The sequence below is a fragment of the Medicago truncatula genome, chromosome 2 (genome assembly GCF_003473485.1).
Source record: "Medicago truncatula cultivar Jemalong A17 chromosome 2, MtrunA17r5.0-ANR, whole genome shotgun sequence".
NCBI lineage: Eukaryota > Viridiplantae > Streptophyta > Magnoliopsida > Fabales > Fabaceae > Medicago > Medicago truncatula.
Window position 1 is genome coordinate 37,212,981 of NC_053043.1, and position 121,350 is coordinate 37,334,330.

At 33.7% G+C, this 121,350-nt stretch overlaps 7 protein-coding genes and 2 long non-coding RNA genes across 15 annotated transcripts; 1 reads left to right on the plus strand and 8 right to left on the minus strand.

Moving 5' to 3' along the window:
- Positions 1–2,388: 2,388 nt before the first annotated feature.
- On the plus strand, positions 2,389–5,484 carry LOC112419246 (uncharacterized). 4 transcript variants are annotated; one of them, XR_005644170.1, is made up of 3 exons: positions 2,389–2,653; positions 2,743–2,839; positions 4,890–5,484. XR_005644170.1 is itself a non-coding variant. In XM_024776445.2 (2 exons), the coding sequence occupies exons 1-2, from the start codon at positions 2,581–2,583 to the stop codon at positions 5,153–5,155; spliced, it is 339 nt and encodes a 112-aa protein (XP_024632213.2). In that variant the 5' UTR covers positions 2,405–2,580; the 3' UTR covers positions 5,156–5,484. The 4 variants fall into 4 exon arrangements, 1 of the variants encoding a protein (XP_024632213.2); XR_005644171.1 differs by having other exon boundaries at positions 2,393–2,653; positions 4,927–5,484; XM_024776445.2 differs by lacking the exon at positions 2,743–2,839 and having other exon boundaries at positions 2,405–2,653.
- On the minus strand, positions 5,292–13,452 carry LOC25487215 (probable leucine-rich repeat receptor-like serine/threonine-protein kinase At3g14840). Of its 2 annotated transcripts, XM_013609084.3 has the most exons (24): positions 13,027–13,452; positions 12,680–12,854; positions 11,363–11,434; positions 11,206–11,274; positions 11,009–11,080; positions 10,864–10,935; positions 10,490–10,561; positions 10,315–10,386; positions 10,147–10,218; positions 9,872–9,943; positions 9,721–9,792; positions 9,474–9,545; positions 8,827–8,889; positions 8,605–8,670; positions 8,483–8,518; positions 8,356–8,396; positions 7,747–8,126; positions 7,402–7,597; positions 7,167–7,310; positions 6,817–6,935; positions 6,494–6,704; positions 6,123–6,360; positions 5,886–6,036; positions 5,292–5,798 (listed from the first exon to the last, which is right to left on the minus strand). In XM_013609084.3, the coding sequence occupies exons 1-24, from the start codon at positions 13,121–13,123 to the stop codon at positions 5,391–5,393; spliced, it is 3,042 nt and encodes a 1,013-aa protein (XP_013464538.2). In that variant the 5' UTR covers positions 13,124–13,452; the 3' UTR covers positions 5,292–5,390. The 2 variants fall into 2 exon arrangements, with proteins under 2 accessions (XP_013464538.2, XP_039686616.1); XM_039830682.1 differs by lacking the exons at positions 12,680–12,854; positions 13,027–13,452 and adding an exon at positions 11,704–11,739.
- Positions 13,453–19,414: 5,962 nt separating this feature from the next.
- On the minus strand, positions 19,415–47,308 carry LOC25487217 (probable leucine-rich repeat receptor-like serine/threonine-protein kinase At3g14840). The gene is made up of 23 exons (XM_039831089.1): positions 47,244–47,308; positions 46,906–46,977; positions 46,746–46,814; positions 45,735–45,806; positions 45,587–45,658; positions 45,033–45,104; positions 44,867–44,938; positions 44,684–44,755; positions 44,339–44,410; positions 44,145–44,216; positions 43,951–44,022; positions 43,181–43,243; positions 42,946–43,011; positions 42,816–42,851; positions 42,666–42,706; positions 22,392–22,768; positions 22,097–22,292; positions 21,862–22,011; positions 21,646–21,764; positions 21,323–21,533; positions 20,960–21,197; positions 20,680–20,830; positions 19,415–19,865 (listed from the first exon to the last, which is right to left on the minus strand). The coding sequence occupies exons 1-23, from the start codon at positions 47,306–47,308 to the stop codon at positions 19,476–19,478; spliced, it is 2,820 nt and encodes a 939-aa protein (XP_039687023.1). The 3' UTR covers positions 19,415–19,475.
- A 4,034-nt stretch (positions 47,309–51,342) lies between these two features.
- On the minus strand, positions 51,343–59,176 carry LOC25487218 (probable leucine-rich repeat receptor-like serine/threonine-protein kinase At3g14840). Its single transcript, XM_013609087.3, has 24 exons — positions 59,060–59,176; positions 58,441–58,612; positions 58,031–58,102; positions 57,866–57,934; positions 57,465–57,536; positions 57,318–57,389; positions 56,908–56,979; positions 56,708–56,779; positions 56,524–56,595; positions 56,182–56,253; positions 55,988–56,059; positions 55,814–55,885; positions 55,465–55,527; positions 55,233–55,298; positions 55,107–55,142; positions 54,964–55,007; positions 54,120–54,502; positions 53,774–53,969; positions 53,539–53,685; positions 53,171–53,289; positions 52,868–53,078; positions 52,525–52,762; positions 52,223–52,373; positions 51,343–52,051 (listed from the first exon to the last, which is right to left on the minus strand). Exons 1-24 carry the CDS (start codon positions 59,169–59,171, stop codon positions 51,653–51,655), a joined length of 3,054 nt encoding a protein of 1,017 aa, XP_013464541.1. The 5' UTR covers positions 59,172–59,176; the 3' UTR covers positions 51,343–51,652.
- Positions 59,177–60,329: 1,153 nt separating this feature from the next.
- LOC25487219 (probable leucine-rich repeat receptor-like serine/threonine-protein kinase At3g14840) lies at positions 60,330–68,691 on the minus strand. The gene is made up of 24 exons (XM_013609088.3): positions 68,316–68,691; positions 67,927–68,113; positions 67,509–67,580; positions 67,331–67,402; positions 67,159–67,230; positions 66,993–67,064; positions 66,836–66,907; positions 66,677–66,748; positions 66,505–66,576; positions 66,338–66,412; positions 66,170–66,241; positions 66,000–66,071; positions 65,365–65,424; positions 64,376–64,438; positions 64,258–64,293; positions 64,111–64,145; positions 63,263–63,642; positions 62,761–62,959; positions 62,540–62,671; positions 62,139–62,257; positions 61,812–62,022; positions 61,457–61,694; positions 61,151–61,301; positions 60,330–60,969 (listed from the first exon to the last, which is right to left on the minus strand). The coding sequence occupies exons 1-24, from the start codon at positions 68,413–68,415 to the stop codon at positions 60,571–60,573; spliced, it is 3,033 nt and encodes a 1,010-aa protein (XP_013464542.2). The 5' UTR covers positions 68,416–68,691; the 3' UTR covers positions 60,330–60,570.
- A 4,190-nt stretch (positions 68,692–72,881) lies between these two features.
- Positions 72,882–73,772, minus strand: LOC25487221 (uncharacterized). The gene is made up of 2 exons (XR_003009398.2): positions 73,613–73,772; positions 72,882–73,507 (listed from the first exon to the last, which is right to left on the minus strand). It is a non-coding gene; the product is annotated as an uncharacterized lncRNA (long non-coding RNA).
- A 13,963-nt stretch (positions 73,773–87,735) lies between these two features.
- LOC11406196 (probable leucine-rich repeat receptor-like serine/threonine-protein kinase At3g14840) lies at positions 87,736–105,666 on the minus strand. 2 transcript variants are annotated; one of them, XM_039830685.1, is made up of 24 exons: positions 105,506–105,666; positions 105,113–105,305; positions 104,662–104,733; positions 104,463–104,534; positions 104,217–104,288; positions 104,046–104,117; positions 103,846–103,917; positions 103,689–103,760; positions 103,516–103,587; positions 103,344–103,418; positions 103,183–103,254; positions 102,989–103,060; positions 102,347–102,406; positions 101,921–101,983; positions 101,802–101,837; positions 101,655–101,689; positions 100,822–101,201; positions 100,348–100,546; positions 100,127–100,258; positions 99,827–99,945; positions 99,502–99,712; positions 98,616–98,853; positions 88,715–88,865; positions 87,736–88,351 (listed from the first exon to the last, which is right to left on the minus strand). In XM_039830685.1, exons 1-24 carry the CDS (start codon positions 105,600–105,602, stop codon positions 88,061–88,063), a joined length of 2,928 nt encoding a protein of 975 aa, XP_039686619.1. In that variant the 5' UTR covers positions 105,603–105,666; the 3' UTR covers positions 87,736–88,060. The 2 variants fall into 2 exon arrangements, with proteins under 2 accessions (XP_039686619.1, XP_003596231.2); XM_003596183.4 differs by lacking the exons at positions 87,736–88,351; positions 88,715–88,865 and adding exons at positions 97,243–97,855; positions 98,314–98,464 and having other exon boundaries at positions 105,506–105,665.
- On the minus strand, positions 90,821–93,196 carry LOC11406195 (uncharacterized). 2 transcript variants are annotated; one of them, XR_005644177.1, is made up of 6 exons: positions 93,125–93,196; positions 92,772–93,028; positions 92,269–92,671; positions 91,564–92,167; positions 91,381–91,443; positions 90,821–91,309 (listed from the first exon to the last, which is right to left on the minus strand). It is a non-coding gene; the product is annotated as an uncharacterized lncRNA (long non-coding RNA). The 2 variants fall into 2 exon arrangements; XR_005644176.1 differs by having other exon boundaries at positions 91,564–92,671.
- Positions 105,667–111,516: 5,850 nt separating the features above from the next.
- Positions 111,517–120,741, minus strand: LOC11409277 (probable leucine-rich repeat receptor-like serine/threonine-protein kinase At3g14840). Its single transcript, XM_003596197.4, has 24 exons — positions 120,579–120,741; positions 120,037–120,223; positions 118,946–119,017; positions 118,748–118,819; positions 118,520–118,591; positions 118,332–118,403; positions 118,128–118,199; positions 117,962–118,033; positions 117,787–117,858; positions 117,625–117,699; positions 117,456–117,527; positions 117,254–117,322; positions 116,309–116,371; positions 115,392–115,460; positions 115,274–115,309; positions 114,977–115,017; positions 114,489–114,859; positions 114,045–114,243; positions 113,818–113,949; positions 113,492–113,610; positions 113,167–113,377; positions 112,810–113,047; positions 112,504–112,654; positions 111,517–112,288 (listed from the first exon to the last, which is right to left on the minus strand). The coding sequence occupies exons 1-24, from the start codon at positions 120,673–120,675 to the stop codon at positions 111,890–111,892; spliced, it is 3,033 nt and encodes a 1,010-aa protein (XP_003596245.2). The 5' UTR covers positions 120,676–120,741; the 3' UTR covers positions 111,517–111,889.
- Positions 120,742–121,350: the final 609 nt, after the last annotated feature.

A 121,350-nucleotide genomic window follows, 5' to 3' on the forward strand; every position in this document is an offset into this window, starting at 1 on the left:
TTTAGGCACTTAAAGGCACTCAAGGTCCAACTAAAAAGTCGAAACTACAAAATATGACATGCACTCTGCCTAAGCTCGCGAGGCGAGGAAGGGTTGCTCGCCATGGCGAGTTGCACCAAACAACTCGCGAGGCGAAGGAAAAAGGCTCGCGTGGCGAGCGATGAATGTCGCTACGGCCAGGCTTCCTAAAAACACAAAAATCCGTCGATTCATATGGTTCTAAGCTTGGTTTTGATTCCAGAATTCATCCTAAACATATTCTAAGGTTAAAGGACGGTTCTTTCATCAATCTAAACAAGTTTTACCGTTTATTCTCAAATTTTAGGGTTTTGACCTAATTCCAAAACTTCTCTAAATCAATCCTAACTTTGTCAACTAATCATTAGAATTACAGAGATTAATGTTACTGAGTTATTAGTCCCACCCTTACCTGGTTATAAAGAAATCGCAGCCCTCTTTGGTCTCTTGCTCCTCTCTAAGCTTTTTCTCCCTTTTTCCAAAAGTTTTCACGTACAAAGTTTTTTTTTCTAAACCTAGGTCTATTCTTTTATATCTCTCCTTAATAACTTATCTTATTTCACTTTCTCCCCCAAAACTATCTAAAATATCAAAACAGCCCTCAACTAAATATTTTTCAAATCTTTATTTTATTTAACAATAAAATAAATTCTCTAATCTTATCAAATCCACCAAAACTCATAACTTATCACGTCATCAATCAAATCATCAAAATCACCACAAATCATCAAAACATATCAAAATCATGCACATATTATATAATTATAATATAATTGCCTAAACTCGATTAAATAACGATTAAACGAAAGTGGGCGTTACAATCATCATGAGGTCATGCATCATATTACATAATATGATTGTTGAGGATGAACGAGATACATATGCTCAACGTTGGATCGATTTTGAGCAACCTGGGCGAAGTGGATCTAGTACACCGCAACCATACTCGACCGGGGTGTTACCAGCTTTTGCAAATCATGTGCGTGCTAGATCCGAGTTGCGTGATCCAGATGTCCATCACGAATTGAAAGCAGATCTAGTGAAGCACATATGGACAAAGTTTGGAATGTATCATGATTGAAGATGATTTCTATCGTACTAAATAAATTACTTGTGTGTTGTATGCTTAGTTTGTTGTATTTCATTTTAAGTTATCTGTGTGCCGCGTGTTTAGTTTGTTGTATTGCATTTTAAGTTAAGAAAATAAAAATAAATTATTTTGCAAAATTTTGTTTTTTCAAAAAACCTAAAAAATAAATAGATTGTATTATTTTAATTTAATTATAATCGATAATTTTATGTAACTATAAAAACAAAAATTAAATAAGAATAAAAAATAAAAAGTGGTGGGGTAGAGTGTTGAATGAAAAACCATTGGAGAGGGTAAAAGTTGAATGAGTGTTGAATAAGAGAGAGAAAATGATGTGGAGTATTGGGAATTGAAAAAATAGGTGTTGAAAGGGAAAATCATTGGACATGGTCTTACAATCCATCTAAATAAAAAGTTTTTTTTTTTTTTTTTTTTTTTTTTTTTTTTTTTTTTTTACAAAAACAAAATGATATTCATTCATTCAAATCGATAAAATACATCAGATACAAACATCACTAAAAACGTAAAGGGTGAATTTGCGAACAAACTCACAACACCCAAGTAATTAATAGCATAATCCGGCAAAATGCCTACAAATAATATGATAAAACCTAAATCACCGAAATACCCATGCTTTCTGATCTGCAACGTTGACGTCCAAATCATTGCTTGAATTTGTAATTGATTGATGTAGATCTTTCAATAGGAACTGAACAAACACCACGATAAGACGCGAAATCAAACGCCGCACAAGACAACAAACAACACAACGCCGCACTTAGACGACGAAATCATAAAAAACACAAAAGAAAAAACTTGATAGATGTGAAAACCACTTATCTAAATAAAAGGTTGCCAAGTCATATAGTAGTGCTATAATGTTACTTTTTTTAGTCATTCAACAATATTATTTCTCTTTTTGGAATTTTCCCTTATGCACCGCGAAGGTGTAATGAGAATTTAAAAATTAAAAAAAATCTGTTCGAAAAGAATTAAGTTTTGAAGTTTATCACGATTTGTATTTGATATTTTTTTTTGTTAGTAATTTGTATGTGATATTTTACTATATATGGTTAAATGATCGATTGATTAAATTTTTTTTTTTTAAGGAGATCTATTGATTAACTTATAGAGACAATCTTAATATATTGGACCGTTAAAAAAAAACACAATATATTGGCTAACTTTAAAGACATTTATGATGATTTGATAAATGGCTTCATCCAACTCTGAAGTGCTCAAAATTCCACTTCCTCCAAATTCCACTTCCTCCTCCGTTGTTAATTATAAATAAATTTTGATATTTTAGATTCATTCAATTAATAATGTATCTGATCTATATTACACCATTAATTAAATAAACCTAAAACATCAAAAATTGTTTATAATTGATAACATAGTTACAAAGCCTTATGTTTTTACTTATAAATTCAAACATTTTCTTTGTTGGTACATTGTAAACAATTAAAAACATGGCTAAAATTCTTAAATACGTTCATGTTATGTTCATCTTTCTATCTCTATTTCTTGTTGTAACCGACGCTAGTAAGTCCACTTTAAACTTTTCTTCTTTATCATACACAAAATCTTTCATCCATTTTCTAACATTCCTTTACTCTTATTTTGCATCATAGGTACTTCTTCCTTCGTCATAAACTAGTTCTAGAAGTTGTTATGACTCACTTTAATCTAGAAGGATTTAGAAGATATATTGTTAGGGGATAATATTGAGTATGTTAGAGTGCACTTATCTTAATATGAGTATGCATAAGTCTATATAAGTATTGTATACTTCTCCCGTTTCTAAATATAAGCAAATTTTACTTTTTAGATTCATTCAATTATGAACCACATACATCATTAATGGAATGAATCTAAAAATAAAATTTGTTTATATTTAAGAACGGAGGGAGTATCTTATTATGAGAATCAATGAAAAATATAATGAATTTTCTTTCTTTTATCTCTAGTTTTCTCTCTTAATTTCTGGAGTGTGATCCCTACTCGAATTGGATCGTATCATAATGCTACTACAATTATGATTTTTGGTACACTTTAATTTATGTTTATGAAAGATTTCCATATTGTAGACAAGCTCATAAGAATGTTAATAGACAAACCCCCATATTATAGTTGTCGTTTGACAACATAATATTATAAAAATATAGTTTGTGGGGATTATAAAAATATTCTTATTACCATTATTCACTCATATAAGTATAAGCTCATAAGAATTTTATAGACAAACCCTATATTATAATTGTCTTTTGACAAAATAATATTATAAAAATATTGTTTTTGTGGGGATTATAAAAATATTCTTATTACCATTATTCACTCATTTAAAAATATTGAGAAAAACGTCATTCCATAATTCCTCTAAAAAAGAAAACACATTCCTTAGTTATAGTGTATATGTTCGCTCATGAATTGAATTATAAAATAGATCACACTTAATTTGAACAAGATAAACAAAATGATAAACATTCTATCCTTTTTCAGTAGAACTAATTAATATTATTTATTTGGAAAATTAAAGGTTTTTATTTTTTTATTTTTTTTGTAACAAAGTTTGTTTTTGTTACTTGCAAATTTAAATTTCCATGAAAGACAGGATATGAAAGTTTTTGTTACCTATAAGGTGTGTTTGATATACTAAAAAATGAAGGATAAAACATGACAACTTCAGTTGTATAATGTTTGATTTGTAAAACTCTTTAGGGATAGAACAAATTGATGGCAAAGAACATAACAAAAAGCATATAAGACTAGATATTATTCAATACTATAAAATTTTGTTACGTGTTGTTCTGTCTTATTTTGTGCTATATATTTTGTTTTGAGGATCTGTCCGGTTGTTACTGTTTAACATATCAAACACACCCATCATAATGGTTTCTTGTGTAGTTAAAATTCTATTATTAAGATCAATAACATTGTTAAAAGTCTCAAGTGCAAAATATAATAACAATTCTAATGAAAATAACAAAAGACTTCGTTAATGTTACTTCAAAAAATAAGACTTCATTAATGTTAAAAAAAGAGTGATAGAGAGAGGATCCATCAATTTATTTATTTATTGTTTTTGGTGAAATGACCCATCAATTTTATCAGTGAAATAAGTGTATGTAAAAAAATAATGAATTTATTGGAGAGAGGGCGTAATGTATCACAATTATTTATTATTGGAGAAAAGATTAGACATCAAAGTTATTTGAAAGAAAGAGTGAATGCGAAAAGAAAAAAAATTATTGATGGATTAGAATGAGGGTATAATAAAAAAAACAAAAAAGTACACTTCATTAATTTGAGGGTGTTATTCTAAAATGACACGTAAAAAGAAATAGATGAAATATAATTATCCTAGTAAATAGATTTTCAATGAGAAGCTCGTTTTATTCATTTTGAGATGGAAAAGATAAACAAAATATTAAAATAAAAAATTGAGGTTGTACCATGTTAAACTTGTAAATAGAACTGAGAAATAGTTAACTTGTGCAACAAGTTAACTTGATATGCAAGCTTCTGCATAAGTTAGACATTAGAATAATGACAGCTATGAGTTAGTTAGGATTATACACATAACACACATTCTCTTTTCTTCCTAGCTTCTGCAATTTCTATGGTTTTCATTATGTTGATGATGAACTTCATGACAGTATCAGAGCTAATGCCGCCGCGAACGGTGATGGAAATTTGATTCCTCTAATTCTTGATCATTATGAACAACCTAGTACTGTTTATCATGTTCATCTTTTTGATAGTCCCTCTTATGTTGCAGTCACTCCAATTTTAACACATCCGAATTGTCATGCTAGGGCTCGATCCATGAGACGAGCTTTTGGAGCGAAGAGCAAATTTGATTTTGTTGATGGTTCTATACATGTTTCTACGGGGTTTGATCCAAGTTTCAAGTCTTGGAATCGCTGCAATATGCTTGTTCATTTGTGGATAATGAACTATCTTGATGAATCAATTGCGCACCACATAGTTTTTCTGGAAAATGCAATTGACGTTTGGAATGAGCTAAAGCAAAAATTTTCGTAAGGTGATTATAAGAAACACGGCTGAAGTTTGCTATAAGAAACATGATTTTCCTCCTCATGCTATCTACATTAGGACTTGTTTGGGACTTTTGAAAGTTAAAGGACCACTTTGGGAAAAACGAAAAACTTAAAAGACCTTTAGATGCATTTGACCTTAATATTTCAATAAGTTGAATACAGAATTTCCAAGATAAAGTTTATACTTCCAGTTTCTTTCTATATATATAGTTTATTTTTTAAAATCTATAAGGAGAATCCATGCTGATAGAACGCATATCTGTATGAGACATAAATTCTGCAGTTTCACTTATTAAGATGCTCTCTTCTTGAGTCTCAGGTGTATAAACTTTTTCACTTTGTTCACAATACTGTTGAATAATTTCCAACTGTTGATGATACTGTTGAATAATTTCCAACTTATTGCCTTCAAAAACTTGGCTTGTGTCTTGTTTAACTTCTTCAACATCAGATTGTCCTTCAAGCATGCTTACAACTGATGACATGGTTGGTCTATGCATCGGAGAAACACGAGTGCATAAAAGAGCTACATTGATCATGATCATTGCTTCCTCTTTGTTGAAATCTTCACCTAATCTCTCATCAATTAGGTCCATTATGTTACCTTCTTCCTTTAAGAGATGCACCTGATAAAGATGAAATACAAACTTCAAGATATTGTGATGAAGACTCAAATTGGATAGAAGGTATGAAGTTATGGATGTGTTAGTTACCCGATCAACAAGAGAGAAGCATTCATCCCTTGGCCTATTCATGGTGTTGTGCTTCCCACTAACAATTTCCAAGGCAACTACTCCAAAACTATAAACATCCACTTTCTCCGTCAAATATCCGTGCATTGCATATTCTGGAGCCATATATCCACTGCAACATAAAAAATTAGGTTGGAAAATGATAAATACCCTTAAAAAATTCCATAAAAAAAAGAACAAATTATATATAGAACTCACTAAGTGCCGGCTACTCTAGTAGTTATATGTGTGTGTCCGTCATCTTTAAGCTTGGCCAAACCAAAATCCGATATCTTTGGATTGAGATCTTTATCGAGCAACACATTAGTTGCTTTGATGTCCCTGTGAACTATCTTAAGCCTCGACTCTTCATGTAGGTAAGCCAAACCTCTAGCAATACCGACGCAAATTTTCTTCCTTGTCGACCAAGTCAATTTCAATGGACAGTTTTCTTTGGCTTCATTTTCAAATGTCATAGAAAATTAGACGACAAAATCATATGGTGTGTGTACACAGAGAGACACACACAACATTGTAGATTATATTAATGAAAGAGCTACAAAACTTGACTACATGGATAAAAGGTTTACCAAACAAAGCACAATCAAGGCTATTATTTTCCATGTATTCATATATTAGCAATAACTGATCTCCCTCCATACAGCAACCATAGAGCTTAACTAGACAAGGGTGTTGCAAAGCAGAAATCAAGCCGATCTCATTTATAAATTCGCGGTTCCCTTGCTTTGATTTAGAAGAAAGCTGCTTAACTGCTACTATTGTGCCGTCTGAAAGAACACCCTGCAATTACAGGAGTTTATATTATATCTCTATATATGAAAGAAGTTATAAAGAAGTCAAAACAATAATAGATCTTCAAATTTCAAATGAAAGTGTAGATTTTCCACAATACCTTGTAAACAGGACCAAACCCTCCTTCTCCAATCTTATAGGCAATATCAAAGTTGTTTGTTGCTGCTTTGATCTGCCGTAACGTAAATAGCCCAGGTTGGAAATCTAAACCCTTTAGGTCTGTTGATTGAAGTAAAAAAGAATATTTAAATAAAATCAGAGATAATTTTTGAGTAATTTACACATCTAGACATAATGGCAGCTTTGACTAAAGAATATATATTTTTATAAAATCAAATTCAGCCTGTTATGTGTATAAAGGAATTTCCCAAAATTCATTTTTATGCTTGCAAAATCCCAAGTTTGCATCAAAATTCCTTAGTGTTTTAGTAAAACTATCTTAGGTCTTACCTCTTTCTAACGGACCTATATGTCGTCGACATCTTCTCCCCCAATATATTCCAAATATCAGTAAGATAACTAGTCCTCCAGCAACAATCACAGCAATTTTCCAAACAGGCATGCTACTTCCCTTTTCCACCGGCGGTGTAAAGTCTGTTTAATTATGATAAAATATAAAAGGTTGTCATATAGACCATATTAGATGATGATGGAATAAGAAGAACCATGAAGAACTATAACTGACCAGGATCAACAGATATAGCCGATATAAGAGGACCATGTACTGAATCAAATGGGATACCGGTTGTCCCTTTCCCCGCCCAATGAAGGCGAATCTCCAATGTATTACTAGTCACATTAGCAGTGAACTTCTTTATGATTGCTTTACCAACTCCACCGGCTTCTTTTGCAATATTGAAATCCTTCAGCACCAACCTTCTCTGCAATAATTCAATCAAAAGAAGGTTTATAATCTTCAAAGGATAATTTGATCAAACAAAAAATGTTGTTGACAAAGATATATTTTTTTTGGATAAGGCACAAAAACACTAAAAGGTTGTTGACAAAGATAAGACAATGAGACTATAACCTGAATATAGATGTCAAATATACGCCTCCCAAGACTGCTATATGTTTGGTCATCGGCGAACATTATCTCCGCAAAATGGAGATTTACTGTGTAGTTTCCATTTCCCATGCAAAATCCATAATATGTTAGGGAAAGCGGAGAAACCCGTGCATCCATATACAACTCACCATTGTCGATGGAAAGGTTTTTATTAGACCAGGTATAGTAATCCTCCTTAAGGCTAGTATCAAAGAAGTGGCCGGTGTTGCTAAGTGCCCAATTCGTTTCACTAAGGTGAAAGCTTGCTGCTGGTCCAGTTTCATTTGAATCATCATCATACGTCAAGCTTTCATTAGAAGTTATTTGCTTACCACCACAATTTATACGGAGAGAGTACGAAGCTGGAATAGTCAAAAGAAAAAAAATGCCAAGTACAATAAGATGATCACATTATAAATAAAAATTGTAAGATTAGAACCTAGAACAACAACCTTGGTTCGAATACAAGGATTTATTGTAGAAACAAGCTCAAATAAGCCAATTCAAACAGGCCCTAAGTAGAAATTATTAAGTTAAAAGCACCAGCAAGTATCCTACAATCTAAAGGAAAACCACGACAAATCAACTTACTTTTAGGACAGCTGAAGTTCCCCAAACATGAAACCCTTCCCCTAAGAAAAAATAATGGTGTGTAACATATCAGCATAATCACATTATAAAATAATTTATTATGACTCATGAGTAGTACAAAACTTACAAGTTATTTCGCTTTGAAGATGATGCAAACAAGTTCCTGCGGCACATGGTAAACAGCAAAAGATTAGATAGTTTCTTAAAATTGTTGAAACAAAAAAAGTATGAAAAAACAAGGATTCTTACACGGTTCCCTGTTGACATGTCAACTGCTCTGGATTTTCAATGCTCAAATTGTTATACGAAAGATCTCTGCATGTGATTCAGAAATAAAGATGTAACAAAGAACTATATGTAACACTTTGGTATAGAAATATCGAAAACTAGTTGTACAAAAATTTAGCATGCAGAAGTAATAATTAACCTCAATAAATTAAATAAGCAGCATTTGAAGGATTGATTACTCACGTGTAGTCTAGTTTAGCAATCCAATTTGGAAGCGGTCCAGTCAAAAGGTTTCCAGTTAAGTATCTAAGTAAAACAATAAGATAAGATTAATGAAGACTAGATTAAAGTTTAAGGATATCAAGAAAGAACTTGCTCCAATGTTCTACGCTTTCTCCTTATTTCCATTTATAGATTTACCTCTTTTTCTAATCATTCTCAATTTAGATTTTCAGCGAGAGGCCGCGACGTGATTATCTCATGGTGATATATAAATTTATTGGTCTGAAGTTTAAGAACAAAAATAAATAGAATGTATGCACATAGACATAGTTCTAGATTGCAGTTCGCAACTGCAATAGGGTTTTAGAGGTTTCTGCAACGGTATCAAACTGCAATTGTGGCCGTATTTGCCTGCACTGTTGCAGTGTAATTGCATTTTAGAACCATGCATGCACATGGACTTGAAATGGATAAATATTCATGAGAGAAATGAATCAGATTCACGATTTTCCACTTGCGTTTCTATCTAAAATCCAATCTATTAATAATCTCGTGCTTCGCTTCAAACAATTCTAACCTTGTCTTCATCAGTTTAAATCACACTTTCTTTCAGGTATCTTTAAGAATTCAATTTGATGTATACAAGTAACTCAGAGGATATTGCTTACAGCATACTTATGCTCGTCAGGCCACCCAAGGTGTTCGGAATCGGTCCAGTTAATTTGTTAAAACTGAGATCTCTGAAAAAGAAATTATGCTCAGAATAAATATTATTCGACAAGAAAAATGGTTTAGTCCCGATAACATAACAAAAGAAGCATCTTGTTTTTCACCAAATTTTGAGTACTGATTGTATCTATTGTAACTGGTTCTAACGCATGTGAATAATGCAAGAAACTTCCTAGCATTACTCACAAAGATTTTAAAGTAGTAATATTTCCAAGATAGTCGGGAACTTCTCCTATAAGATTGCAACTCCTCAGCACTCTGTCAAAAAAATTGATACTATGTAAATTTTTAAAGTGCAAACAAGCACTTATGCTAATAATCCAAGCAATTCCCTTACAATGTTTGAATATTTTTCAAGCCAATAACTTGCGGAAATGGAGAATCTGATCCTTTCAAGTCGCTTATTCTCCTGCATAACATTTGTTAAACGCTGTAAAACTCAATTAGAGAAAAATTGAATTTTAAATCCTTGACCAAAATCTATAAAGCACTGATACACACAAATACCGAACACGATACTGACGTTGACATACATGTAGTGTGTCAGACACTAGACTCGCATTCAATTTAAACGTCGGTGTTAAAGATCACAAGAAAATACATCATACTTACAAGTCAGTGAGGTTTTTCAGATTTAAAATTCCAGAAGGAATTGGACCACTCAAACCACTCCCTTGCATCACCCTGTCAAAATTAAAAGTTATTATTTTGACAAACCAGCTTAACTAAGAAAAAAAATTATGATTTAGAATTTCACAAGAAGAAAGAAAAGGTTCACACATCCTCTCAAGAATTGTCCAGTTCTGAATGAAATGAGGTATAGTTCCAGAAAATTGATTGTCGCAAAGTCGACTGCATTTTCAGAAGGTAAAATATGATATTAGGATTCATATGAACATCAATAGAATGAATGTTATTAAGTGTAACAAAAACAATTAAGGGAAGGATTTGTTACATGTGCTTCAGTTTAGTGAGGTTAGCAAATGTTGGAGGTAAATTACCGGTAAAAAAGTTCGAGGTAAGAAGCCTACAACAACATTGAAATTGGAATTAGGGATTGCAATTCTCTGTATAGTAAAAATGGATAAAATCGCCTATTTTTTAGGTGTAGCAATCTAGAAAATGGCAGTGTAGTTAATTGTGGATCACATAAAATAGCAGTTTGTTCAAATTCCGTTATATTACAGTGCTATAACGCTACACTATGAACTACATCACGTATCACAGAAAGATAACAATTTGTTAAAATTCCGCTATACTATAACACTTCTATAACTGCTATTTGACAAAACTCGAATATATATAGATGAATTCTACAAAAGGTCTTACAGTCTTTCAAGCTGGTGAAGATTCCCAAGCTCCGGTGGAAGATCTCCAGATAACTGATTGAACTTCAGAATCCTATGCATTTAGGGTTTCAAACTTTTAAGTTCCTTGAAAATTTTCATAAAATTTACATGGGAAAATTACTTACAATTTTTGCATGGTGCTGATGTTTCCAAGCTCTTTCGGGATTGAACCCGTTAATCGGTTTCCTATGAGTGAACTGTCACAAAATTAAAGAATCATGCAAAACTACTTATAATATTATATTCCAAAAGGAAAATAATAATCTAAAACTAAAAATTACATAAAAGAATAGGAAATAAAAGAATGGTTAAGGGGAAATACATGTTGACAAGATTCATGGAACCCCATTGTGGAGGGATTGTACCATTAAGGTAGTTGTTTGTGAGATCACTGTACCACATTAAGTAAAATAATCAAACATTAATATTGAATTATGATATTGATACAAATTTAGTAAGGTAAAATTAGAATAACATACATTTGTTGGAGGTAAGGCAATCTCACAAGTTCCCTTGGAAGTGTGCCAGAAAGATTTTGTGACTTGAGAACACTGCACCATAATTAATTATAAGCTTGAATATTTGATTATAAATATTGAATTCATATTAGTAGAATACCAGGTTCGATTCCCAGATGGAAATAACGTTTGACCAGTGCACATGCATCATAATTAATTAAAAGCTTGTGTTTTGACTCTATAAGCTTTTGTAGCACCTTGAAAATTAGGTTCTAAATATATGAATTCATATTTAACTTATTTAATTAGGTTCTGAAAATTAAGAACAACACATCTATCCACCACAGTAGTGACCAACCTACCTTAAAGAATATGTTAAGCATACAAGGTTATCTATGTACCACCTGTACACTCACACACAATTGTGGCATGTGTGTGTCCATGTGGTCCCCACACACACAAAAAACTCATATTTATTGTCACCCACACACTCTCATATGGGGGGTACAATTTGTGTATGGCGAGAAAAGGGTGTCCATGAAACATTATCCTTATTATACACAAGCCAGAAATCGAACATCTAACTACCTGCTTAAAGGTGTATGAGTCTCTTACCGGTATAACCAACCACATGTTTGTATCTAATCAACGTGTATGATGAGTCAATCATTGACATATAAATTCTAAATTCTCTAAAATTTCCAATTATCATCCAAACACACTCTTAGATTTAGTAGTATTTGACATATAAATCATTCACTAGTATATCATTTATTTAGGTGAATCATCGTAGCACAAATCAAATTAAATAACAAGTCACTTGATTTTTCCCCTAAATAAAGTCAGTTGATTTTAATCTTTTATGCTAACTATACTAAACAAACTAAAGGGAATATATTTAGACTAACAAGAAAAAAACAAAATAAAAGCCCATTGAAAATTTGATTTAGTATTTTGGGTAAGATGGTGAAGCATATCTATATTAAGAATCACGTATCGGATTGAGACGTGACATAAATATATGTTTATAAATGATGGATTGTCCTCATCTTATAAGTCAATTATGTGCGAGTTGAGTTAGGTCCAATTTAAAGTACTAATAATCTATAAGAGTATATTGATGTGAGCATTTATATTCAAGCACCAAGTTCAATAGTATACAATATGAAAGAGATTATTGGAGGAAAAAGTACCGCATAACATAAAGATAAAACTTAAAATTAGTTTATAAAGAATAATAATTTTATAGGATTAGTAAGGCACAGTGTAAAAATATAATAATACCTGCACCAAACACACAAAATTGACACACATATGGAGAGCAAGAAAATGACATACATGCTAACAATATGACAGACAGTGGCATTGGCAAAAGTGCAATTGCAAGTGACAGCATTTTCAAACCCTTTCATTGGACTAGAAGTTGTCCAATTATTTTCTCCACTACATGGATCTATGTTGAAGTCCCAATCCTTCTTCCCAAGTGTCTTAGCTACATCTTTCATAACTTGTACTGCATATTAATTCAAAACCAAAATTTGTTTTAATATCCTCATGCTAGAGACGAAAAACTTAAACTGATAGCGAAAATCGTACCTGAAACCTTGAGGAGAGCACATTCCAAAGTCTCAAGTCAAAACGACTAGACCAAATAAAACTAAGAGAGACGTTTATAAGGTACATACCTTCTTCTTGTAAGAGAGTAGCTCCTCTAGCAAATGAAGAGATCAAACAAAAGGAAAGAAACAAAAGATGCAAAGACGTGTTCATGATAAGCTTCATATTTGAAACAAGTGAATGGAATAAATGAAATCAATCCATGAATGTGTAAGGGTTATATTAAGCAATTAATTGTAGCAAGAGATGCGTTCCTGGAAAGAGATATATGGAAAATAGACCACTTTATGAGTTAATGAAATGAAAAGTCGATAGTAATGCGAAATAGACAAAAATTTAAGTAAGGGCCCGTTTACTTTCATTTTTCCTGCTTTTTTATTTGAAAATATACACTTGTTTACACTTACAATATTTTAAGTTGTTAACAATGGTCTATAATCGAAGTTATGATAAGAACAATGCATGCACATGTACCAAAAGAGGTATTTGTCCTAATATAAGACGTAATAAGAACAATCAACGTCAAACCCGCGATAAGCCTATAATTCGATATCAACATCATCTTTCTATGTAAGCATTATAACAAAAAAAGAAAGTGCGTGAAAAGGCAACAATAAAGCATGTCACATGTACGACCGTTTTGGGTGGGGTTTTGATAAGAGGGTTTATACCCATCTGCTAAGAGTTCTACATCGGTTAGGAGTTCGACTTGATAATTTATTTATAAGTGGAGGCAATCCTCACCCCATAAACCGATTTTGTAGGGTTGTGTTAGGACCAACCACGATTTCTAATACTATCCTCGCACAGCAATAAGTATGTCGTTTTGTATCAAAATATATAATTATCGAATTCACACTGATTGCGATATAGTTTGAGCCATTCAAATTATGCAATGTTCTAAATCAATATGTTATAAAAGAGTTGATTTGACAATTTGTAAAAAGGATGAAATAAATGAATAAAAAGTTGTGTTGGGATTAAACGTCGTTAGATAATCATTCAATGAACTCTCTTAATCGATTACTTACTTTCTATATTTTAGTTATGTTTCCACATATCCCTCCCTTAACCGGAAAACACCGCAAGATTTATTATATCAAATAATTTCTGGTGTCCACTTAGTTAATTGATCAATGGAATTAATCAGACAATGTGTGTGATTGTAAACGTGTCCTTATATCTAACAATTAGCATCCACAACTGAATTTATTTTAGATCCCTGAGATAAAAAGTCGATGTCTCACACTTTTTAAGTAATAGCGAATAACTATTACTTTATTATTTTATTTTTTACTAAGGACGTTCCATCCATAATCATGGGATGCCCCATCAATCAGAGAGTATTATAAGCATTTAAAATAACAGAGTATCAAAAAAGAATTTTGGTATGAGTCACACTATTTTAATATAATCCGTTATTGCTCAAGTTGGCAAATCAATACCTTGAGCTTATGCCTTATAACTCAGACTTTATAAGCAGACTCGTTTAATTCCTCAAAAAAAAAAAAAAAAAGACTCGTTTAATAACATTTTTTTACGAGCTTGTAATTTATTTTTATTAACTTATAATATATTTTGATAAGCTAATTCAATTAACTTATAACTTTTAGGTTATCATTTTTCTCTCAATTTTATCCGTGTCTTCTTTCTTGAAAAACAAAGTCATTGACACCGATTAACAGCTAACCAAACAGTCTAATGCAATTTCTGACACTTTTCCATGGAAATACATCAATTTATTTTCAATTATGAAAATTAACATTAGAATGCAGTTACACACAAAATAACATTAGAATGCAACTATTCCCATGAGCTTAGTTCAGTTGGTAGGGATATTGCATATTATATGCAGGGGCTGGGGTTTGAACCCCAGACACTCCACTTCTCCACAATTTAATTGTGTGAGCTTTAGCTACTAGGCTACTTGACCAAAAAAAAAAAAACATTAGAATGCAACTATTTCATAAGTTCTAGCTCAACTGATAAAAAATTATCGAAATTGTTAGGCTGGACATCATGATCGAGATTCAAATCCCGGTACTTTCACTCTATGTGTGTGAGTTTAGGATAGCTTTGCCATCTCTTCTATTTTAAAAAAACATTAGAGTGCAACTATACATCATTTAATAATATGAAAAATTTAACAACTTTCGTCAATAGTGGTGATCTTTTTGTTGGACATTACTTTAATAAAGAATGTACACTTTTTATCTCCTTTTTTTGTTTTGTTTTGAGAAAAGCACACTTTTTATCTCCTTTTTAAATCTGCTTTTATAAACTCAAACGCGGTTTCACAATTTTTTTCTGGTATTTGGTAAACTATAGAAGCGATTCCCTTAAACGTGGTTTAGGCCCCAAACTCACGTTCACTCAAAGCTGGAATCTGTAGCTTCTGTGGCAATTGAAAGCGCTTTTGAAGATTTACTTTTTATGACAGATTTATATTCCGAAATTACCTATGACATCTTTATCATTTTCCTACAAAGTTGTAAACAAATTTCTAATTAACGGCCACAGTGATGATTTTTCATTCCTCTATTTGTTTACTCACCTTGCTTAGCCTTCAGCTGCAGCGCTGCAACCTGCAAGCTTCAGTAATCTCTCTCTTTTTCTCCAGGTTAGGGAAAAAGCTGGAATTGGGCTTAAAAGCTCTATTTCTTTTAATTTATTTACTAAAATACAATATACATTTTGTTTTAAAAGTTTGACTAATCTACAAATAATAAACTTAATAATGCAAAATAAATTTCAACCATTATATAAAATAAAAATAAAGTTTATTAAAGAAAAATGAAGTCTGATTTTAAATACATATTAATACCCCATTTTGGTAAACTTGATCCATTATATAAAATAAAAATGAAGTTTATTAAATAACATCAACTCATAAGAATCACTTTTAGTAAAATATATCCAAACATAAATCAATTCACATCCAACTCACTTTTAACTAAAATCAATTCTTTCAAACTCAATTCTATCAAAATCAATTTTCGTCACCGCCAAACCAAATACACACAGTATCTAACCCTATACTCACCATTTTATCTTCTTTTTAAACATTCAAAGTATCTGATCCTGACTTTTTACAGTATTATTTTTAAAAAGTTTATTTTCTAAATGTAAAGCCTGTCGTCAAGAAAGTTAAAATAAATAAATAGAACTTCAATTGAATCTTTGATGCCTTGAATCAAATCAACATAAACATGAAACATCATGTTGGGACCTTTAATAAGATTGATAGAATGTAAAGAATCCGAGTAACAAGCTAACTTTGTAATTTCAACCTCTTTTGCCAACATTTAGGCCCCGGTAAATAGCGAATAACTATATTTTAAGAATATCAGAGGAATGTTGAATATAGCCAAAGAAACCTGATAAATAAAAACTTGTTTCATTTCTTAAGACACCGCCATAGCCAACTCTAATAGCAGAGCCGAGGCAACTACCATCAACGTTAAGGATGATGCTAAAGTTATTGTTATTATTCCACTTGATAAGTCTATCAATTGATATGCCATTTGGCGCTGAACGGAAGCAAACTGATAATGTTTCAACCATGCATACTGTGAATGTTATATCAAATTTCATTGAAGTTATATTTTTTTTTGTTACATATATCCACGCGAGAAAGAAGCCAATAATACTCACTTTTAGTAATGTAGGTGACATTTTTGCTTGGCCAAAAAAAAGCTTCCTCAAAAGAGGCATTGAACTTGATTTGCATGTTGTTGATGGAGTCTGCTACGATAGGAGTGAGATTGGTGTAAAGAGCCTAGGGCCTATCTGTTGGAGGAGAGCACATCATTAACTGTCAGATGCAAGTCATGAAAATCTATGAAGGGTGCTAAGCACCTTAAGTAACAAAAAGAACTCCAATGGCAAGAACAAAAAGAAGAAGGCTAAAATATAGTTTTAGTCCCTGCAAATATGCCTCGTTTTGATTTTAGTTCCTGTAAAAAAAATATTTTGTTTTTGATCCCTGCAAATTTTTTTGTTTTTGAAAATAGTCCTTGACCCCACTTTTGTGATGATTTGCAACGTGACACATTATAACTGAACCAATTTTGTAGTTTTTGGTCCCCGCAAAATATTTTGTTTTTAAAAAAGGTCCCTGCAAATTTTTTTGTTTCTGAAAATAGTCCCTCAGGGACTATTTTCAAAAACAAAAAATTTTGCAGGGACAAAAAACAATTTTTTTTTTTACAGGGAGTAAAACCAAAACGAGGCATATTTGCAGGGAGTAAAACCATATTTTAGCCGAAGAAGAAACACCTGACCCGACCCTACGTGCCAAGAGAACCAACCAAGTGGAAGCCTTTGTTATTAGTGTGTCTCCAAACGAAATTACGGATAGTTTGATCAATACTATCACAAATACTCCGAGTGATTAGCTCTTGCATGTAGCTAATAAGATGAAATTGAGGAAAAAACATATGAAGCAAGAGCTAATCATCCAAGTTTATTTAGCAATCAATATTTTTTCTTCAGGAAGCAAGCTTAGATTGCATTTTTTATATGATAAAAAGTAAATGAGTTCCCACTCCCAAATTCCTCAACACAATTGTTACATTGGGAATTCCAAATCACAATTTGAGATTAAAAGTAGGAGTTCCCGTGATGCTATAAAGGAATATATATACACAATTAAGATTATGCAATGGGACAAGACTAATTATAACAAGGATGGAAAAATTTGTGCTAGAGGGAAAAGTGATATCTAGAAGTAACTTCAGGGAGAAGATCTTTATACCTAGGTTATCTCTAATACCTTCTGATGTAAGAATCCCTTTCAAGTTTAAGCGTACATAATTCCCTTTGGTAGTTTCCTTTGCAATGACCATTATTAATAAGAGTTAAGGCCAATCACTAAAACATGTTGGAGATATACCTTCCAACCGTCAGTGTTCTTATATGGTCAGTTGTACGCTGCAATATCAAGGGTCACTTCAAAGGAAGGGTTGCAGATATTGATAAACGATGAAAACGGTGAAGATACTAATGTGACATCAAATGTGGTCTACAAAGATCCAAATGCATAATAGCAGTTTTGGCCCCCTAAGTATCAGAAAGTTGAGATCTTGGCCCTGTAACAAAATAAAATACAATCAAACCCCCTAAGTACTACCCCTTTTGCAGTTTTGACCCCCATGCCAATTTTGACCAAGTCAATGCTAATTTTTTAATTAAAAATAATTTTTTAATAATTAAAAAAATAAAAAAATACACATGTGGCGTCCACGTCATCATTGGCTTGGTAAAAATTGGTCTAGAGGGCCAAAACTGCAAGAGGGACAATACTTAAAGGGCTGTATTGTATTTTATTTTGTTAGAGGGTCAAAATCGCAACTTCCTGATATTTAGGAGGCCAAAACTGCTATTAAACCTTTTTCAAAAATATTAATGTTATCTTGATATGATTAGTATGGATCCATATTTTTTTTCTAAGTATGTGGATCCATTTTAATGATACGAAGTATATGGTTTTTTTTTTTTTGACCAAATATATGGTTAATATCTATTATTTTGGTATAATTGATTTTTCTTGACAAGTATTATGAACATATAAAGTGATGTCTCTTAAGTCAGTAGACCTGTGCGGAGCACGGGTCGATGGTCCGGTAATGTATAACTAAAAGAGTAATGATATTTGTATAACCAATTTTGTACAACAATTTTTTCTCTATTTTTATTGGACAAAAATAATAGAGAGAGAAAGAAAAAAAAGAGAATAAAAAAACATGTGAGTATGAGAGAGAGTTGTTTCAAAAGTTGTCAAAAAGTGATTGTACACATATCATTTCTCTAACTAAAGAAACATGTACGTCACACCCACCAACCCCCCCCACACACACACACACACACACCCCCCCACACACCCACCCACCCCCCGGTTTTTTTTCTTTTTTCGTCTTGCTATCAAGTAGCTTTCTCATTTCCCTAGTACGTAGAAAATACAAAATGGAATCACCTATTTAGTAAGCCTAGAGAGATTAAAAGCTAAATAAATATAACTCAAAGTTCTTTTAAAAAAGAAAAAATTATACCTCGAAGTATAACTTTCTTCTACACCTATTTACATTCAATTGTATCTAAGAGCTGATATTGGAACAACCTTACAACACCGCATAACATTTTGTCTTCGCATCATTTACTCTTTCTTAAATAAAAAAAAATCAATTAATTTATTTCAAAAAATATAGTCATATGATTCGAAATATGTTACAAACACTAAGTCTTTTTTTAACAAAAAAAAGGAGAAGGAATAAATTAATTGACACTAATGACAAATTTATAAGTGTCTCTACTAGGGGAATTTAAACTGTATCAAAGTTAAATGATTTTCTATGTTGATAAACATCTGGCATGGGAGTTTTAAACTCCAAAGTGTGTTTCTTTAACAGATCGATCATCATGAATGTTTCAAGTGTAATAATTCTAATACGACTGCGACCGGATTGTAAATTATAATTTTCCTAAAGTATGTGAAAGAAAGATCAACAGATATAAACATTTATAAAGTATTTAGACTTCTACAAGGAGAATCCATGCTGATAGAATGCATATCTGCATCAGACATAAATTCTGAAGTTGCATTTATTAAGATGCTCTCTTCTTGAGTCTCAGGTGTATCAACTTTTTCACTTTGCTGATAATATTGTTGAATCATTTCCAACTTCTTGCCTTCAAAAACTTGGCTTGTATCTTGCATAACTTCTTCAACAACAGATTTTCCTTCAAGCATGCTTACAACTGATGACATAGTTGGTCTGTGCATTGGAGAAACATGAGTACATAAAAGTGCTACATTGATTATGATCATTGCTTCCTCTTTCTTGAAATCTTCACCTAACCTCTCATCAACTAGGTCCATTATGTTACCTTCTTCGTTCAAGAGATGCACCTGATAAATATGAAATACAATTGGAATTCACAATTTGGATTGACTTGATTAATTGAGCTTGTCTACTGGTATAAACACTTGTGAGACTGTTTGGGAGTGCTTATTCAAACAATTTATGACATGTATATAAGCTGTTTTTAGGTTATTTCCATAAACTCTCCATGATAACTTATATGAAAACAATTTGCCTTTATTTTATCTTTTGAGCTATAGAAATAACATGTGCATAACCACTTATATGATAAATACTTAATTAAGCTATTTATCCAGCATGGCCTAAATTAAAATTCAAGATTGAAGTTATCCATAAAGTATATGTAGGAAATACAGTATAGAATCACCCATTTTGTAATCAGCATTTCTATATATAAAGCGAATAAAAGCGAATAAAACCATGACTAAAGCATCACAAATTAAAAAGCGACCAATGAAAACTTGGAATTATGGAAAATTCACGGTAAGTCAATTGCAAAAGGAGGAAGTCAATAAAAGTGGCTGGGTGGAATACAAAGTCGCGATGTCTTCGCGAGATAGCATTTTGCTTGAAATAGCAATTTTCTTTTGTAATTCTAGTTTGACAAAAATTAAAATATTTAGCAAGCATGGATGACACTTTATTTGGATACCTTCTTGGAAAATAATATAGAAGATTTCATTAAATAATTGGAAGTGAAAATTGTATATCTCTTCAAAGGTGGCATTTTGTGAAAATTGAATATGATTTTTAAAGAACCGTATACAAAACAAACTTATAAATACTGCGACGAAGACTCAAATTGGATATAAGGTATGAAGTTATGGATGTGTTAGTTACCCAATCAACAAGAGAGAAGCATTCATCCCTTGGCCTATTCATGGTGTTGTGCTTCCCACTAACAATTTCCAAGGCAACAACTCCAAAACTATAAACATCCGCTTTCTCCGTCAAATATCCGTGCATTGCATATTCTGGAGCCATATATCCACTGCAACATTGAAAATTCATATCCTTGAAATTCATAATAAGCGGTGTAAATTAATTTGACTAGTATTCTTTTTTTGCCACACATTAGAACTACACTTAGAAAATGATAATCACAAGTCATAGAACTCACTAAGTGCCAGCTATTCTAGTGGTTATGTGAGTGTATCCCTCATCTTTAAGCTTGGCCAAACCAAAATCGGATATCTTTGGATTGAGATCTTTATCGAGCAACACATTAGTTGCCTTGATGTCCCTATGAACTATCTTTAGCCTTGACTCTTCATGTAGGTAAGCCAAACCTCGAGCAATACCAACACAAATTTTCTTCCTTGTCGACCAAGTCAATTTCAATTGACCTTTTTCTTTGGCTTCATTTATAAATGTTATAGAAAATTAGACAACATAATCATATGGTATATGCTTTGTATAAAATATTGTAGATTGTATTTAATGAAAGAGCTACAAAACTTGACTTTATAGAAATTTGTTTTACCAAACAAAGCACAAGCAAGGCTATTATTTTCCATGTATTCATATATCAGCAGCAACTGATCTCCCTCCATACAACAACCATAGAGCTTAACTAGACAAGGATGTTGCAAAGCAGAAATCAAGCCGATCTCATTAATAAATTCGCGGTTCCCTTGCTTTGATTTAGAAGAAAGCTGCTTAACTGCTACTGTTGTGCCGTCTGAAAGAACACCCTGCAATTCGAGAAATTTATATTATATCTCTATATATGAAAGAAGTTATAAAGAAGTAAAAACAATAATAGATCTTCAAATTTCAAATGAAAGTGTAGATTTTCCACAATACCTTGTAAACAGGACCAAACCCTCCTTCACCAATCTTATAGGCAATATCAAAGTTGTTAGTTGCTGCTTTGATTTTCCGTAACGTAAATAGCCCAGGTTGGAAATCTAAACCCTTTAGCTCTGTTGGTTGAAGTGAGAACAAATATATAAATCAATATTAAAATCAGGGATATATGTTATGAGTGTTTTAGATTTAAAGTATCTTCTTAATGCTTACCTCTTTCTAATGGACCTATCTTTCTTCGATATCTTCTCCATCGAGCTATACCAAATATCGTTAAGATAACTAGTGCTACAGCCACTACAACTGCAACAATATCCCACACTAGTCTGCTACTTTCCTTTTCCACTGGTGGTGGTGTAAAGTCTGCTTGATTATGATATAAGAGATTTGCATGTATTGGAGGATTAGGATAATAGCATAAGAAGAACTAAAGAGAGCTATTACTAACCAGGATCAACCGATATAGCCGATATAAGAGGGCCATATACCGATCCAAATGGGATAGCAGTTGTCCCTTTCCCAGCCCAATGAAGGCGAATCTCCAGCGTATTACTAGTCACACTAGCAGTGAACTTCTTTATGATTGCCTTACCAACTCCACCGGCTTCTTTTGCAATATTAAAATCCTTCAGCACCAACCTTTTCTGCAATAATTCAATCAAAAGATTGTTTATAATCTTCAAAGGACAATTTGATCAATACGAAAAAATGTCGTTGAAAAAGATAAGACAGAGACTACGAACCTGAATATAGATGTCAAATATACGCCTTCCAAGGCTGTTATATGTTTGGTCATCGGTGAACATTATCTCTGCAAAATGGAGATTTACTGTGTAGTTTCCATTTCCCAGGCAAAATCCATAATATGTTAGAGAAAGAGGAGAAACACGTGCATCCATATACAACTCGCCATTGTCCATGGCAAGGTTCGTTTTATTAGACCAGGTATAGTTGTCCACAAGGCTACTATCAAAGAAGTGGCCGGTGTTGCTAAGTGCCCAATTCGATCCACTACGGTGAAAGCTTGCTGGTCCAACTTCATTTGAATCATCGTCATATGTCAAGCTTTCCTTAGAAGTTATGACCTTACCACCACAATTTATATGGAGAGAGTATGAAGCTGGAATAACCATGTTATACCCTGTTTTTGGACCTAAAAATACTGGGCCCAATTTCATTTCAAACTTTGTCAATTATCAAATTTCAACTGCACAGTTCAATTTGTCTCTGCCTCGCAGTATTTTCAATCACCATTTTACCTATGTTTTTCTTGCATAAAACTTTTCGAAATGTCTTTACTTGTCTTGTAAGTCATTCAAAAGTGTCTCTGAATCATTGCATTGCTTTTTCTACAGTTTATTTCAAAATTTGCAAAAAAGTCATACAGAAGGGTATTTTGGTCATTTCCTGCAGTGGGACCCATTTTCATCCTTGTGACTGTCTCTGAGTCTTTTCAAATTCATTTTTAACATTTCATCAGTAAACCCTGTTTAAATTCATTTCAAACTCGCATCTGAGTCAGTGTCAAAGTCAATTTGAGTTGGTTTAGGTCATTTTTAGCCCCAGGGGCATTTTGGTCATTTCACACGAAATTTTGGCATAGGGAGGTTACTTTGAAGTACCTCATTTAAGCCATTGGTTCGTTTTAGTCCGTTTCGTCAGTTTTATTTTTGTTTCACTTTACGTTTGGTCAAATTATGTTTTTATTCAAATTTTATTTTTAATTGCATTTTGGTCCCTCAATTGAGGTCCCAAAATTGCATTTTTGTCCAAACTGCTTTTTATTTATTTCATTTCAAGTTCTTTTTAATTTTGCAGTTTAGTCCTTAAAATTCTTATTTTTTTGCAAAAAGGTCCAAAGTCCATTTTAAGTCCAAGGCCGTGCCCCTCCCATACAAATCCAGATGTCACAATTCCATTGGCTCAAGTGTACACATGTCAACTATATAAACAGTGAGTCAGATTCAAAGCCATTAACAACACGCCAACTCATAAACACAAACTCAATTTTCTCTTTCTCAGCTACTGAATCAAAACAGAAAATCTCTCAAAATTTCTCAAGAACACCAAGAACATTCAAACCCTAACCGTTTTTCAGAATCACCAGAATCATTGAATCATCAACAAATTCATCAAATTCTCTGCAATTCTCAGAGATTCAATACTGAATCTTCATCATTGAATCGCCTCCTTCACAATACGAGTGCGAATCCATCGCTGTTAGCAACGGACTCAAGCACGATCACGAAGAAGACAGTGAGAAGAAGAGGGAAAGAAAACGAAGAAGATTGAACCGGTGAAGCAGACGAAGAATCACTGATTTATTTTCAGTGTTAAAGCCAAGAATCAACAACACAGAAAGCACAGAATCAAGTTTCCCGGAGAAACTCAACAGAATCTCCATCACAAACATCAGGTAAAACTCAGAACCTCATTTTCAAAATAAAATCATAGTTGAACCTGAAGAAATCACGCAAGCATATCAAAAATTTTCCAGAATCACAAACCGTAACCGTAACCGTAAACACGTAAATCTCGCTTTTCTCTTTTCAAAAAGCATCAACGCAAGCGAATCGTTACAGATCAAGAAGGATAAAAAGATTTGATCCAAGAAAGTTTCAAAGAAAAAAAAGAGTTTCAAAACTGTGACATAAAACCTCAGATCTATAACGATTCAGACCTTGCATGCAAAATCTAACGCCATATTCTTGTTTAGGACGAAAAAGGATGTCTTAATCTGTAAAAATTTTTGAAAACGGTAGAGTTTCTCGCCTCCGGTGCGGCGGCGCCGCCCTGTTGGGCCGGCAAGCCACCACACCGGAGCGGTGAAGCTCACCGGAGAAGACAACCGGAGGAGAGGAGAGAGGTGAGAGCTTCTCTCACTAGGTTTAGGGTTAGAGAGAGAGAGGAGAAGGAAAAATGGACTGGACCGGTCCTGTAATCCTTTTATAAGCAGCTGAACCGGACCGGTCCAGCTCTGTTTCGTTCCCTTCAATCTAGACCGTTGGATCTAGGGTTCCATCTCCTGGATCAATCCAACGGTCCCTGCGCTTTCCTGTGTTTTGACTTTGGGCTTTGGGTTTGGGCCTAAGATTCCATACGTTTTTTTGCTCCTTTGTGCTATTTACACCGTTTTTCTGTGCTATTGAAACCTGTGCCTTGACTAAAATTTTGATAAAAATTCCTAGATTTTTTTAGGTATACGTTGTGTTGATTTCTTATTGTTTCTATGACATTTTTGCATGTTGAGCTTGATAAAAGTATTGCATGATTAATTCATAGCATTTTAATTCCTTTTGGATCATTTGCCATGAGTTTTTCATTGTATTTTTATCCTTAATGTGTTAATATGTGATAATAATCTTTTGATATGTTGATGTGAGATGTTTATGCCTCTAATCACATGTTGATCTTGCTGTTTTGAATTGTTTTTTTTATTATTTTATCTTGACTTGGTTATACATCGTGCTTGCTAAATTCTCATGTTGCATACTCATTTGGCACATCTTGCATCTTTCCAATTATATTTTTTCCCTTGTTGCACTAACATTTTGTTCCCCATGTGATTTCACTACCCCCTCCACTTTCTTTAGCTTAGCATTTATTTTTGCAAGTTTTGATTCATTTAGTGATGTAATTTGTTATCATTGGTTTGTAGCTTGGCAAAGGGGCCATAGAATGTATTTAGGCAATGTTGTAATATGGACTATGGACACTATGGCGCACCGACACGCACACACTCACCTTAGATGTATGCATAGGATTGCATGGTTAGGTGAATGCTTAGGTTTTAAACACCTAGAGAAAATCCATCCTTTTTTTCAAAAAAAAAACAATTGAACTTCACTTCAAAAATTTTCATAATAAATATGAAGTCAACACTTCATTTTTTCCTTTCTTTTTTTTTTCTTAAGAAAAATTCAATTCATCTTAATCATTTAGACTTTCCTTTTAATCACTAATCAAACCTCACTTTTTTGCTAAATCTAATGCTCATGAAGCCTCCCAATCTCCTTCTTCAAAACCATTTTCAAAACTTAAAATCAAACAATTAAGACAAAAAACAACAAGTCTTTTAGCAAGAACTACGCCGGTTTTGATCCCGTAAAACGGTACGTAGGCAATGAGTCAAAACTCATCCAAGCCGAAATAAAATCAAATTCTACTTCTTCTCGCCCCCATTCTTAACTAATCACACCTTCATCTTTTTTACAAATAGTCAATAAAATTAAAGCGTAGAAATAAACTTAGGAGAGCGGTTCTTATGGAATACCATAATCGCTCCGGGTGCCTAACACCTTCCCGTAGCGAAAACGACCCCCGAATCTAGAACTTCTTAAGGGTTTTTCTCCTTTTACCCTTTCCAAGAAAAAAGAGAGATATCAACGGTCGAAAGGTTCAAGTCCAATTAATGGCTTGGCACCCCAAAACCATGATAACAGAAATGGCGACTTCACTGGGGATTCTTTTTAGCGGGTCACGCCTAGTTTTCCTTAGTTTATATTTACGCTTTGTTTTATTGCTTATGTGAATACTTGTTTACTTTCATTTAACGTGTGGGGTGAGAATATCAAAAGTCCTAACCCGGGCTGAGTGAACTTATGTTTAGGTAGAGATATAATCGACAATTCGATCCGGGGGTTGCCTCGTGTATTGGATTATGCGATCAATCTCACATAGCTGAGGCATTTTGAAGGTGATATTGTCGGCGTGTGTTGTCATGCTTAGGCACTTCACTTTCAATTGTTCGACGAAGCTATGAACCGTAGTTACCAAACCCATCCTAGCCTTTTTAGGACGTAGTGCGGTGGCTAAATTGAGTGTTGTCTCAAACTTTAGTCGTCACGCGATACTACACTCAAACTAGACCTTCTCACAAATAATCATGGAACGGGTGTCGTCCTGTACTACCATGATATATGTGAGAGAGGTTGCAGTTTGGGAACTGTGTTAGAACCTTGGTTACTACTATCCAAAGCCTTAGTTCACCGGACGCTGTGTCCATCCGTGGCCCCGTTACTTTGAAACTCAACCCACCTCGTTCTTTAACAACACAAATCATGCATACATGCATTCATGCATAAACATTTTTCATGCATTCATCGAAGGGTTTAAACAAATGGAAATTCTTGTAAATAATCACAGGTATGAAGAAGACTAAGTGCTACAAGTTCAAGGAAGTGGATTTGGTTAGTTTGAGAGAGTTGGCACTCAAGGTCAAGAGTCAAACAGGGTTCCGACTCCGATATGGGGGATTGCTTACTTTACTCCGAACCGATGTGGACGAGAAGCTAGTGCACACTCTAGTGCAGTTTTATGATCCGAGCTTCCGTTGCTTCACTTTCCCGGATTTTCAGTTGGTTCCTACTCTCGAGGCTTACTCCGATCTAGTGGGTTTATCTATAGCCGAGAAGACGCCTTTCACCGGTCCCGGGACTTCTCTTACTCCTCTGGTTATTGCTAAGGATCTCTACCTCAAGACTTCCGACGTCTCCAACCATCTTATTACCAAGTCTCACATCCGGGGGTTCACTTCAAAGTATCTTCTTGATCAGGCTAATCTCAGTACTACTCGTCAGGATACACTCGAGGCTATGCTTTGCTTATTTACGGGCTCATTCTCTTTCCGAACCTCGACAACTTCGTGGACATGAATGCTATCAAGGTCTTCCATTCCAAGAACCCGGTTCCTACTTTGCTAGCGGATACCTACCACGCCATTCATGACAGGACTCTCAAGGGCCGTGGGTATATTCTTTGCTGCACATCTCTTTTGTATAGGTGGTTTATTTCGCACCTTCCGAGTTCCTTCCATGATAACTCGGAAAATTGGTCCTACTCTCAGCGGATTATGGCTCTCACTCCTGACGAGGTCGTCTGGATCACTCCCGCCTCTCAAGCCAAGGAAATTATCATGGGTTGTGGAGACTTTCTCAATGTACCTCTTCTTGGTACCCGCGGAGGAATCAACTACAATCCCGAGCTTGCTATGAGACAGTTTGGTTTTCCTATGAAGTCGAAGCCCATCAATCTTGCTACATCTCCAGAGTTCTTCTTCTACACGAATGCCCCTACAGGACAAAGGAAAGCTTTCATGGATGCTTGGTCTAAAGTCCGAAGGAAGAGTGTGAAGCATCTAGGTGTGAGATCTGGTGTTGCTCATGAGGCTTATACTCAGTGGGTGATAGACCGAGCTGAGGAGATTGGTATGCCTTATCCAGCTATGAGATACGTGTCCTCATCCACTCCGTCTATGCCTCTACCTCTACTTCCCGCGACTCAGGATATGTATCAGGAGCATCTAGCTATGGAGAGTCGTGAGAAACAAGTGTGGAAAGCTCGGTACAATCAAGCCGAGAATCTAATCATGACTTTGGATGGTAGAGATGAGCAGAAGACTCATGAGAATCTAATGTTGAAGAAAGAGCTAGCTAAGGCCCGGAGGGAATTGGAAGAGAAAGATGAGCTGCTTATGAGGGACTCCAAGAGAGCTCGAGGACGACGAGACTTCTTTGCCAGATACTGTGATTCAGATTCCGAGTCCGATGATCTTCCGACTACTTCCTATGCTTGAGAGCTTCATTTGTTTATCTTGTTGAAATTTCAAAGTCTTCCTTTTGAAAATGCTATGTAGTTTTGATTATCTGCAAGATTTCTAATTTGTTTAAAAATCCTTCGATGGAAAAATAAGTCTTTCGCATTTGCATTTGCATATCATGCATCATATGCATCATGCATTGGTCCCAAAGGCTTCCAAGTGCTTACCACCTCCTGGTTTCTCTGCCGCAGTGTGAAAAGTGGCTCGTGCTTAGAGAATTTACGAACCTGATAGAATTGATCGAACCAGAGAATACAGAAGAAAGAAAAGGGCTATGGAAGAAGAAAACACACAGCTCCGTACCGAATTGGCATCTCTAAGGGAGGAATTGGCCAAAGCTCATGATGCTACGACTGCTCTGTTGGCTGCTCAGGAACAACCAGTTCCTGTAGTTTCTACAGCCGCAAATGTGACTCCTACCGTAACAACTGATCCCCGCTCTATCATGCCATCCGGGTATCCTTACGGGCTTCCGCTGTACTATACTGCCAACACAGGGGCAGGGACCTCTGGTACTACCAACAATGGCCCAATCCCAGGGGCAAACTTAACCCCTGTTAGTACCGCCTTGACTCAAGCCGCAACAACTGTTACCGAGCCCATCGTGAATGCGGTGCCTCTATTTGTCCATGCTAATGCGCACCACGGGAGTACTGTCACAACCGGAACTATAGAAGAGAGAATGGCAGAACTTGCCAAAGAGCTCCGACGGGAAATTAAGGCCAACAGGGGAAATGGAGACTCCATTAAAACCCAGGATCTCTGCTTAGTATCGAAGGTAGATGTTCCAAAAAAGTTCAAAGTCCCGGAGTTCGACAAGTATAACGGGCTGACTTGTCCTCAAAATCATATTGTCAAATATGTCCGGAAGATGGGCAACTACAAGGACAATGATTCCCTTATGATCCATTACTTCCAAGACAGTCTGATGGAAGATGCTGCGGAGTGGTATACTAGTCTGAGCAAAGACGATGTCCATACTTTTGATGAGCTAGCCACTGCTTTCAAGAGCCACTACGGGTTTAACACTCGTTTGAAGCCGAATAGGGAGTTCCTCAGGTCCCTATCTCAGAAAAAGGAGGAAAGTTTCCGTGAATATGCGCAAAGGTGGAGAGGGGCAGCTGCCCGTATCACCCCTGCTTTAGATGAAGAAGAAATGACCCAGACATTCTTAAAGACCTTGAAGAAAGATTATGTTGAGAGGATGATCATCGCTGCCCCGAACAACTTTTCGGAGATGGTCACTATGGGAACCCGTCTTGAGGAAGCCGTCAGGGATGAAATCATTGTGTTTGAGAAAGTTGAATCCTCTGTGAATGCGTCGAAGAAATATGGTAATGGACACCACAAGAAGAAAGAAACGGAAGTGGGGATGGTGTCAGCTGGAGCCGGTCAATCAATGGCTACTGTTGCTCCTATCAATGCAGCTCAAATGCCTCCGTCATACCCATATATGCCGTACTCTCAGCATCCGTTCTTCCCACCGTTTTATCATCAGTACCCTTTGCCACCGGGCCAGCCTCAGGTGCCCGTCAATGCAATTGCCCAACAGATGAAACAACAGTTGCCGGTTCAACAACAACAACAACAGCAACAGCAGCAGCAGCAGTATGCTAGACCAACTTTTCCTCCTATACCAATGTTGTATGCAGAACTTCTTCCAACTCTACTCCAGAGAGGACACTGCACGACTAGGCAGGGCAAGCCTCCACCGGACCCTTTACCTCCAAGGTTCCGCTCTGATCTTAAATGTGATTTTCATCAAGGTGCCTTAGGTCATGATGTCGAGGGGTGTTATGCTTTGAAGTATATCGTGAAGAAGCTCATTGATCAGGGAAAGCTGACTTTTGAGAATAATGTTCCACATGTCCTCGACAATCCTCTCCCAAATCATGCCGCTGTGAATATGATCGAAGTGTGTGAGGAAGCTCCTAGACTTGATGTCCGCAACGTCGCAACTCCTCTGGTGCCTCTGCACATCAAGCTGTGCAAAGCTTCTCTGTTCAGCCATGATCATGCCAAGTGTCTAGGATGCCTCCGTGATCCTTTGGGTTGCCATGCTGTTCAAGACGACATCCAAAGCTTGATGAATGATAATCTTCTGACTGTCAGTGATGTTTGCGTGATTGTGCCAGTTTTTCACGATCCGCCTGTCAAGAGTGTACCTTTGAAGAAGAATGCTGAACCTTTGGTGATAAGACTGCCAGGACCAATTCCTTATGTTTCGGACAAGGCTATCCCGTACAAATACAATGCTACTATGATAGAAAATGGAGTAGAGGTGCCTCTAGCCTCCTTTGCCACAGTAAGCAATATTGCCGAAGGGACTTCTGCAGCGCTAAGAAGCGGGAAGGTTCGTCCGCCATTATTTCAGAAGAAGGTAGCTACACCGACCATTCCACCAGTTGAAGAAGCAACTCCAACCGTTGTTTCACCCATTGCTACAGAGGTGAACCAGCCAGGCAAATCTATAGAGGATTCGAATTTAGATGAGATTCTGAGAATAATAAAGAGGAGCGATTACAAGATCGTTGATCAGTTGCTGCAGACTCCTTCGAAGATATCTGTATTGTCATTGCTCTTGAGCTCTGAGGCTCACAGGAATACCTTGTTGAAAGTGCTGGAGCAGGCTTATGTTGACCACGAAGTTACGGTAGATCGTTTCGGTGGCATAGTGGGAAATATTACTGCTTGTAACAACCTCTGGTTCAGTGAAGAAGAGCTGCCGGAAGTGGGAAAGAGTCACAATCTGGCTTTGCACATCTCGGTGAATTGTAAATCAGACTTGATATCAAATGTGTTGGTGGATACCGGTTCCTCTCTCAATGTAATGCCCAAGACAACTCTAGATCAGTTGAGCTACCGTGGGACCCCTTTGAGGAGAAGTACTTTCTTGGTCAAAGCTTTTGATGGATCTCGGAAGAATGTGCTGGGGGAGATAGACTTGCCAATAACCATTGGCCCTGAGAATTTCTTGGTTACTTTCCAAGTGATGGACATTAATGCATCCTACAGTTGTTTGCTGGGAAGACCGTGGATACACGATGCGGGTGCGGTAACCTCCACCTTACATCAGAAGTTGAAGTTCATAAGGAATGGAAAACTTGTTACCGTTCATGGTGAGGAAGCATATTTAGTCAGCCAGCTGACTTCTTTCTCTTGTATTGAAGCAGGGTCTGCTGAAGGGACTGCTTTCCAAGGTTTGACCATTGAAGGTGCAGAGCCTAAGAAAGCTGGGGCTGCTATGGCTTCATTGAAAGATGCTCAGAAGGTTATCCAGGAAGGTCAGACTGCCGGTTGGGGCAAGGTGATACAGCTCTGTGAGAACAAGCGTAAAGAAGGTCTCGGGTTCTCTCCGTCATCAAGGGTTTCCTCGGGAGTCTTCCACAGTGCTGGGTTTGTTAATGCTATCTCTGAAGAAGCCACTGGATCTGGTCTCAGGCCTGTATTTGTTACACCAGGAGGCATTGCGAGAGATTGGAATGCCATTGACGTTCCTTCAATCATGCATGTTTCTGAGTAATGTGTCTTGTTGCTTTAATGCTTTGTTTTCAAAATAACGATCCTCTCGCTCTGCCCAAAGCGAGGGTGATATTTTCTGTAAGGGCATGTTTGTTTCGGCATTGCCGTTGATTAATAAAATTTTGTCGTTTCTTCCACGACTACTCTTTTTTTTTAGTGTTTTTCCCTTGGAAACAATGGTAATGCCAGAAAAAACCAAAACGTCTGTATTTTCTTATTAATTTCAAAAATCTGCATGAAAAAAAAAACTCTTTCTAAAATCATCCAATCATTATATGCAGGTTGAACCATAATAAATCCGTTGAACACAGTAATCCTACGGTTCCTCCAAGTTTTGATTTCCCTGTGTATGAAGCCGAAGATGAGGAAGGTGATGACATACCGTATGAGATCACTCGGTTACTTGAGCAAGAAAAGAAAGCCATTCAGCCTCACCAAGAAGAGATTGAGCTTGTCAACATAGGTACCGAGGAAAACAAGCGAGAAATCAAGATTGGTGCTACTCTAGAGGAAGGGGTTAAACAGAGGATCATCCAACTCCTCCGGGAATATCCAGATATTTTTGCATGGTCCTATGAAGATATGCCAGGTCTAGACCCTACGATTGTGGAGCATCGGATCCCCACCAAGCCTGAATGTCCTCCCGTCAGGCAGAAATTGAGAAGGACTCATCCTGATATGGCTCTCAAGATTAAGAGTGAAGTTCAAAAGCAGATTGATGCGGGTTTCCTCATGACAGTTGAGTATCCCGAATGGGTTGCCAATATTGTGCCTGTGCCAAAGAAGGATGGTAAAGTCCGGATGTGTGTTGACTTCAGAGACCTGAACAAAGCCAGTCCAAAAGACAACTTTCCATTACCTCATATTGATGTGCTTGTTGATAATACTGCTCAATCTAAGGTGTTCTCCTTCATGGACGGTTTTTCCGGTTATAATCAGATCAAAATGTCTCCTGAAGATAGAGAAAAGACATCTTTTATCACTCCATGGGGTACTTTCTGCTACAAAGTGATGCCGTTCGGCCTAATCAATGCTGGTGCTACCTACCAAAGGGGAATGACCACTCTGTTTCATGACATGATTCACAAAGAAGTTGAGGTATATGTGGATGATATGATTGTGAAGTCAACAGATGAGGAGCAGCATGTTGAATATTTAACAAAGATGTTTGAAAGGTTGAGAAAATACAAGCTGCGATTGAATCCCAACAAATGTACATTCGGCGTCAGATCCGGGAAGTTATTAGGCTTCATTGTCAGCCAAAAGGGCATCGAAGTCGATCCTGATAAAGTCCGGGCCATCCGAGAAATGCCAGCTCCACAAACAGAGAAGCAAGTCAGAGGTTTCCTCGGGCGTTTGAATTACATCTCCCGATTCATATCTCACATGACCGCAACCTGCGGGCCGATCTTCAAGCTACTAAGGAAGAATCAGCCTATTGTATGGAATGATGAATGCCAAGAAGCTTTTGATAGCATCAAGAATTACCTGCTGGAACCACCTATCCTTGTCCCTCCCGTGGAAGGAAGGCCTTTGATTATGTATTTGGCAGTATTTGATGAATCCATGGGATGTGTACTTGGTCAACAAGATGAAACCGGAAAGAAAGAGCATGCTATCTACTATCTAAGCAAGAAGTTCACCGATTGTGAAACTCGGTATACAATGCTTGAAAAGACTTGTTGTGCTCTAGCTTGGGCCGCTAAACGCCTGCGTCATTATTTGGTGAATCATACAACTTGGTTAATATCCAGAATGGATCCGATAAAGTATATCTTTGAGAAAGCTGCTGTTACTGGGAAGATTGCACGCTGGCAGATGCTTTTGTCTGAATATGATATTGTGTTCAAAACTCAAAAGGCAATCAAAGGTAGCATTCTTGCCGATCACCTCGCTTATCAACCTCTTGATGATTACCAACCAATTGAATTCGACTTCCCCGATGAAGAAATCATGTATTTGAAATCAAAAGACTGCGAAGAACCGTTGATTAATGAAGGTCCAGATCCCATTAGCAAGTGGGGTTTAGTCTTTGATGGTGCTGTCAATGCTTATGGTAAAGGAATTGGGGCAGTCATTGTATCCCCACAGGGGCATCACATTCCTTTTACCGCCCGAATTCTGTTCGAATGTACAAACAACATGGCTGAATACGAAGCATGTATCTTTGGGATCGAGGAAGCAATTGACATGAGAATCAAACACCTCGACATCTATGGAGATTCTGCACTCGTCATCAATCAGATAAAGGGTGAGTGGGAGACCCACCATGCTAAGTTGATTCCTTATCGTGATTATGCGAGACGTTTGCTGACATATTTTACAAAGGTTGAGTTGCACCATATTCCTCGTGATGAGAACCAAATGGCTGATGCTCTTGCTACTCTATCCTCCATGTTTCGAGTAAACCATTGGAATGATGTGCCAATAATCAAAGTGCAACGCCTTGAAAGACCTTCGCATGTGTTTGCTATTGGGGATGTGATCGATCAGGCTGGCGAAAATGTGGTTGACTATAAACCCTGGTACTACGGCATCAAACAGTTCTTGCTGAGCCGTGAGTATCCGCCGGGTGCTTCCAAACAAGATAAGAAGACCCTGAGAAGATTGGCCAGTAGATTCCTGTTAGATGGAGATATTCTGTACAAGAGAAACTATGACATGGTATTGTTAAGATGTGTTGATGAACATGAAGCGGAGCAGTTAATGCATGATGTACATGACGGTACCTTCGGGACCCATGCTACAGGGCATACTATGTCAAGGAAGTTGCTACGAGCAGGTTACTACTGGATGGCCATGGAGCATGATTGCTACCAACACGCCAGAAAGTGCCACAAATGTCAAATCTATGCTGATAAGATTCATGTGCCTCCGCACGCTCTCAATGTTATTTCATCCCCATGGCCGTTCTCAATGTGGGGCATCGACATGATTGGAAGAATTGAACCGAAAGCTTCAAATGGTCATCGTTTCATCTTAGTGGCAATTGACTACTTCACCAAGTGGGTCGAAGCAGCATCTTATACCAATGTGACCAAGCAAGTGGTAGCTAAGTTCATCAAGAACAACATCATCTGTCGATATGGTGTTCCCAGCAAGATTATTACCGACAATGGTACCAACCTGAACAACAATGTGGTGCAAGCTCTTTGTGAAGAATTCAAAATTGAGCATCATAACTCTTCTCCTTATAGACCTCAGATGAATGGTGCAGTTGAGGCCGCCAACAAGAATATCAAGAGAATTGTCCAGAAGATGGTAACCACTTACAAGGACTGGCATGAGATGTTACCCTATGCTCTGCATGGCTACCGTACTACTGTGCGCAGTTCAACCGGGGCAACCCCTTTCTCTCTTGTATATGGTATGGAAGCAGTTCTTCCTTTGGAAGTGGAGATCCCATCTCTCCGTGTGATCATGGAAGCAAAGTTATCTGAGGCTGAATGGTGCCAAAGCCGGTATGATCAGTTGAATTTGATTGAGGAAAAACGTATGGATGCCATGGCTCGTGGACAGTCATATCAAGCAAGAATGAAGACTGCCTTTGACAAGAAAGTTCATCCTCGAGAATTTAAGGTAGGGGAACTTGTATTGAAAAGGAGGATAAGCCAGCAACCCGACCCAAGGGGCAAGTGGACGCCTAACTATGAAGGTCCTTATGTTGTCAAGAAGGCCTTCTCCGGTGGTGCTTTAATCCTTACACACATGGATGGTGTAGAACTTCCAAATCCAGTGAATGCCGATATAGTCAAGAAATACTTTGCCTAGAAATATGAAAAGAACAGCGTGGTAGGTCGAAAACCCGAAAGGGCGGCCTAGGCAAAAATGCGCTTCCCGGTGGATCGAAAACCCGAAAGGGCGGTCCAGGCAAAAATAAGGGACAAAAAAAACAAAAATGAAAAGCTCGCTGAGATTGCACGCAACTCAGGCAAGAATGAGCGTCTCGATGAACCGAAAACCCGAAAGGGCGGTTCATGCAAAAATGAGATTGAAACAAAAGGCAAGTAACTATATCTGGCCAACCACCGTCCCCCTTGGGGCATTTGCAGTTGTTAATGACCATCTTCATCAGAAGTTTCTGTGCTTATGAATTCAAAATTTCCAGGAAATGTAGTGATTACTGTGTTCAATGTACCACCAACCAATAAAAAATTACCATTTTCCAAGCTTTGTAAATCCGTGGAGTCACGCCTTCGGCTGACCACCACTCTTATACATCAATTTGAGCCTGTGCTTTTGTTTGAAACTCTATTTTTCTTCTACTTTCAAAGCTATATACAAAGCATTTTCTTTCTATTTTGATAATGATAATGCTCGAAACAAACATTTTGAAAATTGAAAACTTTTTGTTTACTTTGAAAAGCAAACCTGAGCAACAGGGTACGATCAAATGAAACATGCATGAGCGAGAGTATGTTAATGTCTATTTCAATATATGTTACAAGCAGGTTCTCCTCCGGGATAGTCTGTGGTCAATGGCAAGAATGAAAAAACAGAATGAAAATGCATGAAAATGAAAAGGCTCGCTAAGTCGAAAACCCGGAAGGGCGGCTTAGGCAAGAATGAGCACCCCGCTGGATTGAAAACCCGAAAGGGCAGTTCAGGCAAAAATGGGGCATTGAAAAGAATTTATTTCCCCGGTGGATCGAAAACCCGAAAGGGCGATCCAAGCAAAAATGGGATGCAAAAAATGAATGAATGAAATTAAGAATATAACATGCAAAAAGCATTGACCACAGATGCAATGTCTACAACATACCCAGCGCTGAAATGCCCAGCACAACGGCATTTTCCCCAGTCAGGTCTTCCAAGATTCTATCTCCAGCAAGTTGCATATCTACCTGCCCTCAGCTATGGTTCCGACACGTCTCCCAACGACGTCATCTCCAAAGAGGATTTACAAGAATGTGTAATATAGCACGAGCCACTACGTGCCCAATGCTCTAATGTCTTGTCTTCCCCGTGAAGTCGTGCTTACAAACTGCCAACAATCATGCATTACAAGCATTCATACATGCATAATCATGCATATTGCGTACCCATGCATTTAATGAAACTGTTATATCATCCATGCATATCGCATTTCCAATGTCAAAATCAGTCTCAATTTCTACCTTTCAAATCAAATCGACGTCAAGTCAATCTCAATCTATATTTTGTCAAACAAACTAATCCCCAGTGAATATGTTCCTGTTTGGTCAAGTGGCTAGTTCAAGTCCAAGAACAGCTTGTACCTATCAATTTGCTTATGTTATCGGTCGAGTGCCCAGCTCAATCCAAGAGCAGCTTGTACCTGTCAATATGTTTCCGTTTGGTCAAGTGGCTAGCTCAATCCAAGAGCAGCTTGTACCTGTCTATCTGTTTCTGCCCGGTGGAGTAACCAGTTCGCATCCAAGAACAAGCTCGCACCTGTCTATTTGCCTTGCTTTCAGTCGAGTAACCAGTTCGAATCCTTAAGAACAACTCGTACCTGCCAATTTTACATGTTTTCAGTCGAGTCACCAGTTCAAATCCGTAAGAACAACTCGTACTTGCCAATTTTCTCTTTTTCCCAGTCGGGTCACCAGTTCGAATCCATAAGAACAACTCGCACTTCCCAATATCCCCGAGTGAGTTACCAGTTCGAATCCATAAGAACAACTCATGTTTGTCCAGTAACCTCTATCCCCTGTGAAGTGACCAGTTCGAATCCATAAGAACAACTCGCAGTTGTCTGTTTGTTTCATCCCCGGTCAAGTGGCTAGTTTGAATCCAAGAACAGCTTGTACCTGTCCAACTTGTTTCTAGTTTCCCGTTACTCTGCTATTCACTATCTTTGTCAATGTCTACCAATCCCGCAATGGATACGACATATTTTGTTAATTCCAATCCCCATGAGGTCTTGCATTCATAATCTAAATGACGCATGGCATGCATATTATTTGAAAATGGTTAGGCGTATTTTTACGTCCAAACACAGTGCAAATGCTAATATTTAAGTATCTTCGTCCTGTCAAGCCAAAGACTCCGTCTCTTGACTCTCCAGACAAAGAAACTTAAATAGGGGCAGCTGTTATACCCTGTTTTTGGACCTAAAAATACTGGGCCCAATTTCATTTCAAACTTTGTCAATTATCAAATTTCAACTGCACAGTTCAATTTGTCTCTGCCTCGCAGTATTTTCAATCACCATTTTACCTATGTTTTTCTTGCATAAAACTTTTCGAAATGTCTTTACTTGTCTTGTAAGTCATTCAAAAGTGTCTCTGAATCATTGCATTGCTTTTTCTACAGTTTATTTCAAAATTTGCAAAAAAGTCATACAGAAGGGTATTTTGGTCATTTCCTGCAGTGGGACCCATTTTCATCCTTGTGACTGTCTCTGAGTCTTTTCAAATTCATTTTTAACATTTCATCAGTAAACCCTGTTTAAATTCATTTCAAACTCGCATCTGAGTCAGTGTCAAAGTCAATTTGAGTTGGTTTAGGTCATTTTTAGCCCCAGGGGCATTTTGGTCATTTCACACGAAATTTTGGCATAGGGAGGTTACTTTGAAGTACCTCATTTAAGCCATTGGTTCGTTTTAGTCCGTTTCGTCAGTTTTATTTTTGTTTCACTTTACGTTTGGTCAAATTATGTTTTTATTCAAATTTTATTTTTAATTGCATTTTGGTCCCTCAATTGAGGTCCCAAAATTGCATTTTTGTCCAAACTGCTTTTTATTTATTTCATTTCAAGTTCTTTTTAATTTTGCAGTTTAGTCCTTAAAATTCTTATTTTTTTGCAAAAAGGTCCAAAGTCCATTTTAAGTCCAAGGCCGTGCCCCTCCCATACAAATCCAGATGTCACAATTCCATTGGCTCAAGTGTACACATGTCAACTATATAAACAGTGAGTCAGATTCAAAGCCATTAACAACACGCCAACTCATAAACACAAACTCAATTTTCTCTTTCTCAGCTACTGAATCAAAACAGAAAATCTTGTTGGAACAAAATGTGTTTCACAATGAACCTTATTAAGTTTTGATGATAACAAGGTATTAAAAATTGTCAATTGGTTATTACTAATAATTGTTCAAGTGTACAGGACCAAAGGCTACTCAAGTTATTTCAATAGGTCTTGGAAGAACAATGGAAAGAAAAAGAAATTCTGAGCATCTGAAGAAAACTGCTCCTGAAGCTAAACTGCTCCTGAAGCTAAACTGCTCCTGAAGAGATGACGTCATCAGAAGCAGAAAGTCATCAGAAGCAGAAAGTCATCAGAAGCAAAAGTTTTCATCAGAAGCAATATTTTCACCAGAAGCTACATTTGATCCTTTAATCAAACTGAAGATTCAAAGTTGCTGATTCTCAATTCAGTCTTATCAAAGAAGAACGATGAATTGAAAGGGAGGTATCAACGGATATATGGAAAGCACTGAGCACTTGTCTCTCTTTAATAGAGTTGACAAAGTACAAGTGTACAACCACTACCTCCACTACTCTGTTTTCTGTCTACGCTACAAGACAAAACAACAGCCATGCCTGCAGAATTTGTACAACTCAAGATGGGAATGAATTTGAAGTTTATCCTTCAAAGGACTACACCCAAATCAGGCAAAGGATCACTGGTGGATAATCAAAGGATTTCAAACGACTCTTTAGACGTGCTGATTATCTCAACGTCTCTTTCACGCCTCTATATAAAGGAGTGAAGACTTGAAGATAAGAAAGAGACATACATAAGTTCAAAAGCGCCAAAACTCTGTCAATTTGATTCTACAAAGCACACTGAATTTCTGCACTGATTTGATACATCTTAGAAATTCAAAGTCTAGAGTCTTTTCTGTATTGTATTGTGAACACCACTGATTGTATATCAAGTGTTCAATTCAAACTCAATTCTCTGTAGTTTTGTTTGATTAGAAGTCTCTTGCCTGCGTGCTTGAGCATTAGAAGTCTCTTGCTTAGTGCTTGAGCATTGGAAGACTCTTGCGTGTGTGCTTGAGCATTGTTTTGTGAAGTCTCATACTTTGAAAGTATTGAGCAGTTGTAATCTTTGTGATTATAGTGAAATCTCCTTGGAAGTGCAAGGGGGACTGGACTACTTCCGTGTTGTGGAAGGAACCAGGATAACTGCTTGTGTCTTTGTCTTTCTTTTCTCTGCTCTGTTCTTTTCCGCTGCATATCTGATTCTGATCATTTCATCAGAAGCACTCTCAATCTGCTTCTGAAGTTTTATCAGAAGAAGAATTTTTAGACAGAAAAAGAAAACACAATTCAACCCCCCCCTTCTTGTGTTTTTCTAACCTTCAAATCTCTCAAAATTTCTCAAGAACACCAAGAACATTCAAACCCTAACCGTTTTTCAGAATCACCAGAATCATTGAATCATCAACAAATTCATCAAATTCTCTGCAATTCTCAGAGATTCAATACTGAATCTTCATCATTGAATCGCCTCCTTCACAATACGAGTGCGAATCCATCGCTGTTAGCAACGGACTCAAGCACGATCACGAAGAAGACAGTGAGAAGAAGAGGGAAAGAAAACGAAGAAGATTGAACCGGTGAAGCAGACGAAGAATCACTGATTTATTTTCAGTGTTAAAGCCAAGAATCAACAACACAGAAAGCACAGAATCAAGTTTCCCGGAGAAACTCAACAGAATCTCCATCACAAACATCAGGTAAAACTCAGAACCTCATTTTCAAAATAAAATCATAGTTGAACCTGAAGAAATCACGCAAGCATATCAAAAATTTTCCAGAATCACAAACCGTAACCGTAACCGTAAACACGTAAATCTCGCTTTTCTCTTTTCAAAAAGCATCAACGCAAGCGAATCGTTACAGATCAAGAAGGATAAAAAGATTTGATCCAAGAAAGTTTCAAAGAAAAAAAAGAGTTTCAAAACTGTGACATAAAACCTCAGATCTATAACGATTCAGACCTTGCATGCAAAATCTAACGCCATATTCTTGTTTAGGACGAAAAAGGATGTCTTAATCTGTAAAAAATTTTGAAAACGGTAGAGTTTCTCGCCTCCGGTGCGGCGGCGCCGCCCTGTTGGGCCGGCAAGCCACCACACCGGAGCGGTGAAGCTCACCGGAGAAGACAACCGAAGGAGAGGAGAGAGGTGAGAGCTTCTCTCACTAGGTTTAGGGTTAGAGAGAGAGAGGAGAAGGAAAAATGGACTGGACCGGTCCTGTAATCCTTTTATAAGCAGCTGAACCGGACCGGTCCAGCTCTGTTTCGTTCCCTTCAATCTAGACCGTTGGATCTAGGGTTCCATCTCCTGGATCAATCCAACGGTCCCTGCGCTTTCCTGTGTTTTGACTTTGGGCTTTGGGTTTGGGCCTAAGATTCCATACGTTTTTTTGCTCCTTTGTGCTATTTACACCGTTTTTCTGTGCTATTGAAACCTGTGCCTTGACTAAAATTTTGATAAAAATTCCTAGATTTTTTTAGGTATACGTTGTGTTGATTTCTTATTGTTTCTATGACATTTTTGCATGTTGAGCTTGATAAAAGTATTGCATGATTAATTCATAGCATTTTAATTCCTTTTGGATCATTTGCCATGAGTTTTTCATTGTATTTTTATCCTTAATGTGTTAATATGTGATAATAATCTTTTGATATGTTGATGTGAGATGTTTATGCCTCTAATCACATGTTGATCTTGCTGTTTTGAATTGTTTTTTTTATTATTTTATCTTGACTTGGTTATACATCGTGCTTGCTAAATTCTCATGTTGCATACTCATTTGGCACATCTTGCATCTTTCCAATTATATTTTTTCCCTTGTTGCACTAACATTTTGTTCCCCATGTGATTTCACTACCCCCTCCACTTTCTTTAGCTTAGCATTTATTTTTGCAAGTTTTGATTCATTTAGTGATGTAATTTGTTATCATTGGTTTGTAGCTTGGCAAAGGGGCCATAGAATGTATTTAGGCAATGTTGTAATATGGACTATGGACACTATGGCGCACCGACACGCACACACTCACCTTAGATGTATGCATAGGATTGCATGGTTAGGTGAATGCTTAGGTTTTAAACACCTAGAGAAAATCCATCCTTTTTTTAAAAAAAAAAACAATTGAACTTCACTTCAAAAATTTTCATAATAAATATGAAGTCAACACTTCATTTTTTCCTTTCTTTTTTTTTTCTTAAGAAAAATTCAATTCATCTTAATCATTTAGACTTTCCTTTTAATCACTAATCAAACCTCACTTTTTTGCTAAATCTAATGCTCATGAAGCCTCCCAATCTCCTTCTTCAAAACCATTTTCAAAACTTAAAATCAAACAATTAAGACAAAAAACAACAAGTCTTTTAGCAAGAACTACGCCGGTTTTGATCCCGTAAAACGGTACGTAGGCAATGAGTCAAAACTCATCCAAGCCGAAATAAAATCAAATTCTACTTCTTCTCGCCCCCATTCTTAACTAATCACACCTTCATCTTTTTTACAAATAGTCAATAAAATTAAAGCGTAGAAATAAACTTAGGAGAGCGGTTCTTATGGAATACCATAATCGCTCCGGGTGCCTAACACCTTCCCGTAGCGAAAACGACCCCCGAATCTAGAACTTCTTAAGGGTTTTTCTCCTTTTACCCTTTCCAAGAAAAAAGAGAGATATCAACGGTCGAAAGGTTCAAGTCCAATTAATGGCTTGGCACCCCAAAACCATGATAACAAACCAGAAAAGAATTAAATTTTAATTACAATAAGATAACCACATTAGGAAAAAAATCTGATTTTTCCATCATCATCGAGTCCTCCATTGCGCATTTCGAGTCCTACACAACAAGCTCTTCGTATAGGGAAGAAAATTTTGCATTTCACATTCCACCTTTGAAGAAATAAATAAATTGAAATGAAGAATCTGAAGGAAATCCATGAAGAATCAACTTACTTTTCGGACAGCCGTTGTTCCCCAAACATGCAACCATTCCCCTGAGAAAATAATGAAGGTGTGTAACATATCAGCATAATCACATTATAATATGTATATGCTATATGCATAAAATAATTTATTGTGATTTATTAGTAGTACAAAACTTACGAGTTATTTCCCTCTGAAGATGATGCAAACAAGTTCCTAAGGCACATGATTAATAAATAGCCAAAGCTTAGATAGTTTCTTAAAATTTCTGAAACAAAAAAAAGTATGATGCAAATACATGGATTCTTACAAGGTTCCCTGTTGACATGTCAACTGCTCTGGATTTTCAATGCTCAAGTTGTTGTATGAAAGATCTCTGTGTCAATTTAAGCATGCGATTCAGAATTGAAGATGGAACAAAGAACTATATGTAACACCTTTTTGGTATAGAAACATTGAAAACTAATGGTACACCAATTTAGCATGCAGAAGTTATAATTTTCAAATCAATAAATCAAATAAGTAGGGTTGGAAGGATTACACACGTGTAGTCTGGTCTTGCTATCCAATTTGGTAGCGGTCCAGTAAAAAGGTTTCCAGTTAAGTATCTAGGTAAAAAAAAAACATAAGTGAAGTCAGTTTATAAAACTCATAATTCATAATGAACCACCAAAATGGTAACTAGCACTAAATTAGATCCTATTCCCAGATGACTTGGACGGTCCACAAGGATCCTTTCATCGACTTAACTGAGTTGATCATATCGATATTCGTTTTAATAAAGATTAGATCATAGATTAATGATATCAGGACAGAAGTTGCACCAATGTTCTCACATTTCTCCTTATATCCACTTATAGATATTCCTCTTTTTCTAATCATTCTGAGTTAAGCTTCTCAGTGAGAGGCAGCTACATTAAAAGAGTATATGCACATGGACATATTTCAATATTGCGGTGCACAACCGCAATTATGGCTGCAATATAAATGATTTAGAGATTTCTTCATCAGCATCACATCTGCAGTTGCGGCTGCATTTTACCCTAGTATCAGGGATTGCAGTGCAGAAATTGAAAACCATTCACATAGACTTGAAATGAATCTCAATTTTGGAGAGAAATGAATCAGATTCACTCTTTTTGAATGTGTCTCTATCTAAAAACCAATGCAGTACATTTTATTAAACTCTCGTCATTTCATTGCAAAAAGCCTAATCTTGTCTTGATCAGTTTAAATCACACTAAGTTCTTGCAAGTATCATTAAGAATTCAATTGGTTTTAGTTGTATACAAGTAACTCAAAGGATATTGCTTACAGAATATTTATGTTCTCAAGGCCACCCAAAGTGTTCGGAATCTGTCCGCTTAATTTGTTAAAACTGAGGTCTCTGAAAATAAAATTATGTTTAGGATAGTATTACTCAAGAGAAAATTTGGTTTCCGAAAAGAAACATGAAGAATGTTTAGTCACCGTAATATAATGAAATAAGATTCTTGTTTTAGTACTTACAATGATCTTAAACTGGTAATATCTCCAAGATATTCTGGAACTGTTCCTATAAGATTGCAACTCCTCAGTATTCTGTCAAACAATTTGATAATATGTAAATCTTTAAGTGCAAAAAGGCTAAAGTGTCTCCTCTTTCTTAATTATTTGTTAGTAAAATGATTGATTTATAATAAAAATCCAAGAAATTTACTCACAATGTTTCCAAATTTTTCAAGTTCATAAGTTGCGGAAAATGAGAATCTGATCCTTTCAAGTCACTTATTCTCCTGCATAACATGTCTTAAGCATTAAGAAATTCAATAAGAGAAAATTTGAATTTTGAGTCCGTGACCACAAACCATGAAGCACTGACACAAGACACAAACACGAATACCAGGCATGATACATACATTGACACGCAGACACTCGTAATAATTTAAAAAATTTAAGTGATCAAATGTGACTACATATGTCAGTGTCACATCAGTGTCAGGCACCGATTACGCCATCAATTAGAAGAGTAATTTGTCTACAGACCACAATAAGAAAATCTTACTTACAAATCGGTGAGGTTTTTTAGATATGAAATTCCCGAAGGAACTGGGCCACTCAAACCACTCCCTTGCATAACCCTGTCACAATTAAAATAAATTCTTCTATAAACCATTAAATTATAAGCAATTCAACTAGGGAGAAAAATTGACGATTTAGAAATTTCACAGCATTATAGAAAAGGTTCATACAGCCTTTCAAGACTTGCCCAGTTCTGAATCAAATCAGGTATAGTTCCAGAGAATTGATTGTCGCCAAGTCGACTGCATTTTTAGACAGCAAGCACCAGATTAACATGAAATCGATATAGTAAATGTAATTCAGTGTAACAAAAATAACTAAAGAAAGGATTCTTACATGTGCTTTAGATTAGTAAGCTTAGAAAATGTTGCTGGTAAATTTCCAGTAAAATTGTTGGAGGTAAGAAGCCTTCAACAATATTGAAAATATTAGTGATTACAATTCTCTGAAGAGTAGTTTACACTTTGTTGAGTAAAACTTTGAATGAATATAATCACACTTATTTTCTAGGGTTTTCTATATAAATCAAACTACCTATAGCAACCTATGAATTAGGAAATAGTTTCCTCACCAATGATCATACAACAAAATTCTAAACCAACACTAAAGATAAATTTTCAGTAGATTAAAATAAATCAACCAAATGAAATAAAATATAATAGTATTATTAATCGTCGATCATGGAAAATAGCAATTTATTCAAATTCCTCTATAATAAAAGTTATGTGATATATCACGGTTATAGCTGCTATTTGACAACACTTTGAACTAAATTGCATATCGTGGAAACAACAATTTATTGAAATTCTGCTATGCTATATATAGCCTCTATTTATCAACATTGGAAATAGAAATTGTCAATTCCAACTCCTACAAATTAAGGGGCTTACAGTCTTTCAAGTTGATGAAGATTTCCAAGCTCCGGAGGAAGCTGTCCAGAAAATTGATTGAACTCTAGAACCCTATGCATTTCAAGTTTCAATATTTATAAGTTCCTTGAGAAATTTTCAAAAAATTGAGATAAGAAAAATTACTTACAAGCTTTTCAGGGTGGTGATTTTTCCAAGTTCTTTTGGAATTGGACCAGTTAAACGATTTCCTAATAGTGAACTGTCTCAAAATTAAGAAACATGCAAAACTAGTTAGAAGATTATTTTCCAAAAGGACGAAAAAAATTCTAAAAATGATATAGAGAGCCAAAACCCATTTCTCATAACTATTTACTATTTTTGTTGAAGTCCGGATACAAGATACGATAGTGCACCGATACGGAAAAATTTCAAAAATCAAGATATGATACGGCTGAAATACGTTAATATAAAATTATATAATTAAATATACAATAATTATAACCATTTTTTTTAATATACAAATATATTAACAAACAAAAGAAACTAGTCATAGGCTCGTAGCACATCAACATAAATATAAATAATATTGATGATTAAGAGAGTGATGATTAGTCAATTACATACACAATATATCCCAAAAAGAGCATCATCAATGATATACTATATCCAAAAGGAACATTGTTAGTGTTATACTATATCGATCTAAAAAAGAAGCACTATATCCAAAAAAAAACACATCAGTACTGAAGAGTTAAGTTATTTTAGTTAACATTTACTGTGAAATATCGAGGCAGATATCGATGTAGGATAATTATCAGATACTCTCCTGATACGTATCGGGAAGTATCGGCTGATTATTTTTTAAAAAATTAAAATTTAATCTTCGGATACTCTCCTGATACGTATCGGGAAATATCATGCAGGTGTGGGTGCAGGATACGCAGGGGATACAATACGTTATCCATTTTAAAGTATCGGGGCTTCACAGGTTACATGTTACAAAATTTTCATCTCTAAACCGAATTTTCTTAATGTGCAAGAAAACAAGATCGAAGTCCCGACCGCTTGCTTAAAGGGTATAAGCCTCTTACCACTTGGACAAATTCATTGTTGATGAACTATTTATTTATTAATTAAATTCCATTAATCAACATACATTTTTTTAACAAGAAATTAAAGAAAGGGTAAGAGAAAATACATGTTGACAAGATGCATGGAACCCCATTGTGGAGGTATTGTACCATTAAGGTAGTTGCGTGTAAGATCACTGTACCACAAAAATAGAGAACCCCATTGTTGATGATAATTTAATAATGATGATGAGATAAATATTTAGTAAGGTTTAGAATAACACATACATTTGTTGGAGGTAAGGTAATTTCACAAATTCCCATGGAAGTGTGCCTGAAAGATTTTGTGACTTGAGAACACTGCATCATATTATTTTTGAGGAAAACATGAGATTATTATAAGATTGTGTAACACCTTAAAATTATGATCTGAACTTCGGAATTCACTTGAAAAAAAAAGAGTTATTTTAACATCTAATTATAAATCATTTAAAATGAGTTATTTAACTACAAATTATTTCCCTTGAAATAAAAATGACAAATTATTTTAAATTTAGAATGTAAGTATATTTTTTTTAGTTTCGAAACTCCTTTCCCACATGCTATGGCTTTTTCTTCATGTATACCACATTTGTACATAATCCACATGCACAATATAAGCAAGAGATCCCTCAGTATTTAAGCATGGCATAGTCTCAATCTAGCATTTTGTACTAAAAAGGTATTTTGACCGACGAATAATACTAAAATTCTTGTTAACAGAAAAAACATAGTTGTAGGTTTTTCCTTCAAGTAATCATTATAGCATTACTAGACCAAACCCAACACTAAAAAAATTGATTTGGTCTTTTGGGCATAAAGACACTATAGGAGATATTCAACAAACACACAAAACAGACACATATATGGAGATTAGAGACATACATGCTAACAATATGGCACACAGTGGCATTGGCAAAATAGCAATTGCATGTAACAGCATTTGCAAACCCTTTCATTGGACTAGAAGATGTCCAGTTACTTTGTCCACTGCATGGATCTATGCTGAAGTCCCAATCCTTCTTCCCAAGTGTCTTAGCTATGTCTTTCATAACTTGTACTGTATATTATTCAAAACAAACATATATACATAATCATAATGTTGCAATCATATTGTGTTGGAATTTAAAATTGAATTTTTTTTTCTACTACTACAAAACGTTGAGTTAGTGACCTAGAGCAAAGATTGGAAAACAAGAAACAAAAATTGTTTGAATTCTATCTCTGAGTATTAGAGATGCAAAAATTGAAGACCAGTTTTATTTATTCCGTCTTTAATATTGAACAGGTGAGTTGGGCTTCATGGACTCACCAGTGTTGGCAAGATTGTCAAAATCAGGACTTTACTTCAGTTCAAAAGGGAATAGTAAAATCGGGACTCGTAAAATCGCAATCAATATCGAAGGATTTTACTCAAGGACTTTTGTAAAATCGATATAGAAAATTGTAAAATTGCAATCAAAATCGATGGATTTTACCAAAAAATAATAATACATGAATATATGTTATAAATGGTATATAATCATAAATGACTTAGTTTATAAGAAATCGTAAAATCGCAATCAAAATCGATGGATTTTTCCTATTTTAAGATTCTACTATGAATTTGAGTCGTTGAAGGTGAAGAAAGTGGCAAAATCCTAGATTTTAGGATTTAAGTCGGGATTTTGACAACAATGATTGTTAGAATAGTCTGAAGACTAAATTAGCTTTGACAAAGATACCTACGTATTTTCCACCAATAAGGTTCTATTGCTGCTACGTGGAGTTAAACTCATGCCTTTGTTGGTAATAGTAACGTTTTATTGTGGTGATGATGTACTATGCGAGAGAAATATAAGGTACGTACCTTCTTCTTCTAACAAAGTAGTTCCACTAGCAAATGAAGAGATAAAACAAAAGGAAAGAAGCAAAATATGGAATAATAGAGGGAAAAGCTTCATATTTGAATGGAAATGTGAAATGGAGGTGTATATTAAGAAAGGATGCAGCAAGAGAAAAATACTTTCTGTATGATTGTTTGTGTATATATATATTGTTGACAAAAAGTTGAAGAGAAAAAGAATGACTATATGACTTATAAGAAGTCAATTAGATCTTAAGCATGTTACCAACTTGTATATATGTTGTTAGAAATGTAAAATATGCAAAATTTAAGGTTTCTTAAAGGAGGTTACTTGATTTAAATATATGAATTATGATGAAGTATAAATGGGGGATACACGTTGTAAAACTTGAAATAGGTGTTAGGTATTATCTTCCTTATAGTTTTGTTTATAATTTTCTTAGACAAGTTGCAAAGTCGGTGCTATATATCTTGTGTTTATTCAGAATATGGTTGACTTTCTGTCTTTTGATTAAATTATAAAGTAATAAAGTAATAATAATTTAAAGTTGGTGAATGAGTCAAAGAAGTAAGAAGAAAATCTAAGAGAAAGTCACAGGTGAACATGAAGTGTGAAAGGAGGAGACAAAAAAAGGAGGAGGTTAGTGATGATAGAATATATTATTAACCACTAACTTAAGGACTCTAATTACAATGAATTGGGACAATCCCCATCCATAGTTTGAGAGCAGTACAAGTTATCAAGATAGCTAAAATCCCCCTGAGAATTCATATAGTACTTTCAGAGAATATTGAGGCAATAATAAACCAAAATACAAATCGTAACAAACAGGCTAAGATCTTCCACATATGGCCAAAGGTCACTAATAATATAAGATCCACAGTCTTTGATTTCATCCAACTTTGGAAAAAGATTATTACAGGTGTTCGCACATATCGACTATAAATGGTCTCTGAAATGACAAATTCTGCCACATGTTGAGAAGACAATTGCATGATTGTGAGGATAATGAGTTCGGTGACAACCGTCATAAGTATCTTACTTGTAATACAGTACCTATGAAACAAGTCCTTCAGAAGCATTTTAGAAATCATATAAAGTACAAACTTAAACTCAAATAAAGAACATAAAAACCAAACCGAATAGCATAACAATAAAAGAAGAAAAACACAACCACAAATTTATTAGATACCAAACCCAGTGATGATGGAATAGCCCAATAACAGGGATACCATGGTGGCTTTCGAGAGGGACGCTCAGTTGACGTTATAACAGGGATAAATTTGTTTGTTAGTTAATTGTTATAAAAGAAGTGAAAAGGTCTCCTTGAGGGTAACCCTGCAATGTTTTATTAGTTTGAACTGAAGCATGTGATTAAAAATGATAGGACTTAAGCACATGAGGAGAGTCCAGTTTAAAAGACTGGTCCATTCATTAGAGGGAAGAGTATTTTGGCTTAATGAGTGAATGCCAACATTGTAACGCCCTTTAAAAGTTATGTCATCAGCTACTTTCATTCAATAATCACTGACCAAGTGGTTGCCCTTTTCTCTTTGGAGGCTTCACTCATCTATCAATGATTCAGTATGGTAGGCTTAACCTAGCCTATAATAACTAACCATTTGCGGGACCAAACTATCAACGAAATTTCGTGTCCACTTTATCATGTTATTTAGAGAATTTGAATATATCTTTTAGTTTCAAGAACAATTTTATAATACTATTTCGTAATAATTTCAATATATTTTGATGCAGTAGATAAGTAGTGTTATTCTTGTGAACGGAACCAAAAAGGTTTTTTCATCAAATATTAATGTGAATTTTATGTATTTTGTTTTCTTAAAAGTTTTGATATTTGTGATTCATCTTATCTAATTTTAAAAAATCATTTTGAAAAAGAATTGAGAAATTTCCTAAACTTATTTTAATGCAATTTTTTTTTTCTTTCTATTTGCAATAGAAAATTAAAAGTTTCAAAATCTTTGTCCTACAAATTAGCATCAGCCTTTAATGCGACGCTATTCAAATTTCCAGAAATCTAGTGACGTGATTATTCTCTCAGAAATTTGCAACGGATTCTTTCCCTCGAATGTTGTGACGGAAATATGGGTTTAAATATCAATATTTTGCGAGGCTTTGCGTCAGAGATTTGCTTTTTGCGACCGTAAGGAAACCGTTGCAAATTTGACGGATTTGATTTCCCCTAGCTTAATTTCTCCGACGCCATTATCACGATGGTTTTCAGGTACGTCACAAAATCCGTCAGAAATTCTTCAGCGACTGATGTTAGCTCATTTTGCGACATTTTTCTGCCATCGCTAATCCGAATTTTCTAGTAGTGAAAGCACCAATTATTATGACTTAACCACAAAGAAGAGATGAATTTAAAAGACTAGCTAGTGTATTGGATAGGAAAGGATCATGACTTTAATACCACATTGAACACTTTTCTCTACTCAGTGTGAGATCCAATTAAAGAAGCGCATTAGCAGACCACAAGGAAAAGGGTAACAAATGTTGAAGTATGATATCCAATTCGTTTTTCTATTGCTTAATTTTATTTTTACCCATTCAAGTATCATGTGATCCCTTCACTTTTCTTTTGAGCGATTTTGATCCCATATGTTTTCTCTCTGATTTGATAGTCCCCTCCCAATTTCCTCCAAAAGCTTATAAAGATACATTATGTAGCTAAAGTACTTGAAATTACTTTTTTTTCATAACAAGAAAAGCTTGGGAAGATTGTCGAATTAATATATGTTAGTTAAATAATATTTAATGCAGTAAATAAAATTAAAAATAATTGTATATTTAAATTGGAGGTAGTAAACATATAAAGTTATTAAGCTAATGATTATATGGTATATTCAACCTTTTGTCCAACATAGATGATGTTGTTAAACTATCAAAATCCTATGTGTAGTCTTCATTCTACAAATGAAAGGTAGCTCGTCAAAACATTGGAGTATTGTTTTTTTATTCAAACATAAAACTATAACTTAAATGAGTTACCTCACTATAATAGACTGTATCTATTTAACAATTTTTTGCTTTTAAAAAGAACACTATATTTTAAGATATCATGGTTTCTTTACATGATAATAGCAGGACTTCAAGCAGCAGATGCAGTTATTTATCAACAAACAATCTTAATTTCTTTTCTCCCAATAGGAAGAATCAAGGTGGACAGGATAAAGATCTCTAGCTGATGAAGATGAAGCAGTCCATTGCCCATCAGTTAATAAATTCTGACTTTGTGTTTGTGTTTTACTTATCTTATTTTCTTCAATCTGATAATAATACTTTCTCATTGCTTCCAACTTTTTCTCATCCATTACTTCACTTGAATCTGAAACAAATTCTGGAACCACGGTATTTCCTTCAAGCATACTTACAACCGACGACATGGGGGGCCTAAGGTTTGAAGTGACGTTGGTACATAGGAGAGCCACGTTGATCATCACCATAGCTTCCTTTTTGTTGAAATCTGAACCTAATCTTCTATCAACTAACTCCATCAGGTCACCTTTCTCTTTCAACAAATGTGCCTGTTCAAAGAAAAAAAAACAAATAGTTTGATTTCAAACAAATGTACATGATCAATTTTTGAAAATTCTTCAAAGAACGAACAATAAATGTGCGACACAAAACGAAATGTAAGTAGATAGTGTCATGGATAATCAAATTTACATGGTCAATGGAGAACATAGAATAGTTACCCATTCTAGAAGAAGGAATGCTTCCTCCTTTGATTGATACATGGTGTTGCTCCTTCCACTAACGATTTCCAAGGCAACAATTCCAAAACTATAAACATCAGCTTTGTCTGTCAAATAACCATGCATTGCATATTCAGGAGCCATATATCCACTGCATAGTTGGAACATATCATTGTAATAACTTGATATCAGTATACAACATATCAAAGTTTTATACTATAAAAATATCATTTGAATTGAATGGTAACTTTTTGGAGTAATTTTTAATAAACTCAAAGAAGGCAATAATTGTAGTTACTCACTATGTCCCAGCAATTCTAGTGCTAATGTGAGTATTATCCTCCTCATCAAGCCTGGCCAAACCAAAATCAGATATCTTTGGATCGAGATCTTTATCAAGCAACACATTAGTAGCCTTGATGTCCCTGTGAACAACCTTCAGTCTTGATTCTTCATGAAGGTATGCTAAACCTCTAGCAATACCAACACATATTTTCTTTCTTGGTGACCAATCTAATCTTATTTGGTGTTCCTCTGGACCTTCATTTTTGAATGTAATAAAAATCAGACAATGAAACTACATAGTCGACTGCTAAGATAGAAAATGCGAAATATCACAAAAATAGACCATATCGTAAAAATTACCAAATAAAGCACGAGCAAGACTATTGTTTTCCAAGTATTCATATATCAGCAACAATTGATCTCCCTCCACACAACAACCGTGGAGTTTAACAAGATAAGGGTGTTGCAAAGCTGAAATCATGCCTATCTCGTTTAAAAACTCACGATTCCCTTGCTTTGATTTTGAAGAAAGTTGCTTCACTGCTATCAATGTCCCATTTGGTAAACTTCCCTGAATATTAAGGAATGGTTGGCTGTTAGAAGTTAAAAAGGAGTTTTATGAAAAGCATGACACACGAGGATTTGTTATATTATGCAAAATACCTTGTACACAGGACCAAATCCTCCTTCTCCAATCTTATAGGCAATATCAAAGTTGTTAGTCGCTGCTTTGATTTGCCGTAACGTAAATAGCCCAGGTTGGAAATCTAAACCCTTTAGCTCTGTTGATTGAAGTAAAAAAGAATATATAAAATCAGAGATTTGTTTTGAGCAATTTCCACATCAATACGTTTAGCAAGTACAAATCTAGACAAAATGGCAGCATTGACAAAACAATCTATATTATTATAAAATCAAATTCACCTGTTATGTTTATAAAGAAATTTCCCAAAATTAACTTTTATGCTTGAAAAATCCCAATTGTGCATCAAAATCGTGTTTTAGAGTTAATCTATCTTCTTAGGTCTTACCTCTTTCTAACGGACCTATATGTCTGAGACATCTTATCCACCGAGATATACCAAATATCAGTAAGATAACTAGTCCTCCAGCAAGAACAATCACAGCAATTTTCCAAACAGGCATGCTACTTCCCTTTTCCACCGGGGGTGTAAAGTCTGTTTAATTATGATAAAATATAAAAGATTTGCATATAAACCATATTAGAGGATGATGGCATAAGAACCATGAAGAACTATAACTGACCAGGATCAACCGATATAGCCGATATAAGAGGACCATATACCGATCCAAATGGGATAGCAGTTGTCCCTTTCCCAGCCCAATGAAGGCGAATCTCCAACGTATTACTAGTCACAATAGCAGTGAATTTCTTTACGACTGCCTTACCAACTCCACCGGCTTCTTTTGCAATATTGAAATCCTTCAGCACCAACCTTGTCTGCAATAATTCAATCAAAAGAAGGTTTATAATCTTCAAAGGACAATTTGATCAATACAAAAAATGTTGTTGACAAAGATATATTTTTTTTGGATAAGGCACAAAAACACTAAAAGGTTGTTGACAAAGATAAGACAATGAGACTATAACCTGAATATAGATGTCAAATATGCGCCTCCCAAGACTGTTATATGTTTGGTCATCGGTGAACATTATCTCCGCAAAATGGAGATTTACTGTGTAGTTTCCATTTCCCATGCAAAATCCATAATATGTTAGGGAAAGAGGAGAAACCCGTGAATCCATATACAACTCACCATTGTCGATGGAAAGGTTCGTTTTATTAGACCAGGTATAGTAATCCTCCACAAGGCTACTATCAAAGAAGTGGCCGGTGTTGCTAAGTGCCCAATTCGATCCACTACGGTGAAAGCTTGCTGCTGGTCCAACTTCATTAGAATCATCGTCATATATCAAGCTTTCGTTAGAAGTTATGACTTTACCACCACAATTTATATGGAGAGAGTACCAAGCTGGAATAACCAGAAAAGAATTAAATGCTAATTACAATAAGATAACCACATTAGAAAAAATTAAAGTTATCAATACAAAAAAAAAAAATTGGATTCTTGCATCCTTATGTATCGACACTTCCATTGCTATTTCCTTAACTTTCAGTTTGAGTTGACTTACATAAGTTGATGCAAGAGAAAAAAGATAAGCAGTGGATTAATGAAAAAGAGAAATGAAAAGATGATTTGTTTGGTTACATGATATCTAATTTGTAGGTACTCATTAATAAATGCTTACAAAGAAGGTGAAGCCAAGAAAAATGGACCATTGACAAACAATACCGATTAAGTTGTTCAGATGACTAACTCATATTAACATGGCGTTCTTCGGGAAGAAAAGTTCGCATTTCACATTCTACCTTTGAAGAAATAAATAAATTGAAATGGAGAATCTGAAGGAAATCCATTACCAATCAACTTACTTTTCGGACAGCCATTGTTCCCCAAGCATTCAACCTTATTTCCCCTGAGAAAATAATGAAGGTGTGTAACATATCAGCATAATCACATTATAATATGTATAAGCTATATGCATAAAATGACTTATGAGTAGGACAAAACTTACGAGTTATTTCCCTTTGAAGATGATGCAAACAAGTTCCTACGGCACATGGTTAATAAATAGCCAAAGCTTAGATAGTTTCTTAAAATATCTGAAACAAAAAAAGTATGCAAATACATGGATTCTTACAAGGTTCCCTGTTGACATGTCAACTGCTCTGGATTTACAATGCTCAAGTTGTTATATGAAAGATCTCTGTCAATTTAAGCATGTGATTCAGAATTAAAGATGGAACAAAGAACTATATGTAACACTTATTTACATTGAAATATAGAAACCTAATGGTAAAGCAATTTAGCATGCAGGAGTTATAATTTTCAAATCAATAAATCAAATAAGTAGGGTTGGAAGGATTACTCACGTATAGTCTGGTCTAGCTATCCAATTTGGCAGTGGTCCAGTAAAAAGGTTTCTAGTTAAGTATCTAGGTAAAAAGATCAGAGAAGTCAATTGATAAAACTCATCAATAATTTATGAACCATTAAAATGGTAAATACTGTTAAATTATATATCCTCTTCCCACATAACACGGATAGTCCCAAGAATCCTTTCATCGACTAAACTGAGCTAATCATACCGATATTCATTTTAATAAAGACTAGATCGTGACCCACTTGGGTTGGCCCGGTGGTGTTGGCTTGGGCCTTCAAGTTTGCTCAGGCCTAAAGTTAGAACAAATGTATACAAGTAACTCAAAGGATGATGCTTACAGTATATTTATGTTCTTGAGGCCGCCCAAAGTGTTCGGAATCTGTCCGCTTAATTTGTTAAAACTGAGGTCTCTGAAAAAGAAATTATGTTCAGGATAGTATTACTCAAGAGAAAATTTGTTTTCGGAAAAGAAACAAGAAAAATGTTTAGTGACAATGATTTTAAATACTTACAATGATTTTAAATTGGTAATATTTCCAAGATATTCTGGAACTGTTCCTATAAGATTGCAACTCCTCAGTACTCTGTCAAACAATTTGATAATATGTAAATCTTTAAGTGCAAAATGGCTATGGTGTTTACTCTTTCTTATTTTTTTGTTACTAAAAAGATTGCTTTATACTAAAAATCCAAGAAATTCACTCACAATGTTTCCAAGTTTTTCAAGTTATTAAGTTGCGGAAAATGAGAATCTGATCCTTTCAAGTCACTTATTCTCCTGCATAACATTTTTTAAGCATGGTGAAATTCAATAAGAGAAAATATGAATTTTGAGCCTGTGAACCACAAACTATGAAGCACTGACACAAAAAAGAACACCAGACAGATACAATACATACATTGACACACAGACACCCGTAATAATTTGAAAAAATTGAATTGCTCAAATGCGACTACAGTCGGTGTCGGGTCAATGTCAGGCACCTATCATGCCATCAATTCGAAGTGTCGGTGCTCTACAGACCACAGTAAGAAACATCTTACTTACAAGTCGGTGAGGTTTTTTAGATATGAAATTCCAGAAGGAATTGGTCCACTCAAACCACTCCCTTGCATAACCCTGTCACAATCAAGAGTCGTTCTTTTGATAAATAGATAAATAATATGCAATTCAACTAGGAAAAGAAATTGATGATTTAGAAATTTCACAACAAGAAATAAAAAGTTCATACAGCCTCTCAAGACTTTCCCAGCTTTGAATGAAATCAGGTAAAGTTCCAGAGAATTGATTGTCGCCAAGTCGACTGCATTTTTAGACGGTAAGCAACAGATTAATATGAAGTCGATTAGACCGTAAGCAACAGATTAATATGAAATTGATATAGTAAATGTAATTCAGTGTAACAAAAATAACCAAACAAAGGATTCTTACATCTGCTTCAGATTAGCGAGCTTAGCAAATGTTGCTGGTAAATTTCCAGTAAAATTGTTGGAGGTAAGAAGCCTGCAAAATATTGAATGAATATAATCACACTTATTTTATAGGTTTTTCTATATAAATCAAACTACCTATAGAAACCTATGAATTTGGAAATAGTTTCCTCGCCAATGTTCATCTAATCACATCAAAGCATCCAAGTTTAAAGCATAAAATGTAGACAAAAAACTTCTCAATCAACACTAAAGCTATATGATATAACACGGTTATAACTGCTATTTGACAACATTTTGAACTAAATTGCATATTTTGGAACAACAACGATTTATTTAAATTCTGCTATGCTCTATCCTCTTTGGAAATATAAATTGTGATTTCCAACTCCTACAAATTAAGGGGCTTACAGTCTTTCAAGTCGATGAAGATTTCCAAGCTCCGGAGGAAGCTGTCCAGATAATTGATTGAACTCTAGAACCCTATGCATTTCAAGTTTCAATAATTATAAGTTCCTTGAGCAATTTTCAAAAAATCGAAATAAGAAAATTACTTACAAGCTTTTCAGGGTGATGATTTTTCCAAGTTCTTTTGGAATTGGACCAGTTAAACGATTTCCTAATAGTGAACTGTCAAAAAATTAAGAAACATTGCAAAACTACTTAGAAGATTATATTCCAAAAGGAAAAAAAATATAAAAATGATATAAAAAAACAATACTCATTTCTCATAAATATTTACTATTTTTTTTTGTTACATGTTACAAAATTTTCATCGCTAAACCGAATTTTCTTAGTTCGCAAGAAAACATGATCAAAGTCCTGACCAGTTGCTTGAAAGGTATAAGATTCTTACCACTTGGACAAATTCATTGTTGATGAACGATTTACTAATTAAATTCCATTAATCAGCATAAAATAAATTAACAAGAAATCAAAGAAAGGGTAAGAGGAAATACATATTGACAAGATGCATGGAACCCCATTGTGGAGGGATTGTACCATTAAGGTAGTTGCGAGTAAGATCACTGTACCAACAAAATAGTGAACAAATAAACATTATGATAATTTAATGATGATGATGATGATATACAAATTTAGTAAGGTGTAGAATGACAACATACATTTCTTGGAGGTAAGGCAATCTAGCAAGTTCCCTTGGAAGTGTGCCCGAAAGATTTTGTGACTTGAGAACACTGCAACATTGATTTTTGAGGCAAAAATGAAATTCATAACTAGAAATCTAGAGCATAAAAATATTTTTATTATAAGCTTGTTTAACATTTTGAAATTGTTATCCAACCGAAGGTTGACCATTTATATATAGCCACTTTTTTACTTGGTAGAAATATATAATTATTCTTATTTATTACACATAACATGGAATGCAAATTAAATGGTTGAATTTAAGTATTTAATGAATTTTAATTAAGGTTGGTAGAAATATATACTTGGTCTTTTAGGCATAAAGACATTGAAGAAGATCTTCAACAAACACACAAAAGAGGCACACATATGGAGATTAGGGACATACATGCTAACAATATGGCAGACAGTGGAATTGGCAAAATAGCAATTGCATGTAACAGCATTTGCAAACCCTTTCATTGGACTAGATGTCCAGTTACTTTGTCCACTGCATGGATCTATGCTGAAGTCCCAATCCTTCTTCCCAAGTGTCTTAGCTATGTCTTTCATAACTTGTACTGTAAATTATTCAAAAGAAACATATATACATAATCATAATGTTAAAACCATATTGTATTGGAATTTGAAATATGATTTTTTTTCTACTACTACAAAAAAGTTGAGTTATAGTGACAAAAAGTAGAGATTGAAAAACAAAAATTGTTTGAGTTCAGTTTTAAAGATGCAAAAATTGAAGACCATTTTTATTTATTTCGTCTTTAATATTCAACGGGTGAGTTGGACCGCAAGGATTCACCAGAGTAAGAACAGTCTCAAGACTAAAAGAGCATTGAGAGTGATACTTACATAATATCCACAAATAATGTCCTAACGCCGGTGGGAGGAGTTAAACTCAAGCCCTTGCAAGGTATGAGCCTACTCTTTACCAACTGGTCGACCTCTCTTAGTAACAGTGATGTTTTTATTGTGCTAATAGTTTACTAAGAGACATATAAGGTACGTACCTTCTTCTTCTAATAAAGTAGCTCCACTAGCAAATGAAGAGATCAAACAAAAAGCAAGAAGCAAAAGATGAAATGATAGAGGAAAATTCATGTTCATGATGATAAGCTTCATATTTGAAGAGATAATATCACTTTATGATAAATCAGTGGAAGAATTATGATCTTAAGCATGTTACCAGCTTGTATATATGTAAAATTTAAGGTTTCTTAAAGGAGGCTACTTGAGTTAAATATATGAATTATAATGAAGTATAAAGGGGTATACACGTTGTAAATCTTGAAATGTGTGTTAGGTATTATTTTCCTTGTAGTTTAGTTTAACTTTCTTACACAAGTTGCTAATTCAGTACTATATATCTCGTCTCTAATCAGAATATGGTTGACTTTTTGTGTTTTGATTACACAAGTTAGTGAATGAGTCAAAGAAGTAAGAAGAAAATCTAAGAGAAAGTGACAGGTGAACATGAAGTGTGAAAGGAGGAGACAAAAAGGGAGGAGGTTAGTGATGATAGAATATATTATTTACCACTAACTTAAGGACTATAATTTGTTAAAGTCAGTGTGCTAGTTTCTTTGTTGATAAGAAATCAAACATTATTAATTTGCATTTTTTTTTTTTTAAGATTAGAAATCAAATTCAATATTGTCGAGTTTACAATGCGCACCAATAAACACATTAACCATTTGTACTAGACTCCGATGATATCAATATGCTTTGTTGATATATAGAAAAGTTGAATATAGTATCTTTGTGACACATAGGCAAACGTTGTCTCATAATCGATTAAGAATTTTCACCTATTCAAACGGTTCATTTTTTTGAAAAAAACGAACCAAACTGTTCTAATGGTTCATAAAACCGAACCGAACCATGTGTTAACCATGTGTAGTTTGGGCCAAAACTGCTACATATGCTTTTTGACAACAATTTTCATAGTTTAGATTATATTTGTTTAACTGTTAAAAACAAAAAGGTTGTAGTGAGGGTAAACTATGTGATGTATTAGGAGTTCGAAATGTAGCAATTGATGGAAAACATTGGGACTAAGCACATGAGGAGAGCCTAATCCAAAAAAACGGTTTATTAGATAGAACCGGTTAACCATATTGAGTAATTGTATCTACTCAATGTGCAACTCCTGACATTGTCACACCCGTTAAAAGTTGACGTCACAACGGAATTCACTCTATCGTAGTAACTCCCTGATAGCTCTTTTCTCTTTCAAGACTTCACTCATCTATTTATGATTGAGTATTCAGTGGAGCTAAATTCTCAACAAAAACACCATTTTCTTTTACAAAGAACAGTGTAATAGAATTCAAAACTGAGTTTAAGATATCATGGTGTTTTTGTTAAACTGAGTTTAAGCTAAATTCTCAACAACACACCATTTTCTTTTACAAAGAACAGTGTAATAGAATTCAAAACTGAGTTTAAGATATCATGGTTTCTTCACATGATAATGGGAGGACTTCAAGCAGCAGATGCAATTATTTTTCAACAAACAATCTTAATTTCTTTTCTCCCAATAAGAAGAATCAAGGCGGACAGGATAAAGGTCCGCAGCTGATGAAGATGAAGCAGTCCATGGCCCATCAGTTAATAAACTTTGAGTTTGTGTTTGTGATTTACTTGTCTTATTTTCTTCAATCTGATAGTAATACTGTCTCATTGCTTCCAACTTTTTCTCATCCATTACTTCACTTGAATCTGAAACAAATTCTGGAACCACGGTATTTCCTTCAAGCATACTTACCACGGACGACATCGATGGCCTAAGGTTTGAAGTGAGGTTGGTGCATAGGAGAGCAACATTGATCATCACCATAGCTTCCTTTTTGTTGAAATCTAAACCTAATCTTCTATCAACTAGTTCCATTAGGTCACCTCTCTCTTTCAACAAATGTGCCTGTCGAAAGAAAAAAAAAAATAGTTTCATTTCAAACAAATCTAAATTCAATTTTTGAAAATTCTTCAAAGAACGAACTTCTTCAAAGAAACAATAAATGTGTGACACAAAACGAAGTGCAAGTAGATAGTACAATGGATAATCAGATTTACATGACTAATTGACAACATTAAAAAGTTACCCAATCAAGAAGATAGAATGCTTCCTCCTTTGACCGATACATGGTGTTGCTCTTTCCACTAACGATTTCCAAAGCAACAATTCCAAAACTATAAACATCTGCTTTATCCGTCAAATAACCATGCATTGCATATTCAGGAGCCATATATCCACTGCATAGTTGGAACATATCATTGTAATAACTTGATATCAGTATAAAACATATTAAAGTTTTATACTATAAAAATATCATTTGAACTGAATTTGGTAACTTTTTGGAGTAATTTTTAATAAACTCGGAGCAGGAAACACTTGTATAGTTACTCACTATGTCCCAGCAATTCTTGTGCTAATGTGAGTATTCTCCTCCTCATCAAGCTTGGCCAAACCAAAATCAGATATCTTTGGGTCGAGATTCGCATCAAGCAACACATTGGTAGCCTTGATGTCCCTGTGAACAACCTTCAGTCTTGATTCTTCATGCAGGTATGCCAAACCTCTAGCGATACCAACACAGATCTTCTTCCTTGTTGACCAATCTAATTTTATTTGGTGTTCCTCTGGACCTTTATTAGTGGATGTAATAAGAATCAAACAATTATACTACTAGTTATGTCCTAAGTTAGAAAATGTGAAATAACGCATGAATAGCAACCCAAAGTAGGCCATAAAGGAAAAATTACCAAATAAAGCACGAGCAAGACTATTGTTTTCCAAGTATTCGTATACCAGCAACAACTGATCTCCCTCCACACAACAACCGTGGAGTCTAACAAGATAAGGGTGTTGCAAAGCAGAAATCATGCCTATCTCGTTTAAAAACTCACGATTCCCTTGCTTTGATTTAGAAGAAAGTTGCTTCACTGCTATCAATGTCCCATTTGGTAAACTTCCCTGAATTTTAAGGAAAGGTAAGTTGTTAGAAGTTGAGAAAGAATTTGCTGAAAAATATATGTAAATTATAATAAAAGCATGACACTCAAGAGGATGTTTTATATTATGCAAAATACCTTGTACACAGGACCGAATCCTCCTTCCCCAATCTTATTGGAAATATCAAAGTTATTTGTCGCTGCTTTGATTTGTCGTAAGGTAAATATACCCGTCTGTACATCTAAACTATTTAGTTCTGCCAGTTGAAGTAAAAGAAAGATTAAAGATCTCTTATACTAATAAAATTACATATGGACACTCTGCATCAAGAATCTATTTCTTGTAAGCTTTCAACTTTTCTTTTATCAAGATAAAACTAGCCTCACATTACATATCATGATATTATAACAAAAGTGCATGCTCGAGAACTTACTCAGTTACACAACATGCACAAGTTTATTTTTTATCACTTGAATAATTCATGTGTGAGCAAAAATTTCAATGAATAACGCTAACAGTTTTTCTTTATTGTAATCACCTCTTGCTAATGAGTTTTTCTTTCCGAAACATCCTTTCCACCAAAGTATAACAAATACTAGAATTATAGCAATTGTGGCTGCAACCACAATTCCAGCCACAGCTCCTGCAGATATGGTTCCAGGTGGATGGTCTGTTTGATTATAATACAAGAGTTTTAAATGTTAGAACATTACATGGAGATCATATTATAAGATTAAGAATGTACAAAGCATAACCCACCAGATTCCACTGATATAGCGGATATAAGAGGACCATATACTGATCTATTTGGGAGAGACTGTGTCCCTTTTCCAGCCCAATACAGGCGGATCTCCAAGGTATTACTAGTAACAATGACATCTTTGAATAGCTTTACGACTTTCTTACCAACTCCTCCTGCTTCATTTGCAATATTGAAGTCCTTTTGCACCAGATTTCCCTGCAACATTTCAATCACAACCTTAATGCTTCATGATGATTACAACGTGCAAGTATTTCTAATTGTCGGTTTGTTTTAGAAATATTGTAGAATTTGATTTATAAATAATACCAAAAAAGTTACTGCTAATGATAAAAAAAATGCAATTGTTAGTGAGATATTTTCCGTATTTTAATTGGAAAAAAAAAAAAAATCTCTGTAGTTTCCGTATTTTAGTTGCTAGTGATCACTTAACCAATAGCCTTAATTTCTTTATTACGAAATACCGAGTGACAACTGAAATAAAGTTGTTAAAGCATGTACCTGAAGGTAGATATCAAATAGACGTCTTCCAAGACTACCATAAGTTTGATCTTCGGTGAACATTATTTCAGCAAAATGTAGATTTACAGTGTAGCTTCCATTTGCCAGGCAAAACCCGTAATAAGTCAACGAAATAGGAGAAACACGTGCATCCATGTACAATTCAGTGTCCGCCATAGTAAGTGTATTTAAATTTGGTGGGGAATAAGTTTCTCCAAGTTGATCACCATCAATGAATATACCAGTTGTACTAAATGCCCAATTTCCTGTTGGACTGACATGGAATTTAGCTGCTCCAGATGAATCTGAATCATCATCATAACTTTTTTTGTTGACTATTGCTTGCTTTCCACCACAATTTATAAAAAGGGAGTACAAGGCTGGGTTGAGAAGAACATGTGAGCAACTTTAAAAATATTAAGGAAACTAAGAAAATCAAATAAAGAAAGAAAAATATATTCATTGAAATTTTATTTTTCTATACAAAATCTCTCTCTTTCTAACTATCATGCTTGAACTATTGTAAAGTAAATTTTGGGAACCTAGAAAATAGAAGTAAACTCTTTGAGTTCCATCTATGACTCTAGTTTGAAACATTTCCTCAGAAACAAGATTAGTTTGATAATTAAAAAATTAATGAGTGATCTATCATATATGGACACACCAATGGAATAAATTGTTTAGCCTAGATCATTTGATACAGTACCAATGTAGAAAGATAAGATGCAACTCCTATTAGAACATGCTTACCCTCTACTCTTGTAGTTCTAAATTATTTTTATTTAAAATTTGAAAAAACATAGTGAGATCTTAGCCCTCTATAGGAAAGGCAGCATGAAGAAACTCACGTTTGGGGCAACCGCTCAAACATGAAACTGTTCCTCTGAAAGGAATGGAATAAGTTAGCATGATTCGTATAATAAGATATAAACTTAATAAAAGGGAAATGGAAAGGGTATACATATATGTTTTAGTATTTATAAGACCAAACTTACATGTCATTGTGTGCCAATGAAGGAGAAAACAAGTTCCTGTGACGTTTAAGAAAAAGTGTTGTCTCAGAAAGGTTTTAAAGTTTGCAAAAATAATGCACAAAAATGCAAGGATTCTTACAGTTTATCACTTTGACATATCTGACTCCCTTGGCTGTTGCTTAAGTTATTGTATGAAATATCTCTATATACAAGTCATAAAATTTGATTCAGATTATGATAATAATATAACAATCGGATACTTAATGAAAGATTTGGTGACTACAAAGAAACCCAAGAATATTAAGTAAACAATTGCAAAATCTTACTAAGAGTGCATAAAAGATTCAAAATGATTTCCATACAAATAAGTCGGTAAGAAATAAGTTCTTCATCATGGCACAGAACATTAAGAAAGACTGTGAAAAACTGTAAGTTAAACTATTAAGAAAGATCTAGAGATTAATGAGTTGAATAGAAATATGATTTATGACAGAACATTATGGCACAGTTTGGTACATGTAGTCGACCCAACTTAGTGGATAAGACTTACAAATGTTTTTGATCCATGCAATTGACCCAACGTAATGAGTAAATAAGGCTTTGTTGTCGCTAATAATTGAGTAAAGCAAAGACATGAAACAAAAGTTATGCACAATCAGCCTAAACATTGATTCGGAAAAAAATAACCCTGCTGCTTATTGATTATGAGAGCGGAGAGATTAAGGGTGTTATGAACGTATATACCCTGCAGCCTAATGATTATGGACCTAACTCTAGAATTCATCAGGAGAACAATAGCAAATGATTAAACTGCAGTACTTATGAAAAAGCTATAATGATTTAGATATTATTTGCATATTATTTTTTAGAAACTTTAATTTGGCAATGAATACTTAATCATGGCAGTATAGTTGGTACTTGGTGGTCATACACTTAAAAGCAAACAGAAACAAAAACTATACAGCTAAGCAGGGGAAAGGCAAGGAAGCGAGCAGAAAGAAAAGGCAAAGTTAACTTAGAAAGGTAAAAGAAATAACGGATGATACGTTTATAGTATTACCACATGATAACTGAAGTACTTTGTTCGATCAAAGTAATCATACAAGTAGTATTAGAACAATAACTTACACGTCGATGTTCTTTTTCCAAGCAGGCACCGATCCAGTGAGAAGGTTTCCAGTTAAAAATCTATCATAAAAGTATATCAAGATATTAATATGCAAAGCTTAATATTTATTGAGGTGAAAATTAATGGAAATAAGCTAATCACACCCATTTTTCTCTTCCTCTCTGTCAAGGATTGGATTGATTTTGGTAACTGACTCGAGGGACTCTTGTATACAGAAAAGTCTTTTAATTCTTAGACGCCAATTAAGACAATGAAATGACAGAAAATCCAAAACTTATCACTTTGACACTTCATATATTGTCACCTTCTTTCTCTTAGATTTTTTCCTTAATAGATGGAAAGGGCATGTGATCCTTTAGAAACGAAATATGTTGTGTAGTCGATATACAAAAATATTATAAGCTGAAATTTCCTAACACTTAAAAGTATTGCAATCATATAATTAATTAAATTTCAGCTTGGTCTGGATTACTTGAGCTTCAATAGGTTGAGTTTAATCCTCAAGTATTATTCTGATATCCTACTTCAGACTGAAAGTTGAAACCAGAGTTGTTGGTGTGAAGTAGCCAACAGATACATGATTAAACATATACGCCAAAAGAATTGAACTAAGATACTAAGATGAATTTTGTACATGAATTTAGCACCGCTCACTTCAGCATAGGTACTCGGAATCGTTCCACTTAAGTTGTTAAAGCTGAGGTCTCTGAAACATGTATCATATTGAGAATGAGTTGTCATAGATACATATTCCTGAAACATGCTAGGCTGGAGAGCTATATAATGTAACAAGTAAGGAATTACAAGTGTTTTAATGTTGTTATATTCGCAAGATAATCATTCAGTTTCCCGTTGATGTTGCAGTTCCTCAGAATCCTGTGAAACATTAAGATAGACAACGATATATTATCAGTGCCTCTATTGCTGCTTTTTTCGTTTCTATTTCTGAAAGAAGCAGAGGATTCAACTCACAAATTTTTTAACGAAGGCATATTATCAAGTTGCGGCAAAGGGGCATATTCTAATCCATTCAAATCACTAATTCTCCTGAATATCACATTTATATCAAAGATAAGTAAACATAACCATTGACGAAATTTCAATCCTTACTTTATCAGTATATAAAATACTGCACATACAAGTCAGTTAAGTTACTCAAAAGTGAAATTTCGGAAGGAATTGGCCCGCTTAATCCACTCCCTTGAATGATTCTGTCAAAAGTAAAGATTGATAATTTTTTAAAAGTAAAGCAATACAAGAAAAAACAATTAAGTTCGAGGAAAAATTAAAATAAAAAAGCAGAGTGCATACAATGTATTGATATTTGTCCAATTCTGAATAAAATCAGGTATCTTTCCAGAGAGCTGGTTGTCCGAAATTTGGCTGCATTCAGAGAGGATGTGAAAATTTATCATAAAAAATATTTTTTAACTTATTCATCAGTTGACATCATAAAAATTTGAAGCTTACAAATCTTGCAATGTGGTGAGCTTTGCCAATGTCGCAGGTAGTTCTCCGGTAAAATTGTTAGAGGAAAGTTTCCTATATATAATTGAAAACATAACAGTAAATTATGGTTCTATTCCATATGGAAACATCAATTAAGGGTGGAAAAAAAACTACTTACAGTGTTCGTATCTGGCTTAGATTCCCAAGCTCATGAGGAATATTTTCCGACATTTGATTGGCCGTTAAATCCCTATTCATTTCAAGTTAAAATTAAGTTCTGCATAAACTCTTTGAAATGAACACGAATGGATATTTTTTTGCTAATTGGATAATGAGCAACTTACAATTGTATCAGAGTAGATATATTTGCGATCTCCACTGGTATTGAACCCGTTAATCGGTTGCTGGGGAGACTACTGTGATAATTAAGAAACATGTCATTAGCTTATTGTTCATGTAATTAATACAAGTGCACAAAAAACTGAATGCAAAGTCTTATAAAGAGACAAATCATACATGTTACGAATATTCATCATGGAGCCCCATTCTTTAGGAATCGTACCGTTCAAGAAATTGCGAGAGAGGTCGCTGTAATATAGAGAGGGAGATAAAGAGTTTGTCACACACAGAATAATAAATAGATACATGTTTTTTTGTTAATTTAGATTTGAGGAAAAGTTTGAGAATTACATACATAAATTGAAGGTATTGCAACCTGGTCAGTTCTGGTGGGAGAGTGCCGGGAAGATTTTGCCCTTTCAAAGTTCTGTATGTACATTTTGCCATAAAAAAGTTAAACATAAACAATAAGCAAAATAAAATAATTAAGCCTGATACATTTCTTAACAATAGATTAAGAGAAAAATTGCAACAAGCTCTTCTACTATTTGCCAAACATAACTTTAGTAAAATTACATGTCTGAGCACATTGATTTTATTTTCAAATCTTATTCACTATAATGCATAGCAATTTTATAGATGTATACAATGCAATTCCTACCTATATATCAATGTAAATACTTCAGTACTACCATAAATGAAGAAAAAAAAATCAAACCAATTGATTAGAAGTACCGATAGCAAACGGTCAATTCCATGGAAAATAGACTTACATTGAAACAACATGGCAGAAGTTGTCACCAGCAACACTGCAGTTGCAGGTGACATTGTTCACTACGAGTTGCAATCTGTGACCTGGAGGCGTAGGTGTAGCCCAGTTAGGTTTGTTGCTGCATGGATCAGTGTCGAAGTTCCAATCTTTCTTACCAAGTGATTTAGCTATAACTTCAAGAACTTTCTCTAAATATACAATTGAGAGCTATCAGCTAAGTACTGAAAAATTTCTATTTTACAAACATGTCATCAAACATATATACAGAATTTCTATATCAGCAAAAGAAAATACATGATATTTAACCTAACAGGAATCCTTACATAAAAGCCAAAAAACCAAAAGAAAGATCAGATCAAAGATAAGCTACGGTAGAAATAGATATCATACTTTCGTCGGGGTGAATAGTATTAGCTCCAATAATAGCTGTAAGAGATATGAACCAAATTATAATGAGTGAAAGGAAGAGAAATTGAGATGAAGTGTTCATCTTATCTTAAAATGATTAACAAGGAAAAGAGAAGTGCAGGTATATATGTCTATAATTTATAGGTAGAGAGTCTGAACATATATACAGCCTATTTGGAATTTAAGATGCAAGGAAAGTCCTTAATGCATGTAAATGCAATTATGAGAGTAAATCATCATTTTAGTCAATGAAATTGTAGGATTGTGTAAATTTATTACTTAAAATATTAACATGATTTGAATGAGAATTTCATTGGTAAAATTTCACAGCAGAAACTAAAATATGACAGCACCAATAACTTTGTAAAGTAAATTGATGAATCATCATCCACGAAAAAAAACATATTAAAGTCATGTATTTGACCCAATGATGTTTAACTAACATTGATGATTGACACAATGATGAGACATATCTTTAAAGATAGAGGAGAAGACTCAGTGAAAGCATGTATAATACTAGTCAACATTCAGACAATTCTGCATGTTCTATAGATGCATGCATGTCCCATTCATGAATTATTATCACAAACAAACAAACGTCATAATATTCAATTATTTGTCAAAAACAGTAAATGTGTCTGAATTGATGCATGGCCACTTGCAATAGGTTTTTTTTTATTCTTAAATAGATCGTGTTTGTACAAATCACTTATTTTATAATTGTTTAATGTTATTATTTAACAAGTACGCAATCTCTCAAGTTTCAAGATGATAACAAATTAAGCTATAGGTTTGTAAAAAAAAAAACACTATAATTTAGTTGGTAAGACACTTCACCTACACTCAAAAGGATTGTAGGTTCGAGTCATGAGGGGTAGATAGAAGTGGATAAGACTATTGGTCCCCTTTTAAAAGAAAAGTACACAATCTCTCCAATCTAGCATCGTATAAATATTTACTAAATCAGTCTCACAAATAATTATGTATTATTATATTTCTGCAAAACTCATTTATTATAACCTATTAATTTGAAGATCAAATGTATTATTACATGTGGATTCAACAAATGTATAGTAGAAATTCTCTTGTTATAATATGTAGTGTGTTTGATCTGCTGAAAGGTAAATAATAGATAGAACAACACAGTATAAGGGCCACATAACCGCCTATAGATAAAGATATTTACAATAAAGTTTAAATTATTTTTTTTGAAGAAAATAAAGTTTAAATTATTGTTTACGTACAAATCTGCATGTGCTATATATGTATGCCCCAAAATCTGCATGTGCTATATATGTATGCCCCTAGTCAGGAATTATAACAAACAAACAAACGACAACACAGTAAATTTTTCACCGACATAGCAGTAAGAGTGAGTATCAAACTCAAAATAGTTACTTACTTTGAATCTATAAGAAACCCAAACTCCGTTGCGAAGACTCCGCCACCACCACCGAACTCGGTCGCTCACCACCGTGTAAGTATTTTCCGTATTATATATTAATCATGGAATCATATGAAGGAAGAAGATCACTAAAATAACTGTTGGGTAGAGATACCACACTCTTACCCAAAACCTTAAGGTGATAGGTTTATGGGTCATCTTACTTATAAGGTGTTGAACCTTTACTCTTTTATCCGATGATGTGAGACATATAACTCGCACTTACACACAACAACAATAACAAATATATGACCACTCAAGAGAGATTTATATAAAATGAATATAGATTCATAAAAGACTAATGAATACGTGTTCCTATAGAACCTCACCTAACTCTATTTCTTCCATCATTAGCTTTGAATATATATTCACCATTTCCCTCTTCTTCTTTTTTTAGTATTTACTCCTTCTACATATTTTCACACTTAATAATTAATAATCATAAATATAAATAAATTTTTATTTAATATCAATTTAGAAATGGTATTGACAAAGCCATTATAAATTTATACGCATAAATGGAGGTGTCATTGTTCAATTTTAGTCATGTCTGATATAAATTTTTTGATATTTTTATCAGTCGAGGTAAAATTATATACTTTATTAATCTATTTCTAACTATAATGGTAATAGTCCAAAAAAAAAAAAAACTATAATGCTAATGTTCTCTTAAAATTAAGTTATTTTTTATTTTTTTATGTAAGGCATTTCTGAAATGGTTGATAACATGAAATTAATTTGAATTTGGTCTTTAAATCAGATACAATTTTTTTTTTTTTGAGAGAGGTCGGATACAAATTTCTAAAAATAAAAAATTATGAATGTATTTCTACCAATTTGAGAGATTAGTCTCTACTCACACGCGTGGAAGAATCTCAAATCACAAAAAAGAAAAAACATGAAATTTGGATAAACTAACTGATATTGCTTGTACTTGTACATGACTAAAAACAAATTTATCCATTTTCTTACTTATAATTGAGTTATGAAGCACTTCCCTCTTATCACTATTATAATATGCAAATATTTTTTCGTGTTGATCGTGTTTTACCCTGTGTAATATAAGTCATTTTCGGTTTTCCACCCTATAAATTTTTTCTGTAGTTTTTGTTGTTGTAATTTTAGGATTTTTTTGATTTTGGACCTTCATGACAAATTTTGCCCCCTTTAATTTGAAAAAATTTCTATTTACCCTCTATAGCAAATTTCGGTTTACCCCTTGGTAATTTGAGAAAATTTCGGTTTACCCCCTGTAATTTGAGTAAATTTCAGTTTACCCTAGTAATTTGAGCAATTTTTGGTTTACCCTCCTATCATATCATCGATTCTGTACAGTCAAATTTATGAAGGACCAAAACCGTAAATCTTTAAATTACAAGGACGAAAACTAAAAAAATATTACAGGGTGGAATATCAGAAATGACCTATATTACAAGAGGTAAACACTATTAACCCTATTTTTTTTTTATTTCCAAATTTATCAAATAATTGATTTATCTTGTTATAATATACATCAACTATGCATTTAACTGGTACAATGTTATACTCCCCATACGAGAATACTTCAAATAAGGTGGAAGTTGCTTGACCAGAAGCTTATGTGGTTCTTCTGTAGATTGCAAATGACCTTTGAGGTTGTCACTTGAAGATGGTTGGTCTGATTCCTTCAACAAGATCTTGCACTTTATCCATGTTATCAAAATGCTCAAACTCCAAATTTTGTTGCTGATTGAAAGTGCTTGGGAACTAGGCAAAATCTCATAGTTTTGATCATGGATACTTCTTCTAAACCTTCATTTGAAAATCTCATAGCTTTAGGAATTTTGAAGGTTACTTGCTCATCATTTACTCTCATTGTCAGTTCATCTTTGTACACATCAATCACTGTCCTTTCTGTGGCAAGGAAAGGTATTCCTAAATGATAAAGTCTGCTAGAAATACAAACTTATGAACTTGAACCATGACATCAATTCTTCATTCAAGCATGTACTAAAGATCTATCATCAAGTTGCAAATTTACCGCAGTGGCCATAATTGCTTGAAGATTGACATAGGCATGAGCTTTATGCTAGGCCCCAAGTCGCATAAAGCTTTTCCGCAATAAACTTGACCTACAAAACAAGGAACGATGGACCTTCATGGATCTTCCATATTTGCAGGAATCTTAAGTTGTAACAACATACTACTTTCACTTGTCATGGCCACTGTTTTAAAATCTTCAAATCTCTTCCACATGGTTATGATATCTTTAAGAAACTTTGCATAATTAGGCATTTGCTTGTAAAGCTTCAATCAGAGGAATATTGATATATATATATATATATATATATATATATACTTCAAAACTTCAAGAATCTTGTTATACTCTTTCTCATTGGTGATAGAACATCATATGATATTTTTTTGGCTATATATTTTTAGTGTTTTTCTTTGCATTAGAAGGCAAACAAGATGTCATTTAGAGGAGTTGTCAATGGTTTAACAAACATTTTGTATTATTTTCTTTCTGGACGTTGTAATTCAGTTTTATCCAAACCATGCAACTTCACAGGTGTTTTAAGTCTTTTTAGTGAGAATTCATCTAAATTGGCAAAACAAGACACCACATGAAGATCGAGGATATGAAGATTGAAGATTAATGGTTCTTAGTAGGTCTTTGAAGACAATATAAGTTGAAGAAAATTCATTTCGAGATCGAAGAATGCTCGAAAAAGAGACGAAACTGCAAAATTCGCACATGAGCTACTGACCCATGCATCCATGCGCCTCATCCCATGTCCCTGTGTTTCATGCACTGCGAACAGAAACTGATGTTTGCTTGTTTTCCAGGCTAGATCGATAGAAAAAATCAAGTTTTCTTTTCTTATCCCCTAAGTAATGATGCACTATAAATAGAGACACTTGTACACTCTTTTATTCATTTAGAAATCTAACGGTACAAGGCAATAGTCAAGTATCAAAACTTCAAGGTCCATGAAATTAGAAAAAGAAAATAAATATAAAGTATATTATGTGGTGTCACCAAAGTAATTAATTGACAACTTATGGATTCTAGCGTGAGGTTTTTTTTATTGTGTGTTTTTACTAAAAATAAACAATATTCATTCAAGACATCAATATAATACAAATTCGATAAAAAAAATGATGAATCTGTAAACAAATTTACAACATCCATGTTAATAACATTAAACGACAAAGTACAATAGTCTACAAACATGACTATATTCAAGTCTCCAGAATACTCATGTCTTCATATATGCAAAGTTCACGACGCCAAAGTCGTTGATTGAATTTGCACTCGATTGAAGCTGATCTGACAATCTGAACCGGAAAAACACCAAAACAAGACGAAAAATGACAAACAACAACGCACAAAGACGACAAACAAAACAATCTCGCACTAAGACGGCGAAATCACGAAAAAGAAAACTAAATAGTGTGAAAATCTCTTAATTTAAATAAAAGGGAAGGAGAAAAACGATTTAGACGAATAATTTATTGTCAAAGATTGACCCTAAATCACCCCTCTTTGATGGATGAAGAAGAAAAAACTAAAGTTTATGGGACGGCTCACAAAAGAGAGATAGTTGTAGTTTCTAATTCCTGGGGAATATAAAATCCACTATCTCATTTGACCAACAGTCACAAACTGATTCAACACACTCCATAACACAAGAATAAGTATACTCATACTTTTGACAATCTTCGTGAGTATTACATGGACCAAAATCTGCAATGAAAAAAGAGAATAAACAAATGTTGCTAAAATGAGAAAAAGGATTGCACATAAAAACTGAAGTAAACAAGAAATTTTAAAGGTTAAATAATGGCTTACTCAGGCTCTCTACAACAAGAAATATGGAAAGACAGAGGAACACAACGAAAATAAATTTCAGAATTGTATTCATGTTTTCCAACTTTTTTTTTTTCTTCTGTAATAGGTAGGACAAGATTTGATCATTTTATAAGGTATAAAGCTAGCTATCTCCTACAATGACTAAAAAAGATAATCGCACTTATAACTTGTGAAAACACTCTTCCTAAAGTAAAAATTATTATTAAATGTCTTTTAAGTAAATCAAAGGAACTCAAAATTTTAACAAACTTTGAATAATTTTTAACCTTTCATAATAGGAATGGGAAAAATGTACTTGATCCATGAAAAGTTATAAGTAAGAGTAATGCATGAATAGGTGAAAACGTATTTATGCATAATTTCAAAGTATAGTGATCGCTATTATTTCCATAAATTAGTCTAATAAAAATGAACGTGTATCTTGCTTTTTAATTCCATAATTTATGTAAGACCCCAAAATTTACAATCAACTTATATTTATTTCATAGTTTATATTTTATAGGCCAAATATCACTTTTTGGTCTTTTTAGTTTGACAGAATTTCCAAGTTAATCCTTTAAGTTTCGAAAGTTTCAATTAGGTCCTTTTAGTTTGACAGAATTCTCAAGTTAGTCCTTTAAGTTTCAAAAGTTTCAAATAGGTTCTTTTTCTTTGACAGAATTCCCAAGTTAGTACTTTAAGTTTCAAACTAAAAGGACCTATTTGAAACTTTTGAAAGGGTGACGGTGAAATAGTTTATCAACTAAAAGGACCTATTTGAAACTTTTGAAACTTAAATAACTAACTTGGAAATTCTGTCAAACTAAAAGGACTTAATTGAAACTTTCGAAACTTAAAGTACTATAACTTGGAAATTCTGTCAAACTAAAAGGATCAAAAGTGATATTTGACCTATTTTATATCACTGGAGTTTAAGAGACTCCTTTTCAAAGTCTATGCGTCCCCACTATTCTTCTTTTTATCTACAAAGAGAGGTGATTTTGTAGTGTTCGGGGCCAATTTCAATGAAATCACCCTTCCAATCAGTTTTTCTTTGTTTTTGTTAAATAAGTGATATTCACATATTTTTCAGTTATTTTTTTTATTTCACTATCTTTATTTTGATTTTTCGAATTTGTGCGGCGTGGTTTTTATTTTCCATCTTAGTGCAATGTTTGTTTGATTCAGACTGAAAGATTAATTTTGATTAAGTGTAGATTCGAAGACATAAGTATTCTCGAGACTTGTAGATAGTCATATTTGTACGCATATGTATTATATAACTTTATGCTATTAACATGGATGATGTTAGTTTGTTTGAAGTTTCATCTTTTTTATTATTATCGACTTTGAACTTGTATTGTGTCAATGTACTTTATCATTTCGAATGAACGAATATCGTTTATTAAAATAAAAAAAGAAGAGTAAATACGATCATTTTGTGTAATTAAGGAAAAGTGTTAGCAAATACACTATCTTAAAATTTGTTTGATAAATTTTGTCACTGTATCTATCATTTCCCCGAAGAAAATGATGGAGAAATAAATTTTTTACAATATGGGATTTAATGACCAATGCTATAGTTTATCCAATCAACAATGATCTCTTTTTGTCATGAGTTTCAAAGTATTTTAATTCAACCTTACTTTTCCTAAGCAACACTTTTAAGTATGCATTATAGAATTATAATCATTGAATCTTTGATATTGAACGATGGAGTAGTGAAGTTTCACAATCGCAAATAGGGTTTGGATAATCATACGACCATAATACATATAATAATGAACAAAACATTTTTAAGCATAAAAAAAGTCTAGACTTTCTTAGGATGATCTAGGGTAATCAATCTTAATAGATTTGATCGCTACCAACAAAAAAAAAATCTTAATAGATTTGTTAACAATTCCTCCATGAAAATATTATATTATTTTGGTTCAAAATACACTTTTAAATAATTAATCTTTAATAAGAGAGATATAAGTTAAACTAGTTTACCTCGCTTTTACAAAACACACCAATAAACTTTTAAAAAATTCTCCTTAAAATAAGAATCATTACAAATATCTCTTAAGTAAATCATAGGAATTCATAATTTACAACCAACTTTAATTAACTTTTGTTTTTAACCTTTCACGATAGAAAAGGAAAAAAAATTCTTGAACCATGGAAAAGCTATATGTTGGAATAATGCATGAAGAGGCGAAAACTTATTTATCCACCAGTTCAAAGTATTTATTATTATTTTTTTGAAATAATTTCAAAGTATTGTCTGGTCATTTTTAGTGTATCTTAATTTTTGTTTTTTTTAAGAAATTAAAATGGGATATATTAACAACGGCGGTAAGAACACATTAGTACAAGGTGTACCAAGGATCCATCCTGAAAATCAAATAGTCATACAAAGAATTTACAAGAATAAGGTCAGTTGATACCCAAACAAAGTAAAGGGTCCGACCACCATCTTTGAGAATCATACACAAAAGTGGTATTATGAGCTTTTAGCCACTAAAACGAATGGAATTTATCTAAAAGTTGAATGTGTTTCAATGTTATTAAATAATCTGTTGTTGCGTTCGGTCCAAACCAGCCAAACGCAAAGCAGTCAAACCAATTGGAGAAATACTAAAAATTATAATCAACTTTTTTTTTTGAAGGAAAAAATTATAATCAACTTGTATTGATTTATAAATATTTCATGATCTACAGAGCTTTCAAAGCGGACTACTTGGGGACCCGTGGGAGCCATGGCATCCCCCAAGTTTACTATAATATGTATAGTATTATGCATATAATTGTAGCGAATTCTCAATTGTCGCAGCGGAAAGGGGTGCTTCTATGTTTTAAAGGTCGTGGTTCGACCCTTTCATCATTTTTAATATTTTCTTATGTATTATTAATATTTTGTCCAAAAAACGTTTCCAAGGGGACTCGAACTTACATCATCGCTACTAAAAAATCAAAAATTAGTGAGGGAAATTTAGCGAGGGAAAACATGAAATCCCTCTCTAATTCCGTCACTAAATTTTGCGACCAAGGAATTTGTGAGGAATTTTATGTTTTCCGTAAAAAATTTCCCTCCCTAATTTTACTTTTCCTAGTAGTGCATCGACGCTTGTTTTAAGTAAATCAAACCACCAGAACACTTAAAATTGTTTACTACTACCTGAAACATTTTAATATATATATTCCATAAACGTTTGGCACCCACAAGAAATTAAGTCAAGATCTGCCAGTGAAACTACCCATCCCTTATTGGGTGGACCTATGTCGGGCTCAGGCTTTGTGGGTTAGGCCAAAAGGTCCGAATGATAAACATTCTTATAAATAGACTATTATTTTTTTTTATCGTACTCATTTCTCGCATCCTCTATTTGTTTCGTGGAGATGAAGATGGGTGGTGGCTTTGTGATTTGGTCTGAAAATCTTGAAGCTGGTTTTTTGGATTGAAGACCTGGGGTTCTTTAGTTTTGGGGTTGTTCTATTGGATGCATATCTCGACTCAACATGATTGGTTTTATCTTGATGTTGTTCGAAAGGGCTAGGTGCGTAGATGCTCCGTGTTGATAGTAGTAGTCGTTCATCGTACCTAAAGGATTTTTTCCTCCATGGTTGCTTCTTCCGTCGTTGGTGGGATGTGATAGATTTCTACTGTTTGTTTATCCCTCGATCTGGACTTCAGCTGAAGTTTCAAGACCGCTGCGAATATGTGGATTAGGTTCGTAATTGGTTGCTTTGGCTCAAAAGGGCGTTTATGGCTTGCTGATACTTTGAAGGGAGATGTTGGAACGGAGGTCGTTTCTGTGTTGGCAGACGATCCATACACCTATTCAAATGATTAGAAAATTCACACTGCGTTTACTTGCAATTGTTTTCGCATCCTCTACGTTGGTTCGTTGGATTGTCTGTGGTAGTGGTTGTTTAGGGTTGTTCTCTTTTATTGCCACTTTTGTACTTAATATATTGTTGGGTTTTGCTTTAGTGGTTTACTGGGTCAAGTCCTTGCTCCTCAATCTTGTACTTGCTTCTCTTTTTAATTTAATTTTTACTTTGATTATAAAAATGAAAAATATATTTCTACTATTTTTTTATATTTATCAATGAATTTTTTTTTTATGTATCAATCACAAATTTATCCTTTTTTTTTTCTTCTAGATTTACCTACGACAAATATATCTCCCATATTTTTTTGATGTATTAATGACTAATATTTTAACAGGGATTTTTTTTTTTATCATTGAAAAATATTTGATTTCATAATATTTGACGATGTTGTATTTTAATTTGACGATGGTGTGGACAAAATCATTAACATACCTCTGATGTCCAAAATATTTTTAGATGGTGATATGTTTGGTACCACATGCTTATAGCTAGAGTCGAGTTAGGGACATTACATATAGAATTGCAAGTATATTTGAAGATGTGAAATTTGACGATGTGTTATTTAAACATGTGATATTCAATGATCTGCTTCTATTTTAGTCATGTGTGAAATGATGTGTATTTTGCTAATGTCAACTTGATGTTCTTAATTGCTATTAATGATGTTTGCATATTATTATAAGATGTTGATTGATGCTTATTAACTTTTATGACATGAATATATATATGTATATGCATAATGTGAATATTGTCTGTTTGTGACGAATATTTGTTAAATATAAATAATGTATTTTTTACTTCGAAGCTTTACATGCGTTCATATTATCCTTGATATTTCTCACCCTCTTAATTGTGGTTGCCACCTATGCTTGTTGAGGGTAGACTTACAGGTTGAGGACGCTTAGTTGCTGTGAGTTTTCTGAGGATGGCTTTTGAACCTTCTCCTTTTGTTTATCGCTTTGGGGAGTCTTTATTGAGTCGAAACTATGATCAATGCCACTAGGGATTGGGGTTTATTTTCATTTAGTGTATTTTGTTTTGGAACTCATTATTTGAACTCAGTTTATGTTATTAAGAAAATATGACGATGTTTGAACTTATTTTCCGCGGCAATATTTTTAATTAATTTAAAGTAATTTTTGAACGACAATATGTGTGGCACCCTCGTATGTTTAATTTTTAAATTGTATTTTTATATACAAAATACTTGTCGAGAATAGGGTGTTACAATAAACAAATCAAATCCATAACCGGTGTGATCCATTCAACTATTTAACAAATTTTTGTATATAGAAAAGAAAAATATTTAATAAAAACAGTACATTAATGCTCATAATTTTCATTTAATATCTATTAACATTCTACAATGTTAACAATCTAATTATATTTTATATAATATCACACGGGTCTTTACTAAATAGGAAAAGAAAATAAATATAAAATATATTTATGTACCATAGTAATTAATTGACAACTTATGGATTCTAGTGGAAGAGATTTTTTAAACTCAAAATAAACGATATTCATTTAAACTGATAAAGGACATCAATACAATACAAATTCGTGAAAAACAAAAATGAAGAATTTGCGAACAAACTAACAACATATTTGTTAATAGCATTAAACGACAATATACAATAGCCTACAAACATGAAATCTCCATAATATCAATGTCTTCGGATCTACAAAATTCACGACGTCAGAGTCATTGATTGGATATGCACTCGATTGAAGCTGATCAGACAATCTAGAGCGAATAACATCATAACAAGACGATATAGACAAACAACATCGCACAAAGAAGACGAACAAAACAATGTCGCACTAAGACGACGAAATCACGAAAAAGAAAACAAAATAGTTTGAAAATCGCTTTATTTAAATAAAAGGGAATGAGAAAAACGATTTAGAAGAATGTTTTGTTGTCATAGATTGACCCTAACCACTCCTCTTTGGTGAATGAAGTAGAGAAAACTAAAGTTTATGGGACGGCTCACAAAAGAGAGATATATAGTTGTAGTTTCTAATTCCTGGGGTGTATAATATAACAGTCACAACCTGATTCATAACAGGCCATAACACAATTATAACATGGACCAAAATCTGCAATCAAAAAGAGAATAAACAAATGTTGCTAAAATGAGAAAAAGGATTGCACATAAAAACTGAAGTAAACAAGAAACTTTGAAGGTTATGTTAGGAAACATGGCATCCATGGAAGGAAGGAGAGAAAACTAAGAAACTCTTTCTATTGATGGAAATTGAATATTACAAAATGAGAAAAGTACCCTCTAATGGGGTGGTTACAAGTTATTTATATTACTCTCTACTAGGACTAATATGCTACTATCTATATATCTAATAGTCCCCCTCAAGTTGGAAGGTGTTCAAAACACTTCCAACTTGAAATGAGAAAATACAAGGAAAGATGCTAGAAATACATTGGCCAAGAACATAGCTACAATCAAATGCTTATCCAACAAGAGGAAACCACAACTCAAGGTGTAACCACTTGGAGGAAGAAGCAACAGACCAACGCTTAACCACCATCTGGTAGAAGCCAATCATCAACAAAGCCTTAAAAGGCACAACGCTTAACCATCAAGAGTTCTCAATAACTCAAGACAGAAGCACAAAAAGAAGAAGAAAACGACGCTTAACCATCCTTGGACAGAAGCACAACGACGCTTAACCATTTATGACAGAAGCTTATCAACATAGCTTAACCATCATGAACAGAAGCACAAGACAAGAAGAGTAAGGATATCCAAAATCAATGATGATATCCAAAAGAAAAAGAAGTGCAAGGAAGGGCCAAAGTTTACAATGGAAGGAGGTCATATGTTGAACAAACTGCACACCAAAGGTACCATGAAGCAACAAGACCAAGGTTCCAAAGTTAAAAAAGAGATGCCCTCCAATGCCGAGCCGAGACAAGAAAAACCAAATGCAAGCCAATCGAGATGCATAGCCATGTGATGTGTCTTCAAACCATAGAAAACAAATCCACGTTGATGCATTCAAACCATAGGCCAACAAATCAATACTTCCAACAATGAAGCATAAGAAAATACCAACATAGCCAAAACCAGAACAAAAATGCAGCAGTAATGCTGCACAAAATAAAACCAAAATGCAGTCAAGAGACATCAAAAGAACTCAAGAAGATGCTTTAACGGTCTGCCCAAAAATTCATAAACGATCCAGGAACAAGATGAAAAAGCAATCAATCAATAAACTCCAAACCATCCAAAACTGAGAGGAAACCTTAAGCCTCATTAATACCAATTGAACAAACAATTCCCTGAGCAAGAACTTGCAGTTGTCTTCAGCCCATGTACACCAAACAAACAGAAGGTATAAAGTGGATTGGCTTCAAAAAACAGAGGTCAATAATCCAACAAGGATATCACAAGTCTTTGTTGGAAAAGAACTGAAGCCATTACCAAAGAATTTCCTATCTTCTAACAACTATAGCACGGTTCCAAAACATACAAATGTAGTGAGAAACCCTTCAACAGTTCATAATACATGTAGCAAGGCTTCAATGTCCAAAAAATCAATCCAACAATCTCGATACCACTTACACAAACAGCAATCACCAATGATCCACAATTAATGAACAGTATATGAAGACACCTATCTTCACCTTAGGCAATAACCAACAAAGATCAAAGTTCCAAAAGTGTGTATAAAAGAGTATGATTCCCATGTTATACACCAACTCAGTTTCACAGGTATATCTCCAAACCAATAATAGTCAATCCACAAGGTTAAGAAGATACCTCTCGTAAATCATCATATACACAACCAAAGGGAGGATCAATGTACCAAATTGAGAAACCAATGCACTGACAAACTGATTTGTACAAGAAGCTTCATCATATACCATTTGGAACAAATAACTTCGGATAAAAAAAAAACAATTTGTCTTCCATTGAGGACTTTCATCAAACACCTTGGAAGCAATATGTAAGAAGTACCAAACACATCATATAGAACCTTTACCAAACATCCAGTGAACCTAATCTTGAAAACTTATCACAAACACCTTGTGAGCATATGAATGAAGATGTGGAAATTCAAAGCAATGCACGAAGCTCCACATGTCTGAACTGATAACTCCAAATCATCAAAGAAATCTGATAGGCTTCATAGACAAATCGCAAAAATTGCATCAATCTGAAATCCTCAAGAATTGCGAAGAGTATGAAAGAGACGGATCGAAACAAAAGAAAACGATGATTTCAGAACTTTGTGCGGTGTATTTTTTGTTTCTCGTCTTAGTTTGTTTGATTCGGATTGAAAGATTAACTTTGATTAAGTGTAGATCCAATCAACGACTTTGACCTCGTCAACGTTGTAGATTCGAAAACATAAGTATTCTCAAAACTTGAAGATAGTCATATTTGTAGGCATATATATTATGCCATTTTATGCTATTAACATGGATGATGTTAGTTTGTTTGAAGATTCATCTTTTTTATCATTAGCGACTTTGAACTTGTATTGTGTCAATGTACTTTATCATTTTGAATGAACGAATATCGTTTATTTAAAAAAAAAAAAAAAAAGATGAAGAGTACATTATATAAACTTTGTTTTATCTTTTTTTTTTTATAATTTAATTTTTATTTGATTTTAGTTCCATTTTAGTACCTTTTGTTTAATTTCCATTTGTAGACGACGAACAAGATAATACGAAGAAAATGATAGAGAAATAAATTTGACAAAGCGTGACAATATGGGATTTAATGACCAATGCTATAGAATTGTAATCATTGAATCTTTTTGTTATGGGTTTCAAAGTATTTTAATTCAACCTTACTTTTCCTAAGCAACACTTTTAAGTATGCATTATAGAATTTTAATCATTGAATCTTTGATATGGAACGATGGAGTAGTGAAGTTTCATAACGGCAAATAGGGTTGGATAATCATACGACCATAATACACATAAGAATGAACAAAACATTTTTAAACATGAAAAAAGTCTACACTTTCTTAGGATGATTTAGGGTAATCAATCTGAATAGATTTGTTCACTACCAAAAAAAAAAAAAATTCTTAATAGATTTGTTAACAATTTTTCCATGAAAATATGTTATTGTGTTGGTTCAAAATACACTTTTAATCTTTAATAAGAGAGATATAAGTTAAATTAGTTTACATCGTTTTTAAAAATTTGATTTTCATAATAAACGAAAAGAATTGGGGTTCTCGATTCTATCTTTATGATGAATCCACAATCCTGAGGTACTTTTTAAAAATACAAAACACCAATAAACTTCTAAAAAATTCTCCTTAAAATAAGAATCATTACAAATGTCTCTCAAGTAAATCATAGGAATTCATAATTTATAACCAACTTTAACTTTGGTTTTTAACCTTTCATGATAGGAGAGGGAAAAAAGTTCTTGAACCATGGAAAAGCTATACGTAGGAACAATGCATGAAGAGGCGAATTCGAAAACTTATTAATGCACTAGTTCAAAGTATTGTATGATCACTTTTAGTGTATCTTAGTTTTTAATTACATGATTTCTGAAACACCCTAAAATTTATAATCAACATATATTCATTTATAAATATTTCATGGTTTACGGAGTTTGCAAAGCGGGCTACTCAACCCTTATTGGGTGGCCTTATGCAGGGTCGTATAAAATAGGAGACTCGACTCTCATAGTTAAATAAGCTCTTCAGTAAAATAAAAACGAAATTTTTTTGTGGAGTTAAGCTTCATTAAAAAATCAAAATCAGAAGAACTTCTAAAAATTAAACGAATTAAGAAAAATTAAGCGAAAGAGAAGTGAAATTTACCTAACTGTGTCGTTTGGATTTGTCACTTTTCTGTTGTGGGAAAGAGAAAAACAAATGGTTTATGCGAAAAAGAAATGAATGTTATGATTCTTTTAATGAAATAGTATTCCAAATTGACTGATTAAATGATTATACAAATTGGGGTGGTTTGATAACATCAAATTTAAGTCCAGAAAGGAGAGCTGGAGTATACAAAAAACTCAAATGTATACTAAAGAAAGAAAATGATGTAACATATATATTTTTTATTTGAGTGGGGGTGGGTATTAAACTTAATATTTTTTTTTTTAGGTCCATAATTTTTGAAGGCCCGACTTGATTGAACTACTTGCACTCCCCAAGATCAGGCATGGGCTTATGTCGGGCTTAGGCTTTTGTTCGTCGGGCCAAAAGGCTAGAATATTAAACATTCTTAGAAATGTAGATCCAAGACCGGCCCTTTGCAGGGTATGGGCTTTCCACCTGGTTAATTAAAAACTTTTATATTTAAAAACAAAATAACTATTCTAATAGCAATAAGAAAATAACAACATAATATTATAATAACAACAATAATGAAGGAAAAGCAATTACTTTTACCAACAAATTTGTTCCTTTACTATTGAATGGTTCAACAATCATTTGCCTTTCTATATGTGTAATTTTGCTCTAGTCTATAGTAGTGGCTCTATTTATCAAAGAACAAAGATTTGAACTTGTAGTCATGTATCACAATTCACACACGGTATTCATTAAACATAAAAGATTGACAATTGAATGCTTTATTAAAATTGACTGTAGGCAAGGGAAGAAAGGGGGGAAATTTGTACCTCAGTGACTTATACAAATATCACAACTTTTTTGGTTCAAAATATCACTGAGAACTCAGAATAAAAAAACAATCAAGAGGGAATTCACTGTTTATGTATAATGGAAGGGCCATTGGCTTAGGCTTGGCCATATATAAAAAAGAAAAAAACACGGACTTGTCCAAAAAAACCGGGGAGTACGCTAAGGTTAAAAAGTTCTTAGGATTGGGCTTTATAACTAGGAATGATTGAGGTATGAAAATTGAAGATTAATGGTTCTTAGAAGGTCTTTGAAGACAATATAAGTTGAAGAAAATTCATTCCAAGTTTCCTGACATTTTAGGATAGAAGAACGCTAGAAAAAGGGATTGTTGTTTGCTTGTTTTTCAGGTTGGATCGATGAAAACAAAATCAAATCCAGTTTTCTTCTCTTAATCTCTAAATGATGCACTATAAATAGAGACCCTTGCACTCTCTTTTATTCATTCAAGAAAAGGGACAAGAATCATAGCTTCAAGGCAGATGATCGCCAACTTCCTCTTGTTCTCTCTAGAGTATATTTTTCTATTGTTTTGTAATGATGTCGATTGCCATGTACATGATTCAATTAAAATAATAAAGTTTTTTATTCAATCTATGATTCGATTATCTCATTTAATTTGTATATATCTGTTTCTCATGCTTTTTCAAACCAACAATGAAACATATATCTAGGTGCATTATAGGATTGACAACCCTACTTTCGTGCGAACTAGACAGTAGTAAATTGCTAAGTTTATAAATTAAATTCTTTTAATCGAAGCTAAGTATAAATTTAAGGTTTTTACTCATCTTAAGGAATCGCCGCAATTATGACTGGTTAAATTGTGGCGATATAAAATTAAAACTTTCACTGCTATATCACGAGGTCATATTACTTTTGTAAATGAAAGACAGGCCATAAACTAATGCTTAACCGCATTAATTACAACAAAGAAAGGATAGAGGATTCAAGGATTATCTAATTGTCCTTTTACTTATGAATCACAACAACCTAAACTCGCATTGGCAGGAAAATTAAAATCTTGCAACCCACTTCATCTCTTTTAATTCTTGTACTTGCAGTGAGTACAATATCTAAAACTAGGGTTTAGAATTATTTATGTCATGCCTTGAGAATGCTCTTAACGAGGGTATTTATAGCCTTTCTTGGGCTTGTATTTCCTTGACTTAAGCCCACAACAACTTGGGCCCTAAGTCACGTTTAGAGTATTTTAGGCACTTCTAAAAGCTTGTTGAGGCGGCGCCCTTAGGAGGTCGCGCCCCGGTGTTTTCGAGCCCTTGTAGAGGGCATTTGTTCCCTTAAACGTATATTGACGGTCCAATTCTTTTATTTCTAATAAGTTCTTCTATTTACCAAGTGGAACAACAATCCTTATGGAGACGATAACTTACTACTTTATTACTTGTTTACGATTTGGTGCACTTGCCAATTTGTTTCATCAATCATCATGGCTTTCACAAGCCTTTTATGGAAAAGGAGGTGGTGGCCTTTCTGGATAATCTTCTGAGAGTTTCCTGAAGTTGCATCTTAGAACAGGAAGTTCTAGCTTTGGGTGTTGTGGTTGCAACATTATGCTTCTCTGCTTCTTTGCTAGATTTAACTTCTTCATTTTGAACCAAGTTTGGAAAATTTTGATTGACAGTTAACTCTCTCTCCTTTTCCACAATTCAACTCTCTTTGCCACTTATCAAGCCAATTGAATTGTTGCTTCATGTTGGTTTGGTAGATATCCACTTGGTTTTGCCGATAAGGATTGTGCGATTTTCCCAAGTTTGTTATCCATAGTCTTTTGAGATGCAGTGAATGCCAGAAGTGCATAGTTGGAGTAGGGCTGTAAGCCTTATTTGGTTGACATAGTTAGCAGAAATTGGGGTCCTGTAGACATTTTTCATAGACACGTCCTCCCCGACAGTAAACGTAAGATACGTCATTTACAGTAGCAGATACCACTGCTATAGGATCTGATTTTGCATCTTCAGTTTTGGATGTTGCAGGGTTGTGCACATTGGTCAATTATTTACCATGTGCGTCAATTTATGCAGCCAAAGTTGTTTCTTCAGATAATACCCGATGTCTCGATTATATGTTGTTGTTTTGTATAGAGCTTGCATTCTTTCATTTGGGAATTGATAATTATTAGTAACTGTAGATTCAACCAAATCATAGCATTTTTGGTAGGACTTGTTCAACAAAGCTCCACTTGAAGTAGCATCTACCATTAACCTTGTCGAAGGCACCAATTCATTATAAAAGGTTTCCATTTGAACAGACACATGTATCCCGTGATGTGGGCATTGCCTCAGTAGGTCCTTAAACTTTTGCCAAACTTCAAACATGGTTTCTTTATTTGTTTTTATTCCTCTTTCTAATAGTCAGGCCACGATGGAAATACTTCACGAAGAATTTCTTTTTGCGCTTCATTTCATTGTTTTCCTTCATCAAGAATCCGCTGCAGATAATTTGGGAACAATGTTATGGAATCTTGAATGCAAAAGTGAGCCCTTGTTAATCATGGCATCAAATGTGGCAGTAAAGTAAATTAGTGTTACCGGTTCCACCATTGCAACCGCATTTGTTGGATCATTTCCATTGTTTATCATCCTTCATATCTTCACATCTAGTAAAAGTTGCAATAATTTGTGCCAATGCTTTGAATTTGGTGATCTCAAATATGAGTGCTACAATTGAGAAAGCAGTTATTGAAGCACCGAAATTAACAGAAATTTCCATTTCTATTGTTGGAAATATAGGTTTTTTGGAGATTGATTCACTCATGATCACAATTCTGTTTAGGTGGCCTTCATATAGGTTCTGTTTTTAATCATGTTGAACTTATGAAAGTTTTAGCAAACATGCATACAAGGAAAAATAGTTCCATTAAACTTGTTCTTCTAAAGCTGTACACATCTTTAGGTATTAAATTATCCATCTCTTACCTTCTTCTCAACAAAACAAAAAACATTTCCATTTTATCCTCCATATATTGTGTCAATTATTTAAACCAACTAAATTTTTTTTTATCGGTTTTATGTGATTTTGTTGCGTGAAAACGTTTTGAGGATGGTAATGTGTTTCCACAAATGATTTAGTTGGGAATAGTAAAATCAAACTCTCATGATGTTCGGATAGAGGGTTTTTGGCTTGCCTCATGTCTATTGGTAAGCGTTAGCATTGTACTTAACAGGCATTACTTTTATCTAATTAGAGATCCCAAGAAACCTATTTAAAAGCGATTGATTTGATTGGTGATGCTCTTGGTTTCCTAAAAGAACTAAAAGTTTGAGACAAAAATTAAAAGCTAAAAGAACAAAAGATTATGAATGGAGGGAGATGCTATCTAGGGGAAAGAACCGTAGCACTTAAATACTTCCCCGAGCATCTCATACCACTCGATGTGGGACTTGTGCACCCCATAATACCCAAGCACCTATCATAGCTCCGCCCATGAGAGTCAACATCCCAACAGATGGAACTTTATGATGCTTTATTCGGTCATTCTAGTTTTCCCCTCCGTAGGTAACCCTTTTCAAGTCACCGACAACAAACTCTGACACTAGTTGTTAGAAACCGGTAATCATAACTTCAAAACCTAAACTGAAATGCTAACTTTTATTGAATAATTCTTGTTAAGGCGTCCAGAATCCAGATTACAAATTTACAACAGGAAATGTAGTTTACAAAATTGTAAGAGAGGAAACGAACGGAAATTAAGATAGAAACAACAGGTTTCCCTTAAGTTTCCCTATTTGTTCAATAAATGCCTAATAACTTCATGCCTAATACATAATTGCTTCCCAACAACATAATACTAGTCTTTTTGAACCTCTAGGCCTCCAAAAATGAGAGGCCTAACAAGTTCCCTATTTGGTAATTTTGAGAAAGAATTAAGGTGGACATGAAACAGTACACTTCTCATCAATTGATAAACTCCAACTTTGTGACTTCCATTTTAGAGTAATACTGCCTCATTATTTCCAACTTCTGTTCATCCATCACTTCTCTTGAATATGAAACAAATTCTGGAACCACAGTCATTCCTTCAAGCATACTTACCACTGAAGACATAGACGGCCTAAGGTTTGAAGTGTCATTGGCGCATAGGAGAGCGACATTTATCATCACCATGGCTTCCTTTTTTTTGAAATCTGAACCTAATCTGCTATCAACTAGCTCCATTAGGTCACCTCTCTCTTTCAACAAATGTGCCTGTTCAAAGAAAATAACAGAATAGTTTGATTTGAAACCCAAGTCATTTTCAATAGGCCCGTTCAAATTCTGAAAATTCTGCAAGGTGCAAAATTGGTTATATTTCGAAATGTATTTTAAAGATTACTATTACATCCTTTTCTGAACCCCTTCATTCTACTTCTAGTACTTCTAGTGAAGTCTGAAACTTTAACAAAGATATTTTCTATGACTTATCAATAGGGACACGTGATTCTATTCTCTTGTAGAGTTGGGTTATTACATGAAAATGAACAATATATGTACGACAGAAAATCAAGTGTAAGTAGATAGTGCCACAGATAATCAAATTTACATGATCAATGGAGAACAAAGAATAGTTACCCATTCAAGAAGATAGAATGCTTCCTCCTTTAACCGATACATGGTGTTGCTCCTTCCACTAACAATTTCCAAAGCAACAATTCCGAAACTATAAACATCTGCTTTGTCTGTCAAATAACCATGCATTGCATATTCAGGAGCCATGTATCCACTGCATAATTGAAACAACTTGATATCAGTATACACAATGATATCAAAGTCTTATAAAAATATCATTTGAATTGAATTTGACAACTTTTTGGAGTACTTTCAATAAACTCGGAGAAGGAAATAATTCTAGTTACTCACTAGGTCCCAGTGAGTTTTGTCCTCCTCATCAAGCTTGGCCAAACCAAAAATCTGATATCTTTGGGTCAAGATCTTTATCAAGCAACACATTAGTGGCCTTGATGTCCCTGTGAACAACCTTCAGTCTTGATTCTTCATGAAGGTATGCCAAACCTCTTGCTATACCAACACAGATTTTCTTCCTTGTTGACCAATCTACTGTTATTTGGTGTTCCTCTCGACCTTTATTTGTCAATGCAACAAAAATCAGAGAATGATACGACAGAGTTATGTGTTAAGTTAGAAAATATGGAGTAGCATATAATTAACAACCAGAGTAGACCATATAGGAAAAATTACCAAATAAAGCACGAGCGAGACTATTGTTTTCCATGTATTCATATATCAGCAATAACTGATCTCCTTCCACACAACAACCATAGAGTTTAACAAGATAAGGATGTTGCAAAGCAGAAATCATTCCTATCTCGTTTAAAAATTCACGATTCCCTTGCGTTGATTTAGAAGAAAGTTGCTTCACTGCTATCAATTTCCCATTGGGTAAACATCCCTGCTTTTTTGAGGTGTGTTATTTTCTTAGAAGTTGGAAAAGCACTTTCTGAGGATTTGCTATATTATACGAAATACCTTGTACACGGGACCAAATCCACCTTCGCCAATCTTATTGGAAATATCAAAGTTATTTGTCGCTGCTTTGATTTGTCTTAAGGTAAATAAGCCCGTCTGTAGGTCCAAACTATTTAGCTCTGTTAAAAAATATTACACATGAACACTCTGCATTGAAAATCCATTGGATGTAAGCTTGCAACTTTCTTCTTATCAAGATAATTCCTTATTCTCGGGCCGCATAACATGATATACTAATAAAAGTATGTACTTAAATCTACTCTATTACACGACATGGACACAAATACGTTTAATAGTAATGACAACAAAAGTAGTTTCTTTGTGATTACCTCTTGCTAAAGAATTTTTCTTTCCAAAACATCCTTTCCACCATAGTATAACAAATACTAGAATGATAACAGTTATTGCTGCAACCACAATTCCAGCCACAACTCCGGCAGATATGCTTCCAGGTGGAGAGTCTGTTTGATTATAACACAAGAGTTTTAAATATTCTTAGATCATTACCGGGAGTTCATAGTTTAAGATTAGGAACGTGCAAAGCATAACCCACCAGATTCTACTGATATAGCTGATATAAGCGGACCATGTACTGATCTATTTGGGAGATACTGTGTCCCTTTCCCCGCCCAATACAAGCGGTTCTCCAATGTATTATTACTAGTAACAAGAACATCTTTGAACAGTTTTATGACTTTCTTACCAACCCCTCCTGCTTCTTCTGCAATATTGAAGTGCTTTTGCACCAAATTTCCCTGCAACATTTCAATCACTGCCTGAATGCTTTATGATGATATTAATTTAATTTTATAAACAATGGCAAAAAAAATAAAAAATCAGTTACGTATTTTGGAAAGAAAAATATAGTTTGACAATGTCCCTAAGTGACAATTGAAATAAAATAGGTAAACCATGTACCTGAAGGTAGATATCAAATACACGCCTTCCAAGACTACCATAAGTTTGATCATCAGTGAACATTATTTCAGAAAAATATAGATTTACGGTGTAGTTTCCATTTGCCAGGAAAAAGCCATAATAAGTCAAAGAAATAGGAAAAACACGTGCATTAATTCATGTACAATTCAGCATCGTTCATAGTAAGTGTGGTGATATTTTGCGGGGAATAAATTTCTCCAAGTTGACCATGATCAATGAATATACCAGTGGTAATAAATGCCCAATTTCCTGTTGGACTGTGATGGAATTTAGTTGGTCCAGATGAATCTGAATCATCATCATAAGTTCTTTCGTTGACTGTTTCTTGCTTTCCACCACAATTTATATAAAGGGAGTATGAGGCTGGGTTGAGCAGATCATGTAAGTGAATTTGAAAATATTATGGAAACTACGAAAATCAATCAAAGAAAAACATATTCCTTGAAAAATTAATTTTCTCTACTCATTCTCTTTATAACTATCTTGTTTCATACACACAGCGTGATTGTAGTGTCCAAAGAAAATTTAGAGAACAAAAGTCACAATGAAGAAACTCACGTTTGCGACATTTCCTCAAACACGAAACTGTTCCTCTAAGAGAATGATATACGGAATAGAATCAGTTACGATGATTAGTATATTAAGACTTATACATGATAAGAGGGAATAGAATCTGTGTTTAGTATTTTATAAGACCAAACTTACATGTAATTGTGTGCCCATGAGGTAGAAAACAAGTTCCTGCAAGAAATTAGAAAAGGTCGTGTCTCAAAAAGGTTGTGAAATTTGCAAACAAATGCAAGTATTCTTACACTTTTTCATGGTGACATATCTGACTCCCTTGTCTGATGTTGAAGTTATTGTAAGAAAGATCTCTATATACAAGTCATATAGTTTGACTCAGAATATAATAATGATGATGATACAATCAGAGAATTGATGATACATTTTTCAATTCAAGGAATCATACGAGTATTATTTGAAAGGTAACTTACTCGTTAACTTTCGGTTTCCAGGAAGGCACCAATCCAGTGAGAAGGTTTCCACTTAAAAATCTACCATAAAAGAATATCAAGATATTATTTTCCAAAGCTTAATATTTATTGAGGTGAACATCGAGGGAAATAAGCTAGTCATCTTCAATGACACCCATTTGCCTCTTCTCCATGCAAAGCTTGATTTAGGTAACGGTCTTGTGGGACCCTTCTATACAGAAAAGTGTTTTATTTGAAAGATGTTTGTGTAGTCTATAGACAGCAAAAAATATAATTAGCAGACATATTCCTAGCACTTACAGTATTGCAACCATATAACTAATTAAATTTCATCATGACTTATCCGTTACTATAACATTGGAAATTACGCAAAAAAAGCAATTAAAAATATACTCCCAAGCAAATTACGCAAAGAAACTACGATGAATTTCGTACATGTATCACAGACTGTTATTGGTAGCATAGATACTTGGAATTGTTCCACTTATGCTGTTAAAGCTGAGGTCTCTGAAAAAGATATCATGCATATTACAAGTGTTTTAATTTTGACATAATCCCAAGATATTGAGTTAGTGTTCCGTTGATATTGCAATTCCTCAGAACCCTGTGAAACAATAAGATAGACGGAGATTTATTAGGAGTGCCTCTCGTTCTTTTTTTTCTTTCTTTCTTTTCTATTACTGAGAGGCAGAGGAATCAACTCACAGAGTTTTTAACAAAGTCATATTATTAAGTTGTGGTAAAGGTGCATATTCAGATCCATTCAAATCACTAATTATCCTGAATATCAAAGGTAAGTAAACATAAGTAGTATGAAATTTAAATTTCAAACCTTGATTTATCAGTAATATATAATATCATACATACAACTCAGTTAAGTTTTTCAAAAGTGAAATTCCAGAAGGAATAGGCCCACTTAATCCACTTCCTTGAATCATTCTGTCCAAAGTAATCCATTGAGATTTCTATTTGAAAGTCAAGCAATCCAAAAACTATTTAATTCGAGGAAAAATTAATATAAAAAAGGAAAGCATACAGCTCACTGATATTTGACCAGTTCTGAATAAAATCAGGTATCTTTCCAGAGAATTGGTTGTCTGAAATTTTGCTGCATTGAGTGAGGACATGAAAATGCGAAGCATTATAAATAATATTTTTAATTTAGGCATCAATCTTCACTAAACATCACTATAAAAATTTGAGCTTACAAATCTATCAATGTAGTCAGCTTTGCCAATGTTGCAGGTAGTTCACCCGTAAAATTGTTAGATGAAATTTGCCTATATATATAATTGAAAAACAAAGCAGTAAAATATGATTCTTAGCAGTGGAAATTAAAGTGTATTTTAAACATTGAGCTTTCATATTTCAGGGGGGGAAATCAAGTTCTTACAGTCTTCGAATTTGTGTTAGATATCCAAGCTCAAGAGAAAGAATTCCAGACAGTTGATTGTTCCATAACTGCCTATCCATTTTAAGTTAAAGTTAAGTTCAATTGAAACTCTTTGAATTGAACACAAATGGATTTTTTTTCTGCTAAGGTGGGTAATGAGAAACTTACAAGTCTTGGAGAGTAGTTATGTTTGCAATCTCCACTGGTATTGAACCCGTTAATTGATTTCCGATGAGAGAACTATGATGATTAAGAGACATGTTGTCATTAGCTTATCGGTGCATGTAATTAATACAAGTCTATTAGAAAATGAAAGTAAAAGTCTTACAAAGAATGTAAAATTAGACAATCCATACATTTTATTAATATTCATCATGGAGCCCCCCCATTCTTTAAGAATTGTGCCACCCAGGTAGTTGCGAGTGAGGTCACTGTAATAGAGAGAGGGAGAGAAGGAGTTTGTCAAGCAAAATAATATTTAGATACATGTGATTGTAGATATAAAAATAATACATTGTTAATTTGGATGTGATAGAAAGTTTGGGAAATACATACATAATTTGAAGGTAACGCAACCTGTTCAGTTCCGTTGGGAGAGTGCCGAGGAGATTTTGGTCTTTCAAACTTCTGTATAATCATTTTTCCAAGAAAAAGTTAAACATAAACAATAGGCAAAATAATTTTATAAATTATTGCCACAAGCTCCTATTCTGCAGAGCGTTTAAAACTGCTTTTATTAGAAGAGCCGCTTCTGCAGAAAAGAGACTTACATTTCAACAACATGGCAAAAGTTGTCACCGGCCACAGAGCAGTTACAGGCGACTTTGTTCGCTGCATTTGTAAACCATTTAGGTTTGTTGCTGCATGGATCAATGTCGAAGTTCCAATCCTTCTTCCCAAGTGATTTGGCTATACTTTCAAGAGCTTTCTCTAAATATACAATTGAGAGCTATCAGCTAATTCAATACTGAAAAATATTCTACACTTCAAGTGTGTGTGTGTGAGTAGTTATGAGCAAAATATACATGATATTTACTAACATGAATCCTTAGATAAAAAGACTAGAAAAGAAAGATCAAAGAAATTTCTTTATTGTATGGTAGCTATAGCAGAAATAGATATCATACTTTCCTCGGGGTGAATAGTAGTATTAGCTCCAGAAACTGATATGTACCAAATAACAATGAGTGAAAGGAAGAGAAATTGAGATGAAGTGTTCATCTTAATATTAACAAGGAAAGCAAAAGTTTAGATATATCAACTATGAAGCACAGATACGGACACGGACACCGGACATAACACGTACACTTACACGCCGACACTGCTAATAATTTGAGAAAATCACATAATCCATTGTAATTATTATGTGTCGGTGTTGGACACGACACACGGAACAAGCCTCCGAGGAGTGTCCGTGCTTCATAGTATATCAATAATTTAGAGGTTGAGATTCTTAATATAAATATATACAGTGTGTATTTGGAATTTAATAGGCCCGAGAGTTTGAACAATTTTTTAATTGGAAAATTTTGGAAGAGAAAATATTTTGGAAAATTTTGCTGTCTCTGTTCATAAGACCCTTATGAAATTCAAGGTGCATTAATGAACTTTTCACAAAAATAACCTAATTAAATGAGGATAATTAAAAGTTCAACTATTTATCTCTCTATACATTGAAGGATACTTTTGCAAATAGAATTTATATTATTGACAAAATTTATGAAAAGTTCTTAATTAACGCATCTAAACGCAGTTATGAGAGTAAATCATCAATTTAGTCCCTGAAATTGTAGGGTTTTTATTCAATTTATTCCTTACAATTATTATTATGCAGACTACAATGACCAGGATTAACTAATGTGATTGAGACCTCTGAAAAAAAAACTAATGTGATTGAGAATTTAATTTTTAAAATCTAAACCCTAAAACAGTAAATCATTTTTAAAATTTCATTGACGTCCAAGGAGAAGCTACCATTTTTCCATGTCACACAATCAGTTTCAAAATAACCATACAATGCATATCCTTAAATTCCATTTTACATGGTACATTGATTGATGAATGATTAGCCAGAAAGAAAACAAAAGAAATGAAAGTAAATTATGGTGTTCAATTCACAATGATGAGACATATGCAATTATTTTACAACATTGAGACAATTCTGCATGTACTATACCCCACACATAAACAGCAGAAACAATTATTCTTTCAAAAATAGAAAAGTGACAGAGTTGATGCCTGTGAGGTTGTCGTAAGTGTCAAAATCAAACACATATTAACTCATCTGTGGACGAACTATCAGCCGTTATCAAGCTCCGCCGCTCACCACTGCAAACTTGTCACACACGTGTTTCTCCATCATGAGTTCTGAAAGTATCTTAACATTTCACTCTCTTTTATTAAGAAATGAACGGAACCAACTTGAATATAATTTAGAACTTTACTCGATAATTAACTTGTTAAACTCATTTTATGAAAAAAGGACAAATGATTGATATCAGGTGTTGTGACAATTAAATAAATGTTTAGTCCAAGGGATATAATTAACTCATCTCAATTTCACAATAACAACTCCTCTAATAAGAAAGGAATTTATCAACCATTCACATTCGCATCTTCTCCAATCCACCTTCATATTTATCATTCTTTCTCAACGATAATTGAGCAACCAAAATCTGACGACAATTTCACAAAAATCAAATACACGCAAAATATATGTTAGTTTAATGATATTATTTACTTTTTTTTTAATGACAATTATTAGTAATTAATTGTTATATTAATCTATAATCATTCTTCCGATTTAAACCAAAACCTCCAACTCCTTATCCCTTAACTTCAATCAGTTGAACTCTCCAGGAACTATAACAAACACATAACTGAAATTAATCTCGAATCTCTTCCACAAATAACAATATGCTTCTTTGCTTATTGCTTACAAGTTACACCCAATGCTTCTTTGTGATTATAAACCTTTGATCTATAAAGCACAGACACTCCTCGGATTAGGTGTGTCATGCGTTGGTGTGTGACACCGACACCTGTGATTACCCTAAATATGTCATTTACTTAAATTATCATTGGTATCAGTATGTCGGTGTTTGTGCTTCATAGTGTTTGATTCATCATTGCTTGTCTTGAAGGGTCTAAATTATAATGTCCAAATGTTGTGCTTGGAAGATCAAACACCTACCATTACCCTTTTTGTCACCATTATCATTTTGCTTGGTGAATAGGCATTGAGTATTGACAATGGGGAATGTCAAATTTTTCACGTTGTCCTAAGTTTGACAAATTGTAAGATTTTATTTAATCAATTAAGTGAGTTATTCTGATACTTGGTAAGTGAGGATCAAGTAGGTTAAAATATGAAATGAGCCCACTATAGTTGTAGCACTCCAGAAAACTTCAGCATTATTCATTAAGGCATGTCCTTGTCAGTTACAGTTACCTTGGGTAAATTATCAGTAGATTTCAATAAATAAATCCCGACACATGTGTAAAACCCAAATGAAATTATATTCTTTTTCATACTCCAAATAAGAAAATGCAGCTGAATATGTCAGCTCAGTAAAAGTGGCACCAACAAACTCAAGCATTGGTAAGCGGTATATGTTGGTTTAATATGTCGAGTCCATCACCAACATAAATGAAAATGCATTAAACAGTTTGACAGAATCCGAACGGACCCAAAAAATATCTCGGAAAATTTAAGAACCATCAACCATTTCAAATATATATACAGATTTATCATCAAGAAACAGTTTCATCAGATGTTGCATTCTTGATCTTGGATCCCTTATAGCCTTGTTATATTTGTGATGTGTATTATAAATATGATTGATAATACTCTTTTTGTTGGTTTTTTTTCTTGCAAATCCATAAGAATATTTTTTGGAAGATTGTTTTCTGTCATCTAGATAACTAATATTGTCTCTTCACAATTAGATAACCTGCATAAGATAAACCCTCAATCTGAACGGACACTCACATTTTATGGATCATGTGCTTTTGCATTTCAACCACTTCTTGTATTCTTTATATACACCACTTATTTCACATCTCAATTCAAGTATCTATCATAGCACCCCCATAATACACAAGTACCTACCATAGCTCCACCCCTAAGAGTCGGCGTCCCAACAGGTGGCACTCTGTGACACTTTACTTGGTAAATTTAGTTTGCCTCTCCATATATAACCCTTTCCAAGTCACCGACAACCAGCTCCGACACTAGTTGTTTGAAACTGGTAATCATAACTACAAAACTAAATTGAAATACTAACTTCTATTGAATAATTCTTGTTAATGTGAGCAGAAACTGGATTACAAATTTACAACAGGAATTCTAGGTTACAAAATTATAAGAGACGAAACAAATGGAAATTAAGATAGAAACAACAGGTTTTCCTTCGGTTTCCCTATTTGTTGAATAAATTCCTAATAACAAAACTTCCTGCCTAATACATATCTGCTTCCTAACAACATAATACTAGTCTTTTTGAAATTAATATGAAGTCTAACACACTCTTAATTTTTTTCATCCCATGAGGAAGAATCAAGTGGACATGAACCAGTACATTGATCTTTAATTGATAAACTCCGACTTTGTGACTTACTTACCTTGCTGTTTTCATCTATTTGAGAGTAATACTGACTCATTTCTTGCAACTTCTTTTCATCCATCACTTCATTTGATTCTGAAACAAATTCTGGAACCACAGTCCTTCCTTCAAGCATACTTACCACTGAAGACATAGGCGGCCTAAGGTTTGAAGTGTCATTGGTGCATAGGAGACCCACATTGATCATCACCATGGCTTCCTTTTTGTTGAAATCTGAACCTAATCTTTTATCAACTATTTCCAGTAGGTCACCTCTCTCATGCAATAATTGTGCCTGTTCAAATAAAAAAACAGAATAGTTTGATTTGAAACCCAAGTCATTTACAATAGGTAGATTCTTCAACTTCTGAAAATTCTCTAAAGTGAGAAATTGGTCGTATTTATATTAAATTTCTAAAAACCAAATTGATGTCACTGGTATGTTGCTTGGATGCTTCATGATATTAAGATTTTGGAAATGGACAGGATCTATGAAATGTTTTGTACAATTACTCTTTGAGAGATTACAATTACATCCTTTTCCGATCCTCTTCAACATCCTTCTAGTGAAGTGTAAAACTTCAACGAAAAAAGTTTCTACTAATTATAAAAAGGGAGGTTTGATTTTATTCTCTTCTAGAGTTATTACATGAAAACGAATAACAATATATGTGAGACACATAATGTAGTGTATATAGATAGTACAATGGATGGTAAATTTTAGATAAACAATGAAGAGCATAAAATTGTTACCCATTCTAGAAGATAGAATGCTTCCTCCTTTGACCGATACATGGTGTTGCTCCTCCCACTAACAATTTCCAAAGCAACAATTCCGAAACTATAAACATCTGCTTTGTCTGTCAATTTACCATGCATTGCATATTCGGGAGCCATGTATCCACTGTATAATTAAAACATATCATTCAAACAACTTGATACCAGTATAAAACTTTATATTAAACTATTGTAAAAATATGATTTGAATTGAATTTGATAACTTTTTGGAGTGAATTTCAATAAACTTGGAGAACACAAGAATTACAGTTACTCACTAGGTGCCAACAATTCTAGTGCTAATGTGAGTATTGTCCTCCTCATCAAGCTTGGCCAAACCAAAATCAGATATCTTTGGGTCAAGATTTGTATCAAGCAAAACATTAGTAGCCTTGATGTCCCTGTGAACAACCTTCAGTCTTGATTCTTCATGGAGGTATGCCAAACCTTTAGCAATACCAACACAGATCTTCTGCCTTCTTGACCAATCTAATTTTATTTGGTGTTCCTCTGGACCTAATTTATTTGTCAATGTAATAAAAATCAGAGTTATGTGTAAGTTAGAAAATATGGAATAGCACATAAATAGGAACCAAAGTAGGGATTTAGATTGATGGCAGTCGCTAAAAGCGTGCAGTCACTGCGGTCAAAGTACATCAACTGTTTGATCCATCCAACCATCAACAAGCTTTCACCTGGAAAAAACATGAGCAACCCATGTTCCATTCTTTTACACAATTTCCCTTTATCACATATATTTTCTATTTACAAATCCTAAGCATAATAAAGGTATGAAACACTAATAAAAAAATACAAAAAGTTGTTTTTCCTATCCATCCATAGGCGAACCTAAAGATGGTTTGAACTTTGAAGTTGATTTTTCATATTGGCATCTCAGTATGTTATAGAATCCAACAAAAGAAATCAGTGCTACTTTATTTGATGAATTTTTAATTTAAGATGAATATTAATATATCATCAGTGATTCAATGTTTCTAAAACGCCCTTAAGACGTAAGAGCTTACAAAGCCTTCATTTTCAATCTTATTATGTGGCTGTTTGTTGAAGGTTGGATGAATCAAACGATTGATAAGTTATGACGGCACTCTTTTACCGACTGCAGTCAATATTGAATCCCAAAGTAGACCATATAGGAAAAATTACCAAATAAAGCACGAGCAAGACTATTGTTTTCCAAGTATTCGTATACCAGCATCAACTGATCTCCCTCCACACAACAACCGTGGAGTTTAACAAGATAAGGATGTTGCAAAGCAGAAATCATTCCTATCTCATTTAAAAACTCACGATTCCCTTGCTTTGATTTTGAAGAAAGTTGCTTCACTGCTATCAATGTCCCATTGGGTAAACATCCCTTCATTTTGAGGAATGGTATGATGTTATATGTTGAAAAGGAGTTTTATGAAAAGTACATGTAAATTATAATAAAAGCATGACACTCGAGCATTTTTTATATTATGCAAAATACCTTGTACACAGGACCAAATCCTCCTTCTCCAATCTTATTGGAAACATCGAAGTTATCTGTTGCTGCTTTTATTTGTCGTAAGGTAAAAATACCTGTCTGTACGTCCAAACTATTTAGCTCTGTTAAATGAAGTAAATGAAAGATTAAAGATCTGTTATACTAAGAAAATTACACATAGACACCCTGCATCGACAATTGATTGGATGTAAGCTTGCAACTTTCTTCTTATCATGATAATGAATTATTCTCGAGCCCCATTACACGATATAATGACAACAAAAGTAGTTTCTTTGTACTCACCTCTTGCTAAAGAATTTTTCTTTCCAAAACATCCTTTCCACCACAGTATACCAAATACAAGAATGATAATAACTATTGCTGCAACCACAATTCCAACGACAGCTACAGTTGATATGCTTCCAGGTGGAGAGTCTGCTCGATTGTTATACAACACATTTTAATATTAGATAATAACATGGAGATCAAAGCACAAGACTAGGAGCAAATAAAACATAACCCACCAGATTCCACCGATATAGCTGATATAAGAGGACCATATACTGATCTATTTGGGAGAGACTGTGTCCCTTTTCCAGCCCAATACAAACGGATCTCCAAAGTATTACTACTAACAACGATATCTTTGAACTGTTTTATCACTTTCTTACCAACTCCTCCCGCTTCTTTTGCAATATTGAAATCCTTTTGCACCGGATTTCCCTGCAACATTTCAATAACAACCTTAATACTTTGTGATGTTTACAACCTACAAGTATTTATTCGTCTGTTTGTTTTAGAAATATTATAGAAATTGATTTTATAAATAATGCCAAACAAGTGAACTGTTGATCAGAAATTGATATTTTACGTATTTTAATTAAAAAAAGGTCTGACAATGTCCCCGTAGGAACCCAGTGATCACTTGACTAATAGTCTTAATTTCTTTTTTTTGAAACATCGAGTGACTATGGAAATAAAATTGTTAAAGCATATACCTGAAGGTAGATATCAAATACACGCCTTCCAAGACTAGCATACGTTTGATCGTCAGTGAACATTATTTCGGCAAAATGTAGATTTACTGTGTAGCCTCCATTTGCCAGGCAAAAGGCATAATAAGTCAAAGAAATAGGAGAACCACGTGCAGTCATGTACAATTCAGTATCTGCCATAGTAAGTGTTGTGATATTTCGTGGGAAATAAGTTTCTCCAAGTTGATCACCATCAATGAATATACCGGTAGAGCTAAATGCCCAATTTCCTGTTGGGCTGACATGGAATTTAGCTGCTCCAGAAGAATCGGAATCATCGTCATAACTTCTTTTTTTGACTATTGCATGCTTTCCACCACAATTTATATAAAGGGAGTACAAGGCTGGGTTGAGAAGATCATGTGAGAAACTTTGGAAATATTAAGGAAACTAAGAAAATCAAATAAATAAAAATATATTCATTGAAATTGTATTTTTCTATACTAATTCTCTCTCTTTCTAACTATCATGTTTCTATTATGGTTATATAACTCTAGCTAGTCAAACAAAAGTCATGATTAATTGCTACCGATATTTTTCAAACACAGCATGATTATAGTTTACACAAAGTAAATTTAGGGAACAAGAACACTACTAGCCAGTTATCGTTTTTTACCAACAAATTCCTGGCTGTGCTAAAAAATCTACAATAGCATTCTTGTACTATTGTAAAGTAATTTTAGGCAACCTAGAAACTAATGTAGCAAGAAAAGATATAAATCCTATTAGAACATGATTAAACATGCAAACACAGTGAGATCTTAGCTGTGTATGAAAGTCACCATGAAAAAACTCACATTTTGGGCAATCGCGCAAACACGAAACTGTTCCTCTGAAAGAAATGGAATAAATTAGCATGATTCGTACAATAAGATTTAAACATAATAAGAGGGAAATGGAAAGGGTATATATACATGTTTTAGTATTTATAAGACTAAACTTACATGTCATTGTGTGCCAATGAGGGAGAAAACAAGTTCCTACGACATATTAGAAATGGTGTTGTCACAAAAAGGTTGTTAAGTTTGCAAAATTAAATGCACAAAAATGCAAGGATTCTTACAGTTTATCACTTTGACATATCTGATTCCCTTGGCTGATGCTTAAGTTATTGTATGAAAGATCACTATATACAAGCCATAAAATTTGATTCAGAATATGATGATGATGATACGATCAGAGACTTAATGAAACATTTGGAGACTACGAAGAAACCTAAGAAGATCAACATCTTAAGTAAACAAATGCACAATGATTATAGACCTAGCACTAGAGTTAATCAGCAGAACAATAACAAAGGATTAAACTTTAATTTAGAAGATAGCAGAAACAAAAACTTTAATTTGGAAATAAATAATTGATGCTTGGTGGTCATACGCTTAAAGCAAGCGAAACGAAAAGGCAAAGTCAACTTATAGTATTATTGCAACATAAATGAAGTATGTTGTTCAATTGAAGGAATCATACTAGTAGTAGAAAAATAACTTACACGTCAACGTTCTTTTTCCAAGCAGGCACCGATCCAGTGAGAAGGTTTCCAGTTAAAAATCTATCATAAAAGTATATCAAGATATTAATATGCAAAGCTTAATAGTTATTGAGGTGAACACAATTGGAAATAAGCTAATCACAACCAATTATCTCTTCTTCCCTACGAATGGTTGAATTGATTTAGGTCGAGGGATCCTTCTATACAGAATTTTTTTCAATTCATAGACACCTACAAAGACAATGAAATAACAAAAATCCTAAACTTTTCACTTTGACACTCTTTATCACACACTTAATCCTAAACTTGTCATCTTCATTCTCTTAGATTTTTTCCTTTTCAGATTGAAAAGGGCGTGTGATCCTTTTGAGAGAAAAAAGTTGCTTCAAAAAGGTACAAATACATTTGCCTGATCTTTTGAAACGAAATCCTACTTTTGAAACTTAAAAGTATTGGACACTTGGTCCGGACTACTTCAGCTCTATTAGTATTCCTCGTGAATCTAAGTTGGATTATTCAGATATCCTACTTCAGACTGAAAGTGGAAACTAGAGCTGTTGGTGTAAAGTAGCCAACAGATATTTGATTAAAAATATACGCTGAATAAAAAATTGTGATAAGAAGCTACAATGAATTTCATACATGAATTTCGCACCGTTAATGTCATCAAAGGTATCCGGGATTGTTCCACTTATGTTATTAAAGCTGAGGTCTCTGAAAGATATATCATAATGAGAATGAGTTAAGAATCTACAAAAAAAAAATTGTCATAGAAAAATATACCTGAAACAAAAGAACAAATTATAAAATACAAAATGTAACAGGTAACTAATTACAAGTGCTTTAATGTTGGTATAGTCCCAAGATATTTAGGTAGTGTTCCGTTGATTTTGCAGTTCCTCAGAATCCTGTGAAACAATAAGAAAGACAACGATATATTATAGGTCTCTTGCTGTTTTTTTCTTTTCTATTTCTCAAAGCAGAAGATTCAACTCACAGATTTTTTAACAATGGCATATTATCAAGTGGTGGCAAAGGTGAATATTCTAATCCATTCAAATCACTAATTCTCCTGAATATCAAATTTAAATCAAAGATAAGTAATCATAACTAAAATAAAAGTTAAATTTCAGTCCTTACTTTATCAGTATATAAAATACGGCACATACAATTCAGATAAGTTTCTCAAAAGTGAAATTTCAGAAGGAATTGGCCCGCTTAATCCACTCCCTTGAATGGTTCTGTCAAAAGTAAAGTAACCATTGATGATTTTTGTAAAATCAAGAAATACAAAAACAGTTTAAATTCATGAAAAATCAAAGAAAAAAAGGAGAGTGCATACAGTGTACCGATATTTGTCCAGTTCTTAATAAAATCTGGTACCTTTCCAGAGAACTGGTTGTCCGAAATTTCGCTGCATTGAGAGGGCATGTAAATTTCTCATAAGAATTATTTTATAATTTATTCATCACTTAATATCGTAAAACTTTGAAGCTTACAAATCGCGCAATGTAGTGAGCTTTGCCAATGTGGCAGGTAGTTCTCCAGTAAAATTATTAGAGGACATTTTCCTATATACACAATTGAAAAACAAAACAGCAAATTATGATTCTAAGCCATAGAAATCAAGCTGAACTTTAAACAGAAGGCTTTCATATTTTGAGGGATAACATCAATTAAGTAAAAATAAAGTACTTACAGTGTTCGAATCTGGGTTAGATTTCCAAGCTCACGAGGAATGATTCCAGACATTTGATTGGCCGTTAAATCCCTATCCATTTAAAGTTAAAGTTAACTTCTACTTAAACTCTTTTAATTGAACTCGTATGAAATAGATTTTCTTTGCTAAGTGGGATAATCAGTAACTCACAACTGTATCAGAGTAGATATATTTGCAATCTCCACTGGTATTGAACCCGTTAATCGATTGCTGGGGAGACTACTGTGATAATTAAGAAACATGCTGTCGTTAGCTCATTTTTCAGGTAATTACTACTAGTCCACAAAAACTGAATTGAAGTCTTACAAAGAATGTGAAATAAGACTGATCTGTTAAGATCATAAGAAAAATTAATGACCAAAAACCAGAAAAAGTAAAGTAAGAGACAAATCATACATGTTACGGATATTCATCATGGAGCCCCATTCTTTAGGAATTGTACCGTTCAAGTAATTGCGAGAGAAGTCACTGTAATTGAGAGAGGGAGAGAAAGAGTGTGTCATGCAAAATAATATATCATACATGTGATTGTAAAAACAAAACAAGTTCAGTCACTGTTAATTTAGATTTGAGGAAAAGTTCAAGAACTACGTACATAATTTGAAGGTATCGCAACCTGTTCAGTTCTGGTGGCAGAGTGCCGGGGAGATTTTGCCCTTTCAAAGTTCTTTATGTACATTTTGCCATAAAAAAGTTAAACATAAACAATTAGCAAAATAAAGTAACTAAGTCTGATTCTTAACAATACATTTAAGAGAATTTTTTTTGTAATAAGCTCCTCAACAACGGAGAGTTTTTAAACTGTTTTTACTATTTGTGTAACATCATTTCAGTAAAAATACATGTCTGAGAATATTGATTTCACTTTCAAATCTTACTGACTGAAAGAGATACCAACATTATTGATGTATAACTATAAGTACCAGTTAAGTTTGTTACATGGTATTAACCGATCTAACTCATGCTTATCAATGAAGATAAATATCAAATCAGTTGCCATAGTAGTACTTACAGAACAGAGTCAATTCCGCGGAAAATAGACTTACATTTCAACAACATGGCAGAAGTTGTCAGCAGAAATACTGCAGTTGCAAGTGACATTGTTCTCTACGATATTCAATCTGGGACTGGGATGCGCAGGCTTCGGTGTAGCCCAGTTAGGTTGGTTGCTACATGGATCAATGTCGAAGTTCCAATCATTCTTACCAAGTGATTTAGCTATAACTTCAAGAGCTTTCTCTACATATACATATAGTAGATAGATATCATATCAGCTAAGTACTGGAAAATTACTTATGTACACAGAATTTATATATGAGCAGACAAATATATGATATTTGAGCTAACATGAATCCTTAGATGAAAAAACTAGAAAAGAAAGATCAGATAAAAGAACTTTATTTATTATTTGGGAGCTATGGTGGAAATAAATATCATACTTTCATCAGGGTGAATAGTAGTAGCTCCAAAAGCTGTTAGAGATATGGACCAAATGAGAATGAATGAAAGGAAGAAAAATTGAGTGGATCTAGCCATCTTATCTTAAAATTATTATCAATGAAAGAGAAGTATAAATATATATGCCAATAATGTAGAGGTAAAAAAGAGTCTGAACATATATACTGTGTATTTGGAATTTAAGAAGCTACTGCATGTAAACTCAATTATTAGAGTTAATCATCAATTGATTCCCTGAAATTTTAGGGTGGTGTCAATTCATTCCTTATAATTTTTAATATGCCAAAATATAAAAACAATCAAACATATTTGTCACTAAGTGATTGGTCTCAAATGGTTAATAAACTCTACCAAAAGATGGATCGTTGTGTAAAACAATTTTTTGTTAGATTTTACTAACCTCTCAACCAAATACAAAAAAAAAAAAAAAATCAATCATATTTGTCATCTTAAAACAGTTAATCTCATTTTATAAGAATTACATTGCATAAATGGCAAACCACCATTTTTTCATGTAACACAATCAATTTTAAAATAAGTATAAAAAGTGATGCGAAGTGGCAACTATAAAAAGTGATGTAAAGTGGTAAAGTAGTTGATTCTTACTCTAAAATTGTTTTACACCCAAAATGTATACTCCTTCCATTCTTTTTCTTTTGATGTTTTAGAACTTCAACTATATTCTAAAACTTTTGATGTTTTAGTGAATTTATTATTGTTTTCTCAAATTTACCTTTGTTGAAAAACACAATAAACTATTAAAGTAGTTGTGATATTTGGTTTATCACATGTGAATTTAATGATAAATAAGGACATTTAAAAAAAACACAAATTGTGCAAGCCTAAAACATTAAAAGAAAAGCCTAAAACATTAAAAGAAAAGTAATGGAGGGAATACCTTTTAATTTCATTTTATAAAGTAAATTGATTGCTTCAAAATGCATAGTCGACATTGATGAGAGATAAGCATTTATTTTTCAACATTTCAGACAATTGTGCAAGTACATGTGTACTATGTATGGCCCACTGAGTAATGAATGATGGCAAACACCTACGCAAACGACATAAACGATTAGTATTTTTGAAAGAGAAATGATATTTGTACAGTTATTTTGCGACAACTTTTGTCACAATTTTTTTTTCTAATATTCATATTATATTTTTACTTTCTGTCTCTATTGTTTTGGTTTCCATGTTAATATCTATTTTTCTTTGTAAATTTATGGTTGTCATAAAAGTTGTCACACTAATGGTTGTTCAAATAACACATCTCTTTTTGAAAAGAGTAGTGATATTTGAATAACCATATGGGACAACTTATGTGACAATTTCTTTTTTCTCTCTTTTCATTGGTCAAAATCAATGGAGAGAGAGAAAAAAGAAGAGAGAGAATAAGAGTTTAACGTGAGTATGAGAGATAAAGTTGTCAAAACGTTGTCACAAAATGGTTGTACAAATATCATTTCTCTTTTGAAAAATTGAAACGTGTCTGAATTGATGCATGTGAGGTTGTAAGTGTAAAAATAACCACATTTTAACTCATTCATTCATTTATAGCCACAAATTAGACAATAAAATCATCCGAAAGCATGTGGCATAATGTTTGAAGCCAACTTAGCATCACACCCACCGTGTTTTCCGCCCATATACAAATTCTATTGGCTATCACAATTCTAGTCATAAAAGCATTATGTTTTGAACTTTTTTTTCTTTTTCTTTTATGAAAATATCCTTATTTAATGAGGATTTTCAAAATAGTTGGTGTAAAATAGATGTTTGTATATTAGCTGTCTTTTCATACCTACAGTCCTAGCTTCGTTCTCCACCGTAACTTGTGAACGAGCAAACAACCGCTTTCTAAATGAAACCGAAACACCACATCGGTGACTCCACCACCGTAAGCCTATCATGGGGGCTCATCTATTCCTTCACAGGCTCTCAACGTGTCTTCACGTTTCCTTCTCTTTAAGTCGGCTACATGTTAACCGATCTAACAATGTTTTATTATGTTGGCTCACTTAACAACTCAAAACTGGTTAGTGTTTGGGCCATTAGTTACGTAGAACATCACAGTCAGTGGCATAATTCATGGGATAGTTTGAGAATGTGAAATAAAATACGATGGGTGTGGATTAAGTCTTATTGTTGGGTTGTTTTCGGGAATTAAGGATAGAAGAGGAAGAACAAGGTTGAAAATTGCTTTTCTGACATAGAATACTTCCTATTGACACAAGTAAATGATCAAATTACCTCCAACGGTAGTTAACTGTCCTGGCATATGCGCCGGCAGTTAACTGCCGCTGGCTCCTCCAGAGGCAGTTAACTGCCGCTTGGTTTGCTGCTTTTTATTATGATTTTACGCGTTTCGGTAGAAAAATCAAAATAAATCGAAAGTTATTCAGAATTCTACGATACTTTACAGACACCTCTATAAAAATACATATAGATGATGTGAAAAGTTTCGTAACATTCCGAATAAGTCTCGATTTTTGTTTATTTTTTCGACCGAAACGCGCAAAATCGCAATTGAAAAAATAAAAAACATTGAAACTTATTCGGAATGATACGAAACTTTTCACATCATCTATATGTATTTATATAGAGGTGTCTCTAAAGTTTCGTAGCATTTTGACTAAGTCTCGATTTATTTTGATATTTCGACCGAACCGTGCAAAATCGCAATTTTTTTCAAGTGCAAGTCCGAAAAAGTGTCCTAAAGGTTGAACTTTTTTACGATTTTTTACACTCATTTTAGAACAAAAAAATAACATCTCCCACAAAAAATTTGAATTTTTTGACATGGGACGGATTAAATATGAAATTTTAATGCGCCTAAAATTTAAGACACGAAAACATCAACCTAAAAATTGAATTTTGAGCTGTTTTTTTGCAGACACCTCTATAAAAATACATATAGAGGATCTGTAAATTTTCTTAGTATTTCTAGTAATCCTCAATTTATTTTAATTTTTTTACTGAAACGCGTAAAATTGCAATATTTTTCTAACTGCGCGTCTGGAAAAGTTAGATAGAGGTTGAATTTTTTCATTTTTTTTTGTACACATATTAAGAACATAAAAAAAACATTTCCCGCAAAAAATTAGAATTTTTCGACAACGGATGGATTAAATATGAATTTTTAATGCACCAATAACTCAAGAAACCAAAACATCAAGACGTCGACCTAGAAATTGAATTTTGATTTGGTTTTTTGCAGACAGCTCTAAAAAAATATATAAAGAGGATCTGCAAAGTTTCGTAGAATTCTGAATAAATTTCGATTTATTTTGATTTTTCAACCGAAACGCGTAAAATCATAATAAAAAGCAGCAAAGCCAGCGGCAGTTAACTGCCGACGCATATGCCAGAGGCAGTTAACTACCGCTGGGAGTAATTTGGTCATTTACTTGTGTCAATAGGAAGTTTTCTATATCAAAAAAGCAATTTTCAACAAGGTTTTGTATTCATACGGAGAATCTGATCCACTGACATCAGTTCTACACCCATTTTCCACTATCTTATATAATTTGTGAGTAAATAGTGGAGACTTTTTTTTTTGGTAGTGTTACTTTTTGATAGTAAATAATGGAGACTATAACAAACTCTTAGATTGTTAATTTAATTTTCTTTCTATCTATTAACTTACTCTTTCATTCTTTGATTTTTTATCAAATAATAATTTGAAACACTACTTACTTGAAATACTATGTTTTTATTAGAGGGACATGAAAGTATGATATTATGGTTTAGTAAAATAAATGTATGAATTTTGTTGGATACTTTCTTGAATTTGAATATTATTGAAGTTTGAATTGTTTTTGGGAAATTTTATCAAAAAATTATAGTTATATAATTTCTTTTTCTTTTTAATAATTAAATATTATTCCGCATTAGAAACACAAAGTAAGCTAAAAAACAAAAAACACACACCCAGGTGAGAGAGGGGTGTTTCATATATATCCGAAAAATAGCCCCCAAATCCCTCAAATCAAACAACAAACAACTCCCCAAAAAAACTAGAAGAATGTTGCTTTTTCCACATTAGAACTTACTTAAAAAAAACATGAAAATGAACAAAAACCCTTAAATGTAGTTACCTACAGCCGGCCAGTTAACTACCGCCGGAGATTTTTGGTTATTTCCATATGTTTTTAAGCAAGTTTTAATGTGGGAAAAGCAATTTTCAAATTAGAAATCGCTAACAAAAACAGCCCAAGTTAAACAGCCAAAAACATGGGCCTCTAAAGAGCTGCCCAACTAAAAACGATATGCTAATTGCACCTCACAGTAAGCGAAACAGCAATAACCCAAAAGCATACATACGCACCAACTAAGAAACAATGCAGCTGTTGCACTGACAATGACCAACAAACCTCGCTATCTCAAGAGGCAATTATTTAGGTTCCACCTCTCTCTGTCTCTCTATATTATAAACATTTGCCTACTTTAAATTCAAAAGCACATGTGGCATCTTCATATTTTAATTTTTTTTGGTACAAAGTGGCATCTTCATATTATCATCAAATTAAAATGTTATGAAACACCTTTCAAAAAAAAAAAAAGGATTATGAAACATTTATTTTATATCAACCAATAGAAAAAGGTTACAATAAAAAAGGATCGTGACTCATTTGTAAATTAATACATAATTTATTCCCACAATTTGTTTTTCATCTTTCTCCCATAGGAAATGTATTGTGTGTTTTTTGTATGGTAGTAGATTATGTTTATGGGGTTGATTTGTTTTTTTATTTGTATCAAATTGTTAATTCTACTTTTTTAGGATTTCATTGAAGAACATGTGACTCCAAATTTTGAAAATTGAGAATAACTATCACATATATCTAATCACGTTACTTGAAGAATGTTTATATACCAAGAGAAAAATTGAGAATGTGTATTTGATAAGTATATTTTTGGCGTTTTTTCATTTAGACTGATTGTAATGACCGGTTCTATATTCTATTTAAACTGGTGTCACATTCTTTTGATAGTAAACTGATTTACTCTACTAAGGAGAATTCGTAGTATCATTGATACACTACCATCCTCTGTAGCACTGACACTTTTGATTGAAGGCATGTCTGACACGACATCGACACATGAGTTAACATTTAAGTATGTTATATTTTAAAATTAAGAACGAAGACGGAGTTAAACAAATAAATAGATTTGAAAAAAATGTCACAATGTGTGTGGATAAATTAGAGGGCTTGTTTAAAATAAAATGAACATGAAACCAATGGAATGATGCTTTTGGAGCTAGGTAAGTGGGTTTTTTGAAAATCAACACTTTCTACGTCCTTTGTAGTTAAGCTATTGCCACATTTGCATACTCATACCGTTTTCTCCTTTTTGTGTACAAGCTAGCTATTGTCACATTTGTATAATTCATTACATTTTCTACTTCTTGTGCAAAAGATGGTGTATGTCGGTACTAATGTATACATTGCAAAGTCAAACCTTTACTAACTATGTAGCTAAATATTTCACCCCAAAAATAAAATCTAGCAGCAAAGAATTAAATGTGATGGGTGATACACATAATTGCCTTGAGAGAAATGTAAGAGGTAAAGGTTTCAAGGCACTATGTTACAGAGAGAAAATTGTTGAATCTTTGAGATGAAATAATGGGCAAGCATGTAAGCACGTGAAGAAATTAAATAGCATGTACTTACATTTTCCAAAGATCAGAAAAGATAAAAAAAAATTAAGAGTGTGACTGATGCACATATTATAGTTGTTTCTAGACTCTAGCTAGCATTCTATGATGGACATATGCATTAACTTCCATCGGACACTGTAATTTGGGTTTGAATCCGGAATTTCCTACTTGTATAAGGTTTTAAGTGGTTATTGTCACTCGATCTATATAGAAAAAAACATAAATTGTAAATACTGGTTTGAAAATATACAACAGAACAATCAATTTCATTTCACTGAATGGTCAAACTTCAATTTTCTCAACTTGGGAGCAACAAATATGAATCCCTCCTTTCAGTCGAAATACATAACATGATAATACAACACAATGTAAACTGATAACAACATACTCTTTAAGACTCTTTCGAAACGCACCTTCTTTTATTGATTAAAATTCATAAAAATACCTAAATTGATGTGATACCAACTGATTTGTTGGATACAGATTAAAATAGTGATATCCATTTAAATTTTAACCAATAATAATTTGTTAGAAAGAGTGCATTAGAGAGCAAAGAGTGCATTAGAGAGCACGCACAATTATTGGTTAAAATTCAAATGGACGGAGATAGTACTCAGTTTTAAAGACATCATGGCTTCATCACAAGACACAGTGGCAGGACATCAAGCCGGAAGATGCAATTATTTATCAATAAACGCGCTTAATTTCTTTTCTCCCAATAGGAAGAATCAAGGTGGACGGGATAAAGGTCTACAGCTGATGAAGATGTAGCAGTCCATGGCCCATCAATTAATAAACTCTGACTTTGTGTTTGTGACTTACTTGTACTATTTTCTTCCATCTGATAGTAATACTGCCTCAATACTTCCATGTTCTTTTCATCCATTACTTCACTTGAATCTGACACAAATTCTGGAACCACAGTCCTTCCTTCAAGCATACTTACGACTGAGGACATAGGGGGCCTAAGGTTTGAAGTGACGTTGGTGCATAGGAGAGCCACATTGATCATCACCATAGCTTCATTTTTGTCGAAATCTAAACCTAATCTTCTATCAACTAGCTCCATCAGGTCACCTCTGTCTTTCAACAAATGCGCCTGTTGAAAAAAAAAACAAAGAATAGTTTGATTTGAAACCAAGTCATTTACAATAGGTACATTCAATTTCTGAAAATTATTCAAAGTATTAAACTAGTCATATATTCTCTTTTAGAGTTGAATTATACGATGACAAATGTATAACAATACATGTATGTGGATAGTATACTGGATAATCAGATTTGCATGACCAATTGAGAACAAAAAAAAGTTACCCAATCAAGAAGATAGAACGCTTGCTCCTTTGACCGATACAAGGTGTTGCTCTTTCCACTAACGATTTCTAAGGCAACAATTCCAAAACTATAAACATCTGCTTTGTCCGTCAAATAACCATGCATTGCGTATTCAGGAGCCATATATCCACTGCATAATTGGAACATATCATTGCAATAATTGATTTAAGTATAGAACATGATTTCAGACTTAACTATTAAAAGTTTCAATTTAAACTGAAATTGATAACTTTTTTGCAGTACTTTTTAATGAACAAAGAGAAGGCAAGAATTATAGTTACTCACTAGGTCCCAGCAATTTTAGTGCTAATGTGAGTATTGTCCTCCTCATCAAGTTTCGCCAAACCAAAATCCGATATCTTTGGCTCAAGATCTTTATCAAGCAACACATTAGTGGCCTTGATGTCTCTGTGAACAACCTTCAGTCTTGATTCTTCATGAAGGTATGCCAAACCTCTAGCAATACCAATGCAAATCTTCTGCCTTATTGACCAATCTAATTTTATTTGGTGTTCCGCTGGACCTTTATTTGTGAATATAATAAAAATCAGAAAAAGATATCACATAGTCACGTGCTAAGTGAAAAAAACGTGGAGAGTTCAAAGAAATAGATACTGAAGTAGAACATATAGGAAAAATTACCAAATAAAGCACGAGCAAGGCTATTGTTTTCCAAGTATTCATATATCAGCAACAATTGATCTCCCTCCACACAACAACCGTGGAGTTTAACAAGATAAGGATGTTGCAAAGCAGAAATCATGCCTATCTCATTTAAAAACTCACGATTCCCTTGCTTTGATTTAGAAGAAAGTTGCTTCACTGCTACCAATGTTCCATTGGGTAAACATCCCTACATTTTGTGGAATGCTATTTTGTTAAAAGTTAAAAGAGAATTTTCTGATATATATATGTAACATTATAGTAAAAGCTTACACTCGAGGATTTGTTATATTATGCAAAATACCTTGTACACGGGGCCAAATCCTCCTTCACCAATCTTATTGGAAATATCGAAGTTATTTGTTGCAGCTTTGATTTGTCTTAAGGTAAAAATACCCGTCTGTAGGTCTAAACTATTTAGCTCTGTTAATTGAAGTAAAAGAAAGAGTAAAGATCTCTTGTACTAATAAAAATCAAAATGACACACGTACGGACACTCTACATCGATGATCCATTTGCTGTAAACTTGCAGCTTTTGTCTCATCAAGATAATTAACTAGGCTCAGGCCCCATGTGATTGAGGAAAAAGTTCCATAGTAATGACAACAAAAGAAGTTTGTTTGTAATCACCTCTTGCTAAATAATTTTTCTTTCCAAAACTTCCTTTCCACCGAAGTATGCCAAATACAAGAATGATAATAACTATTGCTGCAAACACAATTCCAACCACAGCTCCTGCAGTTATGCTTCCAGATGGAGAGTCTGCTTGATTATTATACAAAAGTTTAAAATATTAGATCATACTATGGAGATTATATATATAGCATAAGATTAGGAACGTACAAAGTATAACCCACCAGATTCGACAGATATAGCTGATATAAGAGGACCATATACTGATCTATTTGGAAGAGACTTTGTCCCTTTTCCAGCCCAATACAAACGGATCTCCAAGGTATTACTAGTAACAACGATATCATTGAACTGTTTTATGATTTTCTTACCAACCCCTCCTGCTTCTTCTGCAATATTGAAGTCTTTTTTAACTGGATTTCCCTGCAACATTCAATCACAGCCTTAATGATTCATGATAATTACAAACTACAAGTGTTTTAATGGTCAGTTTGTTTTAAAAATATTATAGAATTTGATTTTATAAATAATGCCAAACAAGTGAACTGCACTGATCAAAAAGTAGTAATGATAATTGTCCTATAGGAACCTAGTGATCATTTGACTGATGACCTTTCTTTTTATGAAACATTTAGTGACTATTGCAAGAATATTGTTAAACCATGTACCTGAAGGTAGATATCAAATACACGTCGTCCAAGACTACCATAAGTTTGATCGTTCGTGAACATTATTTCAGCAAAATGTAGTTTTACTGTGTAACTTCCATTTGCAAGGCAAAACCCATAATAAGTCAAAGAATTAGGAGAAACACGTGCACTCGTGTACAATTGAGCATCGACCATAGTAAGTTTAGAGATATGTCGGGTAGAATAAGTTCTGAGTTGATCACTATCCATGAATATACCAGCGGTGCTGGAAGCCCATTTTCCTGATGAACTGGGTTGGAATCTAGCTGATCCAGATGAATCACCATCATACGTCGTTTTGTTGACTGTTTCTTGATTTCCACCACAATTTATATAAAGAGATTTTGAGGCTGGGTTGAGCGGATCATGTGAGAAACTTTGGCAATACTAATGAAACTAAGAAAATCAAAAAGAAAAAACAATGATATCTTTGCTGTTTATAGGAAAGTCACCATGAAGAAACTCACGTTTAGGACATTCAAATTGCAAACACGAAACTGCTGTTGGTCTGAGAGAATGATGGAAGGAATAAAACAAGTTAGAATGATTAGTATAATAAGATTCATCACAGGATAAGACGGAAATGCCAAGGCTATGTATGTATGTATGTATGTAGGTATGGCTCTGGTGAGAAAACTTTATTAATATAAGAAACGATGACAACTCATTTTAACCGTCCGATTAAGAAATGAGTGGCTGTAAATTAGAAAACCCATATATGTGTGTGTATGCACATGTTTTAGTATTTATAATACAAAACTTACTTTCTGTTGTGTGCCCATGCAGTAGAAAACAAGTTCCTGTGACATATTACAGTAGGTAGTGTCTCAAAGCAGATTCTTAAGCTTGCTAACAAATGCACATAAATTCATGGATTCTTACACTTTTTGATTTTGATCTTGACATTTCTGATTCACTTCGTTGATGCTGAAATTATTGTATGAAAGATCTCTGTATACAAGTCATAAACTTCGATTCAGATTATGATAATAATATTAAAATTAGATACTAAATGAAACATTTGGTGACTACAGAGAATCTAACAATATGAATATCTTGAATATATATAATAAACAATTTCACAATCATGCTCCAAGAGTATAGAAGTTTCAAACCGATTTACTTACTGGGAAGTAAATGAGAAATAAGCTCCTCATCAATTGGTTCATTAAAACAAATAAAACAGTAAATTTAAGCGAAGAGAATTATGTTCCATAAATAATGACGATAGAATGAAAATCAATTGAGAAGAATGTTTTTTATTTAAATCTGAATTTAAACTTAAGAATGACATATTGGAGATAACATATTAAACTAGAGACATGAAACATGAAAGTTATATGGAATCAGCCTAAACATAAATTCGGAGAAACATAATCATGCAGCTTTACGAAGTTATGAACTTATGATGTGAGAGAAACTAAACTAATGATTGTGAGCCTGATACTAGAGTTCATCAGGAGAACAATAACAAAGGATTAAACTGTAGTTAATCATTTGTAAATAATATTATTTGCGTATAATATTTGCATATAATATTTAGAAGTTTTTATTTGGCGACAAATAGTTAATCATTGCACTTATTGCAAGAAGAATAAAAAATATACAGCTAAAACAAAAAATTCTCAATTAAATAAGACGAAGGGGAAAAAAGGAGGGAAGCAAGTAAAAAGAAAAGGCCAAGTACACTTAGAAAAGTAACAAAACAAACAGGCCGCGTTTCTAGTTTTTTGTTACGTAAATGAAGTAAATTATTCAATCAAAGGAACCATACAACTAATACTGGAAAGATAACTCACACGTCTGAATCCTTTCCCCAAGCAGAAGGAACTTGTCCAGTGAGAAGGTTTCCTGTCAAAAATCTATCATAATAGAATATCAAGATATTAATGTGCAAAGCTTATAATATTTATAGAGGTGAACATTAAGGGAAATAATCTAGTCATTTTAATCACTCCAGTTTATCTCTTCATCTCTACGAATGAACGGATTGGTTCAGGATAATTGTCTTGAGAGAGGGACCCTTCTATACAGAAAAGCATTCTAATTCTTAGACACTGACTAAAAGATTAATGAAAACTCAAAAATGCCTAAACTTATTGTTGAAATATATATTTCCTTTTATTATTATTGTATTTTAATGTTTGTTTATTTTTCTTTATATCTTTTCTTAAATTAAGGAGTTGATTAGTTGCATTCTCTCCTATAAAAGGAGCACCATTCTCATTGAAATAAACAACTCTCTAGTTATAGAGTAATTTTTACACTTATCACTTTGACTCTCATCATCGCACTTCATTATATATTGTCACCTTATTTCTCTTATGTCCTTTTCCTTTTCAGATGGCAAGGGCATGTGATCCTTTTGACACAAAAAAGATGCTTCAGAAATGTGCAAATATATTTCCCTGAACTTTGCAATTGATATCCAATGACAGATGTTTGAGTAGTCTTTATACGTGCAGGAAATGTAATTAGCAGAAGTTTTCAAACCACTTAAAGTATTGTAACCATGATCATCGTTTACTATAATGTAACAATTGAAACTCAGTCTGGACTACATGAGCTCCATTAGGTTGACATTTAGTCATGTATTTAGGTTGTGTTTAATCCTCATGAATCTAAGTAGGAGTATTCAGGCTAAAAGTTGAAATTAGATTTGCAGGTATAAAGAAACCAGCAGATATGTGATTAAAAATATATGCTTAAAACAAATGTGCTAAAATTTACGAAGAATTTCATACATGTATGTAAAGTTTATGTCAGCATAGGTCCTCGGAATCATTCCACTTAATTTGTTAAAGCTGAGGTCTCTGAAACAGATACATTGAAAACAAGTCAACCAGATACAGAGAAACTTTATCATAGAAAAACATTCCAATAACATAATTAAGTAGATAGCTATATAACTTTAATATATATCAAATAGAGCAAATAATCAATTACAAGTATTCAAAAGTTGACGTATTCCCAAGATTTTCAGGTAGCATTCCATTGATGTTGCAATTCCTCAGAACCCTATGAAACAATAAGATAGACAACGATATATTATGATTGCCTTTCTTGCTGATTTTGTTTTGTTTTCTATTTCTGAAAGAGACGGGAATCAACTCACAGATTTTTAAACGATGTCATACTATTAAATTGTGGCAAAGGTGCATATTCAGATCCACTCAAATCGCTAATTCTCCTGAATGTTACATTTGAATCAAAGGTAAGTAAACATAATTAAAGTAAAAGTAAAAGTTCAACCATAAATATAAAATGGCATACATACAAGTCAGTTAACTTCGTCAAAAGTGAAATTCCAGAAGGAATAGGCCCACTTAATCCACTTCCTTGAATCACTCTGCCAAGAACAAAGTAACCATGGATAATTCTTTTGAGAAGTAAATCAATACAAAAACAATCAAATTTGAGTATACATAAAAAATAAAGAAGAAAGTCCATACAGTTTATTAATACTTGTCCAGTTTTGAATATAATCGGGTATCTTTCCAGAAAATTGGTTGTCCCCAATCCAGCTGCATTGAGAGAGGGCATGAGAATATAAAGCATAAAAAAAAATACTTTTTCATTTAGTCATCGATAAACATCACCATTAAATTTTAAGCTTACAAATCTTCCAATGTAGTGAGCTTAGCTAATGTCGCAGGTAGTTCTCCAGTAAAATTGTTAGAGGAAAATCGCCTATATATCATTGAAAAACAAAACAGTATCTTATGATTCTAAGTCATGGAAATCAAAGTGGATTTAATTTTTTAACTTTTAGCTTCCATATTTTAAGTGAGAACATCAATTGAGGGAAAAAAAAATACTTACAGTCTTTGAATCTGGGTTAGATTTCCAAGCTCAGGAGGAATATTTCCAAACATTTGATTTTCCGATAACTCACTATCCATTTCAAGTTAAAGTTAAGTTCTAAAAAACATTTTGAATTCAACACATACATGTTTGTATACTTAGAAGAAATGGATATTTTCTGCTAAGGTGGGTGATGAGAAACTCACAAGGTTTGGAGAGTAGATAAGTTTGCAATCTCCACTGGTATTGAGCCTGTTAAACGATTTCCGGGCACAGCACTATGACGATTAAGAAACATGTCTTCATTAGCTTATTGTGTTACAAAGTCTTGTATAGAATGTGATATAAGAACCATATGTCAAAGATCGACAACGTATAATATATCGAACAATCAATGATTAAAAACAAGAACAGAAAAATGAGACAAATCATACATTTTAATAATATTCATCATGGAGCCCCATTGTTTCGGAATTGTACCATTCAAGTAATTGCGAGAGAGGTCGCTGTAATAGAGGAAGAGAAAGTAATTGCCAAGCAAAATAATATATAGATGCATGTGATCTAGGATATAAAACAAGTTCAATTATATTGTAAATTTGGATGTAAGGTACTGTTTAGGAATTACATACATAGTTCGAAGGTAATGCAACCTGGTAAATTCTGGTGGGAGAGTCCCCGGGAGATTTTGCCCTTTCAAAATTCTGTATGTATAATTTATTACCATTAAAAAGTTAAACATATGCAAAAATAAGTAATTAATTCTAATATATTCCTTAACCAAAAGATTTTAGAGAAAAAATTTCGACAAGCTCTTTTACTCTAGAGTCTTAAAATTGATTTCACAATTTGTCAAACATTTTTTCAGTAAAAAATAAGGCTTAATTACTCTTTTGGTCCCTTAACTATTAAAAGTTTCGTTTTGGTCCCTTAACTTACTTTTTGGTTTCGTTTTGGTCCATTAACTATTAAAAGTTTCCTTTTGGTCCTTTAACTTACTTTTTGGTTTCGTTTTGGTCCATTAACTCTTCCTCCGTCAACCACTTTGGTCATTTATATTAGGATGAATGTATTAGAGTTAAGGGACCAAAACGAAACTTTTAATAGTTAAGGGACCAAAAGAAAATCCAAAAATAAGTTATGGGACCGAAACGAAACTTTTAATAGTTAAGGAACCAAAACGAAACCAAAAAATAACTTAAGGGACCAAACGAGTAATTAAGCCTAAAAATAAATATCTTTGACACAATTGATTTTACTTTCAAATCTTTTTTGGTTTCGTTTTGGTCCCTTAACTCTTCCTCCGTCAACCACTTTGGTCCATTATGTTAGGATGAATATATTATAGTTAAGAGACCAAAATGAAACCAAAAAATAAGTTAAGGGACCAAAACGAAACCAAAAAATAAGTTAAGGGACCAAAACGAAACTTTTAATAGTTAAGGGACCAAAAGAAAACCCAAAAAAAAGTTATGGGACCAAAACGAAACTTTTAATAGTTAAGGAACCAAAACGAAACCAAAAAATAAGTTAAGGGACCAAAAGAGTAATTAAGCCTAAAAATTTCATAGATGTATAATAATAACAAATTTAAATTTCAGGTGTTAACCGATCCAACTAAAGAATACACAAATATGCAATGTAAATTCTTGCATATATATGAATTTAATGACTTCATTTATACCGTAAATGACGAAAATAAATACACGGAAAATAGACTTACATTTCAACAACATGGCAGAAGTTGTCATCAGCAACACTGCAGTTACAAAAAACAATGTTCACTACGACTTGCAATCTCTGAATCCGAGGCGTAGGCGTGGCCCAGTTAGAATTGTTGCTGCATGGATCAATGCTGAAGTTCCAATCCGTCTTACCAAGTGATTTAGCTATATCTTCAAGAGCTTTCACTAAATATAAAATTTAGAGCTATCAGTTAAGTACTGAAAAATATTTTAAACTACACACACATGTCATCAAATATATATAAATAGATATCAAAGAAACCTTGGATAAAAAGAAAGATGGAAAAGAAAGATCAAAGAAATTTATTTGTTATATATATGAGTCATATATAAATAGATATCATATAAATCTTCTATACTTCACACTAGTGTGTGTGTAATTATTCAAAATTTCTAAAGAAATTATGAGCAAAAGATACATGATATTTGCTAACATGAATCCTTAGATAAAAAGAATAGAAAAAAAAATGAAAGAAGTTTCTTTATTGTTTAGTAGCTATAGCAGAAATAGATATCATACTTTCGTCGGGGTGAATAGTAGTAGCTTCAAAACCTGGAAGAGATATGAACCAAATGGCAATGAGAGAAAGAAAGAAAAACTGAGAGGAAGTGTTCATCTTAGAATTATTAACAAGGAAAAGATAAGTTTAGATATATCAATATTTTTGAAGGAAGAGATTCTAATATATATTGTGTATGTTGAATTTTCAGAAACAAGAACAAGTCAACAATGCAAGTAAACGCGTGTATCATTGTAAATAAACAATTTGGCCTCTGTGTGAATAAATTCTTACTTAAGCACTTATAGCATAAGCACAATCATGTAAGTAATTATGTATAAGTTTTTTGCACAATAAAGTAAACAAAATTCATATAAGCTATCCATAAGTTGAGTTTATAAACTCTCCCAAACTGTTTGACAAGTGTTTATAGAAGTAAATAAGCTCAAATAAGTGAATCAAGTAAATTTAAGGAATATTTAAAAATTGATTGATTTCAGAGAGTAATATGAGAGCAGCAACAGTTTAATGAAGTAAATTGATGGATACCCACCAAGAAACAAAAGAAATTAAAGTCAAACATATAAGTGAATGATGTTTAATTCTCATTTATGATTCTACAGTGGGGAGACATGTATTTAAAGGGGAAAATATATGGCATAGAAATATTGAGAAGACTCAGAAAATGTATATACAAGTCAATATTTAGACAATTCTTCACCTACTATAGATGTATCCCCCATTCAGGAACTATGACAAACAGATATATGTCATATGCAATTATTTTTCAAA

Excerpts from the sequence above, each read along its gene's own strand:
- LOC112419246 (XM_024776445.2), top strand. The coding sequence starts at position 2,581 with ATGGCTAAAATTCTTAAATACGTTCATGTTATGTTCATCTTTCTATCT. Across the intron at positions 2,654-4,889 it reads TCTTGTTGTAACCGACGCTA|TCACTCCAATTTTAACACAT; the intron begins GTAAGTCCACTT and ends CTTATGTTGCAG.
- LOC25487215 (XM_013609084.3), bottom strand. The coding sequence starts at position 13,123 with ATGAAGCTTATCATGAACACGTCTTTGCATCTTTTGTTTCTTTCCTTT. Across the intron at positions 11,081-11,205 it reads TCCATGAATCTTGTCAACAT|TTCACTCATAGGAAACCGAT; the intron begins GTATTTCCCCTT and ends ATTTTGTGACAG. Across the intron at positions 6,361-6,493 it reads CCTTGATTGTGCTTTGTTTG|CCAAAGAAAACTGTCCATTG; the intron begins GTAAACCTTTTA and ends TTGAAAATGAAG.
- LOC25487217 (XM_039831089.1), bottom strand. The coding sequence starts at position 47,308 with ATGCCATGCTTAAATACTGAGGGATCTCTTGCTTATATTGTGCATGTG. Across the intron at positions 22,293-22,391 it reads TATTTGACATCTATATTCAG|AAAAGGTTGGTGCTGAAGGA; the intron begins GTTCGTAGTCTC and ends GAATTATTGCAG. Across the intron at positions 20,831-20,959 it reads ACTAGAATAGCTGGCACTTA|TGGATATATGGCTCCAGAAT; the intron begins GTGAGTTCTATG and ends TCAATGTTGCAG.
- LOC25487218 (XM_013609087.3), bottom strand. The coding sequence starts at position 59,171 with ATGAAGCTTATCATCATGAACATGAATTTTCCTCTATCATTTCATCTT. Across the intron at positions 57,537-57,865 it reads TCCATGCATCTTGTCAATAT|TTCACTATTAGGAAATCGTT; the intron begins GTATTTCCTCTT and ends ATTTTTTGACAG. Across the intron at positions 55,886-55,987 it reads ATTACCAATTTAAAATCATT|AGACCTCAGTTTTAACAAAT; the intron begins GTAAGTATTTAA and ends TTTCTTTTTCAG.
- LOC25487219 (XM_013609088.3), bottom strand. The coding sequence starts at position 68,415 with ATGAACACTTCATCTCAATTTCTCTTCCTTTCACTCATTATAATTTGG. Across the intron at positions 67,403-67,508 it reads TTGCAATACCTTCAATTTAT|CGACCTCTCTCGCAATTTCT; the intron begins GTATGTAATTCT and ends TCTATATTACAG. Across the intron at positions 67,231-67,330 it reads ATGATGAATATTCGTAACAT|TAGTCTCCCCAGCAACCGAT; the intron begins GTATGATTTGTC and ends TAATTATCACAG.
- LOC11406196 (XM_003596183.4), bottom strand. The coding sequence starts at position 105,602 with ATGGCTAGATCCACTCAATTTTTCTTCCTTTCATTCATTCTCATTTGG. Across the intron at positions 103,061-103,182 it reads ATACCAACATTAAAGCACTT|AGACCTCAGCTTTAATAACA; the intron begins GTAATTAGTTAC and ends TATATCTTTCAG. Across the intron at positions 101,690-101,801 it reads TCATTGGCACACAATGACAT|AGGAACAGTTTCGTGTTTGC; the intron begins GTAAGTTTAGTC and ends CATTTCTTTCAG.
- LOC11409277 (XM_003596197.4), bottom strand. The coding sequence starts at position 120,675 with ATGAACACTTCCTCTCAGTTTTTCTTTCTTTCTCTCATTGCCATTTGG. Across the intron at positions 115,461-116,308 it reads TGGGGAAAGGATTCAGACGT|AGATCTTTCATACAATAATT; the intron begins GTGAGTTATCTT and ends ACTTGTATACAG. Across the intron at positions 113,611-113,817 it reads GAAAAATTATTTAGCAAGAG|AGCTAAATAGTTTAGACCTA; the intron begins GTGATTACAAAC and ends TTCAATTAACAG.